A 144,179-nucleotide genomic window follows, 5' to 3' on the forward strand; every position below is an offset into this window, starting at 1 on the left:
CTGGGAAATACGACACTGCTGTGGCTGTGTTGTTCAAAAGTACTACGCAGTGTTCCTACGCACGTGCATGCATCTCTCCCTTTCTGAACAACAGGCACTGCAGTAAAATATTTATCTGCCGACAACGGGCAAACAACTTCCAATTAAAATATCTCTCCCATATGAGAATATAGATAAAGGGTGCAGGTTATAGACACATGACTGACACGTGGCTGATGACACTTGGAAGTATGGATCTGGCCGTGAAGCGTATTCGGACAGCCTTACGGTAAGGATACCCGCCGCCATATGCGGGAAGTCCGAGTTCCAGTCTCAGTCCAGCAGAAGTTTTCATTGTCATGATTCCAGTCTTCAGCCGATGGCTCTCCTTATTCGTAATTGCGAACACATTTCGTATATTCCGTTGGGGGAAGTGGAATCTTTTAGCAATACTTAAATTTTTCGGTTAAGATCAACCGAAGATATTAATATATTTATGAAACCTGGTAAAAGAGTACATTAAAAACAACAAATATTTCTTTTCAAAATTTTACAATATTTTCAATATTTGGGCATAAAGTACCCTACCTCCTTGGTATTGCGAGGGTCCATGTGTTCATTAGCAGAATGTCGGCCGCTCCAGCAATACGTTCCAGTGAACGACGTTTCGTCTTGATGTGGTCCTTGTACTTTTCGGGGACGATGCACGAACTGTTACAGTACTAACAGCACTCATATTCTAAATCTCTCTGCAGTAAATAAATACTTTATAACATTCTTCACGTCAGTTTCAGCCTCAGGCATGTGACTTATATTCGGTTTCTTTGTATATTGCACTTGAGATACGTGGCATTTTACTTTAGTGGCAGACAGTCAGTACTTTTCGGCGCTGTACGTTGTTTCCTTAATGACATTCATTGTTAATTTCTCATCGCTTGTGTTTCTCTCTATGCTTGGACCCGTCCGTGAGACACCTTTGGCACACACAGCATTTATCAGTCTCTTACACGAATCTTTGCATACTTATCGTTGTGGAGATGTGTTGACATCAGGAGAAGATTAGTGCTCCCGCAGAGTGTGGAAAATGTAACGTGAAATGGTATTCTTTTATGATCTAGCCAACAGTGACAGTAAAGAGATACATGTGCAGTAGACCGAACAACACCCTCAACAACAAAGGATCATTAGAGACCTCCCTGTGGTGAAACCAGCGGCGAGACGATTAGATGATGTTGCTGAAACGAGTGTAGAAAGCACTGGTGTTGATGAAGTTATAAGCCACGGTTACAAATGGTCAGTTCTGTTTCGACAAGAAAATTGTAGATATTCTGTGGGTAACAAGCTTATTAAAACCATAAACCATTGAAGTTTCCTTTCTCCTATTATGGTGCTTATTTACACAAAGGCAAGAAATTGAGAACAAGGTTCTAGGCGCTTCAGTATGGAACCATGAGACCGCTACGGTCACAGGTTCGAATCCTGCCTTGGGCATGGATGTGTGTGTTGTCCTTAGGTTAGTTAGGTTTAAGTAGTTCTAAGTTCTAGGGGACTGATGACCTCGGATATTAAGTCCCATAGTGCCATTTGAACCAATTGAGAACAGTCACATCTTTCTCTTGAGCCGGGTATAATATTGTCGGTAGCTCGATATGTTCGATGGACGCCAGACAGCGCCAAGTAAGCAGTCTTCACACACTCGCATTTAATCCTCTTTACTGATGCACCTTTCCACAGCGCAGTATAGGATGTCAGTGATTTGCCTAAGGAATTCAGCTGCCCGATATCCTTCTCGATGACAGGATTGCTAACGGAGCGCGGCATCGGCCGACCGCGACTTTCGAGACGAAAACTCTCTCTCTGCCAGCAACGTTTCTTCGTTCTCAGCAACCTCGTTCTGCGGCGCGCGTTCCTCGCTTCGTCTCCCCATGGTGTAGGAAGGTGGCCCACCGATAACGTGAGACCAGTGACCCACTGCCCTTTTGCTGATAACCGCAACTGCTACTCTGGCCGGCGATGGCCTTGTATGGCGGCGGCTCAATGATAGGAATGCGGGGTGCCTCGACGTATGTAAACTTCGATCGTTCATAAGCATCCTCCATGATGGCCAGGCGACAGCCATATGGTGGTAGAGCTGTGGTACTAGAAGAAGTGATTGTAGTACAGATGGCTTGGGTACATGTAGCCTTCTGCCCTACGCATATTCGGCCTACGCTAAGCCTCTTGGCATGTACATTGTACATTTAGGCAGCCGCTGGTATGGGGAGGATGTGACACAGTTCGCCTTCCAAGAATTCGTAAGGTACAACTACCGTGCTCGCCTGCGGCTGGTGCTGCTGCTATCTCCTTTCTAACTTTGGACATTCGTGACAAACTATGGTTTAGTGTCCGCCATGGAAGACTGATTCACAATTAACAGAATACAACTGAAGCTTAGGAAAACCATCTAGACCACAGAAATAAAGTTTATTGGCAATCGGTTAAAGTATAATGACACGTCAACTTCGAGCCGTAGTCCAAAGTTGATGTGTGGAGATGGATCCACAGATCAGGAACTGCAGAAGTCTGTAGATGCTGACAATTCAGCAGTTGACAGCATCTAGAAGCTTTTGCAGTTCCTGGTACGTGGATCTATCTCCATACATCAACTTAAGACTGCGGTCCGAAGATGGCCCATTTTGTACTGAAACCGGTCACCAATGAACGTGATTTGGGCGATCAAGACTGTTTTTCTAAATACAGTTGTGAAGTTGTTGGCCGTTTTCCCAAAATGTTTTCAAAAATATGTAACAGAGTTCAGTTAATGTCTGAGATGGTACACTGATTATCTCTGATCACCCAAACTCCATAATATCGACGGCCTGGAGGCTCACTGTGGAAGAAGCCAAGTCTCCGTGTACCAAAATGGAAACTGCTAGCAGCTCCGTGTGGTCGTTTGTGGTTCCAGGAGAGAGTCTGATAGATGGACTGTGCATGTGGTCGGAATAAAGCTCAGAGAATTTGAGCATGAAGAGCTCAATGTAAACTGTCGTTCTGCGGTTATGCACTGGTAAGAATTTGGTCGCGGCACACGGATATGGTGCTACCTACTTGGGGCCACATGATCTGCGGAAGTGAAATAATGACCGCAAAAGCAGCTCTGTAGTCGTGGACTCACGTTCTGTTATTGGATAGCTCCACATCTCTTGTGGCAGTTGCCAAAAACTCTGTGGACAACTAATAAAACTGTATGAAGATGGCATCTGTTCTTTCGAACATGTCCGAAAGAACAGATGCCATTGGTGACCGTGAAGCTCTCTAGAATGAAATTACAATTAAAATAATACCATTAGCTGACACAACTTCATCTGTCCATCGGCTTCACTTATTATAAGTGTCACCACTTGTGGACAAGAAGTAAAATAAATCAGAAAATATATGTATAGCCGACACGATGCATTCTGAAAACTCTTAGAGCTGTGGCCAGGTTCCCACTACGAAGCGCTAACACCTACAGGCGAAAACAGCAGCCAGCTACAAAGCTGTGACAACAATGATGCGTAGGAATAGAGATGTTTACAAAATCGCGTTACGTCATTGGTTGCGGTAAGCGTGTGATCCTGGGGCGCCCTGCTCATTGCGACTATCAGGGATCGCCGGCCGATGTGGCCGAGCGGTTCTAGGCGCTTCAATCTGGAACAGCGTGACCGCTGCGGTCGCAGGTTCGAATCCTGCCTCGGTCATGGATGTGTGTGATGTCCTTAGGTTAGTTAGGTTTAAGAAGTTCTAAGTTCTAGGGGACAGATGACCTCGGATGTTAACCCTAGGACGCCTAAAGGGGGGGGGGGGGTTAGTTGAACCCACAATTTTTTTATGTCCCCTGCTTTTGCCCAAGTAACTTTCATACTACATATTCGCTTTAAGTTATTGTTTGTTGGTTATTTTATGAAACGTTAGTGTCAATATATTTTATAGAAAATTCCTGCTTTGAAAGAAAAAATAAATAAACTTATTATGGGTCCCATAGTGCTCAGAGCCATTTGAACCATTTTTTTACTATCAGAGATGAACACAACGTCGACTCATCTAAAGTATACACAATCGGTTAAGAAATATAAATATTGTATGTATGAGGAAAGAATCACCTACAGTACTTACAAAGCTATACAGTGAAAAATTAAAACTATGTTAACATCAAATAGTGTGTGAACACATGCTTTAGATAAATAAATATCGTGATGAAGTACATACAAAGAATAAAAGTGACTTCATTGCGATTCATGCAGATAGTGTCACAAATAGAAGACAACAGACAGGTATATTCTGTCAATATAGCGTAAAAGATGGTATAATGAAAGAATATTAAATGCAAAGGAACGTCTATCATCACAGACCAACGACCACCAACTTTCGAACTGACAGTAGGGTCGTTGATCTGTAATGACAGACGTTCTTCTGCATTTGACATTCTTTCAGTTATACCATCTACATCTACATACATACTCCGCAAATCACCATACGGTGCGTGGCGGAGGGTACCTCGTACCACAACTAGCATCTACTCTCCCTGTTCCACTCCCAAACAGAACGAGGGAAAAATGACTGCCTATATGCCTCTGTACGAGCCCTAATCTCTCTTATCTTATCTTTGTGGTCTTTCCACGAAATATAAGTTGGTGGCAGTAAAATTGTACTGCAGTCAGCCTCAAATACTCGTTCTCTAAATTTCCTCAATAGCTATTCACGGAAAGAACGCCTCCTTTCCACCAGAGACTCCCACCCTAATCCCTGAAGCATTTCCGTAACACTCGCGTGATGATCAAACCTACCAGTAACAAATCTAGCAGCCCACCTCTGAATTGCTTCTATGTCCTCCCTGAATCCGCCCTGATAGGGATCCCAAACGCTACAGCAATACTGAAGAATAGGTCGTATTAGTGTTTTATAAGTGTTCTCCTTTACAGATGAACCACATCTTCCCAAAATTCTACCAATGAACCGAAGACGACTATCCGCCTTCCCCACAACTGCCATTACATGCATGTCCCACTTCATTCGCTCTGCAATGTTATGTCCAAATATTTAATTGACGTGACTGTGTCAAGCGCTTCACTACCATTGGAGTATTAAAAATGACGGGATTCTTTTTCCTATTCATCTGCATTAATTTAAATTTTCTATATTTAGAGTTAGCTGTCATTCATGTTGTTCCACTGAGAATACATATGTTTGTTATCTTCTATTCATGACATTACCTGCGTGAATCGCACCAAACTCACGGTTACTGTTTGTATGTACCTCATCATGAGATTTGTTTATATGTAATATGTGATCAAGCACCATTTGACGGTAACGACGTTTTAATTTTTCACTGTACAGCTTTTCAAAGGCCTGTTGATGGTTCTCTCTTCCTACATACCATATTTATGTTATTCATTTGGCAGCATTTTTTTTTATTTTTTTGTTTTGGTCGTCAGCCTACTGACTGGTTTGGTGCGGCCCGCCACGAATTCCTTTCCTGTGCTAACCTCTTCATCTTAGAGTAGCACTTGCAACCTACGTCCTCAATTATTTGCTTGACGTATTCCAATCTCTGTCTTCCTCTACAGTTTTTGCCCTCTACAGCTCCCTCTAGTACCATGGAAGTCATACCCTCATGTCTTAGCAGATGTCCTATCATCCTGTCCCTTCTCCTTATCTGTGTTTTCCACATATTACTTTCCTCTCCGATTCTGCGTACAACCTCCTCATTCCTCACCTTATCAGTCCACCTAATTTTCAACATTCGTCTATAGCACCACATCTCAAATACTTCGATTCTCTTCTCTTCGCCGGCCGCGGTGGTCAAGCGGTTCTGGCGCTGCAGTCCGGAACCGCGGGACTGCTACGGTCGCAGGTTCGAATCCTGCCTCGGGCATGGGTGTGTGTGATGTCCTTAGGTTAGTTAGGTTTAAGTAGTTCTAAGTTCTAGGGGACTTATGACCTAAGATGTTGAGTCCCATAGTGCTCAGAGCCATTTGAACCATTTTTTTTCTCTTCCGGTTTTCCCACAGTCCATGTTTCACTACCATACAATGCTGTACTCCAGACGTACATCCTCAGAAATTTCTTCCTCAAATTAAGGCCGCTATTTGATATTAGTAGACTTCTCTTGGCCAGAAATGCCTTTTTTGCCATAGCGAGTCTGCTTTTGATGTCCTCCTTGCTCCGTCCATCATTGGTTATTTTACTGCCTAGATAGCAGAATTCCTTAACTTCATTGACTTCGTGACCATCAATCCTGATGTTAAGTTTCTCGCTGTTCTCATTTCTACTACTTCTCATTACCTTCGTCTTTCTCCGATTTACTCTCAAACCACACTGTGTACTCATTAGACTGTTCATTCCGTTCAGCAGATCATTTACTTCTTCTTCACTTTCACTCAGGATAGCAATGTCATCAGCGAATCGTATCATTGATATCCTTTCACCTTGTATTTTAATTCCACTCCAGAACCTTTCTTTTATTTCCATCATTGCTTCCTCGATGTACAGATTGAAGAGTAGGGGCGAAAGGCTACAGCCTTGTCTTACACCCTTCTTAATACGAGCACTTCGTTCTTGATCGTCCAATCTTATTATTCCCTCTTGGTTGTTGTACATATTGTATATGACCCATCTCTCCCTATAGCTTACCCCTACTTTTTTCAGAATTTCGAACTGCTTGCACCATATTCTATTGCCGAACGCTTTTTCCAGGTCGACAAATCCTATGAAAGTGTATTGATTTTTCTTTAGCCTTGCTTCCATTATTAGCCGTTACGTCAGAATTGCCTCTCTCGTCTCTTTACTTTTCCTAAAGCCAAACTGATCGTCACCTAGCGCATTCTCAGTTTTCTTTTCCATTCTTCTGTATATTATTCTTGTAAGCAGCTTCGATGCATGAGCTGTTAAGCTGATTGTGCGATAATTCTCGCACCTGTCAGCTCTTGCCGTCTTCGGAATTGTGTGGATGATGCTTTTCCGAAAGACAGATGGTATGTCGCCAGACTCATATATTCTACACACCAACGAGAATAGTCGTTTTGTTGTCACTTCCCCCAATGATTTTAGAAATTCTGATAGAATGTTATCTATCCCTTCCGCCTTATTTGACCGTAAGTCCTCCTAAGCTGTTTTAAATTCCGATTCTAATACTGGATCCCCTAGCTCTTCTAAATCAACTCCTGTTTCTTCTTGTTTCACATCAGACAAATCTTCACCCTCATAGAGGCTTTCAATGTATTCTTTCCACCTATCTGCTCTCTCCTCTGCATTTAACAGTGGCATTCCCGTTGCACTCTTAATGTTACCACCGTTGCTTTTAATGTCACCCAATGTTGTTTTGACTTTCCTGTATGCTGAGTCTGTCCTTCCGACAATCATATCTTTTTCGATGTCTTCACGTTTTTCCTGCAGCCATTTCGTCTTAGCTTCCCTGCACTTCCTATTTATTTCATTCCTCAGCGACTTGTATTTCTGTATTCCTGATTTTCCCGGAACATGTTTGTACTTCGTCCTTTCATCAATCAACTGAAGTATTTCTTCTGTTACCCATGGTTTCTTCGCAGCTACCTTCTTTGTACCTATGTTTTCCTTCCCAACTTCTGTGATGGCCCTTTTTAGAGATGTCCATTCCTCTTCAATTGTACTGCCTACTGCGCTATTCCTTATTGCTGTATCTATAGCGTTAGAGAACTTCAAACGTATCTCGTCATTCCTTAGTACTTCCGTATCCCACTTCTTTGCGTATTGATTCTTCCTGACTAACGTCTTGAACTTCAGCCTACTCTTCATCACTACTATATTGTGATCTGAGTCTATATCTGCTCCTGGGTACGCCCTACAATCCAGTATCTGATTTAGGAATCTCTGTCTGACCATGATGTAATCTAATTGAAATCTTCTCGTATCTCCCGGCCATTTCCAAGTATACCTCCTCCTCTTGTGATTCTTGAACAGGGTATTCGCTATTACTAGCTGAAACTTGTTACAGAACTCAATTAGTCTTTCTCCTCTTTCATTCCGTGTCCCAAGCCCATATTATCCTGTAACCTTTTCTTCTACTCCTTCCCCTACAACTGCATTCCAGTCGCCCATGACTATTAGATTTTCGTCCCCCTTTACATACTGCATTACCCTTTCAATATCCTCATACACTTTCTCTATCTGTTCATCTTCAGCTTGCGACGTCGGCATGTATACCTGAACTATCGTTGTCGGTGTTGGTCTGCTGTCGATTCTGATTAGAACAACCCGGTCACTGAACCGTTCACAGTAACACACCCTCTGCCCTACCGTCCTATTCATAACGAATCCTACACCTGTTATACCATTTTCTGCTGCTGTTAATATTACCCGATACTCATCTGACCAGAAATCCTTGTCTTCCTTCCACATCACTTCACTGACCCCTACTATATCTAGATTGAGCCTTTGCATTGCCCTTTTCAGATTTTCTAGTTTCCCTACCACGTTCAAGCTTCTGACATTCCACGCCCCGACTCGTAGAACGTTATCCTTTCGGTGATTATTCAATCTTTTTCTCATGGTAACCTCCCCTTTGGCAGTCTCCTCCCGGAGATCCGAATGGGGGACTATTCCGGAATCTTTTGCCAATGGAGAGATCATCATGACACTTCTTCAATTACAGGCCACATGTCCTGTAGACACACGTTACATGTCTTTAATGGAATGGTTTCCATTGCCTTCTGCATCCTCATGTCGTTGATCATTGCTGATTCTTCCGCCTTTATGGGCAATTTCCCACCCCAAGGACAAGAGAGTGCCCTGAACCTCTATCCGCTCCTCCGCCCTCTTTGACAAGGCCGTTGGCAGAATGAGGTTGACTTCTTATGCCGGAAGTCTTCGGCCGCCAATGCTCATTATTTATCAAAATTTAGGCAGTGGCGGGGATCGAACCCGGGACCGAAGACGTTTTGATTATGAATCAAAGAAGCTACCCCTAGACCACGGGTGCACTACTTACATTTTTCGTTGTAATTTACTTCCAGTCCTTCATTGACGACGCTTGTTATATGCGAATTTCGTTGAGACATAAAGCTGCGCATGTACAGCCAAAGCCTCAAGATGCCTTACTTCAAGTATTCAAGAATGTCAGAATCCATGGCGTTTAATTTGTTTTTCTCCACGAAAGTCACTCTTACTGAAACATAGTCCAGCATTGCCAGCAGTTGCTCTTGCGCGGTAGTCTCAGTTACCTTGACAATCGGTTTTGGCAGATAACGTTTTTCATGTGACAATATTTCGGTGCAACATGTATCTACGGACATAAGGCAGTTATTATTCGTCATTTCTCGTACCACGAAATGTTACTTTAGCCATTTTAACCGAAATAACAACATTAAAAACTAAGTCCATCGATATTACTTTTAACTCTGGCGTTTGCGTATCTTTATCAGCCTTCTAGTATTTGTTATAACCTCTTTCGATAAACTGGAGGCTGCAGGGGCGATATCTACACAAACACTTATTTGCGTAACGTAAACCCGTTGTGCAGGGTTCCAGCGTCCCACGACCCTTTCTTGATTCGGTAGTGTCGCTGATAAGGATACATTCCGGCCAGACATCTTCCTTTCACTCTTTTATCTGGGCAGCTACTCTTTTTTCTAAGCCATTCTATAATAAAAAATTAATATTATCACACTAATACAAATCAGTAATTGTTGGTCGGCCGGAGTGGTCGAGCGGTTCTAGGCGCTTGAAAAATGGTTCAAATGGCTCTGAGCACTATGGGACTTTACATCTAAGGTCATCAGTCCCCTAGAACTTAGAACTACTTAAATCTAACTAACCTAAGGACATCACACACATCCATGCCCGAGGCAGGGTTCGAACCTGCGACCGTAGCGGTCGCTCGGTTCCACTAGGCGCTTGAGTCTGGAACCGCGCGACAGCTACGGTCGCAGCTTCGAATCCTGCTTCGCGCATAGATGCGTGGGTCGTCCTTAGGTTACTTAGGTTTAAGTAGTTCTAAGTTCTAGTGGACTGATGACCTCAGATGTTAAGTCCCATAGTGCTCAGAGCCATTTGAACCATTTGAATAAGTGTTGAAATAAACGGTAATACGCATGCGTATGGTACTCACCAAAAATGCAATATATCCGGCCACCCTCTGTTTACTGGTACTGTCAAATAGGTCGCTTTTGCATTGAGCCTAGTTCAATCTTCTGCAAAAATTTGACGACATTACTTACAATTGCTTTTCACTTGTAGCAGTCAACTAAAATGAACTGCCTACAACCTCATACAAATTTGACTGTACAGCTGCGACTTGACTGCTAGTGTCTGTTACCCATACGTCTCACTCAAAATGAAATATTTGCCTGCGTGTATTCGTTTGAGAATGGGAAGTAACTGTCGAAAAAGAAATCATTCAAACTGTTTATCACATAATTGTGCACAGTACATTATTTAGGGATTAATTTTCAATTCAGTAATCAAGCAATTGTTTGTTTGATTGCCAATTAATTTATTAATTAAGTGCATTATATATACATACAAAACAGAGTTCGCTTATCTGTGTATGTGTGTCTCGAAGCTCCTCCTAACCCTCTGGATCGTATGGATCGTGTTGAACCCAATTTGACACAGAAACAACAGGCCTCACATCAGTACTTTTGGATTTTATAGCTTCCTAGCTCGAATAGGATGGAGACACTGGAAAGAACGGGTTTTTTCTAGCTACAGGTAGGCGTATTGTGTGAGAAGAGTATTGACTGCCTAGTCGACCTGCTTTGTAGGACAGCCTACATGTTAAGGAGAAGAAACGGTTTTACAGAATCCTACATATGGGCTGCCCTGCACGAGAAGCAGACTGTTTCATTGTAGGATCAGCCTGTTTCATCACCTTGCTGTGTATAGCAGCCTGTACGTCAGGGGCAAATAAACTACATGGGTGTCCTAAATTAAAGTAAAGACGTGGTATTTCCCCATCCTGTGTAACTCACGATATAATCATACAACCTTACAACAGATGTCGTTAAGATCGTGTTCTGCATGGAAGATGGCATTCTAATCAACGGGCAACCATGACAATAAAGACGGCAGGACACTTATCAAGCAGTGCAGTGTTTGCAGGGTAGTCCCACATCCACAATCGCTAAGTACACAGTTACAGGCGGTGCAGTAAGCACAGAGAAGATACCTACAGACTCTACGCTGTGGAGGGCCATATGAAGATTCTAATCAGGATATAGGCGAATGGCTTTATATGAATCGTTGTGTTGTTTCTCGAATGAGGCAACGGTTTGTAGAGACCGAAACCGTATCCCAAAGACCAGGAGAGGGTGACAACGTGCCATCAGGAAGAGTGGACCGTTATTTGGCTGTACGTGCATGACAGTATCGCCTTAGTACTGCACTGCAACTGGCATCTGATGTCTAAGCATTAAATGGACGTGTTGTATTGAGACAAACGGTGTACAGAAAGCTTCAGCACAGTGGCCTTTAATTGCTGGAGACCTGCTGTCTGTTTACATCTGACGTATCTACACAGAAGGGAACGTCTAGATTGGAGGTGTCAACATGCCACTTGGTGGGCCAATATTCATTGCACACGTGGTTCCCGATTTGATCTGGAGAGTGATTCTTGATGGATTCGCATTTGGAGAGCACATGGAACACCATTTCGGGATCGTAACATTATGGAAAGAGATCGATATGGAGCCGGCCGAAGTGGCCGTGCGGTTAAAGGCGCTGCAGTCTGGAACCGCGAGACCGCTACGGTCGCAGGTTCGAATACTGCCTCGGGCATGGATGTTTGTGATGTCCTTAGGTTAGTTAGGTTTAACTAGTTCTAAGTTCTAGGGGACTAATGACCTCAGCAGTTGAGTCCCATAGTGCTCAGAGCCATTTGAACCCATCGATATGGAGGAGGTGTGGGCACTGGTTATGTTGACCACTCGAATACTTCTTCATGAAATTTTATGGGTGAATAAGCAAGTTTTAACTGCTGTCACGTACCGTGAGCAGATTTTGGAATCTCGTGCACGGTTGTTGCGTAATGTTGTAGACCAAACTTTGTATTGAAGGGCGATAATGTTCAAAATCATTGAGCACAGGTGTTTGATGCTCTTTTGGAAACGGAAGGTATTGCTCGCATGTTGTTGTCTGCTCGCTCTGCCGAGCAGGTTTGGGATGCATTATGGAGATGAGTTGCATCACGTCAGCATCCACCAACCACTCTCCAAGACTTGTGAGCCGCTCTGCAGGAAGACTGGCGTTATTACGACAACATAAGATTGATGACATCATTCACAGCGAGTCCCGTCGTTTTAAGGCCTGTACTGGTGCCAGATGTGGTCACACACAATTCTTTTAAATTTGGTCATCATTCTTCTACCTGATTTGATGCAGCCCGCAAAAATTCCTCTCCTGTGCCTGCCTCTTCATCTCAGAGCAGCACTTGCAACCTGCGTCCTGAATAGTTTGCTGGATGTATTCCAATCTCTGTTTTCTGCTACAGTTTTTCCCATCTACAGCTACATGGAAGTCATTCCCCCACATCTTAAAAAATGTCTATGATCCTGTCCCTTCTCCTGCGCAGTGTTTTCCATACGTTCTTTTTCTCTCCACGCCGGCGCAGACCCTCCTCAATCCTTACTTTATCAGTCTACCTAATTTTCAACATTCTTCTATAGCACAACATATCAAACGCTTAGATTTTCTTCTTTACCGGTTTTCCCATAGTTCATGTTCCACAACCACACAATGCTGTGCTCCAGACATACATTCTCAGAAATTTCTTTCTCAAATCAAAGCCTATGTTTGATACTAGTGAACTTCTCTTGGCCAGGAATGCCCTTTTTTCAGTGCTACCAGTGCTAGTCTGTGTGTGATATCCTCCTAGCTACGTCCGTCATTGGTTATTTTGCTGCCTAGTTGGTAGACATAGAGAAAGCCTTTGACAATGTTGACTGGAATACTCTTTCAAATTCTGGAGGTAGAACGGGTAAAATACAGATGGCGAAAGGCTCTTTACAATTTGTGTAGAAACCATATGGCGGTTATAAGTGTCGAGGGGCATGAAAGGGAAGCAGTGGTTGGGAAGGGAGTGAGACAGCGCTGTAGCCTATCCCCGATGTTATTCAATCTGTATATTGAGCAAGCAGTAAAGGAAACAAAAGAAAAATTCGGAGTAGGTATTAAAATCCATGGAGAAGAATTAAAAACTTTGAGGTTCGCCGATGACATTGTAATTCTGTCAGAGACAGCAAAGGACTTCGAAGAGCAGCTGAACGGAATGGACAGTGTCTTGAAAAGAGGATATAAGATGAACATCAACAAAAGCAAAACGAGGATAACGGAATGTAGTCGAATTAAGTCGAGTGATGCTGAGGGAATTAAATTAGGAAATGAGGCACTTAAAGCAGTAAATGAGTTTTACTATTTGGGGAGCAAAATAACTGATGATGGCCGAAGTAGAGAGGATATAAAACGTAACTGGCAATGGGATGGAAAGCGTTTCCGAAAAAGAGAAATTTTTTTAACATCGAGTATAGATTTAAGTGTCTGGAAGTCGTTTCTGAAAGTATTTTGTATGGAGTGTAGCCATGTATGGACGTGAAACATGGACGATAAGTAGTTTGGACAAGAAGATAATAGAAGCTTTTGAAATGTGGTGCTACAGAAGAATGCTGAAGATTAGATGGGTAGACCACATAACTAATGAGGAGGTGTAGAATAGAATTGGAGGAGAAGAGAAAGTTGTGGCTCAACTTGACTAGCAGAAGGGATCGGTTGGTAGGACATGATCTGAGGCATCATAGGATCACCAATTTAGTACTGGAGGGCAGCGTGGAGGGTAAAAATGGTAGAGGGAGACCAAGAGATGTATACATTAAGCAGATTCAGAAGGATGTAGGTTACAGTAGGTACTGGAAGATGAAGAAGCTTGCACAGGATAGAGTAGCATGGAGAGCTGCATCATACCAGTCTCTAGACTGAAGACCACAACAACAATATTTGGTAGAATACTTTAACTTCATCTACTCTGTGACCATCATTCCTGATGTTATGTTCCTCACTGTTCGGATTTCTGCTACTTACGATTACATTCATCTCTCTTCGATTTACCCTCGATCCATATTCTGTACTCCTTACATTGTTCATTCCATTCCGCATATCTTGTAATTCTTCTTCACTTTCGCTCAGTATAGCAATGTCGTCAGCGAATCGTATCATATCCTTTTCACCGTGAATTTTCATTCCACTCCATAACCTTTATTTCATTTCCATTATTATTTCTTCGATATATACCGGGTGATCAAGAAGTGAGTATAAATTTGAAAACTTAATAAACCACGGAACAATGTAGATTGAGCGGTAAAAATTTACACACATGCTTCGAATGACATGGGGTTTTATTAGAACCACCCGATATTGCTAGACGCGTGGAAGGTCTCTTGCGCGCATCGTTTGGTGATGATCGTGTGCTCAGCAGCCACTTTCGTCATGCTTGGCCTCCCAGGTCCCCGGACCTCAGTCCGTGCGATTATTGGCTTTGGGGTTACCTGAAGTTGCAAGTGTATCGTGATCGACCGACATCTCTAGGGATTCTGAAAGACAACATCCGACGCCGATGCCTCACCATAACTCCGGACTTGGTTTACAGTGCCGTTCGCAACATTATTCCTCGACTACAGCTATTTTTAGGAATGGTGGTGGACATATTGAGCATTTCCTGTAAAGAACATCATATTTGCTTTGTCTTACTTTGTTATGCTAATAATTGCTATTCTGATTAGATGAAGCGCCATCTGTCGGACATTTTTTGAACTTTTGTATTTTTTTGTTTCTAATAAAACCCTATGTCATTCCAAGCATGTGTGTCAATTTGTACCTCTCTATCTACATTATTCCGTGATTTATTCGGTTTTCAAATTTATACTGACTTTTTGATCACCCGGTAGATTGACCAGTAGGGGGGAAAGACTACATACCTGTCTTACACCCTTTTTAGTCCAAGCGCTTCGTTCTTGGTCGTCCACTCTTATTATTCCACCTACGCTCTTGTATATATTGTGTCTTACCTGTCTCTATTCACAGCTTACGCCTGTTTTCTCAGAATGTCGAACATCTTGTATCATTTTACATTGTCGAACGATTTTTCCAGGTACACAAATTATACGAATGTGTCTTGATTTTTCTTTAGTCTTGCTTCCAATATCAATCGCAACGTGAGAGTAGCATCTCGTGTGCCTTAACGTTTCCTGAAGCCAAACTGGTCGTCATTTAGCACATCCTCAATTTTCTTTTCTATTCTTCTGTATATTATCCTTGTTAGCAACTTGGATGCATGAGCTGTTAAGCTGATTGTGCGATAATTCTCGAACTTGGCATCTCCTGCAGTCTTCGAAATTGTGTGGATGATACTTTCCGAAAATCAGATGGTATGTCGCCACTCTCATACATACTATACACCAACGTGAAGGGACATTTCGTTGCCACTTCCCCCAGTGAATTTAGAAATTCTGATGGAATATTATCAACTCCTTCTGCCTTATTTGATCTTAAGCTCACCAAAGCTTTCTTAAATTTTGATTCTAAATCTACTCCTGTTTCTTCTTCTATCATAACAGACATATCTTCCCCCTCGTAAAGGCCTTCAATGCGTTCTTGCCACCTATCCGCCCTCTCCTCAGCTTTTAACAGTGGAATTCCCTCTTTATGCTACCACCCTTGGATTTAATGTCAACGTACGTTGTTTTGACTTTCCTATATACTGAGTCAGTCTTTCTGACAATCGTTTCATTTTAGATTTCTTCACATTTTTCATGCAGCCACTGTGTGTTAGCCTCACTGCCATTTCCTGCTTATTTCATTCCTCAGCGACTTTTATTTCTGTATTCCTCAATTTCCCTAACATTTTTGTACTTCATTGTTTCATCAGTCACCTGAAATGTTTCTTCTGTTACCCATGGTTACTTCGCAGTTCCTTTTTTTGTACATATGTTTTTCTTCCCAACCACTGTGATAGCTCAATTTAGAGATGTCCATTCCTCATCAACTGTACTGCCTAGTGAGGTGTTGTATCTATAGCCTTAGAGAACTTCAAGCGTCTCTTTTCCACCCCTTCTATTCATAACGAATGCTTGTCCAGTTATACCATTTTCTGCTGTAGTCGATATTACCCTATACTCATCTGAACAGAAGTCCTTGCCTTCTTTCAGATTCACTTCACTGACCCGTGCTATATCTAGATTGAGCCTTTGCATTTCCCTTTTCAGATTTCCATTTTGCCTATCACATTCAAGCCGCTTGCATTCCACGCGCCGACTCGTAGAAAGTTAACCTTTGGTTCATTATTCAATCTTTTTGTCATTGTCCGCCTTCGCAGTCCCCTCCCGGAGATCCGAATGGGGGATTATTGCGGAATCTTTAGCCAATGGAGAGATCATCATGACACTTCTTCAATTACAGGCCACATGTCCTGTGGATACACGTTACGTGTCTTTAATGCAGTGGTTTCCATTGCCTTCTGCATCCTCATGCCGTTGGTCATGGGTGACTTTTCAGCTCTGGGGACAGTTTCCCAACCCAAGGACAAGAGACTCTCCTGAACCTCTGTCCGCTCCTCTGCCCCCTTTGACAAGGCCGTTGGCAGAATGAGGTTGGCTTCTTATGCCTTAAGTCTTCGGCCGCCAAAGCTGTTTCTTAATCAAAATTTAAGTGGTGGCGGGCTATGAACCCGAGACCGAGGACGTTTTGATCACTAATCAAAGATCCTATATTGAGCACATTAACCAGATCTCAGAAAGTGTGTGCAAATGCGTTAAGTTGGAAAATAACGAAGAATGTTTTTGTCAATCGTTATGCATGTTTCACTTGATTACGTTCTCTATTCTTTACATTGTTTCTAATTTAGTATCACTTGTTTATACCGTGTTATGACAAAATATTCGCAACTTTGCAGAAATTCCAGTTATTGCTTTAATTTCGGACACCAGTGTATTTTCAAGCACCTCATGTGTAGCCTACCCTGAATTGCGGGTGTCTTGCTGCACTATCATTTTCATAACACTGTGAATTAGTGCACAATAGTTGTCTACCGTGTCGCAGTCTGCATGGTAGAGAACTGACCACTCACTAAAAACCCGCAGATAAGAGCATGTAAATTCATATAAGCTCGTTAATTAAGATTTTTTGGTAGTAGCAAAACCATTTACAAAAGAGGAACCACGCAGAAGAGCCGCGGTGACCAAGCGGTTCTAGGCGCTACAGTCTGGAACCGGGCGACTGCTACGGTCGCAGGTTCGAATCCTGCCTCGGGCATGGATATGTGTGATGTCCTTAGGTTAGTTAGGTTTAAGTAGTTCTACGTTCTAGGGGACTGATGACCTCCAAAGTTAAGTCCCATAGTGCTCAGAGCCATTTTAACCATTTGAACGACGCAGAAGAAATTTTGTAGCCAATGATGTCGGAAAATATCGGTAGTAGTCACACGTCATACGTCATACGTCAGTACACCGTTTAAAAACATCGTATCATACCTTCATACCATCATATTTTATCCTGTGAAGTAGGCATAAACCCTGACATATGTTAAACAGGCCACGCGAAAAATATCTGAAAGTTGTGTTGTTGTCTTATTCACTGTTTACCGTTAACTGTCACGGCTTCTGACTTCAGCTCTCCTGCAGTACTGGACAACTATGCACCAGTACCATCTACTCAAGATTTCTCAGGACTAAAGTCTGATTGCTCATCAACATCTGTTTCTATTCTATCCAGGTGTAACGGGAGTTGGCTCACTGTGAGAAGTCAGGAATGATTAGTTGGTAACAGATATTACCTGCACACAGCAGTAAGTATCACCACAGCCATCGCGTGTAGGTTTGCTACCGAGGAAGAAAAAGTTCGTCTCGAGAGGACGGTGGAAGGTGACCAGCCGGCCGGTCAACAGCCGGATCGGGCCGCTGTGTACCCGGCTAATGAGCGCCAGTAATTGGCCACAAGACGTGGCGCCGCCGTCTCAGTCACCATTACGGCGGGCTGTGTTTGCCCGCCCGCGCCTGAGCCGTACGGCCAATATTTACCTTGCGTCGTGGTCACGCTATTTTGCTGCCCACCGGTCAACGTCGTAGGCTCCCGACCCCAAGGAGGTCTTCACTGGAGGCCACGTAGCTTCGTCATTTCCTAGTGCAAATTATTCTTGTCCATTGCTAGCGTCTCTACCTATCATAACGTTATTGCTAACTTTGTGTCATTTATTTTGCTGCGTCAAAACTTCAAGTCTCTGATGGTACAAAGGTCTCAGAACCAGCAGTAACTATCTTCTCAAAGGCATAGAAGGACCACGAAATCATTACCAGCTTCAACATCGATCAATGGACTCCAGAATGGTTCCCTAGGGTGTGCTCTACGTCAGAAAGCAGAAAAAATATAGCATTTGCAATACGTTTCAAAATACATGAATACAAGACGAACATTAAATATGAATGGTTTATAAATCAACTTCGGTTAACAGAAAAGATGCTGCAGTGAGGAAAACAGATGACACGATCTTGGAGAAAGTAAAATGAATTAAACTAGCACTTTTACAGTCTTAAAATAGGAAGATTGTCTTAAGGAAGAAATGTTACGGGTAACTGTTGCTCAGTATCCACATTGGTTCAAATGAGCACTATGGGACTAAACATCCGAGGTCATCAGTCCCCTAGAACTTCGAACTACTTAAACCTAACTAACCTAATGACATCACACACACCCATGCCCGAGGTCGCGCGGTTCCAGACTGACGCGCCTAGAACCGCTCGGCCAACAGTATACACATTCTCCACGCATTCTTCGTGCATGCGTTCCGCCTTAGCTTCCATAGATTTCCTATTTATTTCAGCCCAAAGTGCGTTGTATTTCCGTATTGTTGAAATTCCCTGAATATTTTTGTACTTTTTTCTTTAGTCCATCAACTGAAATGTTTCTTCTGTTGCCCATGGTTTCCTCGCATATTCTTCTTTCCAACATCTCTAATTCCCCTTTTTTAGAGATTTCCATTCCTCTTCAACTGAAAACTACCGAGGTAAACATTATCGCAGTATCTATAACCTCAGAGAACTTCAAGTAAGTCTATTCGTTCCTTAGTACTTCTGTACTCCACTTCTTTGCACATTGATTCTTCGTGATTAACCTCTTAAACCAGCCCACTCTTTATCACTACTAAATTGTGATCTGAGTCTGTATGTGATCCTGGACACTCATTACAGTCCATTACCTGAGTTCGGAATATGTGCCTCACCATGATGTAATGCAACAGTAATCTTCTCGTATCCCTTGGCCTTTTCGGAGTACACCTCCTCCTCCTGTGATGACTTTCAGATTTTCATCTCTCTTTACGTACTGAATTACTCTTTCAGTAGTATCTCACACTGCCCCTATTTCTTCGCCATTTTCTTACGACGTCACCATGTATACCTGAACTACTGTTGTCGCTGTTGGTTTGCTGCCGTTTCAATCAGAACAGCCCTATAATTTAACTGTTCTAGCAACTCACTCTTCGCCCTACCTTCCTATTCATAACGGATCCTACTCCCGTTTTACCATGTTCTGCTGTTGTTGATATTAACCTGCGTTCGTCTGACGAGAAATCTTTGCCTGCTTTCCATTCCACTTCCCTGACCCCCATTTTATCTAGATTTAACTTTTGCCTTTCCCTTCTCAAATTTTCGAGCTTCCCCACCAGGTTGAAAATGTTTGAAAGTGTTAAGGATATTCGATCTTGAAACCTGTAAAGAAGGAATTGATGCATCAAACTATCGAACAATCTCCCAACCCAGTACATCAGTTACTGGAAAAGTAAATTCTCAGCCAATACAAGATATCGTAATAACCTTAGTCGCATGGCTTTGCATAACGCTCACCACAGTTAGAATCTGAATTTCAGAAAGGCCTCATCGGCCACAGCTTTCCTCGATCTAACAGTTGCTTACGATGCAATATACAGAGAGGATTCAGTGATTAAGTTTCAATCTTCTTGACGTAATTTCATATCATAGGCTAGTAAGTTAGTTACTCAACAATTTGCTCTCTAATCAAATACTTCTAGTGTTCTGAAGGGAAAAGCCGGCAGACGGACAACCCTTAAACGGCTTGCCTCATGGATCAGTACTCGCTTCAACACTGTTTATTTCTTATATCTACGAAATGCCAGATATTGGCTCCAAGGAAATCCAGTACGCAGATGACCTGGCTCTGATATGTCACAAAAACGCCGTCAAGCATAGGAGAATACACTCTCAAGTGATCTCACCATAATGAACTAGCAAATTTTCAAATGGAGACTCCAATCAAACCCAAGTAAAACGTTGGTCACAACATTCCATCTGTACTATAAAAAGCTACAGACACATGTGATCAAAAGTGCCCTGACACCTCAAAAAACATGCATTTTTCATATCAGGTGCACTGTGCTGCCACCTACTGCCAGGTACTGTATATCAGCGACATCAGTAGTCTTTAGACATCGTGAGAGAGCAGAACAGGGCGCTCCGCGGAACTCACGGACTTTGAACGTGGTCAGTTTGTTTGGGTGTCACTTATGTCATACATCTGTACACGAGATTTCCACACTCCGGAACATCCCTAGGTCCACTGATTACGATGCGAAAGTGAAGTGGAAACGTGAAGGGCCACGTTACACAATGTGGCGATTACCCGGTGAACACCATCTGCCAGCGTGTGTAATGCCAAGAGTAAAACTTGGAGGCGGTGATGTTATGGTGTGGTAGTGTTTTTCATGGAGGGGGCTTGCACCCCTTGTTTTCTTGTGTGACACTATCACATTACAGGCCTACATCGATGTTTTAAGTGCCTTCTTGCTTCCCACTGTCGAAAAGCAATTCGGGAATGGCGATTGTTTCTTTCAACACGGTCGAGCGCCTGTTCATAATGCATGGCCTTTGGCTGAGTGGTTGCACGTCAATAACATACCTGTAATGGACTGGCCTGCACCGTGTCCTTATCTGAATGCTATAGAAGACCATTGGGATGTTTTGGAACGCCGTCTTCGTGCCAGGCCTCACCGACCGACATCAATATCTCTTCTCAGTGCAGCACTTCGCTATGAATGGACTGTCATTCTCCAAGAAACCTTCTAGCACCTGATTGAAGGTATGCCTGTGAGTATGGAAGCTGGCATCAAGGCTTAGGGTTGTCCAACACCATAGTGAATTACAATATTACCGATGGAGGGCACCACAAACGTGTAAGTCATTTTTAGCCAGGTGTCCGGATACTTTTGATCACATAGAGTGGGAAGTATACAAGTTATTGGATAGGGTCTAATTTTACCATAACTGCATCCATAAATATTTATGTGCAACTCTACATCTATTTAAACCTACACCTCCACTTCTCGAGGCACCCTGTGGTGTGTGTTGGAGGGTACTTTACGCACCACTAACACTGCTTCCCTTTCCTATCCAAATCTCCAATATCTCGCGGGAAGAAGGTTTTAAGGTAAGCCTCCATGTGGGCTTAGTCTTCCATTTTATCTTTACGATCGTTTTACAAGATATATATATATATATATATATATATATATATATATATATATATATATATATATATATATATAAGATGAAGGGATATATTGGTTGACATTGTTAGGAACTTACGCTCTCGGAAGTTCAACAGCAAAGCACTCAGTGATGCACAACTCGTATCCGTGCAGCGATCGCCACTGGAGCTGGTTGATTGATCAACACAGTCATGTGTACTAAACGAACCTGTAACAAAACAATCTGCTCTTCTTTCGATATTTTCTATTATCTCTATTACTCCCATCTGGTACGGGTCCCATACTAACGACCAATTTTCAAGTATTGGTCAAACGAAGATTTTGTAAGCTACATCTTTTGATGACGGACTACATTTCATGAGGACTTTTCCAATGAATCTCAGACTGGCATCTGCCTTTCCTGTTGTTACTTTTATGTGGTCGTTCCACCTTAGGTCGCTCAGTATCCATATTGCTAGATTCAGGTATTTTATGGAACTAACTCCTTCCAGTGACTGCTCTGAATTCGTGTAATCATACAATAATGGGTCTGTCTATGTCCACGCAATACGTTGTACTCAGCAGTTAAGTCCCATAGTGCTCAGAGCCATTTTTGAACACGTTGTATTTGTTTAAGTTGTGGGGTAACTGCCAGTCGCTGCACCAAACGCCGATCCTCCGCTCGTCTTGCTACATTTCGTTCCTCGACAGGACACTGCCATTTAGCAGCAGTGCACGAACCTCTTAAAGAAGCTTGGTTCAAGAGAAAATTTACTCTACAAAAAAATCGCGGAAGCAGCTCGGAAGGAAAGGCAGGTATGGCAAGTAGCGCCGCCTGTTTACTTCCTGTATATATCCGAATAATATGCCTCTTCTTGGGAAAACGCCGTACTTACTACTCAGATGGGTCTATGTTTAAAAGAGGCCTAAGGACCATTAGTGGCACTTGACATCTACTGCAATTCAACAATTGTCTGTTCCGTCCAATATTGCCTGCCCCTGCCCCTGTACCTCAGAGTAAAAGCTGCAAAGGAAGAACACATTTTGAAGAAATGAGGTTATTATGAAAGTGTGACTTCTGATTGTGGTGCAGAATATCAAACAGAAGTGTACAGTGTGGGTAACTGCCTGCTCAACGCATTTAAAGGTAGAGTGAAAGACCTGAAAGAAATGACTGAGTGCTCCAGTCTAGTTGTCAATTTTAAACAATAAACTACAACTCAGTTGTGTGTGTCTACGTACGCTTATACGATCTGTAGCACCATACGATAATGATGCTGTGAAGATTACCCGTGTTCATGAATGGCTGATAAAAGTCGAGCATCACTCCTTACACGCAGACAAGAATACAATGAATGGTGACATATGATGTAGTTCTCATAAAGCTGAACAAATACACAAAGAATAATTTCACAACAGCAATCATTTTAGTTGGGGTAAATATAGAGTGTGGTGCTGAATGTATGATGTGGAAATTTATAAATGAGCGCTCATCAGCTTCCCATTGAACGGGACACATTCAAGATCATAACGTCTGGAGAATGGTGGCAGAGCAGCAGTTTCATTCCTATCACAGAAAGTATGTAGAAGGAACAGGATGCAAGGAATAGGACCAAACCGTCTTGAACCTTTAGTTTTCTTCTGTTCGTGGAGCATTGTTCACTAATGAAGCATGGTATTTTCAACTCTCGCAGTACAACAGTGTCCGGTGTCTCAAATTACCAGTATTATTTTCTGTTGACTCTGAACTGGAACTGTATAAGATCAATGAGCACCACATTTCTTGTTGCCCCTGTCTTTGAATAATCTTGTCTGTTGTTTTATTGAGCTCTGTTGCACAAATGTGGAAACTGTACCTCATGTGCTCCACATGACGATGTGATTTGAGCATGACGCTGCACCGTGTCGCCTCGATATTTTTATCGGTGATTACCTCAACAGCAGATATCCTCCTTGCTAGATTGCAAGGAGTCGTGTCCTCTTAAGTAGCTGGAACTATCGCCGTATAAAACATGCAAACAGGTTGTATAGTGGGTGTCTAATTCAGAAATGGCATATTCCGAGAATATCACGTGATGCCTCGTACAAGAGAGAGAAATGACTACCAGCACTTCCAGAATTCGACAGTGGCAGGACCATGATCTATCGGGTCTGTGGTTTAATGTGCCGCCACACTGTTACTCATATTGGCCGGCATCTCCTGACTGTCATGATATCTATGGGTGGGAGAGGAACGTGCATTCTAGGCAGCCCTAAGTGACTAGGCGCTGAAAGGACACAAGACGCGCCGACAATGGTGTGCCCAACATCTACAACGAAAACGGTAATGGCATCACGACGTCTTATCAGATGAGTTCAGGCTCTACATACAGAATATTAGTAGAAATAACGTAGCCAGATTTAATTATACAACATCATACCACCCAAAATCTGGTCTACTGGTAGGAGTTGCTATTGGCTACACATCGCGATCACCTGAGATCCACATAGCCGATAGTTTGGATAACAGTCGTTACACTTTAGACGACCTGAGATCGTTGCCTCTGCCCTGTATTCAAGGTTTTCGTAAAGTTAACTTGCAACAAGATAATGCAATGCCGCACTTTGTCGTGGCTTTCAAACCTACTTCGATACAGAGGGTAGTCGATTGTTGGCCTGGACTGCACTTTATCCTGGAACCTCGCCCGCTGAAACTTTCTGATGAAGAGCTGCTGAGAGTATCGGAGGCGACCAGCCGCCAACCACTATGACTGATGAATCCTATAATAGAGCTGTGCCATCACTGTGTATCAAATTTAGCACACTGTGCACCCTAAAATTACTAGTTTAAACATCTGTTCGTTATTTGTCAACATCCTTGGTTTGGAATTTTTAATTCCTGCTAGTGTACAGTCAATCTTCGATTCAGAGAACGAATGTGAGGTCTCTAAGAGGGGACTCAGTTATTAATGCGACGCTCCGAGCTGCTTTCTTGGACTGAGAACTGATCAGAACGCGTTGTAAGCCAGCAGAAGTCAAACCGACTTCATCAGCTGTAGTAGTTAATTACTTACGAAGGTAACTTGCCACGGGTGTTATTTATTTCACCAAATGCAATTTCATAACCGTCAACCGTAAACAACCGTCAACCGTACAAAGAAAGAAAAATGTAGGGTCTGTACTTTTGTACAGCAATATCATGGTCACTAGGTACAAAGCAGTACATCAGGTGCATGAGAAATGAATCACATACTTCAGCTAATGTCATAACTCACGTTTTTTTTTTCTTTTTCTCGTCAGTCTTCTGACTGGTTTGATGCGACCCTCCACGAATCCCTCTCCTTCGCCAACCTCTTCATCTCAGAGTAGCACTTACAACCTACGTACTCAATTAATTGCTGGATGTATTCCAATTTCTGTCTTCCTCTACAGTTTTTGCCCTCTACAGATCCCTCTATAACCATGGAAGTCATTTGCTGACTTCTTAACAGGTCTTATCATTTACATCCACATCTTCATGGATACTCTGCAAATCACATTTGAGCGCCTGGCAGAAGGTTCATCGAAACACCTTCACAATAATTCGCTGTTATTCCAATCTCGTATAGCGCGAGGAAAAAACGAACACTTATATCCTTCGGTACGAGCTCTGACTTCCCTTATTTATTTCTGGTGGTTGTTTCTCGCTATGTAGGTCGGCTCAGCAAAATATTTTCACGTTCGGAGGAGAAGGTTGGTGACTGGAATTTCGTGAGAAGATTCCACGGCAACGAAAAACAGCTTTGTTTGAATGATGTCCACACCAAGTCCTGTATCATTTCAGTAACACTCTCTCCCCATTTCGCCATAATACAAAACGTGCTGCGATTCTTTGAACGTTCTCGAAGTACTCTGTCAATCCTGTCTGGTAAGGATCCCACGTCGCGCAGCATTTTTCTAAGAGAGGGTGGGCAAGCTTAGTGTATCAGTCTCTTTAGTAGATCTGATACTTTTTCTGAGTGTTCTGCCAATTAAACACAGTCTTTGGTCAGCCTTCCCCACAAAATTTTTTAGAAGTTCCTTCCAATTTAAGTTGTATGTAATTGTAATCCCTAAATATGTAGTGGAACTTACGGCCCTTAGATTTGGCTGATTTATTTTGTAACCGAATTTTAACAGATTTCTTTTAGCACTCTTGTGGATGACATCACGTTTTTCGTTATTCGGGTCTACTGCCAATTTTTGCACCATATAGATGTCTTTTCAAAATCGTTTTGCATTTCGTTTTCATCTTCTGATGACTTTACTAGTCAATAAACGACAGCATCATCTGCAAACAACCTAAGACGGCTGCTCAGATTGTCTCCTAAACCTTTTATATAGATGAGGAACAGCAAAGAGCCTATAACACTACTACCATGGGGAACACCAGATATCACTTTTGTTTTACTCAGTGACCTTCCGTCAGTTACTACGAACTGTGACCTCTCTGACAGGAAATCACGATTCCACTCACATACCTCAGGTGATATTCCTTAAGCACGCAACTTCACTACAAGCCGCATGGGTGGTACAGTGTAGGAAACCTTTTGGAAATCTTGAAGTATGGAATAATTCTGTCTCTTCTTTCCAGTGTTTCGCTCATATTACTTTCCGCAGATTCTGCACAGAACCTCCTCATTCTTCACCTCATCAGTCCACCGAGTTTTCAACATTCGCCTGTAGCAGCACATTTCAAATGCTTCGATTGTCTTCTGTTCCGGTTTACCCTCAGTTCATGTTTCACTATCAGACAATGCTGTGCTCCAAACGAACATTCTCAGATATTTCTTCCTCAAATTAAAGCCAATGTTTGATACTAGTAGACTTATCTTAGCCAAGAATGCTAGATTGCTCTTGATATCCTTCTTGCTCCATTCGTTATTACTTATTTTGCTGCCCAGGTAGCAGAGTTCACTAACTTCATCTACTTCGTGAGCGTCAATCCTGATGTTAAGTTGCTCACTGTTTTCATTCCTGCTACTTCCCATTACTTTCGTCTTTCTTCGATTTACTCTCAATCCATATTCTATATTCATTGGATTGCACTTCGCTTTCACGCAAGTTTGAAATGTCATCAGCGAATCGTATTATCGATACCCTTTCACCTTGAATTTTAATTACACTCCCGAACATTTCTTTTATTTCAATTTTTGATTCTTCTATATACAGATTGAACATTGGGCGAAAGACTACATTCCTGTCTCAAACCCATTTTAATCAAAACTCTATGTTCTTGGTCGTCCACTCTTATTATTCCCTCTTTGCTCTTGTACATATTGTATATTGCCCGCCTCTCCCTATAGCTTACCCCTAGTTTCCTCAGAATGTCTAATACAGTATCTTGCACCATTTTCCATTAACGTACGGTTTTTTCGGGTCAACTAATGCTATGATTGTATCTTGATTTTTTTTGTCTTACTTCCAGTATCTAACGCAACCTCAAAATTGCCCCTCTGGTACCTTTACTTTCCCTAAAGCTAAACTGACCGACGTCTAACCCCTCCTCAATTTCCCTTACCATTCTTCTGTATATTATTGTCAGTAACTTGCGTACATGAGATGTTAACCTGACTTTGTGGTAATTTTCGCACTTGTCAGCTCTCGAAGTCTTCGGAATTTTTCGTAAAGTCAGTTGGTATGTCGCCAAACTCATACATTCTGCCAGCCGAAGTGGCCGTGCGGTTCTGGGCGCTACAGTCTGGAACCGAGCGACCGCTACGGTCGCAGGTTCGAATCCTGCCTCGGGCATGGATGTGTGTGATGTCCTTAGGTTAGTTAGGTTTAATTAGTTCTAAGTTCTTGGGGACTGATGACCTCAGCAGTTAAGTCGCATAGAGCTCAGAGCCATTTGAACCAATCATACATTCTACACACCAGCGTAAATAGTCGTTTTGTTGTCACTTCCTCCAATTATTTTAGAAATTCTGATGAAATGTTGACTATCCTCTCTGTCTTCTTTGATACTGAGTCCTGAAAATCTCTCTTAGATTCTGATTCTAATACTGGATCCCCTACCTCTTCTAAATCCACTTCCGTTTTTTCTTGTATGTCATCAGACAAATCTTCCCCCTCATAGAGGTCTTCGATGTACTCTTTCCACACATCTGCTCCCTCATCTGCAGTCTTAATGTTACCACCCTTGCTTTTAATGTCACCGAAGGTTGTTTTTTGTACTTTTCTGTATGCTGAGTCAAGCCTTGTGACAGTAATATTTTTTTTTCGATTTCTTCGCAGTTTTCATGCAACCATTATGTCTTAGCTTCCCTGCACTTTCTATTTATTTCATTCCTCTGCAACTTGTATTTCTGCATTTCTGAATTTCCCTCAACATCTTTGTACTTCCTTGTTTCATCGATCATCTGAAGCATTTCTTCTGTTACCCATGGTTTCTTAGCAGCTACCTTCTTTGTACTTATGTTTTTCTTTCCAGCTACTGTGATTGCCCTTTTCATAGATGTCCATTGCTCGTCAACTATACTGCCTACTGAGCTATTCCTTATTGCTATATGTATAGCTACGCAACGGCCTTGACGCAGTGGCTACACCGGTTCCCGTGAGATCACCGAAGTTAAGGGCTGTCGGGCGAGGTCGGCCCTTGGATGGGTGACCATCCAGGTCCCCATGCGCTGTTGCCATTTTTCGGGGTACACTCAGCCTCGTGATGACAATTGAGGAGCTACTCGGCCGAATAGTAGTGGCTTCGGTCAAGAATACCATCATAACGGCAGGGAAAGCAGTGTGCTGACCCCACGCCCCTCCTATCCGCATCCTCCCTCAGAGTGACACGACGGTCGGATGGTCCCGGTAGGCCACTCGTGGCCTGAAGACGGTGTGGTGTCACCGCCAGACACCACACTTGCTAGGTGGTAGCCTTTAAATCGGCCGCGGTCCGGTAGTATACGTCGGACCCGCGTGTCGCCACTGTCAGTGATTGCAGACCGAGCGCCGCCACACGCAGGTCTAGAGAGACGTCCTAGCACTCGCCCCAGTTGTACAGCCGACTTTGTTAGCGATGGTTCACTGACAAATTACGCTCTCATTTGCCGAGACGATATTTAGCATAGCCTTCAGCTACGTCATTTGCTACGACCTAGCAAGGCGCCCTTATCAATTGCTATTTATCTTGTGATGCATGTACCGTCAGACCGATGTTCACCAATTATGGATTAAAGTTAAGTATTCCAACAGATACGTACTTTTCTTGCTAGTATAACTCCTTTAACTGTTCCAGACCTCACGCCAGCCTGCATGAGCTTAAACGCGTGCCTTTCGGCTTCACCTCCTAGTGGCTTGGCTGTCTTGCCAAGTCACAACAGACGGAGTGCTTTATATCGATAGCTATAGAGAACTTCAAGCGTGTCACATCATCCTTTAGTACTTCCGTATCCCATTTCATTGTATATTGATTCTTCCTGACTAACCTCTTAAACTTCAACAGACATAAGTTGGTTAAAATCTCATATATAACACGTCGAGTAAAGTTTTCTGACAGTTAGCAGATTAATGTCATCAAAGACATGTGTAACCCTAGGTTACCAATGAGTTTAATAGTAAATGTGCTGGCCAGAAGCATCGTCTGCACACCGACCAGCGCTGCTCCGCGAAACGGTATCCAGAGCGCGCTGACTCGCGGGCTAATGGAAAGAGCGGGCAGCGCCGCACCTCCAAGCCGACAGAGCTGAGCGCCCCCTGTCAACGCTGATACAACCATCCGGCCGTCGCTGCTCGGCCCCGTCCGGTCTCAGTCCTCGAGAGCGTCAGTACTGAGCAGTAGGGAGACAATACTTAGCCTGCGTTCTGCGAGTGATAATAGAGAGTAAATACTTGGTTGCAGCAGGCGCAGGAAAGACAGAACAAATTATTTAATGGCTCTCTTGTTTTCAAAACTAAAGTATTGATTAATCTTTGAGTGTTTTGTAGAGATGACTTTCGATTTCTGCCACAGGCCATCACAACTTCTTTCCTCCCCTGTTTGTGTTGGAGCTGACGCCCAAGGTAGTAGACACAACATCAGAGATCAGAATATATAAACCTCTATAACACAGTTAATGAAAGAAGTCAGGGAGTACGATTAATATAATTCTTGCTCAATATCTGCAGCGTGTTGTGGTTACTTTCAACAAACAAACAACATTAAGTATAGCATGAGGTGAACTCGCCTAGTGGGCACTATGTCTTAAAACATGGCAATCCATTACATCGTGTAGAACAAAGTTTACTGAAACTGTGTGATTTTCTGTTTCTACTGTCCTGATTTTATATTTTTCTGTTCCCTTACAATCGTCTTGTAAGACTTGATGCACCAAAGAAAGTTATCCCTGGAAATACTCCGTCATGAAACGCGGTAATTATCCATTCAAACAGATGCAATGTGTTCATTAAGGAATTTAGTCAAATTAGTAAAAGTGGGAGAGGGTTACTAATTTTCTTTTTTTATGTATGATTGGTGTCTTTCTTCATACATTATTACTCGTTTCCCAGATTTTGAGACAAGCTATCCTGTTCTTGTGCAGGTTTGCTTACTGTGTTAGATACAGTGACTTAAAATGATAAATAAACAAATAAACAATAAAGAAATATTACTAAAGTGTAAAATTGGGTTGAAAATTACGAGCCAAGAAAAATAAATGGAAAAGTAGAAATCGGTCTAAAGGTTTAGAACAATAAGCTCTACCAGTCGCAATTAAGGACTATTATTAGCATGTAGCGACTATTACTCCACACCCCATAAAGTTACAGTCACGGAATTCAGCTGCATTCATTACGGAAAAAATTCACAGAAATTATTCTGTAATCGTAAATAAATTTCCAGCTATTCACAAGAAACACGCGACAGCAGAAGAAGATTCACTTTTAAATGTTGAATACACAAAGAAATTTATCAACTGGAGTACATACGGGCTGGGAGGAAACTAATACAAAAATTCGATTCAGGGAACTAAAACTTCGGTGAGTGTCATTAATGCCCCTTTATACGGACAGAAGATGTTGTTCTACACACTTTTCCCAATGACTACATGGCACCAAAGTTAGTGTCCAGTCCATAGCGATTGAGACATGAACTGATATTGAGGGTTGGAAAGCAAAAACTGAAATGTTTAACTCCGTTTTTAAAGTTTCTTTACATAGGAAACCCAGGAGAATTGCAGTTTACTCCTCTTACAACTGAAAAGATGAATGAAATAAGTATTAGTGCCAGTGGTGTTGAGAAACGGCTGAAATCGTTAAATTTGAACAAAGCTCCAGGCCGCGGTGGAATTTCTGTCAAAGTCATTACTGAATTTTTGGCTGAGTTAACCCCTATCGTTTCGTTCAGGACTGTTCTGGGCATTCTCAGAGGCGCTACTCCGCTGAGTCTAGCCGATTGACCGGTCGGACGTTCCAGAGCTACATACATACTGTAGGAAAGGGGGAGCGGTCGAAGAAACACGTCATGAACAGAGATAATCCTTGTCAAAGATAAAACATAACTATCGATTGTCTCCTTGTCAAAGATAAAATTTTCTAGCGATTCTGCAGAGCTACTGTCCATATGTCGCTAAGTTTCATTGCCTCCTCTTTCCTATTAAAATTATCCTTATGCTTATAAATTTAAATGGATACAAAGTCGTGGATAGTAATTTGACGTTGTAGATAAAATTTCTGTTTCAGAAAACTTTACTTCATAGTCTCCCGACTGAAGAGCATGCTCTACTACAGCAGATTTCTCTATTTTTCATAGTCGACAAAGACTTGTGTGCTCTTTTAGCCGAGTATTTACGCTCCTCTTGGTAGTTCCATTATAAACCTTACCACAAGTACACGGAATTTTGTGTACACCACATGTCAACAGAGGAGGGCGTTTATCCTTCACATTGATTTCAGAAAAGCATTTGTCTCAGTACCGCACCTAAGTTTATTGTCAAAAGTACGATCATGTGGCGTATCAAGTCAAATTTGTGATTGGATTCAGGACGTTTTGGTAGCGAGGATGCAGCTCGTTATCTTGGATGTAGAGTCATCGTGAGATGTAGAAGTTTTGGGGCCCTTGACTTTTCATATATTAATGACCTTGCAGACAATACTAATAGTAAAACCAGGCTTTTACAGATGATTCAGTTATATATAATGAAGTACTATCTGAGAGAAGCTCCATAAATATTGAGTCAGGCGTCGATAAGATTACAATTTGGTACAGAGATTAGCAACTTGCTCGAAATGTTCATAAACGTAAAATTTTGCAACTCACAAACGAAGAAACGTAGTATTTCAGGACAATAATCCAATTAGTCGCTGTTGGATCGGCCAACTCATAGAAATGCCTGTGTGTAACACTATGTAGAGATATGAAATGGAATTATCGCATAGGTTGAGTCGTGGGTAAAGCAGGTAGTTGACTTCAGGTTATTGGTAGAATACAGGGGAAGTACAATCATCCTACAAAAGAGATTTCTTACAAATCATTCGAGCGACCGGTTATAGAATATTGCTCAAGTGTGTGGGACCGGTACCAGATAGGACTAACAAGTTATACTGGTTGTATGTATAGAGAAGGGACGTACATATGGTCACATGTTTGTTTAATATAGAAAAGATCGAAAGTACATTAACAGTGACATACAATGTAGAATTCATTTCTGCAGTCTATTAATAAAAGGGTAGACTAAGGAAGGTTATAAACAAAAGCAAATTTTGCCAGTAAAAAAACTATTCTGTAAAACAGGAAAGTCATTAATTACCTGGCATGTATAAACGAGCGCTGTTCCAATTTTGCACTTTACATGTAGGTCTAGGAAGGTTCAAAGTAACGACAACGTGTAGGAAAAAAATGTTATCCTCAGCAAAGATACTATGAGTGCAGATAATTGGAAACGTTTTACAAAGCGCGCAGAGGCAGTAGATTTAAGTTCTCATTTGACTGGCGTTAAACACCCTAGGAAATTACAGATACGTTCATTTAGGACGAAATTAAATTCCACACGGTCGGCTTCTCTTTATTATATGTTTCACTGGGCCATTGTAGCGTTCTGTTCTGTGAGTGTGACGTCTGACTGTTTTAATTAAGTTCAAGTACGGGTAAATTAGAAAACGAATTCCGGAACATGCTGAGTAATTCGGTCTCACGGAATTAATAAATACATAGGAGACTGTCTAAAACATTTTCTGGAACTGACGGCCTTTTGTTACTCCTCAATTAATGTGCGCTTGATGCTATGTACTGGTGAAACAAAAAGTTTTTCTTACGTAAGAAAACCGAACGATGATAACTGAAATCTTACATAAGGAATGAATTTAAATATGGCTGTAGCATTTTTTTCTAAATGTGCATTTCAGTAGCTTTCAGGGGCTTTTTGTTATGTGTAATAAATAGTAAAACTAGAACTTCGAAAGAGTCTTGTCTGCTCCAACTGCTAAAACTGTAGCGCAACTGATAGCTTTTAAATCTGGATTACCTGTGAAAGTAAATCCGAACGTACCGTATTTGAAGATTTGTTTTGAGTCATCAGTCTTCTGACTGATGTGATGTGGCTCGCCACGAATTTCTCTCCTAAACCAATCTCTTCATCCCAGAGTAGCACTCGCAACCTACCTCCTCTGTTATTTGCGTCATGAATTCCAATCTCTGTTTTCCTCAACAGTTTTTACCTTCTACGGCTTCCCATAGTACCATCGAAGTTATTCCGTGATGCTTTAACAGATTCTCCATAATCCTGTCCCTTCTTATTGTCAATTTTTCTATATGTTCCTTTCCTCGCCGGATCTCTTCAGAACCTCCTCATTTCCGTAGATTATCGGATCACTTATTTTTCAACATTTTTCGGTGGCAGCGCATCCCAAATGGTTCGATTCTCTTCCTTTCCCACACACCATGTTTCAATCTCAGACATTTTTTCTCAAATTAAGGCCTATATTTGATGCCAGTAGACTTCTCTTAGCCAGGAATGAACTTTTCGCTGGTGCTAATCTGCTTTCATGTGCTCCTTATTCCGCCCGCCATTGGTTATTTTACTGCCTAGGCAGCAGAATTCCGTAACATCACCTACTTCGTGATCTCCAATATTTATGTTAAGTCTCTTGCTGTTTGGTTTTTTGTTTTTTTACTTTATTGTTATTTTAAAGCCTGTACAACAGGCAGGCTGTCAGCAGCACACTACGCTGCTCTTCAGCCATAGAATAAACAAGGAGAAAAAAACAGTGAGAAGACACATAAGGTACAGAACGGTGGGCAATAAAACAGTAGACACATAGAGACAAACACGGAGCCGTTCACACTCGACGATAATCCACACTGCAAACTATGGGCACGACGCACAAACACTGAAGATGACGATGGCACTGGTGAACGATGGAGTGCGACGGTGAACACTGAACACTAAACACGACGGCACACACGAGACACTGATGGCGGTGATCTCCGGCGCGCGAATGTCCACTTAGCGTGTGCGAGTCCGGGGACCTGCCAATAGGGGAACAAGGGTGAGGTGGGGGAGAGGGGAGAACAAGGACGCCAATGGCTGAGGATATGGGGGCAGGAGGAGAGGGACAGGGGAGGGGAAGCCCGGGGGAGGAGTGGGGAGAAATGGGGGAGGGAGGGAATAGGGAGAGAAGGGAGGGAGGGTGCCCAGATGAGCAAACACAGGGGGAGGGTGGGAGGATCAAAGTTGGTAGGAGGGGTAGATGGAAGGGAGGAGGGCATCATCAGGGAGAGGGAGCTGGCGGAAGCCACCTTGGGAGAGAGTATGGAGGGTGGAGAGATGGAGACCGGGTGGGATGTGGGAATACAGGCGCGGCAGCGGGCGGGGATGTCTCTTGCTGTTCTCATTTCTGATACCTCTCCTTATGTTCGCCTTTCTTCGATTTACTCTCGATCCATATATTTCTGTACCAAAGTAAGTCAAGGAAAGTTTCAATAACAGGTCCTAGTAGATAAGAGCCTCGTATCTTATAGCTCTTGTTTGGATTGCGCAGTAGAAACATTGTATTTTATTTGGGTCGAGGAGTGGCTTCTTTCGTTAATATCTATGGTGAAAATGAGGGTGCGGGGTCTGTCTCATGAAGACGGACAGATGGCGCACCCTTACTGTGGGACAGATGCCGCTGTGTTTCCTATTCTTAACAGGAGTGCATACGACTTTACTTTAAAGGAAAATGCCAAGAAGACGCATTAGGACAACAGACAGCACTGCAAAATGTCTAATAGAGGCCGTGAAAATAGTTGAAGAGGAAGGTAACGCTAAAAGGAAAGCAATTCGAATGAAAAATGTAGCAGAACGAATATTAAGGAGAAGACTTTCTACGCTCGATTTCAAGAATAACAAGATGTGGACCATCGTCATACTTGGGTGAAGCTTCAGGATGGAAATCAGTTACCCATGTAAAGAAACTGTAAGGATGTGACTTCGTTCCCAAACCATCGGACTTCATACAAATAGCTTTCAATTTAGGTTATCGGATGGGATTGAAAGACGAATTCAATCAAGAAAAGTTGTGCAGTGATGATTGGCTCATCTCATTTTTAGGCCGCAATGCAGAGTTACGCATCAGAAAAGCACAAGGGGTTACTTTTGCTAGAGCACTTGGAATGAGTAGGGACGAAGTCAATCCTTATTTTGATTTATTGACAAGAACATTGACGGAAAACGGGTTTTTAGATAAACCAAGTAGTATAAACGGCGTAGACGAAACTGGTGTACAGTTAAACAATGAGCATTTGAAGGCTGTGGCGGCAAAAGGAAGTAGAAATGACCTTGTTATAACATCTGCAACATAATGAGACACAATAGGACTTATAGCCTGCTGTATTGTGAGGGAAATTTCTTGCCACTTTACTGAATTTACAAATGGGTAAATGAAAACGAAGATACCGAAGACAGTATATCCCCAGGATCAGTTGTTATGACAAGAGAAAAGTCAGCACTGATATTGTAATGGGTTGGTTCAAAAACCATTTCCTTCCCAGAAAGCTACTGCTAAATATTCGTTTCTCTCGTAAGTCTTCTGTCACCCTTTTGGCCGGCCGGGGTGGCCGAGTGGTTCTAGGCGTTTCAATCTGGAACCACGCGACCGCTACGGTCGCAGGTTCGAATCCTGCCTCAGCCATGGATGTGTGTGATGTCCTTAGGTTAGTTAGGTTTAAGTAGCTATCAGTTCTAGGGGACTGATGACCTCAGCAGTTAAGTTCCATAGTCCTCAGAGCCACTTGAACCTTTTTTTTTGTCACCCTTTTGGATCTAGCTGTTGAAAACGGAGTGTCGATAGTCTGTCTGCTAGTCATTCGACCCTTTTTTACAGCCACTTGGCTGAAAGTTTTCAAGCCGCCAAAATCTTCCTTTAAAGAGATCTTTTAGTCATTGATTGTATCTAATGCAAGCAAAGACAGGAGAATTACGAGGCAGCAGTTTGAAGAGTTGCACGGACTCTTGCTGCAACGGTCCAGGATTTAAAGCTACTTAAATTATCCTGCTAGACAGAGCAGTAATTCCTAACTATGCCTTTGTCTCGGATGTTAATAATACTGAGATCAAACTCCAAGGTACTGAAGATGTCTCTAAGGATTCGACTCCATATCAGCCACCAACATCACCGTCTGAATCAAATTTGTTGATGTTACGTATTACTGCACTACCTCAGAGATGTAAATCCGAAAGAAAACAGGCAGCAGTGAGTCTAACATGCAACGACTTTATAGCAATTAAAAGAAAGTAAATCATCGAAGGAAAGAATAAAGGATAATAATGTGTACTAGAAAGTACCTGAAGAAATCTAATCCCCAAAACCAGAGGAAAAACCGCCAACGAAGCGTCCTTTTGAAGACACAGTTTCAGTAGAAAATGATGATATTTCCCTACACGGTAGTTCATCCGACGAATTAGATTTGGAAGAAATCGAATCTGTAGAGTGCCATGATCTTCATCAAGATACGTCGTCTACTTGTGATTGGTTTTAATGAGTAGGATGCCCTAGATGGCTTCATTAATCACACACGTTTGTGCGAACGATTTAATAGCAAACTTTAAAAACAACAATGTTTTCTTGAATTATAAAAGCCATTGTATATCATAACAATGTTCCTTTTTATAACGTTTTCTGTAAAACGACAGCTTCTTTAACAATATACAATGTTCAAACCGCTATTCTCGCCTAAATTTATAGTGATTTAAAAGTTCATATATTGATAAAAATTAATTTGAAAAAATGTGAGGCGTCTGTCCCGCCTTTACGTTATCGTTTAATCTTGAATTTTAATTCCACTCTAGAAGATTTCTCTTGTTTCCGCCATTGCTTCTTCGACGCTTACAGCAGGAGCAAAAGACTACATCCCTTTCTTACACCATTTTTAATCGGACCATTTCGTTCTTGGTCTTGCACTCTCATGCTCCCTCTTGGCCCTTGTACATATAATATGTTACCGTGTTTCCCTGTAGCTACCTCTATTTTTCTCAGAATTTCGAACTTCTTGCCCCATTTTAATTGTCGAATACCTTTTCCAAGTCGACAGATCCTAAGAGGGTGTCTTGATTGTTCTTCAGTCTTGTTTCCATTACCAACCTCAACGTCAGGTTTTCCTCTCTTGTGCCTTTACCTTTCCTACAGCCACACTTATTGTCAGCTAACACATCCTAAATTTTCTTTTCCATTCTTCTTAATATTATTCTTGTTAGCAGCTTGTATGCATGAGTTATTAAGCTGATTATGCTGTAATTCTATCACTTGGCTATTGTAGTCTTGGGAATTGCGTGGATGATGTTTTTCCAGTAGACAAATGGTATATCGCCAGACTCTTACACTCCATGCACCTTCATATACAGAATTCCGACAGACGAAAAAGTTTCAGAAGGTGGTCTGAGTGCAGATTGATACAGACGAAATTTTTCTGATATTGTTTTATGGGAATTTCGGCCATTGTCCAAAGCGCAGTTCTCTGCCTAACGTTTCGTCTTTCAATGCTGAAGACATAATTATTGGCTTTAAAGACCCTGAAACTAGTTACACTCTCGAGCAGTCTCAGCAAGCCTAATTGTTTACATGTATCCTTACAACGCTCGCTTCGTGACGTCATTAGACTGCTGCCTAAGATGGCAAGGTCGCGGTGGCGTTGAGCTTGCAGTGGAAAAGATACGGCGCCGTTTGTTTTATGTAACATTAGTTCCCCCAACTTGCCCAGTTTTAGTTCTTCCTCTATTCTGTTGAATATGAATTTGTGCTCTTGAACTTCTGTCGTCTCCATCTGTGCCTCATAGCGCAGTACTGATTACATCTTGCTACAACCCCCGTGTGAGCGAAATGAATTCTGTGATTCACTGAGTTCAGTGCGTGATCTGCTGATGTTGATTTATTCGACTTGGCTAAGTAATTATTTCAACGCTTCTTTTTGCAGTTTCTGTGTACATTTGCGGTCAAACTTACAGTAAATAGGTAAATCAGATAGCAAATGAGCAGAGATGATATTGAATTGCGGAACAAATTTGTGGCACAATTTGCCAAAAAAGATCTTCTAATAAGACAGATCGTGAGCTATCGATGAATCGTCAATTCCTGAATGCAATGTGGGGGGGGGGGGGGGTGAAAATCGTAGAGACCAGATTTGAATATCGTGAGCAAGTCCAACTGGATGAAGGTTGCGGCAGTTATACAGAGATGAAGAGGTTTGCACAGCGTAGACTAGCATGCTGCATCAAAACAGGCTTGGGGCTGAAGACCGCCACAACAACAACAACCCAGGCTGCGTTAACAATGGCACCGGCAAAAGCAGCCAGATGGCGTTGCCAAGAATCGTCCGATAATATCAGCCGACACATTTGTCACAGAGCGTTCGATCTTCTCCGTCATTTTTGGCGTCAATTTAGGAATTATAACTTACATCCGTCTGGTAACGAACACTGTTTCCTCAGTTACTGGAATAATCAGGCATGTTTTGTGGATATATAAGATGAAGAGAGAAATGTTCAATTACATAGTCAATGTGAGTCATATTGACACCAAACACTCTTATCAAATTCTAACAAATGCAGCGAAACAAATGTGCCAATTAATCTTTAATATCTGTCACTCATCGTATGTGTGAAAGGCAAATATAAACTTCACAATAAGCTGCTCGGGAGACCTAAAGCAGTGAAAAGTGGAAACACGTACGCCACAGTTGAAGAAACCTACTCATGTTAGTCAGTCACCGCACTAGTGCCTTGAAAACACTAGTAAGCAACAGTAATAACTCTTATACAGAAAAGGTCGACCGAACACAGCTCAAACAAGTCGACGCGTTGGGTAGCCGCGCTGTCTTGGGCACCTTGCCACGCTTCGCGCGGTTTCCCCGTCGGAAGTTGTGTCCTCCCTTGGGCATGGGTGTGTATGTCGTCATTAGCATAAGTTAGGTTAAGTTAGATTAAGTAGTATGTAAGCCTAGGGACCGACGACCTCAGCAGTCTTATCCCGTAGGAACTTACCACAAATTTCCAAATAATTCACAAGAGTAACATTAAGCAATAAAATTGACATACACCTCCTTACTGACTTGACACACAATGTTTTGCGGTTATAATCTAGGCCTATAATTTCGGATACACATTTTTCCTGTATGACATACTACATTTTAAGTACTGACATGAGGCAGAAATGTGTAGACAGTCGCAGAACATGCGAAATGTAATATAAGCTAACATTCATTTAATTATTAATAAATTTTTAAGTTTTTCTAAACTTGTGGTTTCGAATAAAGTAGCGATGTCGGACAATATGTTCCGATACAAATCCCTTTTATTATATTTCTCGTCCTCACGGTGGCACAATATACACACAAATTTCGTTCACACAGTAAATCACACGTATCTAAAAACTAAATTCTTATATATAAAGTTATGTATAACTGAACTTGGAATGATCACGTAGATAAGGTTGTGGGGAAAGCGAATCAAATATTAAACTTTATTGGCAGAAGACTTAACATTGCATGAGGTCTACTAAAGAGAGTGCTTACACTATACTTGTCCGCCATCTTCTGTAGTATTGCTGTGCGGTGTGCGATCCACACCAGGTACCAGGGTTCTGACGAAGGATATCGAAAAATGTTCAAAGAAGGGCAGCTAGTATTGTATCACCACGAAATAGGAGAGATATTGCTACGGATATGATACGCGAAATGGGATGGCAGTCAGTAAAGGCGGTTTTTTCTCTGGCAGTACATTCTCATGGAATTTCAAACACCAACTTCGTCCTCCGAGTATGGAAATATTTTCTTGGCTCCCACTTACAGCGAGGAAATGGCCAACATAATAAAATAAGAGAAATCAGAGTTCTCACGGAAGGACTGACGAGTTCGTTTTCCCCATTCGCCGTTAGAGAGTGAAACGGTAGAGAAATATCTTGAAGGTGGTTCGTTGAATCCTCTGCAGGTCACTCATTTGTGAATTGAGAACTAATCATGTAAATTTGGGAGTGGATGTAGACCAGAGTTTCTAGTACTAAATTTCAAAATTTCTCACAATCCATGTTTCTGTATGAGGGCGTTGGTCAAATAGACTGAAGAACAAACTAATTGCAATTTTACAGATTGTCGTCAAAAAGCTGTACGTTCGGGTAGTAAAACCCGTCGCACTGACACTGCGCACATGCTATCGTATTGATTTGTAGAGATATACCGTCTACGAGCCATATCGGATGTAGGTGGAATAATACGATGTCGGTACCACTGTCACCGCAGACTGAGGAGAATATGCAAGGCTTTACGTGGATACAGATATATGCCTCTTAATAGATGTATTTGTAGGTCAATACTTGGAAAATTTGTAGTTCTGTCCAGTTTTTGGAAACAACTTCCGCATGGTTACAGACAGAATACAGAATTGTAAGAATGCAGTGTATCGCGGTTGCAGTATTGAATTAGAAGTTGTCAGTTTTCCAGTACCTCTAAGTGATTAAAACTGCATGAGCTCTCGGGCAAGCACTGGCAGACATACCACCTGGTAATGGCAAAACTGTCAGGTGGGATGTCTGCCAGAGCGCTGTTGGAAGCCCTAATATACACTACCTGTCGGTTGTGACGTCACTGGTGCTCGGAAGATAGCCCTGTATGTGCATACGTTGACTCGGCGCTGTATGTGCCCGCTTTAACCGGGCGACCGCCGTATCCTACGCAGCGCTGAGCCTCAGGCCACCGTTTCTGCTTAAAGTGTTATCGGCAATTTTTATTTTAATGGCTTCTTTAATCATACACTCTCTGAAGCCGTTAGTGCGACCCACGCCAAAAGTTTCGTTAAATATTATCCGAGGCCGTTTTATAAAGCATGGTTACAAACAACAAACACGACCTCTGACGAGGAGCACGAAAAGAAACTTGCCTTTCTGTGGCTTCGTGCCGCACAAGGTAAGCCGGCTGCTGAAAAGGCACAAGATCAAAAGAATCTTCAGGCCTCCGACAAAAGTCTGTCAATTACTGAAACTCGTTAAATTTGCAGCCGGTCTCAGAATACCTGACGTCTACAGGATACCCTGAGAGTGTGGCGATTCTTATGTCGGACAAACAGTGCGCGCTGTGGAACAACGCAGGAAGCCTACACTACCTCCAGAAATACGCTTTGTCTGAGCATCCTTTAGAAAATGGCCATCGGATAAAATTGGGCGAAACTTCTGTCGTCGCTCGCGCTAACGGCCTCTGTCGCTGTATAATTAAAGAAGCCATCGAAATAAAATCACCGGTATCACACAAAATAGAGACGGTGGCCTGCAGCTCAGCAAGGCATATGATGAAGCTACCGCGCGGTTGAAGGGGGCACATCGAACGCCGCGTAAGCATATGCTCGTATATGGCGATGCGGCGAGCACCAGTGACGTTACAGCTGGCTGTTAGAGTATACAAGGGTGTACCAGCAGTCCGCGGGCAGCCTTATCGCTTCCTGACATTGGTGAAGAACTGCTAGGCCGACAGCTCCTGTAACTTTTCTATCACTTGACGCCGCTGGGAACCCGAGAACGTTTTATTCAGAATGCAGACTTTTCTCTTATTGCGATGAGTAGCTGCGGACGAGTTATGAGGCAGTTCGGAACCCGGTCTGAGGCACTGTCCCGACTTGTGTTGGGTGTATCGTAGTAAGCCTAGTCGTTGCTGCAGGCCGTAGTTAGAACTGGCCGCAAGCAAAACGGAAATGAAGCTGAAATACGTAGCGCCTGGGAACTGGGCAGGCTATGCAGTCCACGGTAAACTCAGGGTATTGCCAACCTCTCGCGGTCATTACCTGCCTGGAGGGTGGAAGTGTCTATACCCGGTGGACCGAAAAGATGACTCCCACAACCAGCTACAGAGAAGAGTGTTTCGACTCATTAGTCTTCTAAATGGTTTGATGCGGCCCGCCACGAATTTCTCTCCTGTTTCAACGTCTTCATCTCGTAGCAGGGCTTGCAACATACGTCCTCAGTTATTTCCTGGAAGTATTCCGATCTCTGTCAACGTCTACGGTTTTTTTCCTATACGTCTCCCTGAGCTATGGACCTTGCCGTTGGTGGGCAGGCTTCCACGCCTCAGCGACGCAGATAGCCGTACCGTAGGCTAACCACAACGGAGGGATATCTGTTGAGAGGCCAGACAAACATGTGGTTCCTGAAGAGGGGCAGCGGCCTTTTCAGTAGTTGCAGGGCAACAGTCTGCATGATTTAATGATCTGGCCTTGTAACACTAACTGAAACGGCATTGCTGTGAAGGTACTGAGAACGGATGAAAGCAAGAGGAAACTACAGCCGTAACTTTTCCCGAGGGCATGACGATTTACTGTATGCATGGAGAGCTGCATCAAACGAGTCACCACTTGGGTTTAGCCGAGCGGTCAGTGCGGCTCTCGCAGCCGAGCGAAGCAGACGTGCGGTGTGTGCTCTCCGCTGTCAGAGAGGGCCCGCGCGCCTTGTTTACTTTCTTCGGCCGACACTAACGTGACGCCGTAGCGCTACAAGACCATGGCAAACCAATACAGAAGATCAACCTTGAAATTCACATTTCGGAACGACTTTACCCGACCAAAGGCGCTCGAAGTCGAACGCTTTTTAAAAGAGGAAGCCAAGATCCCGGCTGCCGACATTGTCGGCATTCACTTTTCGATCGTCAGTAGCACGGTCTATGTAAAGCTCATAAACGAAACTACATGCGACAAGGTGCTTCGTGAGATGAAACAAGAACTACGCTTCTGCCACACAGATGGCAATGTTGGCAACGTCGAGGTCGGCCACGCCGCAATGGGACTGCGGATTATACGCATATTCGAACTTCCATTTGAACTCCCGGCGGCAGAAGTTGTAGCGGCGCTCCGCCCCTACGGCACGGTACACGAACACGTGGCTGAAAAATGGACCCAGTTTAAGACGTATCCAGTACTCAATGGAGTACGCCAAGTGCGCATAGATCTCCAACGACACGTGCCATCCTATCTACAGATAGGAGGATGCCGGGCCATAGTTATTTATGACGGCCAGCCGAAGACGTGTTCCGGATGCGGCAAGGAAGGTCACCTTCGTTCCGAGTGCCTCCAGCGTCGGATCACACAACTCCCACCGAAGGACGTTGCACCACCAGCGACGAAGACTATTCTACCCGTGACTTACGCGGCGGCGCTCACGACGTTCTCCGCACAACTGACACAGCCGACCGTTTCAGCGGTACAGGAATCACTTTCCACGGACAAAAACCTAGATGATCCGCCGACCTGGCCAGTGGTGGAAAATAGTACTACGACTCTGGAGCTACCGAACGCGACAGACATTGACGGCAGTAAGATGGCAAGTGATTCCCTTATTGTACCGACCGAAGCGTTTGTTCCGGCGGAGCGTGAGTCAGTGCCGTCTTCTGACAATGAAGGCCATGTACGGAAACAGCGATCACCGAAACGCCGAAAGCGCCGTCGTCGGACCGTGTCGGAACACAGTGGTTCGCATTCGGCCGGGGAAGAACAACTGACCACTCAAGAAGCCAGCCGCGAAGCTGAGGCTGTTTCCACTGACTCCAACCTTGCAGAACAGACAGAAAAACATGTAGCTTTCGACCATCAGCCCATTGACAGAAACAGTGAGCAGCGGGAAGGTACCAGTGCAGGCAGCGAAGTCGCCCGGTCCCTTACTATCAAACATTCCGAGGCTATGGAACATGAACAGACATCCGCGCCCGCTTCGTGGGCCGAGGACGTCGAGACACAAGATCCCGATCCGCGGCCAGCTGAAGCGTCGCCGGATCATGCCGCATAAGCAGCACAAGGAGGACCGCGTTTGGCGGGGGGTGACATCACTTCCGATGTTCGCTTCTCTCCAACTTCAACATGGATAACCTCGCCCAAACAACGCGTTGCCAGGCTTACCGCCTGGCGACTATGAATATCAATATGATCAGTTCTCCTGTCAAGATCCAACTTTTGAAAGAAACCATACGAGCCATGGGAGTAGACTTTGCTTTCCTACAAGAAGTGAAAACGACTGCACTCCCGCACTTTTACGGTTACGCCACACATGTGACGCCCGGTAGCCCTGCAGACACCGGAGTGGCAATATTAGTGCGTGAAGGTATTGAAGTTACCGACGTCACTTTTCTTCCCTCCGCGCGAGGAATAGCATTTACGGCACTCAACACCCGATTCATTAATGTTTACGCGCCGTCGGGTACCACAAGACGTCACGACCGCGCCAGATTCTACTCCACAGATGTCGCTCCCCTTTTCCTTGGACGATACGACCACAGCGTCTTCGCCGGCGATTTTAATTGCGTACTTCACCCCAAGGACCAAATCCCACATTACATGCCTTGTCCGGAACTGGGTGCGATGATCCAAGAACTTCACTTGAGCGACACGTGGGAAAAAGTCCACGGTAACCGCTCTGGCCACACTCACCTTAGCAGTCATTCGGCCAGCCGACTTGACCGCATATATGTGTCACAAGATCTCACACAAGGTGTGGTGGACGCCGAACTATGGCCTCAAGCCTATTCCGATCACAGTGCCTATATCTGCACTATACACCTACGCCCCCAACAAGTCTGGCGCAGCAATGGCTTTTGGAAGCTCAACATAACTCATATCCAGGACCTGGATTGCCGTCGGCAAGTTGCAGCAACGTGGACTGACTGTGAACGCCGCCACCCACGGTACACCTCGACCCTGGAGTGGTGGCTCCTCTGTGCCAAACCAGCAATCCGTAGGACACTTATGCAATATGGCAAGGACGTGACTGCGTGGCATCGACAGACCCTCGATTTTTACTACGCGGCACTCAGGGACCTCGACGCCTTACCCCCTTCCCCGGAGAGACAACATGACCAAAGCAGAATCAAGGCTCACATACTATCATTGACGAAGCGCCGACTAGAAGGTGCAGTAGTCCGCTCGCGACGGCACGACCGAACGGTTGCAGAGGAACCCACTATGCATGACGTTGTGGCGGATAAGCGCCGACAACGCCAACATTTAATCACACAACTCAGGACACACGACGGTCGCTTATGTACGACCCAGGCAACCATAGTAAAGGCGGTGGGGGAACATTTTCGTCATCTTTACAAGGAAAGAACCGTCGATGACGAGGCCACTACTGAAGTGTTACAGCAGGTAACACGTACTATCGAAGAGGCTACCGTGAATGCACTAACAGAGGAAATCTCACTCGAAGAAGTCGAAGACGCTGTGGACAAAGGTGCGGCCAATAAGTCTCCTGGCCCTGATGGATTGCCCAACGAATTCTACCGGACTTTCCGTGACATCATGATGCCTCGCTGGGTTATAATGTTCCGCGAACTTATGTCTCCAGACTGTGTTGTGCCGCCAGCGTTTGTAGAAGGTCTTCTCATACCGGTACACAAGCCAGGTGGAGGGCTATCGATTAACGACTATCGGCCGCTTACAATGCTGAACGCCGATTACAAGATTTTCACCAGGATTATGGCGAGACGTATTAAGACGACTTTGCCGATGATCCTCGCTCCAGAACAGACGTCGCAGGGGGGAGAAGCCAACATACACATGGCCACCGGTGACTGCAGGGACTTAATAGCGATCGCTTCTGCGTGCCGTCTGAGAGCGGCGATCGTCTCCGTCGATTTCAACCGTGCCTTTGATAGAGTGCACCACAACTTTCTCCTACGAGTGATGGGCAGTATGGGATTCCCCCCGGGCCTCATCGACACCCTACGGCGTCTTTGGACCACAGCCAGCTCACACGTCCAGGTCAATGGAAGGACGGTAGGTCCAGTACCCATTAAGAGGTCTCTAAGACAGGGTTGTCCCCTTTCTACCTACCTTTATGCAATCGCACTCGAGTCACTCCTAGGGGGCCTTAACCACCGCCTATCTGGCATCACGCTGCGGGACGTCACCTTTCGCTATAGGACATACGCTGACGACCTGCTACTGCTGGTTCGTTCCAATGACGAAGTTCGAAGCGTACTAACCTGGATTGAGCGATACGGACAGGCCGCAGGCAGTCTTCTGAACATCAACAAGTCGGCGGCGTTGGATATTGGGCGTGGTCTTGGACCGGAAGCCCTCGCTCCCCTCCCATCAGTTTCTGATCTGAGATATTTGGGAATCACGTTCAAGAAAGACGTACGTAAAACAGCTGCAGCAAACTACCGACGGTTATTACAGATCATACGCGCAATGGTGCGACAGAACCTGCTCCGGGACTTGAATCAGCTACAACGTGTTGAATACCTGAACCTCTACGTGGAATCAAAACTCAACCACGTGGCACAGGTCCTCCCACTACCGCTGCAGATAGGTCGTCGGCTTCAGGCGGCCTTCAGTTACTACGTTTCCGCAGGTCATATCTTTAAAGTACGATACGACACTCTTACCCTCCCAGTGCACAAAGGAGGACTGGGATTGGTCAACGTCAGGGCGAGAGCAGCTGCCCTTTACATGAGCAACATGAGGAAACGATGGAAAAGTCAATATACCTCTCTCACGGGTCGTTTACTACAGGTCCTGATGCCAGTCTCTAACGTCCCGCCGGTGTCGGTAGCGCACGTCGCACCACAGCTCTCCCATATGTCGACCTTCATTCTTCATTACAGCTATGTCAGCTCGAACTTCTCCGCCACACGTCCACTAAAGGCGAAAGATTTTTATACCAACCTTATGCGGGCTGTTCCCCATAACGTGGTGGAAAACAAGTACCCTACGGTTCACTGGCCAAGAGTGTGGAAAACGATACACCACAACTTTCTGTCATCCACGGTGCGTTCGAAGTGGTATCAGATCGCCAACAAAAAATATGCCACACGACAGCGACTTCACACAATTGGACTGGCAGACTCCCCTTATTGCCCAGATTGTCACCATTTGGATACCGATGAACACCGTTTTACTTGCGCATCATCGTCCGGAGTTTGGCGACTAACACAGAAGATATTGGCTTGTTACCTCCGGGTCACACCTGAAATGATTGACCCTCAGACTCTACTCTGTCCCGATGAAACTTACTTTCCGGCTGCAAAATATCATGCGCTTACATGGTTCAAAGGACTTACCGTCGCCTACATCTTTAGCGACGGAGAGAAAGAGCAGCTTGATTACTGGTGGTTCCTACAAAATGCTCACAATGCCCTCGAACGCACACCGAAATACCGTACGCTGTTCGCAAATTATTTACGCAGCGTTTTCGTTAACCCCCCACTCAGCTGGGGAGTGCCAAGCTGCGGTTAATGTTATGTGCCGCATCACACTAACGGCTGAACGTTCTGCCTTGTCAGCCATGAGCGAAGGAAGAGACAAGCTGCTGCAAGGATGCTGTTCTCTTTGAGACACTAGCGAAGCAGAATGCCCTTCAAAGCAGATGCCCTTCAAAGGCGCTATTGGAGATATCAGATAACGATGGCGAGGCTCCAAGTGGAACCAGTTACATTATTGAAGAACCTTTTAGTTGGAATTACATCAGTGATTTATATTTTTATTTTTTTTGATTACTCTTTTATACCACCTTTGTTGTTAACACTTACTGGTAACACTTAGTTACTAGAATTCTCATTTGTGCAAGTTACCTACATGTAATCATGTAAAAAAAAAAAAAAAGTGCCAAGGATAGCCCTAACCTTGATTTCCTATATTTCCCCTGGTATATAGGCAGCTCTCTGGGGTGGGTTTACTCAGGAGCCAACGCCTGAAGTGGATCAGATTTTTTTGTTATAAGCTGAAAAGTGGCGGTGGCACTAAAAAAAGGGGTAGATAAAAAAGAAAAAAACACAAAAAAAGAAAAAACGAAAAAAGATAAAAAAGGGGTAGCGTAAAAAAAGGGGTAGCGTCTTTGATGAATTTAAAGAAAAAAAACGAAAAAAAAGCGGTCTAAGGCGCTGCAGTCATGGACTGTGCGGCTGATCCCGGCGTAGGTTCGAATCCTCCCTCGGGCATGGGTATGTGTTTTTGTCCTTAGGATAATTTAGTTTAAGTAGTGTGTAAGCTTAGGGACTGATGACCTTAGCTGTTAAGACCCATAAGATTTCACTCACATTTGAACATTTTTGAATCAAACCAGTCTCTGGACTGAAGACCTCAGCAACAACAACATCGTCTCGCTTTAGATAGATTGAAATTATTTCGTTGTCTCTTAACATATATCCTACTACCTAGTCCCCATCTTCATGTGTGTTTTCCATATATTCCTTTCCTCGCCGATTCTACGGAGAAACTTCTTACTACGTATTGTTGTAATATTCAGAGCAGTACAAGTGTGCTTTATTGGGTTGGTGACAAGTTGTCAGATTGAGATCACTGTGTGGCGGTTATCATGCACAGTGAACAGATCCAGTCGCTGATGTGTGTGATTTGAATACAAAGTGTTCCTTACAACTTTCGATATTAGATGGCGTTGGCATGGAGGCGCAAGAGGGAGTTTTTTATTGTATCTTATCTCCACACTGAGTGTGAGTAACACGAATTTTGCCTCATGATTTTTATTATTCACGGCACATATTTGAACAATTCCTTAGTGTGTGCCTGGCAACTTCTTCTCCACCATGCCTGAGTTATAGCGTGTTTAAAACCACATGTGTTGAGCTCTAGCTTCTACACGTCGTGTTGTTCTTTGAATGAGGTGCTCGTACATAGCTGGTTATGTACTTCCAATGTATTAACCAAGTTTCAGGCCAATTCTGAAACGCCTTCACTCTTTGTAAGACTTATAAGGCTTGCTGTTAAATACAATTAAGTTGTTCATATTTCTTTCTAAAATACTATTATGCCTAGAGCTCCTTGTATCTGATATAAAATTTTGTTAGCGTTTTTTCATTGGTCCTTCAGCCGTTTGAGTAATTTCTAAGTGTAAATATTGGTTTCATCAGTTGATGCTATCGACCTTTTATGTGTGTTTGTACTTTCACTTCACCTGCTTTGTATCTATATATTATTTTTGGCCTCGCCGTGCTGGGCTTTCATTCTTGAACCTTAAGCCTTTTGCGCAGTTTCCAATTTTTTGATTAGTCTTGACCTGTAGCTTTGCTGACCGCTTGTTCTGTACCTACCTGTAATTTTAAATTATTGTGGCTTATCGATGCATATGGTAGAGGAAGGAGGAGAAAGGAAGATGCTGAAGTTGAGGGCAGAGGGGTCAATGGAGGAGGGAGAGAGAGTCGGTGGATGCTAGGGAGAAGGGGCACCTCGAGTGGCGGGGCTTGGTGCGAAACGTTTTATTTAGTATATGGCCCCCATTCACTACTTTCACGTGCAGTTGTGAGCATCTGTGAAAAGTGATGGAAGGACAAGCTGTTGGACGTCCTCGTCTAATCCCAGAACGTGAAAGTCAGAGGCTTACCCCCTCCGGAAAGCAAGATAGGTGGCGATATGTGGCATATGTGCAGAATCTTGACGTGTGCACGAACACCTCTCAGTGCACTTCGTAGAACTAAGGTTCTGTGACGGACGACCGCTAAATGTAATGACATACGGTTGTAACACTACGCTACTGCGCACGATACTTAATAAAGCCTGTACTATGGGAAGTTGACTGGCTTCACGTTATAAGAAAGGATTTTGGTATATATGTTGACCGCGTGTACCTGAATGGAGGCAAAATCAGACTTTTACCCACTCAGTAACAACAATGATTCGTCAAGCAAGTCTGAAGTGCAACTACACGTTAGGACGGACAAGAAACAACGCAGCAGATGCTACCAAATTGTTAATAATACGGTCGCCAGCCTAATTAGGCATTAACTGAGTTTCTTCCCAGTACAAGTTGATGTACGTTCATACAAAACAACACGTAATAGCACTGCATAATGTGGTAAATTTTGGAACCAGAAAAATCTATTGAACTAATAATTTCACTTTCTGTACTAATATGGACAAACCAAAAATACACAACAATACACTATAATGTTTACTACAAACTTCGTACTGTCTATTGATCTGATTAAAATCGGGCATAGGTTACCCTAGAAATAGCACTTTCGAAACACACATACAATGTCAATTTTGGAAAAGGTAAAACACTAATAAATTTTGGTCTTATATCGACTTTAACTTTGCTGGTCAAATCAGTTCAGTACACTTCAGAATTTAATGAATAGAAAAGAAAAGGGGGGGGGGGGGGGGACCCTGAAACTGTTATGATCACTGTACTGAAATTTTTGATTATCGAAATCGTTAAGCACTCAAGATTTCCAATATATGAGTTACTACTCTTTTTGTCTTATTTGTTGCTGATTTAACTACCATTATTTTTGTCTCAAATTAATTAAACTTCATTACTAAACCAATTTCAACATTATCTTCCAACTTTGTCAGACCTATATTATCTACCTATATATTCATTAACAACAAAGTTCTTTAAACATCATTTTAACATAGATAGGTCTGCTGGTAATTGTTATTAACATAAACTTTAAATCTTCATTTCGGGACACTCGGGTTGCACAACATGTGGAAAGGACCCTGTCTACGTTAGTGATGAGGATAAATAAATGATAGGACAGTTCTGGTAAAAGTTAAGTTGTTATTGAACAGTCAGAAACAAAAGCAACACTGGTCCACACGAATACTGGCGGGCGGCGAGATGGCGAGGCGCAGAGCACACATATAATCACCGCAATGGCTCTTGATGTATCGGCACTTTACTTCTTCATAGCGTCGCGATATTTTTCCATTTAGTGCCTATGTAATTTTGCCATGCTGTATAGTCGTCGGAAACGGCACATCCGAGGCTCAATGAAACTAAGTCTTCCAGGAGAGCCTCCTCGATCCAGAACGTGTTACCTAGACCGATGCCCAACTCCGACTACTACTGCTGAGCCCGTTATGCCGTGCCGCGCCCGTGTGCATTTTACCGCGCTCGCCTGCCACCCACCTTTTACCGCTCCCCTACAGACAGGGTATTCACCCGAGGTTTTGCATTCTACGTATCCTAATATATTGCCTACGTATGGACCAGGCGCACAATTACAACTTTAACATCTTACAACAGTTTCAACATTTCTTACATTTCCATTTTGATATAATATTGCTTGCAATTTGACATAAACATTAATATTCACATCGAAAATTGTTTACAGTTTCTTTAACATAATGACATGAAAAGAAAAGAAATTAATTCAGTACATCGATTACTCTAATTTATCGAAAATCAGAAGAAAAAATTATTATATGTACAATAGTACAGCGTTGTTGTTGTTACACGGTACCTACTACAGCAGTAGGCACAGGGTCATGGAAGTTGGACCGCGGATCAATGGGAACGTGATGGCTGGTCGGATAAATCATATTTATGATGACGTCAGTTGTACGGTCTTCTTCGGGTACGCCGTCATTGGGGTAAACGGCCGCTCTGACATATGTTGGCGATGTTGTGCTGTGGGAGGTATTTCAGTGGGCTTCCATGGGACGTGTAGCAGTGTAACCGAAGGCACGACGACACCCGTGGACTACGTCAACAGCCGGCCGAAGTGGCCGTGCGGTTAAAGGCGCTGCAGTCTGGAACCGCAAGACCGCTACGGTCGCAGGTTCGAATCCTGCCTCGGGCATGGATGTTTGTGATGTCCTTAGGTTAGTTAGGTTTAACTAGTTCTAAGTTCTAGGGGACTAATGACCTCAGCAGTTGAGTCCCATAGTGCTCAGAGCCATTTGAACCATTTTTTTGAACTACGTCAACAGTACCGCACCATACTTGCATTTCCAGCCTTATGCGTTCGCTGTGGCCGATGGCATGTTGTAGTAGGATCACAAATCCAGAATAGTGCTTAAATGGTTTGAGAAGTGTGGTTTCAAATTCACCTTGCTGTCTTGGCACCATATTTCTCTTATATGAACCCAATCAAAGGATCTGCGACTCTCCTGGTCACTACTGCACATCCATGTATCACCGACCGAAATTTATAGGAATGTCCCGTCGCCTTTAGCCATGTATCTCCAGAAGCCTACTGAGGCTTTTCTGAATACACGCCATGCATAAGCGCTACTATATTGCGTTTCTAATATTGGCAATGCGCTACCAAGCATGTGGTCATAATGTTTTCGTTCTTCAGCGTATGTCCTTGCTGTTATTGTTCTTATATTATTCCAGACAGACGAGAATTTGGATAACGATACTACATCTACATCATATTCCGCGGGCCACCTAATGGTGTGTGGTGGAATGTATTTTCGGTACGACTATGTTATCCCTACCCTTTCAGTAGCGAATAGTGTGTGGGAAGAATGATTGTCGTAAACCTCTGTATTGGCATTAATGTCTCGAATTTTCTCCTCGTGATCGATACGCGAGATGTATCTGGAGGAAAGCAATATGTCGTCTGACTCCTCCTGACAATTACTGTCCCGGTATTTATATAGGAAATCTCTCCGCGATGCACAACGTCTCTCTTGTAACGTCTGCCAGTACAGTTTGTTTACCATCTCCGTAACGCTGACTCGCCTATTAAACGATCCCATGACGAAATGCGCCGCTCTTCGTTTGATCTTCTCTATCTCCTCTACCAGTCCTACCTAGGTGAACAATACTCAAGAATCGTGCGAACAAACGCCCTACAAGCCACTTCTTTCGAGGATGAGTTACATTTTCTTAAGATTCTTCAGATGAATCTGAGTTTTGTGTCTGCTTTCCCCACTGTGTTTTATATGGTCTTTCCACGTAAGGTCGCTATCGATGATTACTCCTAGATATTTTACGGCAGACGCTGTCTCCAGCTGTTTGTCATCAATAGTGTAGCTGTAAAGTAGTGGATTTCTTTTTCTATGTACGCGCAATATGTTACATTTATTTAAATTCAGGGTCAACTGCCAGAGTCTGCAACATTCTCTTCAGGTCGTTCTGCAAATTCTTAATAACTTCTGGCGTTGTTGCTTTGGTATAAACAACTGCATCATCTGCGGATAGCCTTAAAGAGCGTCCGACGCTTTCTATTAGATAATTTATATATATTGTAAACAGCAACGGTCCTACCACACTTCCCTATGACACTTCGGACATTAATTTTACATCTGTCGATTTAGTTCCGTTAAGAGCGACGTGTTGTGTTCTATCTGCAAGGAAGTATTGAATGCAGTAGCAAGTCTGCTCCGACACTCCGTAAGCTCGCGAGTTTTTCATTAAACGGCAGTGTTGGACGCACACAGATGCCTCACTGAAGTCAAGGAACACGGCATCAGCCTGAGCGCCGTTGTCCACTGCGCTGCGGATCTCATGGAGAAACAGGGCGCGCGGAGTTTCGCAGCATCTCTGTTTGCTGAATCGATGTTGATTTTTATACAGGAGCTGTTCATTTTCCAAACAGTCATAATTCTTGAGCATAAAACATGTTCCATAATTCTACAACAGATTGAAGTCAAAGATATAGGTCTATAATTGTGTGGATCTGTCTTACGGCCTTTCTTAAAAACGGGAATGACCTGCGCTTCTTTCCAGCCGTTAGGTACCTTTCGTTGCTCAAGCTATCTACGATAAATTATTGTTAGAAAGGGTGCAAGTTCTTTCGCATAATTTTTATGGAATTTTATAGGTATCTCACCTGGTCCTCAAGCCTTTCCACTACTAAGCGATTGTAGCTGCTTTTCAATTCCGCGTTCGGTCATGCCAATATCTGCCATTTCGACGTTCGCACGACGACTGAAAGGAGGGACAGCGCTACGATCTTCAGCGGTGGAACAACTTTGGAAGACCGAATTCAGTAATTCGGCCTTCTCTCTGTAATCTCCCGTTTCGGTGCTGGTGTAGTCGCAGAGAGAATGAATAGATGCTTTTTACCCCCTTACTGATTTTACATACGACCATAATCTCTTAGGGTTTTTACTCAGGTTACTCTGGTCGGTTGGCAACGTCTTCCTTTCAAAATCATTGAAGGCTTGTCTCATTGCTCTCCTCACCCTCGTTTTCACTTTGTTCAGCTTTTATTTTTCAGGTAGGTTTTTATTTCTCTTGAATCTGAAATAAAGTACTCTTTGTTTACGTGACGCTTTTCTAACATGGCTATTAAAGCATGGTGGATATTTCCCATCTCTTAAAACCTTAATCGGATCGTACTTGTCTAGGACATATTGAACGATGCCTTTGAATTTTTTTTATTTGTTCTCCACATCTTCGTCCTCATCATCGAATATTTTGATGCTGTCTACTGAGATATTCTGAAATTTGTATCCTGTCAGCCTTGTTGAGCAATTATATCTTCCTACGTTTCTTAACATTCCTTGTAGGACCCGTCGTCATAGATGCTGTCACAGCCTTATGATCACTGATACCTTCCTCTACGATAAGTGATTCGATAAGCTCAGATCTGTTTGTTGCTAGGAGGTCTAAGACCTTATCCTCACGAGTTGGATCTCTATCTCCGCTACGGTCGCAGGTTCGAATCCTGCCTCGGGCATGAATGTGTGTGATGTCCTTAGGTTAGTTAGGTTTAATTAGTTCTAAGTTCTAGGGGACTTTGACCTAAGAAGTTAAGTCCCATAATGCTCAGAGCCATTTGAACCATCTAACTATCTGCTCCAGGTAGTTTTCGGGCAAGACATCCAGAACAATGCCTCATGATTCCCTGCCACTGGCACCAGGTTTGCTGGCATAACACTCCCAATCTATACCTGGCACGTTGAAGTCATCCTCTATTACAACGGTAAGATCAGGAAAATTACTAATGATATTCTGCAAGCTCTGTCTTAAGCACTCTGCAACTACAGATCCTGACCGAGGTGGGCTACAAAAGCATTCGATCACCATTATTGAGCGTTCTTTGATACTCTATTTCGCCCAGATTAATTCTTCTTCGGAATCCGTGAAAACCTCGCTACATTTTATCGAATTTTTTACTGCAATAAACGCGTTTTCACCACTGACGACTAATCTAGCCTTACGATAAACATACCTGTCTGAACTTAGGATTTCGTTGTCAATGACGTCTGGCATCAATCAGCTTTCTGTTCCCAATACTATCCTTGCATTATAGCCTTCAATAAGTGATACTAATTCTGGGACCTTTCCTTGGATGGTCCTGCAGTTTACTAACATCATATTAATTTTTATATCTCTGATCTGCGATGACCAGGATTCTCTGAGGTCGCTGTGGTTGATTTAACAGGAAAATCGAGTTTGCTCCCCAAGGGAGGGCTCCTCGCCTCTAACCTAAAAAAGCCCCATATACAAACCACACGTACTCCGCTACCCTAGTAGCCGCTTCCTGCGTATAGTGCACGCCTGACCTATTAAGGGGAACCTTACCATTCTGTACCCGATAGCGGAGGTCGAGAAATTCGCATCCGATACCGTCGCAGAGTCATCTGAGCCTGTGGTTTAGACCTTCCATTGTGTTCCAAACCAGAGGACCGCAATCAACCCTGGGTATGACGCTACAACTAGACAGCTTAGCCTGAACTACCCGTGCGTTGATAGTTGCCTTCAGCTATCCAGCCAGAGCCGAAAGGAGCCAAGGATGGCCTCAGAACCCAAGTGGCAAGAGTCATTCGTCCCGACATGTGCTACTACATGCACCGGTTGCACCCAGTGCGCTTGATAGCCGCAGGATGGGCCTCCTCCACATCACGGATGAGATCTCCCGGCAAACATACCGAACGCAGACTGGAATTCTTTCCCGCCTTGCCTGCTACCTCCCTGAGGGCCTCCATCACCCGCCTAACATTGGAGCTCTCAACGACTAGCATACTCACCCTCTGCACTTGTGCGGTCTGACAGGAAAATCGACCTCTGGCTCGAGAGGCATACCGTGATGGCTCAGTGCTAACTTCAACACGGGGAAGCACCTCGTACCTGTTACTAAGGCGTAGGGAGCCAGCCGCACGGCCCGCTCCCTTTTTCGTCGTCCGCACAGTGACACGCGAACCCAGCGCTGTCTGCCACCCACTTTGGAGTGAGGACGGACCGGTCAGATGTTGCCTATCGGAAGCCTCAATGACGCCCAGGTCACCAGGGGATTCAACACTTAAACAGTAGATAGCTGGAGCTTGTTTCAGCACCAATATACCTAAGATTGAAAATCTATCTTCTCAGTACCCTAGAAGTGATGAAGGGTACTTACCATAGGAGCAACTGCATGGAGCAGGGGAGCGGCTGGTACTGTGCTCAATGAGTTTGGAGTAACTGAGCAGTAGGTTACTGGGCTCAAGCTGAGCAATATTTTAATACAATATTTAATTTCATTCTCCAGTGATCTCCACAAATTGGCATAATAATTGAAGACATATACCAGTTACTTCAATTCAGTTTAAACAAAGCATCCTGCACCAATCATCACCTGATATTAAATAGTAGAACTCAAAATCATTAAGATGACTGCTTCAACGAAGCAAACACCTATATCGAAGCAATTTTCAATCCAAGAAAAGGGTAAAGTAACTCGCTTCAGTTACATCTCCGATTACTTTGTTACTTACAAGAATGATAACAGGTCTCAAAAGAAATAACAATTCGTAATTATTAATTCCTGCTTGTCCGGATAACATTGCTGTTGTTTCTTCCCTACAACGTAACTTTAGAGTACATTGATAACGGGCTAATATAAAGGTCAAAACTTGTCTTGTAAACTTAATAAACTTCTAAAAACGCAACTGGAGCTGCGATTTATTACTTCATAAGCAGCTACTCTATCTAGGACAGATCAATATATGGTTACTGGCAACATAGATGAACAGGTCTCAAAACAAATAACAATACATAATCAGCTATTCGTGGCAAGTTTTCCCAAGTAATACACCTAATATACTCCGTTACGTATAGGTGGTGAGTGTGCCGTAAAAGTGAGGAATGCCACTGGTGCCAGAAAAAGGGGAATCACCTGCAAAAGCCGAATTGGAGGGTCTTAAGAATCCATCCACCAGCAACTGGCTGATAATCTACTTCCACGCCTGCATCTTGGTCAGAGACACACAATAAGCAGACTCAATTAAACTCATGGTAAAAACCTTCACTGGTCTTTTATTTTGCACAGAGCTATTAGTTGCAGTCGTGGACCACTTTCAAGTGTAGCAGGCACAAACGACAAGAGTGTTAAACCATGACGTAAACGGTTATACAGGGAGACCATTAGTGAACTAGATGAAATAAAATAGTCGTAACTTCTAAACGGTTTGCGTTATGACCTTTAAACTGCAAGGTTGGGCGCAAGGCCTCATGGAATTGGTATCAGCATGCGCACGCGCTTTGTCCTTGTCGGTCATTAGCACGTGAAAATTGGTACAGCATACCTGAGCCTATAAAGCTTATGAGGGGCTACTATGTGAGCAATAACAACCCAATTGCGGCTCAAAGGAAATCTACGACCGGGTTCAAGTTGATGATAATCGGTCCAAGTGTACTAACAATCAAGAATTTGATTCACAAGTTTGAGAGCAAGGGTAGTGTGCGTGATGACAGTGTCGGTAATGTCGGTCGTCCGATAAGGGCGAAAACGCCTGAAAACATCGAGAAAACACGCTCTGTGTTTCAAATCAGATCCTCGGAAATCGACCAGATGAGCTGCAGAACGAGTGACAATCAACCAGAGAGCGCTGCGGCAAATTGTTGAAGATCTGCATCTCTTCCCATACGAAATTCAAACGAACAAGCCATTAAGTTCCAGGGCCATGGAAGAGCGGTTTTGTTTCGCCAACACCATTGCACAGAACTGACAAACAGGACAGTGGCAAAACCCACTTTCATTTGCATAGGTTCGCCAACAAACAAAACTGGCGCATTTGGGGGACTGAAAATCCGCATTTCTCGATCGAGGAATCTCTTCAGCTCGACGGGTGACTATTTTGCGTGTACTGTCCAGTCAAGGAATAATCGATGAGATATTTTTAAGTGGCACGGTGACTGCCGAACGATATGTGAAGGTTTTGGAAGATGATTTCTTCCCCATTATCCAAGTGGCTCTAGTTTCGACAAGATGTGGTTCCTGCAAGACGGAGCTCGACCCCCGTTGTCCCAGGACAGTGATGTCTTGGAGGACCACTTTGGGGACCACATTCTGGCTCTGGAACTGAAGGAGGCCACTGGATTGGTCCTCCATTGGCCTCCATATTCTCCGGTTCTGAACACCTGCGACTCCTTTTTGTGTGGTTATATTAAAGACAGGTTTAAAGCTATAGCCCCAAAGCCATTTCCGAGCTGAAAACAGCCATTGAGGAGGTCATCGACAGATCGATATTCCAACACTACAGCGGGTCTTGTAGAATTTCGATATTCGTCTGCGCCATATCATCGCCAAGGATGGGAGGCATATCGAACATGTCACAATCTAGGTCCGAATGTGTTTAGCTACATTCACATGTTTAATAAAGTGTGTGCACGCTATAATTTGTACCTAACTTAATTTTTTCACATAATTCAATAACTGTCACACTGTAAGTTGTTTTTGCTGCCCTACCATACTCAAAAAAACTGTCAGCAATATAGTAAATGCCCAGATCAATTGTCACCAGAAGGCTTATTCACATCTTAAGTCAATGACTAATTATATCGCTGACAATTTTACGGACTATGTTGGCCTGCAACCGCAAATTGCTTATACCTTGGTATAACATTCCTGCTAAGCTTTAAAATAATCTGCGACCTAAACTAGTAACACCGTGCAAAATAAATGTCAACGATTATTAAGCAGCTGATTTTTCTTAAAGTTAGTACAACCCTTCAGCAGCCGCGCGCTTGGCCGATAACGTCAGCTATTCTTCAGGTTACTTCACCAAAATGTACAGTCGCGAGCAGCAAGCCAGGCAGATTGCATAGAAAACAATAAACCCTTGTGGGGAGGACATTGCCTGTTTCGTCCAACAGACTAACTGGATTTGCCACTACGGATTCGTACACCGTTGTCATGCACTTTCCATCATTAAAGCAAAAGTCTTCCATGTTGGCTACTACCTGATCAAGCTACACACAACTGCTAGGCTACCCAGCAAGAAACACCCTTCAACAGTCCTCAGGCCGCATGCTTTCAAAAATGTTAGTAACTGTACCGCTTTCTGTAGTTCCTAAACATAATGGAGGCCTAGCTCCTCGGATATTCTACAGGTAATGTACAAAACTTTAATCCTCTCCTTGAACGTTAAATTGATACTGATTTGTTAACTCATCCTCACATTTGCTGGAGAGATTTTGAAGAACAAGTATCTTACGCCGTTTCTCTCTGGACTCTTGCTCGTAGATAAATTACTCATGATGTCCACTCAATCGACACCTGGCGAGTTGATAAACCACGCCAAAAAACAGACTGAGCGAAAATTGAAGAACTTTTTGGTGGAACACAGCTATTGACCACAGATAAGCATCATCTACATAAGCAACTCAACTGACAAAACTTCTATTCCCTGTGGTACCCCAGCAGTCGCTTTGGGAAACTGGTTAATTAATCGAACGCTATACTCTCCTACCAGCGCCTGCGGCCAGAAATTTGCGCTCTACATTTGCATTAGCCAGCCATCGGTCTGGGCCTGAAATTTCGTCACTTTACCCAACTTTTTTTTTTTTTTTTTTTTTAGAATTGGGATATGCTTCCTACCTGCACTAATAGGAGATACACTGAGGTGAAAAAGTTCATGGGTACCTCGCAATATCTTTTGGACCTGCTTTTACCCGGCGTAGTGGGCAACTTCTCGTCGTGGCATGGACAAAACAAACCGTTGGAAGTAGCCTCCCCCCGCCCCCCCCCCCCACTCCAACCTCCAGAAATACTGAGCCAAACTGCCTCTACAGCCGTCCGCAATTGCCAGTGGAGGATTTAATAAACGAACTAACCTCTCCATTACGTCCCCTAAATGTTCGATGGATGCCCACGTCATTCGCTCGAAGTGTCCGGGAACAATTTTAATGACTTGACACAGCGCATTGTCATCCGCAAAAAGTCAATCTTTGTTTGGGTACATGAAGTCCAAGAATGGGTGCAAATGGTCTCCAAGTGGCCGAACATAACCATGTACAGCCAACGATTTCTTCAGTAGAGTCAAAGGAACCAGTTAAGGCCATGTAAACACAACCCACACCTTTATAGAGCCACCAGCAGCTTGCAGAGTGCCTTCTTGACAACTTGAGTCCATGGTTTCGAGGCGTCTTCGCCATATCAGACACTACCGTCAGTTCGTACCGGCTGAAATCGTGACTCATCTGACCAGGACACAGTTTTACAGTCGTCTAGGGTCTAAATGATTTGATTACGAGCCCAGGAGACGCGGTGCAGGCGATGTCGTGCTGTTAGCAAAGACACTCGCGTCGGTCGTCTGCTGCCATAGCTCATTATCGCCAGATTTTGACGCACTGTCCTAAGGATACGACCATCGTACGTCCCACACTGATTTCTGCGATTTTTCGCGCAGTGACAATTTTACGCCAACACCGCTGCCCTCGGCCGTTTAGTGGAGGCTAGCAGCCACTACGTTGTCCCTATTGAGAGATAACGCGCAATATTTGGTAATCTCGGTACACCCTTGGCACTGTGGATCACGGAATATTGAATTCCGTACGGATTTCCGAAATGGATTGTCTCATGCTACCATTTCACCTTCAGAGTCTGTTGTTGATCCCCGTCGTCCGGCCGTAATCAAGGAGGAAACCTTTCCGCATGAATCAATTGAGTGTAGATAACAGCTCGGCCATTTTACTGCCATTTTGTATTTGTGTACGGAATACTACTGCTATCTGTAAATGCACGTATTGCTATCCCGTGACTTTCGTCACCTCAGTGTAAATTTTGCACGTGTTTAGGCAAGCGACTAAACTAAGCTTTAATACGCAGTATTCGCGAGGGCAATTGTTCTGTAAAAACTCAGTATTGGCTTGCACTACGTGGAGGTGTTTGACAGCCGCAGCTGCGATGCTTACATCCTGTTAACTTAGCCGTGCCAGGCACAGTTCCGTCACTTTCCTGACGCCTTGCACGTACAAAAAAGAAAAACATCTGTAAAAAAACTTCTGAAAACCACATTAGCAATTGTTAATCAGTTCAAGGTTATACACGATAGCGTTCTCGATACTGTAATCGCATCTCCAGCTAAAAAATCTACAAGAACATGCAATATGGATTATTGGCAAATTAATAATACCAAAAATGTGGGCTAATTAAACCAGAAACAATGGAGTGAAGTACTCACACCGCTAGTTTAATATTACTCCATTGAAATAATCCAGTCTCTCAGCTTTCTGACAGAGAGTAATTCAGAAAAAGAAAAGAAAGAATTAGTGATGGTAGGCCGTGTAACTGAAATCTGCGAATCTCCTTTCCAGACGTAAAAAGGAGCATTGCGTAAGAAACCTGAAAAATTGTGGGGAAATTTACTTACGCTAAAGTAGAGGAATGATGCTTTGCCTATGCTGCGAATCCGGTGAAAACAATGAAGGCACAGGCAGTAAACGTGGCTATGCCTGCTTCAAGAAGGCCGCGCCAACGTATGGAGAATGATCGATAACAGTAAACCCGAAACGTTGGATTGTCGCAGATGTCGCAGCACTCGTGTGTGGTCTGGCACTATTATGTAGATGGACAGGGCGTTCCATAAGGATCAACTCCATGAATTCCAAGCTCAAATAGAGCTTGCTGGTTTTCATGAAACGACATAGTTACGTTGTACACCTCCATCTTACATGCTACAATTCGGAGCGCTATAGTGGCAAAGGGATGAATAATAACGTTTGTTTTGTTTAAAAAGGTGGAAGGGTTTTAACACAAAAATTTCAGAGGCGTTACTTTTCAGGACGCTCTCGTATGTATGTATTAAAATGCACTCTTATACGAACGCATAGTGTCTGATGTATCAGCACAGCATGGAATTCAACTTTACACGACACAGTCTCAGCACAATAGGCTGTGGTATGGTAGGACTGGACCAAATTACACATCAGGCAATCACCATCGACAGTTGCATTGAACATTTATTTGACACATTTAATTAAGGCAAGTAAGAAATAAAACCATCAACACATTTTTAAATTTACCATTTAGCTGAGAGCAAGTTAATTCAAAATTTTAACATTAATAAACCACGGCACTTATGGCCTATTACACATTTAGTGAAATGAGTTAAACATTATTTACAAAAAAATTATGATCAACCTGAAGAACAATTTACTAAAATTTAACAAGGAAATATAGTCTTTTGTTACTGCAGTGATTCGTATTACCAAAGTAAACAGGCAACACAAATCAGATACCATGGCATACATCCACGTTACTTAAATGGCAGGCACTCTACAATGTAGGATATAAAATAAAAAATTTCATGTGACCAAGCAACCTCGTGGGATTCAACAAACCACGCCCAGAAGCGGACGTCCGCCCACTCAGCTGTTTCCGATACAGGCTCGGCATGGAACCCCAAACGGGAGCAGGAACGATCACGAATAGGCACGAAAAATCCCGGAAATAGTGGGTACCTACAACAGACTAACATCTGCCTTAAGTAACTAGAAACACAATAATTCATACAGCACATCATCCGTTGAAGTAATCAACCTATAAATGAACATCAGCTAAGCAGTACAAATGTGCTTAAGGCCAATTATACATTAAGCCACGAGCGAACTAGGTACACGGCTAGCCGGCACGCGCTGGCAAAGGGGGCGGAAAATTCACAACAGCACAAGCAGGACGCAACTCAGGACCCCGCACCCGCTACCAAGACAAACAGCATAAGTCCCGATAAAACGAATCAAATGCAAGTAACTAGCGTGCAAGCGAAAGGTATATCGAGACCGCCACCCCTCCCCCCCCCCTCCCTCCATCAACGCAAAACACAAGGTGACTTACTACGAATAGCCACACTTAAATTTGTGATTGAATCAGAATTAATTACTATATCCTCATACTGTCATTGAAAGAATTCTTGTACTTTCACTAATAGAATCAGTTTCAAACTGTTTAAACACGCAATAACAACTGGCCTCTCAGTAACTTGTAAGAATTTATGAAACTACTCATTTAGAATTAGACACGTGTCTCTAATGGCTCTGAGCACTATGGGACTTAACATCTTTGGTCATGAGTCCCCTAGAACTTAGAACTACTTAAACCTAACTAACCTAAGGACAGCACACAACACCCAGCCATCACGAGGCAGAGAAAATCCCTGACCCCGCCGGGAATCGAACCCGGGAACCCGGGCGTGGGAAGCGAGAACGCTACCGCACGACCACGAGATGCGGGCACGTGTCTCTCAGACACACTATGACTTCAGATAGAAGCGTAACAGTAATGTTACTGCAATTCGCAGCAAAATATATCCATTGAAAATTTTATCCAGTGTGTCTATAGCAATTGGCGACGTTCACTCCGTCGTGTGATATAAATGGTTCAAAAATGTTTCTGAGCACTATGGGACTTAACATCTGTGGTCATCAGTCCCCTAGAACTTAGAACTACTTAAACCTAACTAACCTAAGGACATCACACACATCCATGCCCAAGGCATGATTCGAACCTGCGACCGTAGCTGTCGCGCGGTTCCGGACTGCGCGCCTAGAACCGCTAGACCACCGCGTGTGATATAAATACAGTAACCAGGTGGCACTTACACAAGGACAGCCAAACTGTTTTTAACGGCAGTTAACACTGACAGTAGCAATCTACAAACAGAATATATCAGCACTCCAGGGCCTGGCAAAAGATAATCATCACATCACACACAGCTAACACTAGAACATTGCGTACTAAGCAAGTCGAAATTAACACATTCGAGGGCAGACAGACTCAACAACGGCCGGCCAAGAAAATGAAATCAACAACACTGAAGCCAGTAGTCGATTCCAGCCTCAGTTTACAGCTCTCTTGCTTGTTGGACGAAGCCAGCCGCCGCAAATCCCGGTGCCAGGAGACATGCAGGAAACGAAATACACCAACGGCTTCCCAGTAACGTGACTGCTTTCGAGTCGGCGATATTTGCTGCGGCGCCGTCACCCGGGTAAACAGCTCCTTTTGGATGTGCTCTTCCTGCTGCCGCGTAAGGGGCCTGTACTGTCCGCCAGACTTCCCAAACGACGTTACTGATAGGCGTCCCAAAGCAAAATCCTCGCTACTTGCTAGAGCTTACCGCCCTCTCCCCGATCGGCCCGATGGGTGGCGCCACCGCGCGCTCTGCCCACACCACCGGAAAGCTGACCCACACCGGCGGCGGGAATATCCATGAGCGAGCCACACTGCTCAGTGTCTTATTCCGGACATGTCCGGAAAGAATTCGCACCACGTGGAATCCGCAGCTGAGCTGTTATTCATATTATGTCAATTGCTGATAAGGGAGGGGGTAGGGGGTCAGAAAGGAAAGGAAAGGTAAAGGGTTGTTGATGTCAGCTGCATCAGGGCTTCATGCGGAATCAGGTGCGAAGAGTAAAACTGTGTCCCGACCGAGGATTCGAATTCGCGATCTCCTGCTAACTAGGCAGCTGAGATAACCACAGTGCGACCAGGACACAGTGTTTTGTAATTGCACGGACTCTCTCCACACGCATCTCTGTTGGCCCACGCTCCCACCAAGCGCAGCCTATTTGCAGTCGCTGTCCAAATCCTCCATGATCGTTACTTTGAGATACCTGCATGAGATCAGACGTAGCTGTGCACCTGGAGTCTGTTGTTGTTGTGGTCTTCAGTCCTGAGACTGGTTTGATGCAGCTCTCCATGCTACTCTATCGTGTGCAAGCTTCTACATCTTCTTCTGAATCTGCTTGGTGTATTCATCTTTTGGTCTCCCTCTATGATTTTTACCCTCCACACTACCCTCCAATACTAAATTGGTGATCCCTTGATGCCTCAGAACATGTCCTACCAACCGATCCCTTCTTCTAGTCAAGTTGTGCCACAAACTTCTCTTCTCCCCAATCCTATTCAATACCTCCTCATTAGTTATGTGATCTACCCATCCAATCTTCAGCATTCTTCTGTAGCACCACATTTCGAAAGCTTCTATTCTCTTCTTATCCAAACTATTTATCGTCCACGTTTCACTTTCATACATGGCTACACTCCATACAAATACTTTCAGAAACGACTTCCCGACACTTAGATCTATATTCGATGTTAACAAATTTCTCTTCTTCAGAAACGCTTTCCTTGGCATCGCCAGTCTACATTTTATATCCTCTCTACTTCGACCATCATCAGTTACTTTGCTCCCCAAATAGCAAAAATCCTTTACTACTTTAAGTGTCTCATTTCCTAATCTAATTCCCTCAGCATCACCCGACTTAATTCGACTACATTCCATTATCCTCGTTTAGCTTTTGTTGATGTTCATCTTACATCCTCCTTTCAAGACACTGTCCATTCCGTTCAACTGTTCTTCCAAGTCCTTTGCTGTCTCTGACAGAATTACAATGTCATCGGCGAACCTCAAAAGTTTTTATTTCTTCTCCATGGATTTTAATTCCTACTCCGAATTTTTCTATTGTTTCCTTCACTGTTTCCTCAATATACAGTCTGAATAACATCGGGCAGAGGCTACAAGCCTGTCTCACTCCCTTCCCAACCACTGCTTCCCTTTCATGTCCCTCGACTCTTATAACAGCCATCTGGTTTCTGTACAAATTGTAAATAGCCTTTCGCTCCCTGTATTTTACCCCAGCCACCTTCAGAATTTAAAAGAGAGTATTTCAGTCAACATTGTCAAAAGTTTTCTCTAAGTCTACAAATGCTAGAAACGTAGGTTTGCCTTTCCTTAATCTGGCTTCTAAGATAAGTCGAAGGGTCAGTATTGCCTCACGTGTTCCAATATTTTTACGGAATCCAAACTGATCTTCCCCGAGGTTGGCTTCTAATAGTTTTTCCATTCGTCAGTAAAGTATTCGCGTAAGTATTTTGCAACAGTGACTTATTAACCTGATAGATCGGTGATTTTCACATCTGTCAACACCTGCTTTCTTTGGGATTGTAATTATTACATTCTTCTTGAAGTCTGAGGCTATTTCGCCTGTGTCATACATTTTGCTCACCAGATGGTAGAGTTTTGTCATGACTGGCTCTCCCAAGGCTGTCAGTAGTTCTAATGGAATGATGTCTACTCCCGGGGCCTTGTTTCGACTTAGGTCTTTCAGTGCTCTGTCAAACTCTTCACGCAGTATCGTATCTCCCATTTCATCCTCATTTACCTCCTCTTCCATTTCCATGATATTGTCGTGAAGTACATCGCCCTTGTATAGACCCTTTATATACTCCTTCCACCTTTCTGCTTTCCCTTCTTTGCTTAGTACTGGGTTCCCATCTGAGCTCTTCATATTCATGCAAGTGGTTCTCTTTTATTCAAAGGTCTCTTTAATTTTCCTGTAGGCAGTATCTATCTTACCCCTCGTGAGATAAGCCTCTACATCCTTACATTTGTCCTCTATCCATCCCTGCTTAGCCTTTTTGCACTTCCGGTCGATCTAATTTTTGAGACTATAGTATTCCTTTTTGTATTTTCTCCTTTCATTAATTTCATAAATTTAGTATCTCTTCTGTTACCCAAGGCTTTCTACTAGCCCTCGTTTTTTTACCTACTTGATCCTCTGCTGCCATCACTATTTCATTCCTCAAAGCTACCCATTCATCTTCTACTGTATTTCTTTCCCCCATTCCTGTCAATTGTTCCCTTATGCTCTCCCTGAAACTCTGTACAACCTCTGGTTTAGTCAGTTTATCGAGGTCCCATCTCCTTAAATTCCCACCTTTTTGCAGTTTCTTCAGTTTCAATCTACAGTTCATAACCAATAGATTGTGGTCAGAGTCCACATCTGCCCCTGGAAATGTCTAACAATTTAAAATCTGGTTCCTAAATCTCTGTCTTACCATTATATAATCTATCTGAAACCTGTCAGTATCTCCAGGCTTCTTCCATGTATACAACCTTCTTTTATGATTCTTGAACCAAGTGTTAGCTATGATTAAGTTGTGCTCTGTGCAAAATTCTACTAGGTGGCTTCCTCTTTCATTTCTTACTCCCAATCCATAGTTACCTACTACGTTTCCTTCTCTTCCTTTTCCTACTACCGAATTCCAGTCACGCATCACTAGTAAATTTTCGTCTCCCTTCACTATCTGAATAATTTCTTTTATTTCATCACACATTTCTTCAATTTCTTCCGTCATCGGCAGAGCTAGTTGGCATATAAACTTGTACTACTCTAGTAGGTGTGGGCTTCGTGTCTACCTTGGCCACAATAATGCGTTCACTAGGTTGTTTGTAGTAGCTTGCCCGCACTCCTATTATTTTATTCATTATTAAACCTAGTCCTGCATTACCCCTATTTGATTTTGTATTTATAACCCTGTATTCACCTCACCAATAGTCTTGTTCCTCCCTCCACTGAACTTCACTAATTCCCACTATATCTAACTTTAACCTATCCATTTCCCTTTTTAAATTTTCTAACCTATCTGCCCGATTAAGGGATCTGACATTCCACGCTCCGATCCGTAGAACGCCAGTTTTCTTTCTCCTGATAACGACGTCCTCCTGAGTATTCCCCGCCCGGAGATCCGAATGGGGGACTATTTTACCTCCGGAATATTTTACCCAAGAGGACGCCATCATCATTTAACCATACAGTAAAGCTGCATGCCCTCGGGAAAAATTACGGCTGTTGTTTCCCCTTGCTTTCAACCGTTCGTAGTACCAGCACAGCAAGGCCGTTTTGGTTAGTGTTACAAGGCCAGATCAGTCAATCATCCATACTGTCGCCCCTGCAACTACTGAAAAGGGTGCTGCCCCTCTTCAGGAACCACACGCTTGTCTGGCCTCTCAACAGATACCCCTCCGTTGTGGTTGCACCTACGGTACGGCCATCTGTATCGCTGAGGCACGCAAGCCTCCCCACCAACGGCAAGGTCCATGGTCCATGGGGGGGAGTCTGTGTGGTGTATTTATGGAACATTGAGGAGAATCAATTCTATGAGTGCGAGGTGTCGTTTCTTTCCAATATATCCGAAAGAATAGACACGATGTATTCATATAATTCATATAACTGATTCGCATCTATGGGGATTGAAAGTCTCCGAAAGAGCCACGAATACTTGTCCGTTTGGCAGTGTTGTCAATACAAGTGGCTAGTAAGTAGGAGATCTCAGGTTCGAATCTCAGTCTGGCAAACATTTTCACTTGTTGCCGCTGATTCCCCATGAAACCCCGACATAATTGTCATCAATAGTTCCTTCCCGTTATTTTATTTTCTGCGCCCCTCCATCTCCAGTTTACATAAAGTGCACTCGATGTCTTGCTCGACCTGATACATTATGGGGGAGACTAGTACAGGTTATCGATGTTACTGGTTAATTATTTCTAATAAATTTACTTATGGAAATGCTTTCCTTTTGTTTGCAAATGTTAATGAACTGATCACATGTTGTGAAGTACCTGATTGTATAAATTTTTATTTATATTCGATGACAATTTATTCTGCAATGATTTGGTGCAGGGAGAAGGTATGGGGTGACAATTTGAAACGTCCCCTTTTGAAAAAATTATACAAGACTGTGCTTAAACTGACACACAATATTTTTTAGCGCAACGCGATCTGACTTTCAATAATCCCTACAAAAGAATGGCCCTGTCTAATATTAAACTATACCTTTCACAAATCACTTACCTCACAAAAATCTTCGCTACTCAAGCTACTGCAATACAGCGAGCGCCACTACTGCCAGCTAAATAAAAGATTCAAAGTACTGAAGGCACTAACTACTGATAGGCATAGTTAGCAAATGAAAGATTTTGATAGAGAACAACCAATGTATTTACCTCAATAGTCATAATATATATAGCAGTTCATGACAAATTTCAAAACTCCGCCATCTCTCTCCCCACATCCACCACTGCTGGCGGCTCACCTCCAACTGCGCAACGCTACGCGCTGTTCACAGCCAGCTGCCTAACACTACAATGGCAGACAACAATGCAAACTAAACACAGACTGCACACAGCACAGCCAGTGATTTTTATACAGAGGTGGCGTTACCAATTAAAAAACCTAAACAGCCTACTTACATAGCCCCCATGCTCCCCACAAAAAAATTTTACAAATTGTTTTGGGTCCCATATTGTCTGTTTCTCTGATTAACTCTGTGATAGTCATTACTACGGAAATGCGATCTATCTCTGTAACTATTATTACTCTGCCAGTGGTTGTCATATGGGTGGTGTCTGTTTTGGTCCAGATTTGCGTTGTAAGAATAGACTTGTCGTGTCCAGTTATTATTTCTTTCATCGCGGAATTGCGACAGATGTGACCTGTAATTGTTGTGTTCCTGTTTTCGCGTTCTGCGATTGTTAGTATCAATTTCTAATTCTTGTAAGAGTCCTTGAAAAGCTTCAATGTCGTCTTTGCAACGTCCTGCCAAAATAATGTGTCGTAAATGTTCAGGCAGTTTGATTAAGCAAATGCGGATGAGTTCTGAGGGGCTGTATGGGTTTGACAGGTACTGATTCTTGTGCAACATGTCTTCAAAATATTTCACAAGACTGGAGAATTCAGATTGTTCGAACTGTTTCATCATTATGATGCTATGTTTTACTCGGTCTTGTGTAGTTTGAGACCAATATGCTGAGAGGAAGGCACGGTAAAATTCTCCTTCACTGTGACAATCGTGAATGACTGATCGCATTCTTACAGCTGGTTCATTCTCTAAGTACCCACACATAAATTCTAACCTGTGCTCTAATGACCAGTTGGGAGGAAAACAATGAGAGAATAAATGGAGCCACGCTTGTGGATGAATGTCGTTGGCAGAATTCTTAAAGGTTTGAATTTACGTGTAGTAATGAACAGCTTATAGTCAAAATCATCATGTCGGCGAGTCGCATATCGGTCATTGTTAGGTCGTGTCGGCCGTTCCATCTCAAAATTCGGTGCACATTGCCAATTTCTTTCATAACTTCCGAAATGCCCTGTGTTATTATTTTGCGGCTTTTCAGTATTTCTAAGTCCCTCTTCCCGTGTTGGAGCGCGAGTGTCCTCTGAAATACGTAACTCTTGTATTACCTGTGTCAGCTGATCTTGTACTTCCCGGATTTCTCTTTGGTGTTGCGTATTTATTTGATTCTGATTTTGTTTGAATTTCCTAATTTGTTCGCACTCTTGTGTCATTAAAGACTACCGGTCTTGTGTCATTGAGATCATCATCTACCTTTGTAGATAAGTTAGTGAACTGCTATATATATTATGACTATTCAGGTAAATACATTGTTTGTTCTATATTAAAATCTTTCATTTGCTAACTATGCCTATCAGTAGTTAGTGCCTTCCGTAGTTTGAATCTTTTATTTAGCTGGCAGTAGTGGCGCTCGCTGTATTGCAGTAGTTCCAGTAACGAAGATTTTTCTGAGGTAAGTGATTTGTGAAAGGTATAGGTTAATGTTAGTCAGGGCCATTCTTTTGTAGGGATTTTTTTGAAAGTCAGATTGCGTTGCGCTAGCAAAATATTGTGTGTCAGTTTATGCACAGTCGTGTAAAATTTTTCAAAATTTAGGTTATGGCATGTTCCATATGCCTACCTGTGGTGTCACAGCCAGACACCACACGTGCTAGGTGGTAGCTTAAATCGGCCGCGGTCCTGTAGTACATGTCGGACCCGCGTGTCGCCACTGTGTGATCGCAAACCTAGCGCCACCACAAGGCAGGTCTCGAGAGTGACTCGAACTCAGCCCAGTTGTACGGACGACAGAGCTAGCGACTAGACGTACGAAGCCTTTCTCTCTCATTAGCCGAGAGACAGAATAGCCTTCAGCTAAGTTAATGGCTACGAACTAACAAGGCGCCATTAGCCTTACAGTGATCGTAATTAAAGTCTCCTTTGTGCGATGTACCACAATGATTGATTAAAGATAAGTATTATACCAGCTACGTACTTTTCTTCATAGCATTAATTACGTATCCTGTTCCAGTACTTCACGCCCGTCTGCGTTAGTCTAGCGTGCCTTTTAAGCCACCTCTATCTACAAGGTGTTGGCCCAGCTGCCGACACATCACTACCACCATCAGCGATGATGAGGCGCAGACTAACAGTGAAATTATGCATAACCTGCTGAAGTATCGGAACATCGATGCTGTCGATAACCACCTGAATGTTTTCAGCTTAGCAATGGTTTTGGGGATGTAGCTACATAGCTTGCCCTTAATATAATCCTACAGAAAGGAGTTGCATGTGTTTAGATCCGGAGAATATGGCGGGCAATCGAGGCCCATACCAGTGGCCTCCGGGAGCCCCAGAGCCAGAATGCGAAATGAGTGTCATTTTGAATAACGGCAATGAAATCATTTTCCAAAACCGTCACGTACCGTTTGGTAGTCACCGCCATCAAGGAATATCGCGCCGATTATTCAGTAACTGGACACTGCACACCACACAGTCACCCGTTGAGGATGAAGAGACTTCTCAGTCCCACAAATATGCCAATTTTGCTTATTGACGAACCATCCATATGAAAATGGGCTTCGTATCTAGACCGAACCACACAGCGCTTACTAATTTTCATCATACCCCGCGGCTAATCGTACAGTTTGAACGTCCTAACACAAACAGTTCAGACGTTATGACGATTTTATTTCATACAGTTCAATAACTGTCACCCTGTAAGTATACTGGTAAATAATACATTTCCATTCTTATGATGTATAGGGCAGTGTATTAATTGTTATTTATTTATTATTCAGTGGTATTTGAGGAATGGTTTATTGTACTGAAAATTAATGAACCTCTTCATCAGTGTTTTTCATTAACAAAAATGATGTATGTTTTTACTTTCTTCAAAATTTAAGCTGTCTTCAGCCCAGCATGTCTAGCAGTTGCAACATTTTATCTACTGTTCAGGAAGAGGGTGAACGTAGATTTCATCACACTCGTGACGCTGCTCTATACTTTCATTTAAATTTTTTTTCGTTCTTTTAAATGTTTCTGTTCCTATTTGTGTGCTTCTTTATCATCCAAAACTGACTTATACCATTGTTATTAAAGCATTTGCACAAAAATACTGAGAACTTTTCCTTTTTCCACACATGATCATTTTTTACACAATTATTTAAAATGAAAAGTACTGGCAACGTTGTGGCTTCGTGGGAGCAGCATTTTTTAAGCCCTGGCCCTTCATTATGCCTTGATTCAAGTTGATCAGAGGAATAAACAGTAATTTCAGATGCTACGGCACGAACAGGAGAATTCTCATTTTGTCCAAAAATAGCTCATTTGCCTTGATGGGCAGTGAATCCACAACCTTCAGTACAGTTTCAGATTTACGTTCGATCTCTAGCGTGAATCTACAATTAGCGAGACTGCAGCCATCATACTCCATTCGTCAACTTACCCCGCTATCCCGTACCCACTCATAACCGTATCTCTTTCGGGAAGTACGAGGAAAACAGAAAGATGATCTATTAGTGTACGTTCGCCTTTGGATCTGTTTACCCTCCTAGTACGGCAGCGATACATACTTAAATGTTCATTTCGTTCAAGACTCGAAGAAACGTATCTAGCACGAGCAATGCTACAGAGTATGTAAGAACTGGGGGTAACAGATGTGACCGAATTCTATACCTTTCTGCGTAAATGATTGCAGCCGCTTCTTCGTTGCCATTAAAGAACAGTGGGATCAGAGGATATCTTCTGAGAGGACCATTGTGCAAAGTGTGGATACAGAAATTCAATAAGAGTTCGTCTGCCACAACAGCTGCTGCTCCCTTTCAAAGTCTGTGAGAGATTAGTAACGCCTTCAAAGTATGCATACAATTAAGACCAGGAAAAAACATAAAAGAAGGCGGGAGCACAGTTGGCCAGCGGCGTCGCTAATTTAGTTCTTTTGTGTCCCACCCTGAATGCGAAGCCTTGTAAAAATAGAAGATTATTTCTATAAGGACGGGATGGTGCTTTGTGTAATTAGCGATTCCATTACAGTCGAATTTCTCGCTCCTTTTGTCTCGAGAACTCCTGCAAAATTTAAAGCTTCCCGTTGCGTCCGAGTTGATGATGTTCGCGAAGACCCGGAAGGAAATCGTGCTCCTCTGCCACGGGAAATTTCGTCCTCTGCGCTGACGGATAACTGCACGTGACTGATTAAACAGCGCGGGTGTCGGGTGTGATTTCCTGCGAGACGATAAATTGAGAAAGAACGTTCCTCCTGGCGAAAGAAATAGCTACCGTCACAATTTTCTCCAAGTAATTTCGTATTCCATATCCCATTTTTTTATATCGCCTGAGTATGGCATGATTCTAAAATGAGGGACGCAGGTAATTTTCCACCTATCAAATCTGATTATGCTTTGCTTCATCCTGGTGTGGCCTCCTGACTGATAATAACGTGTCTACAGACATTTCCTAATAATATCTGTGTAAATCTGTGAAAATGTAGGATATTTAATGTCCCTTGTTCTATCTGCTGTTGTTAATTTAGCTTGCACGTCTCCTAGGTAACTGATTTCGACCGTCTCTATATGTCACATCGATAAACTTCAGCTGCATGTTGTATGTGTAAATTTCATACGTCTCAAAAGTGTACATCAACATTCGAGTTGAGTATTACATGTGGCAACAAATTGAGTGAAACAGTAGACAGTGTTGGACTGGATATGAAACGTGCATGGACAAATAACAAATAAACTATATTAATAAGAACCATATCTAGAGTATTATATCTCTCTCGAAGGGCCACTTTACATTAACCAAGACATCACAAGTTACCCAACCAGAATAATTACGCACATAAATGATGTTGCAGCTAATCTTGCTCGAAAGACTAAAGATATTTACACCCACGTAAGGTGGTTTCATATGCAGAGGTTAAGACTCAGTAACATAACCTTCAATTGTACGTTAACGGTCTTCAGTATAGATATGTGACGGAAAGTGAAAATGAACCTCTTGCCGGAGAAGTGAAATTATCAGTGCAAACAAAACCTTCGACACAGTCTAGAATATCAGCTTTCGTTTCTTTTTTGTGTATTATAATACACTCCTGGAAATGGAAAAAAGAACACATTGACACCGGTGTGTCAGACCCACCATACTTGCTCCAGACACTGCGAGAGGGCTGTACAAGCAATGATCACACGCACGGCACAGCGGACACACCAGGAACCGCGGTGTTGGCCGTCGAATGGCGCTAGCTGCGCAGCATTTGTGCACCGCCGCCGTCAGTGTCAGCCAGTTTGTCGTGGCATACGGAGCTCCATCGCAGTCTTTAACACTGGTAGCATGCCGCGACAGCGTGGACGTGAACCGTATGTGCAGTTGACGGACTTTGAGCGAGGGCGTATAGTGGGCATGGGGGAGGCCGGGTGGACGTACCGCCGAATTGCTCAACACGTGGGGCGTGAGGTCTCCACAGTACATCGATGTTGTCGCCAGTGGTCGACGGAAGGTGCACGTGCCCGTCGACCTGGGACCGGACCGCAGCGACGCACGGATGCACGCCAAGACCGTAGGATCCTACGCAGTGCCGTAGGGGACCGCACCGCCACTTCCCAGCAAATTAGGGACACTGTTGCTCCTGGGGTATCGGCGAGGACCATTCGCAACCGTCTCCATGAAGCTGGGCTACGGTCCCGCACACCGTTAGGCCGTCTTCCGCTCACGCCCCAACATCGTGCAGCCCGCCTCCAGTGGTGTCGCGACAGGCGTGAATGGAGGGACGAATGGAGACGTGTCGTCTTCAGCGATGAGAGTCGCTTCTGCCTTGGTGCCAATGATGGTCGTATGCGTGTTTGGCACCGTGCAGGTGAGCGCCACAATCAGGACTGCATACGACCGAGGCACACAGGGCCAACACCCGGCATCATGGTGTGGGGAGCGTTCTCCTACACTGGCCGTACACCACTGGTGATCGTCGAGGGGACACTGAATAGTGCACGGTACATCCAAACCGTCATCGAACCCATCGTTCTACCATTCCTAACCCGGCAAGGGAACTTGCTGTTCCAACAGGACAATGCACGTCCGCATGTATCCCGTGCCACCCAACGTGCTCTAGAAGGTGTAAGTCAACTACCCTGGCCAGCAAGATCTCCGGATCTGTCCCCCATTGAGCATGTTTGGGACTGGATGAAGCGTCGTCTCACGCGGTCTGCACGTCCGGCACGAACGCTGGTCCAACTGAGGCGCCAGGTGGAAATGGCATGGCAAGCCGTTCCACAGGACTACATCCAGCATCTCTACGATCGTCTCCATGGGAGAATAGCAGCCTGCATTGCTGCGAAAGGTGGATATACACTGTACTAGTGCCGACATTGTGCATGCTCTGTTGCCTGTGTCTATGTGCCTGTGGTTCTGTCAGTGTGATCATGTGATGTATCTGACCCCAGGAATGTGTCAATAAAGTTTCCCCTTCCTGGGACAATGAATTCACGGTGTTCTTATTTCAATTTCCAGGAGTGTAATTTACTTCATTCAGTACATGACCATATCGATTTCAAAATTGTTTGAACCCAACAGGAATCCATCGTATTAAAAGCAATCGTGTCAATCTTCTGAAAACAGATCTCTTGTCATTATAGCTAAATAACATTGGCCTGACAGGAGGTCACTCCTCAGAATGTCGCTGCTGTTTAAGCAATGCACTACAAACCAGTATCCTGTAGAGGCATTTTAAGTAGCTCAGAGTAGTTTTGTATAAAATCTTGTTATTGCAACAAAGCTGCATGAGACCAGTGGTTTCTTTTTTCCCCCAGAGTTATAAACGCCTGCAGATGCCGTCAGTTTACAATTGACCAAAAAATAGAATAAAAGGACCATTACTTTGCCAAAGGAGAACAGTTCACCAATTTCTCTCCATTTGCGGCCAGTTACTTACAAGGGAACCTCCCCATCGCACCCCTCTCAGATTTAGTTATAAGTTGGCACAGGGATAGGCCATGAAAAACTGAACACAGATCAATCGAGAAAACAGGAAGAAGTTGTATGGAACTATGAAAAAATAAGCAAAATACACAAACTGAGTAGTCCGTGTGCAAGATATGTCACATTATGGTACCTGTTTACCGTGGTGCCGTGGTTACCGTGAGCAGCTACGGAACGGAAGGTCCCTGGTTCAACCCTCCCTCGAGTGAAAAGTTTTAATTTTTTATTTTCAGACAATTATCAAAGTTCATGCACTCAGACATGATCAACTTTGCTCTCCAAAATTCCAGGACATGTTCAGATTTGCTTGGACACATGCAGGATTTGACGGTCTGCACACGGAAAATCTTGAAAACGTTAAAAACGTTTGTTTTGACAGAGCACAGGGAAAACTGTGCGACTGTGAAACTGTTGCATTCATTTGTTGCCGTTTATGCGACAAACTCAATGTTTTCATCACTTTTTTGGGAGTGATTATCACATCCACAAGGAAACCTAAATCGGGCAAGGTAGAAGAATCTTTTTACCCATTTGCCAAGTGTGCAAGTTAGGTGGGTCGACAACATATTCCTGTAATGTGACGCACATGCCGTCACCAGTGTCGTATAGAATATTTCAGACGTGTTTTCCTGTGGAGGAATCGGTTGACCTATGAATTTGCGATCAAATGTTTTCGGTTCCCATTGGAGAGGCACGTCCTTTCGTCTACTAATCGCACGGTTTTGTGGTGCGGTCGCAAAATACAGACACTAAACTTATTACAGTGAACAGAGACGTCAATGAATGAACGGTCAGATCGTAACTTTGCGAAAATAAAGTAAGTAGAATTTTTGCTCGAGGGAGGGCTTGAACCAAGGACCTCTCGTTTCGCAGTTGCTCACTCTAACCACGGGACCACGGCGATCTTCGTGTTATATAGTCCTAGATGTTGGATATGTTACACTTGGACTACTCAGTTTGTATATTTTGTTTATTTTTTCATAGCTCCACACAACTTCTTCCTGTTTTCTCGATTGATCTGTGTTCAGTTTTTCAAGGCCTATCCACTGTGTCAATTTATAACTAAATCTGAGGGGGGTGCGATGGGGAGGTTCCCTTGTTAGTTTTACATTTACCTACATTGCAATGTGTAGGTCTGAAGGAGTTATCCATATAATGTTTGATGCTAATTTTAAACATTCTGTACTCTTTGGCAAATGACGCTTTAAGAGTAACATATATATACTACAAACATCCTGACGAAAAAGAAACTAGTTCTCTTAAACAACATTAAAAGGACAAAATTTCAACTATAATAATATGAGACATAAACTACGCCCAAAATGCTTTTACGATATAGTTTATGTTGTCTCCTTTAATAAAACGTTGTACTAGATTGAATATTACATTAATACATACAAGGTGTTTCAGTAAGAGCATGCAAAAATGTAACGGGACATAGAGAACGCTCCACTGAACAATTTGAGGTATGGAACCTGGTGTCGGAGAAGCCAGCTTCAGGAGATATAGAAGTAAACTTGTCTACCGCTTTGTTTAGCATTACTGTTTTCCGTCGTCTTTACAGCTAACATGCATACAAGTTTACTCATACTGTGCTGTTTATTTGCATGTTAATTCTTTATTTCCTGCAAGGTTTTGATTACTTTACTTGTCCATAAGGTGGGAAATTATAGTCGATTTTTCACGTCGCATGACAGAACGTGCTATGAATCGACGACAGACCATTCATTATTTAGTGCTATTCAGAGCTGTACAGTACAGTACGATGGAGAAGTACCGGTACAATTTCGCAGAACTCACTTCCATGCACGTTGTATGTGGGGACGTATGTTGCAATGCTCTCGCAGCTTAAAGGCTGCACAGGAAACGATTTCCTAACAGGCATCGTCCGTCACTAAGAGTGTTTATTTCTTTCGATCGACGAACGTGGGAGACTGGTTGATTGGAAAGAAGAAACGACGGACCTGACAACATAAGGATCACTCGCACGCCGATTTTTAAGAGGGGGTGCTGTAACGTGTTGCAGCGAACCCCACAATACGTACTTGTCATATTGCACGTGTAGTGGGCGCTGCACGTACTAGCGTGTGGCGAGTAATCCATGAACAACAATTACACCCGTTTTAGACCCAGCGAGTCCACGCAATTCTTCTGACTGACTTTGCACCAAGAACCACAATGAGTCAGTGGCTGCTCCAACAATGGACTGATGGACCAGATTTCCTTTAAGTCGAACTGTTTATTGACGATGCCTCGCTTGGATTGTGGTGGTATTTCGACCAACCGGATTAGCCATGTGTCTCTCGCTGTTGTAGAGTCACACCATCAAGTACGTTTTCCTGTGAATCTCTGGGCCAGCATTGTAGGCGGCAATATCATTGGGCCATATTTTCTACCAGGCTGTCGGAAAGGCCACCTGTATTTGAGGTTCCTGCAGAGTCCTAACTGAGTTGTTGGAGAAAGTGCACTTGGCTGTCTGTGAGAGGATGTAAACATAATAAGACGGTGTGCTGCCTCCTTTCAGTGTGGATATCCGCAGCCATCTCAACCTGGTTGCTTGGTCAGAATGGGAGGTCCTATTCCACCGCCTGCGAGTTCACCTGATTTGAATTCCCTTGGTTATTTCCTGTTAGAATATCTAAATTCACTTGTGTGTAAGTCCCCAGTACGTATGAAGATGAAATTAAATGCCAGAACTTTAGCTGCCTGTGATGAGATTTGAAGCACACCAGGGATATTTGTCAGGGTGCGTCAGAATCTTTTTCACCGATTTCGTGCTTGCATTGAAGCTGACGGCCGTTTCAGCACGTTTTGTAAAAAATGGTTCAAATGGCTCTGAGCTCTATGGGACTTAACATCTATGGTCATCAGTCCCCTAGAACTTAGAACTACTTAAACCTAACTAACCTAAGGACATCACACAACACCCAGTCATCACGAGGCAGAGAAAATCCCTGACCCCGCCGGGAATCGAACCCGGGAACCCGGGCGTGGGAAGCGAGAACGCTACCGACGTTTTGTAAGATACAGTACAAATGGTACGTTCATCGTATTAGTGACGGTATTTTCATTTAACTGTATATAATGTTAATAAAAAAGTGCACAGTAATGTGATTTTATTCCTATTATCTCCTTAATCTGGCTTCTCCGACCGAAGGTATCTCATCTCTAACTGTTCAGTGAAGCGTCCTCTACGTCCTGTAAATTTCCGCGCGCTCTTGCGGAAACAAACTATATAGAGTATAAACCTTCAGTATCACTTAAATAACCAACTGATTTGGTTGATTTGGTGGAGGAGACCAAACAGCGAGGACATTGGTCTCATCGGATTAGGGAAGGATGGGGAAGGAAGTCGGCCGTTCCCTTTCAAAGGAACCATCCGGGCATTTGCATGAACCGATTTAGGGAAATCACGGAAAAACCTAAATGAGGATGGCCTGACGCGGGATTGAACCGTCGTCCTCCAGAATGCGCGTCCAGTGTGCTAACCACTGCGCCACCTCGCTCGGTTAAATGACCAACTAAATAAAAGATTTTGTGCTGCATTGCCGACAGCCAGAACAGGGAAAAAACTGTTACTCCTAGACATCCAAATTATACTAGACACAAATGCAATGATCAGAACCGGTCGGAACACAATAGTCTACTACCATATGAATGAAAAAGGAACGCGAGTCGGAACAAACACTGTTTCATACACTCGTGTGCCTCATCTCGGTAGAAAGATACAATTATAAATGGCATTTCCCGAGGTTCCTGTCCCATTCACATAACTTCATCGTAGTGTGTCTTTTTTTCTCTTGAAGTATATTTGCCTTGTCCAGTTTTACAATCGGCTTTCTGTAGTTTTCCTTTGAAAAATATGTAGACTATTTCATCCGGGGTCATCGTGAGCTTGTTTCTCAGGCAACACTTGCCCGTCCATTGTGGAATGCAGCGGCCTTCGTTTCTAACTCTCCTCTTGAGTGTACTAACACTGCAAATAACATATCATCAGCTTTTACGACAATTCCCGCCCATCTCTGACGCAGTGGTTAAATGGTAATACCCCAAAAGATGGGCGTACAAATCGGGCCTTGCGGATCCCGCTTTTCTTATTCTCTTGATCATTTTCAATTTGCCCACCTACCATACGACTATTTTATTGTGGTAGTGTAGTAGTGTAATCTATGCAGTTGGTTGCATTTGTTAATCCCGATGTCTCGCGAACATTTCGGGACAATGAAGGTTATCAAAAGCCCAGACGATGTCTATGGGAATGGCAATTATGTGTTTGCGGTTGCTTTGATGTACTGATTGGAATGCCTGTTTGACTGACTCGTCCACGGAACCTATGCTCGTGAGGACTGAATCCCTGGAGCCGCCTCTGAGCCTGTAATCGGCTACACAAAGGCTGCTCCTGGACCTTTGATGATCAGGCAAATTGGTCTACGTGACTTCAGTTTGGAAGGATGTTTGTAATCCGATTTCTCGAAGATTATTGTGTTTCCCAAATTCCTCACTTTATGTATTATTTCTAGTATTAAGGCTTCGCTAGAACCTGCGTTATATGGTTGGTTGGTTTTGGGGAAGGAGACCAGACAGTGTGGTCATCGGTCTCATCGGATTAGGGAAGGATGGGGAAGGAAGTCGGCCGTGCCCTTTTAGAGGAACCATCCCGGCATTTGCCTGGAGTGATTTAGGGAAATCACGGAAAACCTAAATCAGGATGGCCGGACGCGGGATTGAACCGTCGTCCTCCCGAATGCGAGTCCAGTGTCTAACCACTGCGCCACCTCGCTCGGTTGCGTTATATGGTTCAAATGGTTCTGAGCACTATGGGACTTAACTTCTAAGGTCATCAGTCCCCTACAACTTAGAACGACGTAAACCTAACTAAACTAAGGACATCACTAACATCCATGCCCGAGGCAGGACCGTAGCGGTCGCGCGGTTCCGGACTGTAGCGCCTAGAACCGCTCGGCCACACCGCCCGGGCCTGCTTTATAAATGGTCTTATCTGTTGTTTCACCTGTTTGAGAGTCCAGAGTGATGCCGTTTGGACCCAGTGCTTTTTTAACTATCAATTTTTTTATGGCTAATAAGCATTTTTATACTTCTTTCTTTCATGTATCAACTGAAGTATTTATTCCATTACCCATGGTTTTTCACAGTTACCTTCCTTGTTCCTACGATTTTCTCTCCAACATCTGTGATTAGAGATGTCCATTCCTCTTCAGCTGACTTGCCCACTGAGCTGTCATTATCGCAGAAGCTACAGCATTAGAGAACTTCAAGTGTCCTTGGTGCATTCGTATCCTACATCTTTAGGCACTGATTCTTCCTGACTAATCTCTTGAACTTCAACTTACTCTTCATTATTAACAGACTGTGATATAAGTCTATATCTGCATCTGGGTACGCCTTACAATCTAATACCTCATTCCGAAATCTCTGCCTGACTATGATATAATCTAGCTCAAATGTTTCTGTACCTCCCGGCATTTTTCAAGTGTACAATCTCCTCTTGTGATTCTTGAACAGGAATTTCGCTATTAGCGTTTGAAATTTATTGCATAGCTAATTAGTCTTTCTCCGCTCTCATTTCTACTACGAAGCCCCTATTGTACGGAAACTTTTTCTTACTCTTCTTGTCCTACAACTGCATTCATTTCACCCATGACTGTTAGATTTTCATCTTCTTTACATAATGAATTATCGGTTCAGTATCCGTAAGCTGTACACCGCTCATAATATTGACATAGTCCGTCGCCAGCGGGGAAGGGCTGAGGAGGGCCTGACAGATCAGTAGCTGGGTGAGGGTCCGCGGCGTCCCCTTTAGCGCGCGGCCAGTCACAACCAGGCGTCACGCCGCTGTGTTTGTGTAGGCCGGTGGGCGTCGGTTTGCTCAGCTGGCGCCTCCGCCGCTTCGGCCCGCACCCTGAGCACGGACCGACACGTCGCACCTGTCCACTGATGGAGCACCGCGGGGCGTCCAACGTGCTCCACAACGTGAGCAGCAGGTCACCGTCGAGAAATCATCTACAAGAGTTTCTCTAAATATTGAAAAACTTCCTTCTTTATCATCCTCCGAATTAAAGAACCAGTTAAAAGGAATTGTTAATATACTCAGGAACATTGAATTAAAGGTACAAACGTGATATTTTGGAAGTGCAGTGAGATCCGATACGCAAATAATCAAATTTCGGTGCCAATGTTCTAGCGCACTGACCCTGCAGTGACCGGAGACCAATTTAAACGCACATAGCGGGCGAGTCATAAACGTGTCGATCACATCTCGACTCGAGGAGGACGTTAGTAGGCGCAGAATGCCAGGTAGACGTGTTACACGACTTTCCTCAACGGTAAGCCAGTTTGAGGGGTGCCTGTCCATCTACATGAAAATCGCAGGCTGGTCGACAAGCTGTGTGGCTCGCCCAGTCGACCGTTCGGAGCGTTCCGTATGATCCCGGTTAGTTTTGGTGACGGATGATAAGCACATACGGGTGTGGAGGGAGCGTAGTGAACTGCGCAGTTCCACCCACATGTCATGCCACACCTCTAGCACAACGGGTGTAATGGCTTGGGGAACCATAGCGAATGATAGCCGGTCCCCTCTAGTTGTGGTACATGAAATCTTGAGGGACGTTCTTCAACCCTAATGTGGGATCTTTCCTAAAAAGGGACACTTTTGAGCACGATAAAGCTCGTCCGGATACAGCTCGAGTTGCTCAAGACTTCCTACATCATGTCCTGCCTCTTCCATGGCCGGCTCCCCGAACTTGTCCCCTATAGAGCATGTATGCGACCTGTTGAAACGCCAGATGCCGCCCTATCGCTCTGTGCATGATTTTGTGGTGGCTGTTCGATATTTTTTGATCAGTCTGTCTCAGGACATCATCAAATGTCTGCTTTACAATTGGCAACCAATGCTGTATGATCGCAATAAAGTCATGAGATGTTCAATTGACTCTTTTATTAGATGTTACGCGTTTAGGGATTACATCCATCTTCAGACATCACAAACTTCAGCTCCTTCCTAACAAACGCATGTACGCCTGGTTGGATAGGAAGGAGCTGAAGTTTGTGATGTCTGAAGATGGGTGTAGTCCCGAAACGCGTAACATGTTCTAATAAAAGAGTCAATTGAACATTTCATGACTTCATTGCAATTGTACAGCATTGGTTGCCATTTATTAACATAAAAATGATCACCGGCCTCAGACGGGAATGTCTGACATGTATATCAGACGTCTGCATAACTCGGTGGCGAACTGTGTGTATGGCAGCAGAGTATGATACAACTAATTATTGATGTTGCACTTTATTTTTCTACTTGTACTCACTGTATTTGTGTACTTGTCTTAATTTTATTATGTCTAATAAATTTGGTTTCAGTCCGTAGATCCACTCCTGGTGCGCTATTTTCAATGTTTCTGAGTGTATATTTGGGAACATTAGATACACGAATATGTATAATAATTAACAGTGACTGAAAGTATACGATAATAGAAGAAAAATGTTCCAGTATGCATGGGTGTCCATTTCCGGAAAGGATATGAATGTGCTGTTACATGTTTCCACTGTTCTCAGTATGAAATAGTGTACAGATGTATTCGAAATGAAGACTTTTCCACTGAGCCACCATATAAATGAGGCCACGCTTTACCCATGGCCTTTTGTCGCGGAATGTGGTACGAGGGGCGTTCAGTAAGTGATACAACCCTTTTTCTTCTGAAAGCAGGTTGGCTTTATTCAGGATTCCTATACACCATATTATTCCTCAATCTTTTGGACAAAACCCTATTTTCAACATAATCTCCGTTCAGTGCGATGGCCTTCCACCTTAATAGGAGGGCCTGTATGCCCACATAATACCACCGTATTGGTCGACGTTGGAGTCAACATCTTCCTGCATCAGTACCCTCCCCATCATCCATGTACCGCTTCCGCGTAGTGCATCCTTCATTGGACCATAAGGATGGACAGTGCGAGATCATGACTGTAAGGTGGATGAGAAAGAACAGCGCAATGAAATTTTGTGAGCGCCTCTCGGGTGCAGAGCGTTGTACAAGGCCCTGTGTTGTCGTGCTGAAGGAGAAGTTCGGTTGCATTTTTGTGGCAACGAATACGTTGAATACGTTTCGTCAATTTCCTAAGGATGGCACAATACACCAGTATTTTCCCGGCTGAGTCTGCGGCTTTGAACTTGGAGAGGTGCTGGGACGCAATTCAATGGACTGCAGGTTTGTTTCCTGTTTGAAGTGTGGACCAAGGTTTCATCAGCTGTGACGATGTTTAACAAAAAAATTCTCACAGCCAGGCTCGTAAAGCGCAAGCAGTTGTCCACAGTAGGTCCTTCATCGCACCTTATGGTCTTTTGTTAGGCGCCGGAGAACCCAGAGGCCACGCACTTTTGACTACCGCAGCTGGCGGATGAGTGTGTCAGCACTACCAACAGAGACGTCCATTTCTGCAGCGAAATGTTTGATTGTAATCTGCCAATCACCTCGAAATCAGATTGTCCGCACGTTATAACACTGCAATAGTGACAGCTATGTGCGACCTTCGGCATGCAGGAGTTAGCGCGACTTCGTTTCAGTGATGACTGTCGACTCGTCCAACGACACAAAGGGCTTTTGTTCACTGCCAGATCGCCGAAGACATTCTGCAAACACGTGGGAATAACTTAAATGCTCTGGTTTTCCGCCAAAGGAATCTCAAAGAAATCTGTCTGCTTCGAAAGCACGTCCGTCACAGACAACATTTTGAAGGTTACATAAAGCGCCGGCACCAGTAGGAACTTCATGGAACTACAGGGGCACATGCGAGAATATTCGCCGCTGTCCCACAATAAATTCCACATGTTTTCTACAGGAACTCGGCGAGATGAAAATTGTGGTGCCTTACTTACCGAAAGCCGCTCGCACATGAATGTGGGTGCACCGACATATTTTGCGGCTTATGTTTAACATTCCAGTACGGACCAAAATGGATAGGTCGACCAGAGCCTGTACTTCGGCCTCCAAGATTGTGAGTCTTTAACTCTCTGCAGAAAATTAACAGTCTTTTCGAGGTTTACGTAACGACCTGGGGGTGTTTGAAATAATTCGTAACTCGCTGTAGATACGAGGGTATTATTGCATCCTAATACCAAGGCAAATGGGAAATACCTCCTTTAACAAGTATGAGCTTACACTGAATTATAATACGTCGAATAGCGACGCAACAAGTACTATGGGACGTTAAATCGTAGCATGTTGAAGTAGCATCGCGTTTCTTGTTAAATTGGTTCATGGGCGATATTCGAGCCCAATTTAACGGGTGCTTAATAGAAAAGTTTACCAGGCAAAAACTTGCAATAGCCGACAGTGCTGCTGTGTCAAGTCACGGGGAACACCATTATTTCATTCCTGAAGATTTTGTTCGACTAATGACTTCTACGAACCACTGATCCAAGAATACATAAGGAGCTACAGGTAGGAATCTGTTCTCATAGGATTTCGCTGGCTTATATATTTCAGTTATTATCGCAATTTCGACAGAAAGACATTCACCACCAACATCATTTATAAAGTAGCCAAAACATGACGATGTAACTATTCTGGCAGTTAAAAAAACGAATGCAACAAATGTAATAAAGCCTGCGTTGGACAGACGGACGTCGAAGGGGGCCTGGACGCGAAATGACTGAGATTTTCGAAAACAGATTTTCCTCGTCATCCAGAAGACAAATTTCTCCCGCTTCAGAAATGTATTTTTTATCTAATTTCGATTGTTGATTTCCTCTTAAACGCTCTTTGAACGAATGTCCACGTACCAGCCACGGTCATGCGACACGCAAGGGATATCACCATAAACATTTCTTGCTTGCCACAGTGATGGAAACCATAAAACAGTATACAGGGACCCTCGAGATACAAAATTACTTAGCAGATGTCTACATGGCCATACACCAAACGCTAATGAGAGTTTCAACAGCTGCGTGTGGCAAAGAGTACCAAAAACAGTGTGTGGATCTGTATCAGTGACGTCGTAATTAGTAAGATGAAACTATTGGACAAATTAGGCATCCAACCAGAAAGTAATACGATAGCTGTGTTGAATGCCAAAGATTGTCATCAAGTAGTTGAAGCTGAAAGGGAAGCTGAAAGGGTTGAGAGTAAGGAAAAGATTCGTGAAAAAGTCTACAGAGGATTAAGAAGCAACTGGCCAGCAAGAATAATGTTGCTGGAATGTTCTGAAAGAGGCATACTGTGAGTCAAAAACACTGAGAACAATCTTTTCTCATTTTCTCGAAACTATATTTTCAGGACATTATGTAGATATACCTTCACAATTGTTTAAGCTATGTTCACCAAATTCCTCGAAAGTTAACCGTCTATTATACAGAATGTCGTATTTCTTAAACTATAACAGATAATTATATAGCTTTCCTTGTACAATTTTAGTTAATGTCATTCAGTGTCGGTACAAAACCGCAACTTCCTTCGCATTGTAGATCAAGAGTCACACGCGATGAAAGCGAGACGTAGATATGCAGCCCGTTGAACTCCAGGTCACTTAAAACGGGATACACAGGATACATAAACAGAAGCGAAAATAACCTATAAGTTTTCTGCACGCACCACGGAGAATAATACACAACCCATTGAAAATATGGAGAGAAATTACACTACTTTACAGATATCTTCAAACGCCAATTGCTGGACATTCTCTAATATCTATATTCACACCACTAAGCTCCCAGAACAACTATTAAATCAACAAACAGAATCACGCAGTAGAAAAATCTGAGAAAATTTCCATAGCACCTTAATCAGCACATGAAAAGCACTCCAACATGCATTAATCACCAAATACGCGACTACAAACGATTCATAGAAACCTTAAAGAGTACCTTAATCTGCATATGAATTGCAATCTATTAGGTGCGAATTATAGCAGCAGAATACTATTGTATGTAGATTTCATAGAAATACAAATTAAACAATATGTTTGCTTTCAAGTAGTGCTGAAACGGAATGAAATATTTATTGCACAACTGTGATGAAACACTGTTTTACGCAGGATATAGTCATTGATCTTCATACCGTCGAGAAGTAAATTGAATACATCAAAGATTATAAAAGACATAATAAAATTCATTGCATCAACATCTGTCAAAATTGGTATAATATCCACCATAAGTGAGCCAGCGTGACGCACACTGTAGTTCATGTTTTGCCGTAGACGTGGCCGGGCAACAGTAGCCGGGAATTTTACCGTACATTGGGCTGTAGCTCGCGTGGCCGTGATGTTGCCAGACAACACTGACGGCCTATGTTTTCAGCAGTAGCCAATTTTTACAGTCCGTGTACTTTTACTTGGCGTACAGGTGAACGGGACTAATGGTAAGATTCGTAATGCCGAATTACTTATTATGAGAAGTGATCGTTGTTTCTATTACACGATTTTTAATTAGTACTATATCTTCAGAGACTACAATCTAAGACAGGAATATCAATTTATGATCAACAGCCATGGATCAGCATATGGTACATGTAATATATCTAAGATGCGTTGTCATACTAACTAAAAGTCCAGGGATCGTCGTGAATATAGGTGAAATTAGCTGTACACGACTTCTGACGTCACACATATGCGCAGCCCTTGTACAGGGCGCCTTCACCTCAGCACATTATGTGACAACGCATGTTATGTACTTTACATTGCATATACTGATATACCATCCGTAGTAATGAGACATACTTTATTTATGTTTATATTTAAGTATGTTTTTGACAAGTAGTAGAGATAAGATTTTAAAATTATGTGCTTGTAACTTTATAAAAATGTTTTACAATGTTTCTGCAGATGCACGACGTTGGCCGATACAGGCCACATGTGAAAATTTTTTTGATTGCGTCAGTGAGAATTTAAAAAAAGAAATGAAACAGTCAATCATGGTACTCCATACATGAAATGTCGTTTGTTACAGGAAGTGATGACGTTGTGTCTAAGGATTTTTCATAATAAACAGACTCCCATCACAGTTTATTCAGGCTTTGGACTGGCTAAATAGCAAGAGCAAAATTATTATGTAGGCGTGTTTAAAATCAAGTTTTGTATGGTTTTAAATTTTTTTATTTTTTGTAATTAATTTTTTTTTTTCAATTTAATATTTTATTTTTAAGTTTGTAAGTTGCTATGAGTATTCACATTTTGTACATTCTTTTCATATACAGGGTGGTCCATTGATAGTGACCGGGCCAAAAATCTCAAAAAATAAGCATCAAACGAAAAAACTACAAAGAACGAAACTCGTCTAGCTTGAAGGGGGAAACCAGATGGCGCTATGGTTGGCCCGCTAGATGGCGCTGCCATTGGTGAAACTGATATAAACTGCATTTTTTAAAATAGGAACCCCAATTTTTATTACATATTCGTGTAGTACGTAAATAAATATATGAATGTTTTAACTGGACCACTTTTTCGCTTTGTGATAGATGGCGCTGTAATACCCACAAACATATTGAGCCGTGGAAAAAAAAAAGAAGCTGTTTTAAAGACGCGCCGCAGCGCTTTGTGTGAAGCAGTCGCCCTCCGTTTCTGGCGGTGGCACCGTTGTGGTAAACGCACCTTTGGTGTTCTCCCTCTGGTGGGAAAGCGGAAAAGTTGCCTGTTCACGTGCATTTAAGGGGCAATATGAGCTCCGGAAGGGGGCAGTCAGTGAGTCTGAGCCGGCCGGTGTGGCCGTTCGGCTCTAGGCGCTTCAGTCTGGAACCGCGTGACATCTACGGTCGCAGGTTCGAATCCTGCCTCGGGCATGGATGTGTGTGATGTCCTTAGGTTAGTTAGGTTTAAGTAGTTCTAAGTTCTAGGGGACTGATGACCACAGATGTCAAGTTCCATAGTGCTCAGAGCCATTTGAACCGTTTGAGGGAGTCTGAGTCAGTCAGTCAGAGATGTGTCAGTCTGTCAGTCTCGGCGAGCCTGGTTAGTTGGTCTGCTGGATCAGTGTGGGAGGGTCAATGTCTGCCTGTTGTCCGGAGTGCTAGATGTGTTAGTCCGTCAGGCCGCTGCGTATAGCGAGGAGTTTTGGCGGTGCTGCGCCAGGTCCTCGCCAGAAATCGCAGTTATTAGAAGTGATTCGTGATGTGTTGTTTCAGTTGCTTGTTAAATTCTACTTGTTTTTTGTTCAGTCTCTCATCCCCAGAATGCTCGTTTTGTTAGGCAGTTAATGTCTGTCTGTCTGTCTGCCGTACGTTAATAGCTGCCTCTGTCATGTTGTCGGATTTATTACTGAAAGGCCGAATTCTTAAAATAAAGTTTCTATCTTGCTTACCACCTTGCGAGGTGGTATATGTGTAATGTAGACCATGTTGTTCATTTTATGTAAGTCTTCTTTTTACGAGTTTTATTTAAATAGTTATTTTAGGTTATAAGCTTGCCACCCTTCCACCGTAAGAGTCCTAAAAAAAAAGAAAAAAAATTTGAAAGTGAATTCACGGTTCATTACTGGTAGCAGACCGTGGTTTGCCTTCTGGCTACTACTCTTTGAGTAACTGATGGAATTATAGTTGTATTTATTTATAATTTAGTAATATTTCGCTTTGCCCAAGTGACTGATTAGCTACGTGTTTCAGGTCATGGCGGTCAGAGAATGCCCAGGATTCGGCCTGCTGCGCAAGCAGGGCTGTTGTAGATTACCGCAGTTTAAATGAAAAGGTAATTTTGGAATCAGTCCCATTGCCTGACCCACACAATTCCTTTACTTGGTTTTCAGGTACGTCTTGGTTCACGGTTCTTAAATCAGGCTTATTATCAGATCCCTTTGACAGAGGAGCGTAAACATATAACAGCGTTTTGCACCGATTGGAATCTATTTGATTTCAACCGGGTGCCCTTTGGTCCGGCCACCGGAGCTGCCGTTTTGACTCGTTTGTTGGATAATATACTGGGTGACTTTAAACTACGCTTTGTCTGTAATTACCTGGATGACCTTGTGGTATACAGTAAATCGTTTGAAGAGCATTTGAGTCATTTGTACCAAGTATTTACTAAACTTCATCAGGCTGGTCTAACCGTTAAACTCTCCAAAGTCGCACTTGCGAGGCCCCAGATTTCCTTCTTAGGCCATATTACTTCAGACGATGCGGTTCGGATCGATCAAGATCGTACTAAAGCCTTGCGCGCGCTCCCACCTCCGACTGGTAAGAGGGGAGTCGCTACGTTTATTGGTATGGCAAATTATTTCAGGAGGTTCGTTCCGAATTTTGCGGCCTTAGCTGCCCCTTTGAATCAGTTTTGTAAAAAAGGAGTTAAATTTACTTGGGGTCACACACAGCAGGCGGACTTAGAACAGATCAAAACTGCCATTGCTAATCCACCGGTGCTTGGGGTGCCTGATTTTGATAAACCTTTTATAGTTCAGACGGACACGTCGGGTGTGGGTGTGTCAGACGTCTTATTACAAGAATGGCAAGGTCAGCGGCAACCTTTGGCCTATGCCTCGCGCCGTTTGAATGATGCTGAGGCAAAATACTCAGTCTACGAATGTGGGGCCTTGGCGGTCCTGTTTGCATTAGAAAAGTTCCAGTTTTACCTTGAGCACAAACCTTTTTTGCTGGAGACCGATAATCAAGCCTCGAGTTGGGTCTTGGCTAGGCCACGTAAGACCGGTCGGATCGGACGTTGGGCTATGAGAATCTCAGCCTTTAAATTTGAGGTTAGGCATATCAAAGGTTCCGAGAATGTGGTCGTGGATGCCCTCAGCCGGTTGTTTGACCCACCGGTTGTTTGGAGGAGCACCATCAGTGTCCACTTCAGGGTCAGCTTTTGGTTTTGGGGGAAGTACCCCCGACTGTTTAGTAATCTCGAAGAAAACCAGGAACAGGATGTTGAATTGCGTTCCATCAAGCAGCGGATTAGGTCGGGTGAGGTAGTCGAAGGTTACCGCTTGAGGAAAGGTATTCTGTGTAGAGCAGAGAGTCGAGAGCGACACAACCGAATTTGTCTGCCACAAATATTAATCCAGCCAATATTCCAGTATTATCATTGCTCTTCGGTGGGAGGTCACTTAGGCACATATAAAACGATTCAGAAAATTAAGCAGTAAGTGACCTGGCCTTATCTTCACCGTGACGTTAAGAAATTAGTAGCCGGTTGTCATTTTTTCTGGGCCGCGAAACTTAGCAATGCCCTACAGCAAGGTGTACTATCTTCGGAACGTGAAAATTATCCGATGGATCGTCTTTATATGTATTACGTGGGTCCGTTGTCACGTTCCGGTAGAGGAAATATGTATATTTTGGTGGTAATTGAGGCCTTTTCTCGTTTTACTTGGCTTATTCCATTAGAAGTAGTACTACCAACGTAACTATTTCTCACCTTACTAACATCTTTCCGATCTTTGGGCCTCCTTGGTTGGTGATACTGCCCCTGCTTTTGTGTCAGATAAGTTTAAGGCCTTTTGTTTTTGGAATGGCATCAAGCACATAAACACAACACCGTTTTACCCTCAGGGGTCCTTTGCTGAACGTGTGAATCGGAAAATCAGCTTTAATAGTCTACCATCAAGTTAAACCGAGTAAGTGGGATACTAACTTGCCCTGGATTAATTTTGCGTTTAACACTGCGGTTCATGAGGTATTGAAGACTACTTTGGCCTCTCTCTTATTGGCCTATCCTATCAATTCGCCTTTGTCTAACTTATGGCGCATCCAAGACTTACTTCCTGAGTGGGTATTCCCAGGGTTAATTAGAAAGAACTGGAATCGGGCTCGTCGCAAAATAGCGGCTGCCCATGGTCGTAAAGTCGTGCGGTACAACTGCAATAGGCGTCCTTATCAGGGAAAACCGAGGGGTCAAATCTATATTAAGAATTTTCAGGGTCGAGGAAGGATGGGGAGCCGAGTAGTGAAGTTCACATCCCGCTTTATAGGTCCATGCACGCTGCTCTGTGTGTTGGGGCCGGTTAACCTGTTAGTCAGACATGATCAGACCGGTAGGAAATATAGAGTCCATTTGAGCCAGGTGAAGTACCTGAATTCGGGCGACTGTTCTGCTTTGAGGGGAGGAGATTGAGCCGTGGTAAAAAATTGCTGTTTTGAAGAGCGCGCCGCAGCGCGTTGTGTGAAGCAGTCACCCTCCGCTTCTTGTGGTGGCGCCGCTGTGGTAATCGCAGCTTTGGTGTCTCCCTCTGGTGGGAAAGCGGAAAAGTTGCCTCTTCACGTGCATTTAAGGGGCGCTATGAGCTCCGGAAGGGGGCAGTCAGTGAGTCTGAGTCAGTCAGACTGAGATGAGTCAGTCTGTCAGTCTCGGCGAGTGGTTAGCTGGCCAGCCGGATCAGTGTGGTATCCGGAGTGCTAGTTTGTGTTAGGCCGCCAGTCTGCTCGAGTTGTTCAGGGCAATGGTGATTGGCAGTCGGATCGATCGGTTGGTCGGTCGCGCACTGGGACACGGGATGACTTGTCCGTCTTGAGCGTCGGCGCATGTGAGGTCGCCACGTCAGTCCGGTGGGCCTTGCCGTATACCAAGGGGAGTGGCTTCGCGGCCGACACGAGAGCAACAGGAGTCAACCCACGACGTCGGTCTGGCCGGGGCGAGCTGCGACGCCGTGAGACGGGAGATCGGTGCGCCTTCCTGCGTCCGTTGAAGCGGCTGGCAGCGGACGGTTCGGGAGAGCGTTTTGGGGGTGCTGCGCGAGGTCTTCGCCAGAAATCGCAGTTATTAGAAGTTAAGTGATCCGTGATGTGTTGTTTCAGTTGCTTATTAAATTCTACTTGTTTCCTTGGTCAGTCTTTCGCCCCAGCTTGCTCGTTTTGTTAGGCAGTTAGCGTCTGTCTGTCGGTCCGTCGTACGTTAATAGCTGCCTGTCATATTGTCGGATTCGGTGTTGACGAATTTATTACTAAAGACCGAATTCTTAAAATATGTTTCTAACTTGCTTATCGCCTTGCGAGGTGGTATATGTGTTATCTATACCATGTTGTTCATTTTATGTAAGTCTGCTTTTAATGGGTTTTATTTAAATAGTTATTTTAGGTTATAAGCTTGCCACCCTTCCACCGTAAGAATTCGTAAAAAAAATAAAAAAAAGTTGCACTTTCGATGGCAAATAATTTGAGGGTTGTACCATTTCCATTCCTCTTACGGGGTGCATAGTTTACATGTTTGTGTGAGTTTTTAAAATTTGTACTCGTTCAGAGGTTGTTGTGAGCGGTCGTGACTACGGCCGTGTTGAAAGGGAGCAGGCAAGCTTCTCAGACCGAAGGCTCCAACTGTTAATATTGTTCCTTGCCTCTAAATAAAACTGTAACTTGATATTTCGAGTGTGCTTTTCTGCTTATAATTTTAAAAATCTTTTAGGAATAAATTCACATTTGCTAAGGGTAACTTTCCATCATTTACTTCCTGGCAACTACTTCCACTGTCGCCTAGTGTGAATAAAGTGTCAGTGTTCTTGATGAATCGCCAGTAAATGAAGTAAATTCCGAAAAAAAATTGAAAGTAAATTGACGATTAACACATGGCTCACACTTTTAGACGAGCAATTTGTAACAGGTAGGTTTTTTAAATTAAAATACGGAACGTACGTACATTTTATTTCGGTTGTTCCAGTGTGATACATGTAACTTTGTGAACTTGCCATTTCTGAGAACGCACGTTGTTACAGCGTGATTACCTGTAAATACTACATTCATGCAGTAAATGCTCAAAATGATGTCCGTTAACCTCACTGCCTTTGGCAATAAGTGAACGACATTCCTGACAACAGCGAGTAGCTCGCCTTCCGTAATGTTCGCACTTGAATTGACAATGCGCTGACGCATGTTGTCAGGCATTGTCGGTGGATCACGATAGCAAATATCCTTCAACTTTTCTAGGCGCGCAGTCCGGAACCGTGCGACCGCTACGGTCGCAGGTTCGAATCCTGCCTCGGGCATGGATGTGTGTGATGTCCTTAGGTTAGTTAGGTTTAAGTAGTTCTAAGTTCTAGGGGACTGATGACCACAGCAGTTGAGTCCCATAGTGCTCAGAGCCATTTTCCTTCAACTTTCCCCCCAGAAAGAAATCCGGGGACGTCAGATCCGGTGAAATCAAATAAATCCTAGTGGAATCCCAATTCGTTGGTACAAAGATACTGTGCGTCCTCCGCCCTTTACCTAGCGTGAACCTCCCGCCCAACGTGAAGTCCCAAGCGAGTGGAGAAAACGGCAGGTGACTCCAGTATAAAAGAACGGTAAACAACGGACCCTAACTTTGGACTATTGGAGAATCCTTGAACATATTCTCAGTTGAAATATAATAAAGTCCTATGAGACTGAGAACCTTATGTCCACGAATCACCATGATTTTAGAAAGCATCGGTCATGCGAAACTCAGCTTTCCCTTTTCTCACATATCTTGCGAACCATGCACGAAGGGCAACAGGAAGATTCCATTTTTGTAAATCGTGATGAACTGAAGCTGTTGTCATTGAAGGCCTGCCTGTTTTCTAATCGGTAATTTTATTTAACTGAAGCTGTTATTAAAGAAGGTCTATCTGTTTTTTGTTTGGTTACTTTACCTAACTGAAGCTGTTCTTAAGATTTTCTCTTTGATAATTTCACTTAACTAAAGCTGTTTTCATTGTAGGCCAGCCACTTTTCTATTTGGCAATTTTGCTTAACTGAAGCTGTTATTATTAAAGGCTTCCTTTTTTCTTTTTGGTAATTTTACAAAACTGAAGCTGTTTTTAAAGAATGCCAACCTGTTCACTTTAAATTAAATTAAGTGGTATTTCGTAATTTGAGTTAGCTGGAACTCGTATTATTCAAGGCCTACCTGTTTAATTGAGCTCTGATACCTCACTAAATCTGTGTTGTAACCCACCGAAACTGTGATCGCCAAAGGTCTACCAGTTTCAGAGGCATTTATGTCAATAAGGTAGTCGCATGACTGTACATGGGCCCTAATCTTTTGCGTTATATACTTTTATCCATAACTGTAGGTTTCAATTTGGATGAGTAGGAAGAAGAAACCTCTAATGTTCGATTATAGTACTACTAGGGTCCTGCTTGACACAGTCAAATTGTTTAAATAACTGCGAGTTACTTTTCAAAGCGATGTGATAGGGAACGAGCATGTGAGAACTGTGGAAGGGAAGACGATTGGCAGACTTCGGTTTATTGGAAGAATTTCAGGAGAAAGTGGTTCGCCTGTGAAGGAGACCGCATATACGACGCTGGTGCGACCTATTCTTGAGAGCAGTTAGAGTGTTTGGGGTCCGTAACAGATGGGACTGAAGGAAGACGTCGAAGCAATTCAGAGGTCGGTTGCTAGATCTGTTACCAGTAGATCAGAAGAACACACAAGTGTTTCGGAAATGCTTCGGGAACTCAAATGGGAATCCCGGGAGGGGACGCGGTATTCGTTTCGAGAAAGCCTATTGATAAATTTAGAGAACCGCCATCTGAAGCTGACTGCCAACGGTTCTACTGCCGCCAACATACATTGCACGCAAGTACCACGAAGATAAGATTCAAGAAATTAAGGCTCATACAGAGCCGTATAGATAGCTGTTTTTCTATCGCTCTATTTGCGAGCGGAACAGGAAACAGAATGACTGGTAGTGGTACAGGGTAAACTGCCCCACGCATAGTGCCTTGCGGAGGATCTATGTAGATGTAGATTGTTGGAAGGACTTATCCACCATACAGGAAATTCGAAAAAACCTTCGATGTAATTAAAAGCAAAGGTAGTAATATTAAGAGTGGAACGAGATTTCTACTGCTAAATGCTAGCACATAGGAGGAAAGAGCACACTGAACACCTCTAATAGGAGGAGGACTTATCCGATGACTAATAGAAGAAGAAATAGCAGCCGACGGGGTGGAAATAGGGGATGATCTATTAGATTCAGAATTTAGAAGAGCTTTGGACCACTTAAAATCAAATAAGGCAGAAGCGATAGATCAAATGCCATCGAAATTACTGAAATCATTCGGGGACCTTAAAACAAAGCGATGATTCACGGTGGTGTGTAGAATGCCCGACACTGGCGACATATCATCAGACTTCCCGAAAAATGTCATCCTCCACACAATTCCCAAGATTGCAAGAGCCAATTAGAAAGAGAATTAACACACAACCAGCTTAGCAGCTGAAACATCCAACTTGTTGACAAAAATAATACACAGAAGAATGGAGAAGAAAATTGGGGTTGTGCTAGATGACGATCAGTCTGACTTTAGTAAATATAGAGATACCAGAGAGGCAGTTCTGACGCTGCGGTTGACAATGGAAGCGAGCTGCAGAAAAATCAAGATACGGTCACAGGTTTTGTCGATCTGGAAAAAGCGTTCGACAATGTACAATGCTGCAAGATATTCGAAATCCTGAGAAAAATTTGGGTAAGCTATACACAAAGGCAGGTAATTTACAATACATACCAAACTCAAGATGGACCAGTAAGACTCAAATACCAACAACTAAGTGCACGGGTGAATAAGGGTGTAAGACAGGGATAAAGTCTTTCGCCCCTACAGTTCAATCTATACGTCAAAGAAGCAGTGATGGGAATACTAGAATGTTCCGAGAGTGGAATTAAGAAATAATATTAATGTTAAGATTCGTTAATGACAGTACTACCCTCAGGAGAAGGATAAAAGGACTTGCTGAATGGAACGAATGCTCTACAGAACAGGAACTGAGAGTAAATCGAAGAAGGACGAAAGTAATGAAAAGTTGCAGAAATCACAACAGGGTGAAACTTATCATCATAGTAGATGAAGATAAGGAGTTCTGCTTCCTAGGTAGTGAAATAACCCTTGACAGACGGAGCAAGGGGGACATAAAATGGAATCATTAGGAATGTGTTGCTACAGAAGGATGTTGAAAATTTGATGGAGGTAAGGAATGACTAGGTTCTTCGCAGAATCGGCGAGGAAAGCAATATTTGGGAAGACAGGGTGGTAGGGATTCAGGGAATAACTTTCGTGGTACTAGAGGAAGCTGGAGAAGGAAAAAATTGTAGAGTAAGACAGATACTGGAATACATCAAGCAAATTATTAGGGACGTAGGTTGCAAATGCTACTGTGACATGCTGCATCATATCAGTCAGAAGACTGACGACTCAAAAAAAAAAAAAATAAATAAAATCTGAAAACTCCATCAGCGTTGACGTTCAACCACCCTATTTGCTATGTGTCTGCCCAGTTCATTCAGGACAAGGAATTCTGGGTTCCTCAAAGTTGGCCAGTAATTGGGTCTCATCTATGCTGTTGAAAATACACTGGTCTGTGATAGGCAATCTTACTATTATTGTTGCAGAGTATCAGTGTTTTGCTACAGTTTGTGATAGCAATTCTAGGAGTGGTATAGTACACCAATTCCTACAGACTGTGCTAGGAGCGGCAGAGGAATTATAGAGGGGGATTATAATTTTGATATTTTTGTTTCCAATGCAAGAGGCCTACCCCAATGAACCATGGACCTTGCCGTTGGTGGGGTGGCTTGCGTGCCTCAGCGATACAGATGGCCGTACCGTCGTTGCAACCACAACGGAGGGGTACCTGTTGAGAGGCCAGACAAACGTGTGGTTCCTGAAGAGGGGCAGCAGCCTTTTCAGTAGTTGCAGGGGCAACAGTCTGGATGATTGACTGATCTGGCCTTGCAACACTGACCAAAACGGCCTTGCTGTGCTGGTACTGCGAACGGCTGAAAGCAAGGGGGAAACTACAGCCGTAACTTTTCCCGAGGGCATGCAGCTTTACTGTATGGTTAAATGATGATGGCGTCATCTTCGGTAAAATATTCCGGTGGGCCGGCCGCGGTGGTCTCGCGGTTCTAGGCGCGCAGTCCGGAACCGTGCGACTGCTACGGTCGCAGGTTCGAATCCTGCCTCGGGCATGGATGTGTGTGATGTTCTTAGATTAGTTAGGTTTAAGTAGTTCTAAGTTCTAGGGGACTGATAACCACAGCAGTTGAGTCCCATAGTGCTCAGAGCCATTATTCCGGTGGTAAAATAGTCCCCCATTCGGATCTCCGGGCGGGGACTACTCAGGAGGACGTCGTTATTAGGAGAAAGAAAACTGGCGTTCTACGGATCGGAGCGTGGAATGTCAGATCCCTTAATCGGGCCGGTAGGTTAGAAAATTTAAAAAGGTGAATGGATAGGTTAAAGTTAGATATAGTGGGAATTAGTGAAGTTCGGTGGCAGGAGGAACAAGACTTTTGCTCAGGTAAAAACAGGGTTATAAATACAAAATCAAATAGGGGTAATGCAGGAGCAGGTTTAATAATGAATAGGAAAATAGGAATGCGGGTAAACTACTATGAACAGCATAGTGAACGCATTATTGTGGCCAAGACAGACACGAAGCCCATGCCTACTACAGTAGTACAAGTTTACATGCCAACTAGCTCTGCAGATGATGAAGAAATTGATGATATGTATGATGAGATAATAGAAATTATTCAGATAGTGAAGGGAGACGAATATTTACTAGTGATGCGTGACTGGAATTCGGTAGTAGGAAAAGGGAGAGAAGGAAACGTAGTAGGTGACTATGGATTGGGGGTAAGAAATGAAAGAGGAAGCCGTCTGGTAGAATTTTGAACAGAGCATAAATTAATCATAGCTAACACTTGAATCAAGAATCATGAACGAAGGTTGTATACATGGAAGAAGCCTGGAGATACTAAAAGGTATCAGATAGATTATATAATGGTAAGACGGAGATTTAGGTTCAAATGGCTCTGAGCACTATGGGACTCAACTGCTGTGGTCATAAGTCCCCTAGAACCTACAACTACTTAAACCTAACTAACCTAAGGACAGCACACAACACCCAGCCATCACGAGGCAGAGAAAATCCCTGATCCCGCCGGGAATCGAACCCGGGAACCCGGGCGTGGGAAGCGAGAGCGCTACCGCACGACCACGATAAGCGGGCGGAGATTTAGGAACCAGGTTTTAAATTGTAAGACATTTCCAGGGGCAGATGTGGGCTCTGACAACAATCTATTGGTTATGAACTGTAGATTAAAACTGAACAAACTGCAAATAGGTGGGAATTTAAGGAGATGGGACCTGGATAAACTGACTAAACCGGAGGCTGTACAGAGTTTCAGGGAGAGCATAAGGGAACAATTGACAGGAATGCGGGAAAGAAATACAGTAGAAGAAGAATGGGTAGCTCTGAGGGATGAAGTAGTGAAGGCAGCAGAGGATCATGTAGGTACAAAGACGAGGGCTAGTAGAAATCCTTGGGTAACAGAAGAAATATTGAATTTAATTGATGAAAGGAGAAAATATAAAAACGCAGTAAATGAAGCAGGCAAAAAGGAGTACAAACGACTCAAAAATGAGATCGACAGGAAGTGCGAAATGGCTAAGCAGGGATGGCTAGAGGACAAATGTAGGGATGTAGAGGCTTATCTCACGAGGGGTAAGATAGATACTGCCTACAGGAAAATTAAAGAGACCTTTGGATAAAAGAGAACCACTTGCATGAATATCAAGAGCTCAGATACAAACCCAGTTCTAACCAAAGAAGGGAAAGCAGAAAGGTGGAAGGACTATATAGAGGGTCTATACAAGGGCGATGTACTACTCGACAATATTATGGAAATGGAAGAGAATGTAGATGAAGATGAAATGGGAGATATGATACTGCGTGAAGAGTTTGACAGAGCGCTGAAAGACCTGAGTCGAAACAAGGCCCCGGGAGTAGACAATATTCCATTAGAACTACTGACAGCCTTGGGAGAGCCAGTCCTGACAAAACTCTACCATCCGGTGAGCAAAATGTATGACACAGGCGAAATACCCTCAGACTTCAAGCAGAATATAATAATTCCAATCCCAAAGAAAGCAGGTGTTGACAGTTGTGAAAGTTACCGAACTATCAGTTTAATAAATCACAGCTTCAAAATACTAACGCGAATTCTTTACAGACGAATGGAAAAACCGGTAGAAGCCGACCTCGGCGAAGATCAGTTTGGATTCCGCAGAAATGTTGGAACACGTGAGGCAATACTGACCCTACGATTTATCTTAGAAAATAGATTAAGGAAAGGCAAACCTACAATGTTGACTAGAATACTCTCTTTCAAATTGCAAAGGTGGTGGGGGTAAAATACAGGGAGCGAAAGGCTATTTACAATTTGTATAGAAACGAGATGGCAGTTATAAGAGTCGAGGGACATGAAAGGAAAGCAGTGGTTGGGAATGGAGTGAAACAGGGTTGTAGCCTGTCCCTGATGTTATTCAATCTGTATATTGAACAAGCAGTAAAGGAAACAAAAGAAAAATTAGGAGTAGGTATTAAAATCCATGGAGAAGAAATAAAAACGTTGAGGATCGCCGATGACATTGTAATTCTGTCAGAGACAGCAAAGGACTTGGAAGAGCTGTTGAACGGAATGGACAGTGTCTTGAAGGGAGGATATAAGATGAACATCAACAAAAGCAAAACGAGGATAATGGAATGTAGTCGAAATACGTCGGGTGATGCTTAGGGAATTAGATTAGGAAATGAGACACTTAAAGTAGTAAAAGAGTTTTGCTATTTGGGGAGAAAAATAACAGTTGATGGTCAAAGTAGAGAGGATACCAGATGTAGACTGTCAATGGCAAGGAAAGCGTTTCTGAAGAAGACAAATTTGTTAACATAGAGTACAGATTTAAGTGTCAGGAAGTCGTTTCTGAAAGTATTTGTATGGAGTGTAGCCATGTATGGAAGTGAAACGTAAACGATAAATAGTTTGGATAGTAAGAGAATAGAAGCTTTTGATATGTGGCGCTACAGAACAATGCTGAAGATTACATGGCTAGATCACATAACTAATGAGGAGGTTTTGAATAGAATTGGGGAGAGGAGGAGTTTGTGGCACAACTTGACAAGAAGAAGGGAGCGGTTGGTAGGACATGTTCTGAGGCATCAAGGGACCACTAGCATTGAAGGACAGCATGGAGGTTAAAATTCGTAGAGGGAGACCAAGAGATGAATACACTAAGCAGATTCAGAAGGATGTACTGGGAGATGAAGAAGGTTGCACAGGATAGAGTAGCATGGATAGCTGCATCACATCAGTCTAAGGACTGAAGACAACAACAGTAACATGCAAGACGTGTTCATTCAGGACAGGCTTGTAGCCACTGGTTCATGCCATTAAGTTTATTGGGTGTAACTCTGTTTTGAAATCCTCTTTGAACAAGAGAAAAATATCAGAGTGGGACCAAACAGCGAGTTCATCGGTCCCATCGGATTAGGGAAGGATGGGGAAGGTATTCGGCTGCGCCCTTTGAAAAGAACCATATAGAATTTGCCTGAAGTGGTTTAGGGAAATCACGGTAAACTTAAATCAAAAGGCGTGATACCTATTTGAGCCGTCGTCTTCTCGAGTGCGAGTCCACTGTGCTAACCACTGCGCCATCTCGCTCGGTAAAGTCTGAGACGTTGCACCGTCGTGTAGAAAACTACACGATTCTGTTTAACTGAGTATTGATAGCTCGTATGTACTACTGTGTCTGTACTTGTTGTTTTCCTATAAGCTTTGAAACACTGTGTTTGTTTACTAATTTCAGTTTTTAGATCTAGGAATGTCCTGGATCTTTTGTCCACCTCCATCGGGAACTAAACATTTTTACGTTCACTGATTAAGCTATGACAATTTGTGCAGAGCTGTCTTGTAGTGCCTGTCCACACACACACGCTACATCATTTATGTATCTGATCCAGTATTTATTATTAGCACTGAAAGGTTTTTTGTTCAGAAAATGTGGTCCTAAATGACGCATGAAGATTTCACCAAAAGTGGACTGTGAGGAGACTCTATAGCTACCCCGTTTGTTTATACAGAGTCCCTTTGAAATGGGAACAGTTATATGCTAATTAATGCCGAGTGGCCAGTCTAATGTTATTCAATTCCACATGACTGGAATTTGACCTGTAGTCCTACTCTATCAGAATATCAGTACATTCCCTAGTGGTATGTTGTAAAACAAACTGCACACTTGAAAAGGTGCTGATACAGCTCATTGTGAGACTGATCCTTTATCTTATTTATGAATTGCATACAGTTTGAATTAGCACACTTTTGTTTGAATTTTGTCTTGCTTTTAATTGAACTTTTCATTTACTTGTCAATTTGTATGATGGAGCAGTGATGATGCGACTGGAAGGATGTTTACACCCCTCTAATGTAATTTTGGAAGATCATACAATCTAGGACACAGTGGATTCGTATTAGTTAATAGCTTTGGTTCAAAATAAGATAATATGACTCTGCATGAATTGATTACATATTTAATACCATCTTTGAATTATTTGTTTAGGAAGGACTTGGAAGCATGTGAGACGCAGGAATTCACTGACTTGTTTTGAAGACTCACACTTTCTCTAAAGTACAAAAATGTTACCTTTATCTGATTTTGTTGCTATTAATTACAATTCATTCTGCATAAAAGCTGTAGCTGATTAGTTATTAACTCGTTTGACAAGAAACCAGACTCTCCAATATAGCTTCGGATAGATGTATGTAGTGGAAGATGGGCTATGATTGAGTGTGTTGTGTGTGGAGCAGGGGAATTCGGTCTGACGGGAAACTGCTAGGAAATGAGTGAAATTTTGCAGCGGACTGTGAGCTGATATTAAAACCTGGCGGAGTACACTGTGTGCCCGATTTATACACGTACTCGGGACCTTTGCCTTTCGCGTGCAAGCATTCCATCGACTGAGTTACCCCAGCACGTCTCACGACCAATTCTCACAGCTTTGTTTTCCCCCAGTACCTCGTATCCTACCTTCCTAACTCCATAGAAGTTCTTCTGCAAACTTTCAAAACTAGCACCCCTGGAAGAAAGGATACTGTGGAGACATTGCTTAGCCACAGCCCGGGGGATGCTTCGAGAATGGTATTTTCACGCTGCAGCGGAGTGTGCGCTGATATGAAACTTCGTGGCAGATGAACACTGTGTACCGAGCCGAGATTCGAACTCTGGACCTTTCCCTTCCACGGTTAGCAGCTCTACCAACATTTTTTTAGTTCTACCGATTATAGAGCTTTTTTCAATCATTTATTTATTTCTCGCTTCCCACGCCCGGGTTCCCGGGTTCGATTCCCGGCGGGGTCAGGGATTTTCTCTGCCTCGTGATGGCTGGGTGTTGTGTGCTGTTAGTTAGGTTTAAGTAGTTCTAAGTTCTAGGGGACTTATGACCACAGAAGTTGAGTCCCATAGTGCTCAGAGCCATTTGAACCATTTATTTATTTTTGAAGTACCGAAGTGCTCGTAAACTCACCACAAAATGAAATATTAGCTAAAATAAACAGAAATAAGAAAGCTCAGGCTGCCATGTTCTTCCTTTTCCAGCTTTGTTCTCATTTTTAGAAACAAACAAAAAAAGAACACCAGAAGACGTTTAACGTAGCATATGATATTTGTTCCTGATTGGTTTTACGTGAGTGCGAAATACCTGCAGTAGCAGAGCACATGAAAAAGAAAAACAAATAACGCCGCAGACTAAGATCTCTCCGTGAACAAACATTAGAAACATTTAGAAGATGAAGAGGATAACGAAGATGAGGAAACTAGGAAGACATACTGTGCCGTTCGCCACATTCTCTCTCCGTCAGAACAACGTCGTTCTATCGTTGGAAGAGAGGCTGTTTCGAAAAAAGTGCAAACTCGATGGTCAACATTCCGGAGTGCCATAGTCCTAGGTCTCATGTTAACCAGAGCGATACCCATCCGTTTCGGTAAAGTGAGGACATCATACTGGACTTTGAAGATATGTTCAGAACATATAAAATCCCGAAAAGACGCTATCGCTATCCAGTCCATATGTGTGGTGAGAAATGCATGGCTAGCATGGTCAACGCTAGGATAAATTCGATGGAGATTATAATGCAGGGCAGTCTGTAGTGTGAAACTTCCTGGCTGATTAAAACTTTGTGCCGGACCGAGACTCGAACTCGGGACCTTTACCTTTCGCGGGCAAGTTCTCTACCATCCAAGCTACCCAAGCACGACATACGCTCCGTCCTCACAGCTTTACCTCCGCCAGTACCTCGTCTCCTACCTTCCAAACTTTACAGAAGCTCTCCTGTGAACCTTGCAGAACTAGCACTCCTGAAAGATAGGAGAGCTTCTGTAAGGTTTGGAAGGTTGGAGACGACGTACTGGCAGAAATAAAAGTGCGAGGACGGGGCGTGAGTCGTGCTTGGGTAGCTCAGATGGTAGAGAACTTGCCCGAGAAATGCAAAGATCCCGAGTTCGAGTCTCGGTCCGTCACACAGTTTTAATGTGCCACGAAGTTTCACATCAGCGCACACTCCACTGCAGAGTGGAAATCTCATTTTGAGTCTGTAGTGTGTTGCCATATCAATCACATCTCGATGTTCACTGGGGGTAATCTGGATTTTTTTATCGCCATCTGAGGATGTCTTCTCATGGAACACAAATTGTCGAAATACATGTTTGAGTCGCATAGCTAGAAGACGCTTGAAAATCTTGATATCGAAATTTAGTTACGTAAATTGCAGATAAGTATAAAGCTGCACTCCTCCTGTGAGTTTCAGGGTTGATATAAGTAAGCCTTTTATGAAAGTTGGTGGTGGTGGGAGTGTTACGCCGGACAATAATTCCCAGTACACCTCTCTCCATCAGGCCACCACAGATTGTTTAAGGTACTGTGAAACTCGAGCGGTAAACCATCCGGTCCGGGAGACCGATTCAATGATCCTTTGGCCAAAGCAGCGAGAGAAGAAAGGAGTGTTACTACCACGGCTCTAATGTACTATAGATCTTCCATCGAGCCTCGGTCACAGTCCCTGTAGAAGCTGGTACTGCTCGTTAGACTCAGTGGTGCGTCGTGATGGCATCGGCTCTAGGAGCTTGCGATGTCAGCTGTCGTCCATCAAGTACGTCTAAAGTCGATATGAAAGCCAGTCGACGTCGATTAGTTCGAACGCTATGATGAGTAGAATGTCTACCACTATCTTGATTGCTTGCTTGTATAGTGTCTCCTTCCATATAGCGCATGGTTTGGTTAAAATATTTGCCCTAGTGTGCTGAGCTTCTTTTCTAAGGTCCGCGGTGGGGGAGCATTGTAGTAGAAATCTGTGGTGGTTCCACTTTGCTTTGGCGCTACCATGTGTGTCAAGGCGCGGCCTGTTTCGAGCACCCCCATTTCAGATCCGTTGCCATGAGTCTGTGACCTGTGGTCGAGGGTCCCTCAATAGCGAGGATCTTTGTTTCCAAGGTCCTGCACTGTGCCATATAGATTGCCTTTGTAGCATGATCATATAGACGGTATTTAACCGAAAAGGCGGAAAACCAACATTCCACGTCGAGGGGGTCGGGTGTCGAAACATCAGCGACGTATATTCTATCGAATCGGCTGGGGGAGTCTTGACGAGACGAAAGTGGCGGAAGAGGAAGGAGAGGTCTGGGCATATTATGAAATATGGGTATTGGACTGTCGCTAACGAACACAGCTGGAATCTCCACCCACGATGAGGTGATTGTATCCACAGAGAAATAAAGGTGAGATATCTTCTGCGTAGAACTGGGAGCGATTCCTCCGTTTATCTGCGTGCCATGGGGGAGGGAAAGGGAGAGGGTACAGATTGGTAATTCTGGTTTCCCTATCTGTTAGGGCCCCGCGCTGTTGGTAGATATGCTACACTGGAACTGCAATCCCTTGTCGGAGGAGGATGTGGGTTTCATATCAGTCGGGGCTACAGACCCAGAAGAAAATATTGTCCTTTGTTCTTGTAGCAGAGCGATACCGATGTCGGCTGCTCTCAGCGTGTCGCGGTGTTGGTCTAACGAAGGAACAGGTCTCATTTCCGCGTCCGTTGGAGACGACAATTCACTGCCGTGCGTCCATAAACATTTCAGTATTGGCGAGACGTGGCGGCGCTGGCTGATTCGGCTCGATAGCTTCGGCGGCATAGGGGGTGCTGTTTCATGGCTTCTTGTCGTGGTTCTTGCTCACAATCTATGTTAGAGAGCTCACAGTCTTGTGGAGAACACGTCTCCGTGGCAGCGAGAAAAGATTTATCCTTTGTGCCACCAGGTTTATGCGCCTCCTCTTCGATCTGCGAAGATGGCTCAGTGGCTGAAACTCATGTCTTGCGGCGTTTCTTGTGACGTTCAGGCGAATTTTGCTTCCAGCAGTGTGTATCGCTGTCTGGGGAAGGAAGAGATTCGAGTCATTCTAGTACAGTAGCCGCGGCTAGTATAATGCGGTCTTCAGTCTCCATGACACTCTCGTTAGTATCATTGTGATCTTCGAGCGTGGAAATCATGTTTGCTGGCAGCACTGAAGATGTCAAAGTGGCGTGACGCCTCCGTATATTTGCCGTTGACGAGGATATACCATGTCGCAGTGGTGTCAGTGGTGTAGTATGGTTGATGGGTCGTCTTACAACCTGTATGCCATGAAACACTTGTTGGATGCAGCCCGCTACGAATTACTCTCCTGTGCCAGTCTCTTCATCTCAGAGTAACATCTGCTACCTAGTCCGCAATTATACGCTGGATGTACTCCAATCTCTGCCCTGCTCTACAGCTTTGCCCTCTACACCTCCCTCTATTACCATGGAAATCATTATCTCATGTCTTTCCAGATGTTCCATCATCCGGTCTCTTTCCTTGTCAGTGTTTCCCACGTGTTCCTTTCCTCAACGATTCTGCGCGGAACCTCTTCTTCCTTACCTTATCAGTCCACCTAATTTTCAGCATTAAGCTGTGGCACCACATCTCAAATACTTCAGTTCTGTTCTCATCTGGTTTTACCACAATTCATGTTTCACTACCACACAATGTTGTGCCCCAGATGTGCATTTTCAGAACTTTCTTCCTCAAAATAAGGCCTATGTTTGACTTGATGCCGTTTTTGTCATTTCTAGTCTCCTTTTGATGTCCTCCTTGCTCCGTCCCTCATTGGTTATTTTGCTGCCAAGGGAGCAGAATTTCTTATCTATATCTATATCGTGACCGCGAACCCTCACGTCAAGTATCTTGCTGCTCTCTTTTCTGCTACTTCTCAATACTTATGTCTTTCTTTAATTTACTGTCAGTCCATTCAGCTTTTCATGCAATACTTCTTCACATTCACTCAGCAAAGTTATCAGCGAATCGGATCATAGATATCCTTTCTCCTTGAATTCTAATTCCACTCCTGAACCTTTCTATTATTTCCATCATTGCTTCTTCAATATACTGCTTGAGAAGTAGGGGGAACAAACTACATAGCTGTCTTACACCCTTTTTAATCTGAGCGCTTCGTTGTTACACGCTGTAGTGCTACATCGATGAAAATTAATATTACGACGATGTCAAACCTTATTTTCATGATTTGAAGAAGTATTCCTGATATTAAAAATGTAATTATAATTTTATTATTTTCATTTTTGTGCTCAGTGTATCAGACTTTCTAGTGCACGGAATAATTAGCGTTGTTTGTACTACGAAACTATATATGATTGTTAAGGGTTAAGCATGTAATAATTCGATGTAGGACATATTGTTGAGTCTGAATTTTGTTCTCGAACTGGGCGGTAGAGAAGGAAAAGTTCCTTAATCGATGTGAAGGTATAAAGGCTGTAAAAAGGAGAGAGAGAAAAGGTAAATACAATTTATTCAAAACAAATATCTCCCAAGTGTAACGTCTTGTCATTTCCTATAACTAAAAATTTCAAGGTCTAATCTGAGCCTGTCCTGAATAACAGCGAAGAACATTTATGTTATAATATATTTTCTTCGTTTGATTAGCATGTTTCATTTTGTTACGCGACGTGTTACGAATATTTTCATTATACGCGCAAAAGTGCACACAGCTTTAATCGAACCTGCGTCTTTCGGAAACGATAACTTTCAATCAGTACAATTACGCGAATACCGTCTAAATCGCAACCGTGATCGCAAAAGTGTTTCCTGGACCAAATAATTCTTATAAAATGTGTATTCTCCAAAGCGAGCAGCATTGCGCTATCGCTGACTCGCAACAATCGAAAGAGTAAAAGCGGTACTTAAATAAAATTGCCACCTTTTAATAATTATTATTATCCCATTAAATAAATAAATAGCAATTCAGTGGCTATCCAATCAATAAACAGAAGGGGGAATTCAGTGACACTCTACTGACAGGACTAGCTAATATGTGTGCGCTAATGTGTGTTTTTTCTATTAGTTTCATGCTGTAATGAGCGGAAATCTACGACAACCCTAAGCACGATATTTTTGCTGTACCATTCCATCCCAGCGGCAGCAGAATGAAGGATTGTATAAGGTAGTCGAACCATCTTCCTCCAACCTGGTGCTGTATTTTACTATCTTACTAAACAAACGGAACAAAAAAATTTTACATATTGGAAGTGTGTCCTCTTAGGAAGCTATAAGAGTCAATTATATTTAAATAACTGCGAGAAGGATCAGAAAATACAGCATCAAGTGTTTTCAGTAGAGGTTAACTGAACGACATTGGAACTGAATTTTAATCAAACGAAAGCGAACATTTATAGTACTGATTCCAATCTGGTGCAGCGTAGTAATTATTTTATGTTTTGTGTGACGGAATAATTGCTGTGTTGCGTGTGACGTATTCCACATTAGACTTGCACCCAAACATTGGCAAACATGGTGAAAACAGTACGACGTGTAAGAAAAGCTACACAGCAGGAAGTAACTATAGAACATTCAGAGGAGGAAGGAATAACTAGTGATGTAGAAATTGATAATATTTTTTCAGATTAGACAGAGCATATAGAATAGGACACTAATATTAAAGTCAGTGATCCATCTGCTGTAGAACACTCAGGCAGAATACAAACGGTAGTTCAAGTGCATACTGAAGCAGAACCACAAGAAACACCAGTTACAGTCGATTTACCACCGGTAGAGCCAACACAAACAGTAATGGATCTATTTTCTCTCTTAATGATGAAAATGGAACAAATGTTTAAAATACAGGAACAATCACAGATAACAGCGTGCAACTGAGATTAATAACAATTTAGATAAACGTATTAGCAGAGTAGGTTTAGGACCTTGGATGATCGCATCAGTCAATTACACGAGCGTACGCAGTTAAGCTTTTCACAGTTCTCAAAAGAGATGGATCAAAAGCTTGAAAACCGGTTAAAAGAACACGATCGCCAGCTGCGACAGCAAATAGATGCCCAGTAGTCTGCTATACAGAACAACATTTCAAGTATGGAACTAACATACCATGACTTACCGCAGAATGTAAAGCAAGTAACCCAGGATGTGGACAAATTACAACAAACACACACTTCTTTGGAATCAGAAATACGCAACATAAGTACACGTATAGAAAACCTTACTGTTGATATTCTAAACGTAATAGAAAAAAAATGCAAAGAACAAGAAGAACGCGTTGTGGCCACATTCAACACATGGCTAAATGACATAGACAAACAAATTAGTACTGTTATACAAAAGGAACTACCTGTGATGTTACAACGAGCAGGAACACAACTGATACATGAAAACAACACAAAGATTCATGAACTCCAGACTGAATTACAAAACGTGAAGAAAGTGCTTAATGAAACACATATGCAAACATCTCATAACAGTTTACCTGAGTGTGTTAGTATCACAGAAACACACCCTGATCATTATGAAACGCCTTTAACTGAAAGTAGGGGGCATACGGGCAATAATTTCAATCCAACATGTGGAGTAACATCCATTTATCAGGACCATACACAATCATTGGTGACTCAGGATGCTTTAGTGAAGAATTCCCAGTTTCAGAAGTTTACCAATGATAAGAACGGACCCCATCCAATTGTGTTTATCAAAGGGATCCGCGGAATAATGCCAAAAAGATGGAACGAAAGGGAGAAAATTGTCTTAACCATTACCCATATTCAAGGTGAGCCAGCGTTGTTCGCGACACAGAAAGCTGAACAATGCAGCTCCTTCGATGAATTTGAACAAGCTTTTCTAAACAAGTATTGGTCGCGTGGGGTACAAGAACGATTAAGAAAAGAAGTTTATAGTCCTGAGCCATTTAATAGAAAAGGCGGTACTTTGCGGATATATTTCGAAAAGTATCTGGACAAAGTGAAATTTTTATCCACACAAATTCCTGAGTGTGATGTTTTAAAGATATTAAAGGAGAATTTACCGAGTGATCTATAGGAGAAATTGTTTCACATTCCTGAAGACAACGTGAAATATTTTCTATCGGTACTGGACTCTTAGATTTGGTTATCGAAGAGGACAGACACCATTATGGGAATAATTCGTCGAATAATGGTAATGGTAATGGCAATGGGCGAAACCACAAGAACGATAGTAATAGAAACACCTACTATGGGAATCAAAATCATTGGAATAGTCCGAATTATTCAGGATGGCAGAACCACAATATGAACACAAATGGACAGTACGGTAATGCACTGAATCACAATTATCATCCACAGAACAATAGCGGACAAAACAATAACGGAAACTTTTCAAAGAAACGGAAACGAGATTTTAAAGCTAACGCCAATTACAATAACGGTAATTTTTCAAATAATCAGCAAAACATGCAACCACCACATAACTGGTCAACACAGAATTATGCACAACAGCAATGGCAGCAGCCTAGGCCACCGCAATATCACAGCAACAATCATGTACAACCCCCTTACAATACAAATATGTCAAATAACATGCAGCAGCATATGAATGCGCAGCCATGGCAACCACCGAATCAAGATATCAAGATCATTGAGGTAAGTGAACCGCAACCATCAACCAGTATCAGTCAGTCAAACCAGATGCGACGACATTCTGCTCCCGTGTGTCAGTCGCAGGGTGTCTAGGGGGCACTTGCATGAATGATTTTAGTAATAACGAGCAACCAAGCGTGCAGACAACCAGCTGTAGTAACAATGAGAATGTGTGTCGCATACAATCAGCAGCGATCGGGTCGAACGACGCGAAAAATGCAGTGTGTAGGAATAATTCTGTTGATGTTGCTCAGCAACGTAGTTCAACTATGCAGATGTTAAAATATAATGACGGAGTCGATATACGACAGGAATTATGTCAAGATTTTCGGAAGAAATGTAATTAATTTGAACGGGCAGTTGTACAAGCAGCTATAGTTTGTGATATTTATGGCATTCAAACTACGGTGATTTTAGATACTGGAGCATCTGTTTCTGTGCTGAATGAATCGTTCTTTCTTCACTTAAAGAAGATTAGAAAGATTCCGGTTTTTCCAGTCATTAATTGTCGAGTTACAGGAGCCATTAGTCAGAAATCCCAACTAGTTCGGGAACAGACACGGATTTGTATTAATTTTGGAATGGGAACCAAAGAGTGCACCTTCCTTATCGTAAAGGATTTAGCCGTGAACTGTCTCCTCGGATTAGATATTTTGCGAGAGACGGAAACTATAATCGATCTCGCGAAGGGTGAATGCAGCATGTGTTTCGGTGACACGAGAGTCAGGTTGGACTTGGTATAGACCAAAGAATTGCATGGCAAATATTGTCAAATTTTAAAGATAGAACCGATTCGCGCACATTTATGGCGGCTTCAAGATAGTTTCAATTGCAGTACATTCCCGGTCATGGAAGATGTGAGGGACGAGGAGAATGTCCACCTCTCTGAAATAGTAGAAAAAGTACAACAATCCTCTGGTCTTGACAGTCTGCAACAAAAGCAATTATTAGACACACTTACTAATTATCGTAAAGTATTTTTGAAGAAACCTGGACTAATTAAAGGTTATGTGTACGACATGCAAGTGTTTCCCCATGAAATTTACTGCCATCAAACGTACTCAATACCCAGCGCGGAAAGGGAAGCAGTAACAAAAGAAATTAGACGAATGCTGCAATGCGGAATTATTGAGACCTCGTTATCACCATATAGTAACCCACTTTTACCGGTAATGAAATCCGATGGAAGCGTAAGGTTGGTTCTCGAGACCATTTGTGATCTTAGGTACACCACATAAAAATAGTTATTTCTTGGTCTATCCCAACTTAAATAGACAGAAAGGACTATACAATCACAAAGACTTGAAAAGATATGTATCTTAAGTACAGTAGATGACCTTTTACGTGTGTCATAATGAGGTGAAGTTAAACATCAAAGACTCAAGTACTGTTCGAGTAAGCTAAGTGACAATTATTAATTAATGGACTATTGTATAAGTATTTCATGGACACACTGCGATGTAGCGTGTGGGAGAATAGGAACATACAACATTGGAAGCATCAGTACTGCTTGGAGGGAGAGACTCTCAGAATACCAATTAGTTGTAAGAAAATTTCAGCTCCAGTTCGACGGAGAAGAGGACGCCGAGCTGCAGCAAGGAGAAGAAGAATTGCTTCAAGATGAGTCCACCCTAAGACACTTAATCAAAAATAATACAAACTTGTTGAGATTTAGTAAACTTTCAGGAACTTATGCGTGTGAAACTACGAACAGTGAACAGAACTGCATATTTCACACAACAGTAGGATATAGTGACTTTAGAAAATAAACGTTTCATTTTGTTGATTGTTAACTATTTTGAACTCACTAGGGTGAGCATGTTATGTCCTTTTTTCTCCAGACTGTGTACAGGATACACTTACAACATGTAAAGTTTACGCGAGTTACGTATAGGTTTAACAAATTTTCCACCGTTAAGTTAGTGCTCGGACTTGCATGACCTATAAACCAGGTCGAACAAGATGTTGTCCATGACTGAACAGATCATTACACAGACAAACATATACAGACCTGTGTTTATCACTGCACAATTCTTTGTAAGTCCAGGAGCACCTTTTCGAGAAAATATATGACTTAGGATTTGCTTTTATATTGTAAATGACTACAGTTATGTACTTCATTTGATAGGTACAATCATTCAGTTATTCATCATTATGTAACTAGACTGTGTAAAGACATTCCTAAGGGTAGCACAAGGACTTTACCTTGTCAGACTTGATAACTGTGATCAAGTGACTACGTGGTGGAGTGAACATGTCACAGATGACCTATGAAGAAAGACTTCCTGTGAACATTATCCTCTACGCGTATGAACTTTATTTCACTGGCGAAAGAGTGGAATTTAACACAAAAGTGGACGCTCAATGAGTGCGTTGTGTTACCATGATTTCGTTTTCAAATTTTGTGCTACGAGTGTTTAGTAATGCCAAATATTCAGTGTTATTGGGACCACATGCGTGGATGTAACATTCCAGGCAAACTAAAACTCAAGAGCAAGTGTTTTTATCGATTAGTCAGCAACAGTGGTGAGTAGTAACAGTGTTGGGAACTGCTACTGACTATATCGGTTGGTTGGTTTGTTGGGGGAAGGAGACCAGACAGCGAGGTCATCGGTCTCATCAGATTAGGGAAGGATGGGGAAGGAAGTCGGCCGTGCCCTTTGAAAGGAACCATCCCGGCATTTGCCTGGAGCGATTTAGGGAAATCACGGAAAACCTAAATCAGGATGGCTGGACGCGGGATTGAACCGTCGTCCTCCCGAATGCGAGTCCAGTGTCTAACCACTGCGCCACCTCGCTCGGTCTGACTATATCATTAAACCCGTTGCAGAACTGCATCAATGTTGGAACGTAATTACATGAACCTTGAATTGCATATAGTCAGTTACGTCGGAAGGACGAATGGACTTGCATCATGATAAAGAAACTCACAAACAGCCGAACACCTCAAAAAAAAAAAAAAAAAACAAAAAAAAAAAACACCATTCTTCTTGTTGAGTGAAAGAGTGCGTGAAATATGATGTAATTTAAAATTTAAATGTTAATTTAAGGAACTGATACTGCTGTTTGAATTTCATGTAACTGTATGCTGGGATGCTGAGCACACGTGTCGGTGAGGGAAGCATACTGCAGCGACATCATCCGTCATCCCCTGCCGCACCCTGCCACGTCACCGCAGTCCATCGCAGACTTACCTGATGGGGCGAGACATCGGTGTTGCAGTACACAAAGTCGCCAGCCGTAGTCACCAGCAGCACTATTACGAAATTGTACCATTATTAAATGTCATGTTGTTGGTGTGGTCTTCAGTCCTGAGACTGGTTTGATGCAGCTCTCCATGCTACTCTATCCTGTGAAGGCTTCTTCATCTCCCAGTACCTACTGCAACCTACATCCTTCTGAATCTGCTTAGTGTATTCATCTCTTGGTCTCCCTCTACGATTTTTACCCTCCACGCTGCCCTCCAATACTAAATTTGTGATCCCTTGATGCCTCAAAACATGTCCTACCAACCGATCCCTTCTTCTAGTCAAGTTGTGCCACAAACTTCTCTTCTCCCCAATCCTATTCAATACCTCCTCATTAGTTACGTGATCTACCCACCTTATCTTCAGCATTCTTCTGTAGCACCACATTTCGAAAGCTTCTATTCTCTTCTTGTCCAAACTAGTTATCGTCCATGTTTCACTTCCATACATGGCTACACTCCATACAAATACTTTCAGAAACGACTTCCTGACTACATTTTATATCCTCTCTACTTCGACCATCATCAGTTTTTTACTCCCTAAATAGCAAAACTCCTTTACTACTTTAAGTGTCTCATTTCCTAATCTAATTCCATCAGCATCACCCGATTTAATTTGACTACATTCCATTATCCTCGTTTTGCTTTTGTTGATGTTCATCTTATGTCCTCCTTTCAAGACACTGTCCATTCCGTTCAACTGCTCTTCCAAGTCCTTTGCTGTCTTTGACAGAATTACAATGTCATCGGCGAACCTCAAAGTTTTTACTTCTTCTCCATGAATTTTAATACCTACTCCGAATTTTTCTTTTGTTTCCTTTACTGCTTGCTCAATATACAGATTGAATAACATTGGGGAGAGACTACATCCCTGTCTCACTCCTTTCCCAACCACTGCTTGCCTTTCATGCCCCTCGACTCTTATAACTGCCATCTGGTTTCTGTACAAATTGTAAATAGAATTCGCACCCTGTATTTTACCCCTGTCAACTTCAGAATTTGAAAGAGAGTATTGCAGTTAACGTTGTCAAAAGCTTTCTCTAAGTCAACAAATGCTAGAAACGTAGGTTTGCCTTTTGTTAATCTTTATTCTAAGATAAGTTGAAGGTTAGTATTGCCTCACGTATTCCAACATTTCTACGGAATCCAAACTGATCTTCCCCGAGGTCCGCTTCTACCAGTTTTTCCATTCGTCTGTAAAGAATTCGTGTTAGTATTTTGCAGCTGTGACTTATTAAACTGATAGTTCGGTAATTTTCACATCTGTCAACAACTGCTTTCTTTGGGATTGGAATTATTATATTCTTCTTGAAGTCTGTGGGTATTTCGCCTGTCTCATACATCTTGCTGACCAGATGGTAGAGTTTTGTCATGACTGGCTCTCCCAAGGCTGTCAGTTGTTCTAATGGAATGTTGTCTACTCCCGGGGCCTTGTTCCGACTCAGGTCTTTCAGTGCTCTGTCAAACTCTTCACGCAGTATCTTATCCCCCATTTCATCTTCATCTACATCCTCTTCCATTTCCATAATATTGTCTTCAAGTACATCGCCCTTGTATAAACCCTCTATATACTCCTTCCACCTTTCTGCCTTCCCTTCTTTGCTTAGAACTGGGTTGCCATCTGAGCTCTTGATATTCATACAAGTGGTTCTCTTCTCTCCAAAGGTCTCTTTAATTTTCCTGTAGGCAATATCTATCTTACCCCTAGTGAGACAAGCCTCTACATCCTTACATTTGTCCTCTAGCCATCCCTGCTTAGCCATTTTGCACTTCCTGTCGAACTCATTTTTGAGACGTATGTATTCCTTTTTGCCTGTTTCATTTACTGCATTTTTATATTTTCTCCTTTCATCAATGAAATTCAATATTTCTTCTGTTACCCAAGGATTTCTATTAGCCCTCGTCTTTTCACCTACGTGATCCTCTGCTGCCTTCATTACTTCATCCCTCAGAGCTACCCATTCCTCTTCTACTGTATTTCTGTCCCCCATTCCTGTCAATTGTTCCCTTATGCTCTCCCTGAAACTCTCTACAACCTCTGGTTCTTTCAGTTTATCCAGGTCCCATCTCCTTAAATTCCCACCTTTTTGCAGTTTCTTCAGTTTCAATCTGCAGTTCAAAACCAATAGATTGTGGTCAGAATCCACATCTGCCCCTGGAAATGTCTTACAATTTAAAACCTGGTTCCTAAATCTCTGTCTTACCATTATATAATCTATCTGATACCTTTTAGTATCTCCAGGATTCTTCCAGGTATACAACCCTTTTTATGATTCTTGAACCAAGTGATAGCTATGATTAAGTTATGCTCTGTGCAAAATTCTACAAGGCGGCTTCCTCTTTCATTTCTTCCCCCCAATCCATATTCACCTACTATGTTTCCTTCTCTCCCTTTTCCTACTGACGAATTCCAGTCACGCATCACTAGTAAATTTTCGTATCCCTTCACTATCTGAATAATTTCTTTTATTTCATCACACATTTCTTCAATTTCTTCCGTCATCTGCAGAGCTAGTTGGCATATAAACTTGTACTACTGTAGTAGGCATGGGCTTTGTGTCTATCTTGGCCACAATAATGCGTTCACTATGCTGTTTGTAGTAGCTAACCCGCACTCCTATTATTTTATTCATTATTAAACCTACTCCTGCATTACCCCTATTTGATTTTGTATTTATAACCCTGTAATCACCTGACCAAAAGTCTTGTTCCTCCTGCCACCAAACTTCACTAATTCCCACTATATCTAACTTTAACCTATCCATTTCCCTTTTTAAATTTTCTAACCTACCTGCCCGATTAAGGGATCTGACATTCCACGCTCCGATCCGTAGAACGCCAGTTTTCTTTCTTCTGATAACGACGTCCTCTTGAGTAGTCCCCGCCCGGAGATCCGAATGGGGGACTATTTTACCTCCGGAATATTTTACCCAAGAGGACGCCATCATCATTTAATCATACAGTAAAGCTGCATGTCCTCGGGAAAAATTACGGCTGTAGTTTCCCCTTGCTTTCAGCCGTTCGCAGTGCTAGCACAGCAAGGCCGTTTTGGTTAATGTTACAAGGCCAGATCAGTCAATCATCCAGACTGTTGCCCCTGCAACTACTGAAAAGGCTGCTGCCCCTCTTCAGGAACCACATGTTTGTCTGGCCTCTCAACAGATACCCCTCCGTTGTGGTTGCACCTACGGTACGGCCATCTGTATCGCTGAGGCACGCAAGCCTCCCCACCAACGGCAAGGTCCATGGTTCAAGGGGGAGATTAAATGTCATACGAAGTGAATATTCAAATGTTGAAAATTAAAAAAGGGGGTATGGAAGATGTGCTCGCTCTGCCGTGGTTTTTTTCCGGGGTTTTTCCCATTGGCCTTTGCCCGAATGGGGGATCGTAACTCAAAATCCCTGAGACTTAAAAGTAAACAAAGCACATGCTTCCAAGTGAAAGCACACAGTGAACTTTAAACAGAACAGACAAGGAAAATATACCTGCTTGGATGTCCAGTCAAACAAGTGTGACTGTACATCCAAAGGGGGCAATGTAGTGCCACAACGATGAAAATTAATATTACGACGATGTCAAACCTTATTTTCATGATTTAAAGAAGTATTCATGATATTAAAAATGTAATTATAATATTATTATTTTCATTTTTGTGCTCAGTGTATCAGACTTTCTAGTGCACGAAATAATTAGCATTGTTTGTACTACGAAACTATATATGATTGTTAAGGGTTAAGCATGTAATAATTCGATGTAAGACATATTGTTGAGTCTGAATTTTGTTCTCGTACTGGGCGGTAGAGAAGGAAAAGTTCCTTAATCGATGTGAAGGTATAAAGGCTGTAAAAAGGAGAGAGAGAGAAGGTAAATACAATTTATTCAAAACAAATATCTCCCAAGTGTAACGTCTTGTCATTTCCTATAACTAAAAATTTCAAGGTCTAATCTGAGCCTGTCCTGAATAACAGCGAAGAACATTTATGTTATAATATATTTTCTTCGTTTGATTAGCATGTTTCATTTTGTTACGCGACGTGTTACGAATATTTTCATTATACGCGCAAAAGTGCACACAGCTTTAATCGAACCTGCGTCTTTCGGAAACGATAACTTTCAATCAGTACAATTACGCGAATACCGTCTAAATCGCAACCGTGATCGCAAAAGTGTTTCCTGGACCAAATAATTCTTATAAAATGTGTATTCTCCAAAGCGAGCAGCATTGCACTATCGCTGACTCGCAACAATCGAAAGAGTAAAAGCGGTACTTAAATAAAATTGCCACCTTTTAATAATTATTATTATCCCATTAAATAAATAAATAGCAATTCAGTGGCTATCCAATCAATAAACAGAAGGGGCAATTCAACGCCCACTCTTATTATTCCCTCTGGGCTCTTGTACATATTGTGTACTACTCGTCTCTCGCTATAGCTTACCCCTGTTCTTCTCAGATTTTTAAACTTTCGAATGCCTTATCCAGGTCAGCAAACCATTTAAACGTGTCTTGATTTGTCTTTAGTCTTGCTACCATTATCAACCGCAACGTCAGAATTGCCTCTCTGGTTTCTTTACCTCTCCTGAAGCCAATGTGATCGTCTCCTAATAATCCTGAATTTCCGTTTCCATGTTTGTATATTTTATTGTCAGCATCTTGGATTCATGAACCGTTAAGCTGATTGTGCGATAATTCTCGCGCTTGTCAGCTCTTGCACTCCTCGAAATTTTGTGGATGATATTTTACAGAAAGACTGATTTCATGTCGCCATACTCATACATTCTACACACCAACGTGAATGTCGTTTTGTTGACACTTACCCAATGATTTTAGAAATTGTGATGGTATGTTATTTATCCCTTATTTTGATATTAAGCCCTTTTAAATGATGATTCTAATACTGTATCCCCTGTCTCTTGTAAATCGATTCCTCCTTCTTCTTACACTGATACTTACACTGATACAGGCCTTCAACGTACTCTTTTCACCTATCCGACCTCTCCTCTGTATTTAACAGTGGAATTCTCGTTGCTCTCTTAATGTTACCACCCCTTACTTATAAATTCACCGAAGATCGTATTGACTTTCCTGTATGTTGAGTCAGTCTTTCAGACAATCATTTCTTTTTCGAATTCATCAGACTTTTCATGCAGCCAATTCGAAATAACTTCTCTGAACTTCTTATTTATTTCATTATTCAGCGACTTTTATTCTTCTATTCCTAAATTTCTCTGAACATTTTTGTACTTCCTTCTTTCATCGATGAACTGAAATATATCTTCTGTTACCCATGGTTTCCCTGCAATCACCTTCTTTGTACCTATGGTTTTCTTTCCAACTTCTGTAATTGCCCTTTGTAGAGATGTCATGTTCAACATACTGCCGACTGAGCTATTCCTTATTGCTCTATCTATAGCCGTAGAGAACTTCAAGCGTGCCTCGTCACCCCTTAGTACTCCTATAAGCGACTCCTCTGCGTATTGATTCTTCCTGAGTAATAGCTTAAACTTCAGCCTACCCCTCATCACTACGAAGTTTGGTACATATTACAATCCATTATCTGATTGCGGAACCTCTGTCTGACCACTACGTAACCTAACTGAAATATTTCCGTATCACGCGTTCTTTTCCAAGTGAACCTTTTCCTCTTGTGATTCTCGAACAGAAGTATTCCAAAAAGGACCGTCCGATGTGTGTGAACTCGACGGTAACATTCCAGTAGAACTAATATCCTGATTTTTTCAAACAAGAGCATTGCACTAGTGTAAAGTGCCATGGTCCTAGTTCTCATGTCAACCGTAAGGAGGCCCATCCGCTTCGATAAGATAAGAGCATCATACTTTACTCTGAAGATGTGTCCATAACATATAAAATATCCAAAAGAAGCCTGCAGTCTAGCCAGCATTGTCACAGTGACGGGCAGAATCTGTGTGACGTCGGGTATCCGAACTGCCATTGCTGACAATGATTATCCTCTGGCCCATATGCAACGGATGTAGTTCATGATGCTGTATGCTAGCCCGCATGCACTGCTATAGCGGAAGAAAATTGATCGCCGAGGTACGGCGAATGTCTCGCTTCTACACCTCTCCCAGACAGGGGAGGGTGTCCGCCAATTAACAGGGTGTTGCTCTGTCTGTGAGAAGACCACGGCCGATCTTTATGGCGCACAATTTGGCGACGATCATAGCGCTGCCCTTGCAATGGGAGATGTAATTCACTGCATCGAGCTTGTGTTTTGGCCACTGAACCTGCGACGAGCGCCAAGGCACGGAGTGCATCACACACTCCTGGATGGAATACACATTAAGCTTTGCCGCAAACCGCATGTGAATGGTTCCATCGCAGTGGTATACAGCACGATCGACAGTGGGCAATCCTGTCGTACTGAGCTTTCGATCTGCATAGCTTTGGTAAGTCGTCCGTTCACGAGAAGCCTGGATGTCGGCTCTCAAGGGAGTCGCATGATCACCTGCCTAAACTTCGGGGGTATATCCACCCAGTCCATTTCTGTGGTGAGGAAAGCGTAACTGGCATGGTCAAATGCTTAGGTGAGGCTGATGGAAATTAAGGCGCCAGGCAGTTGGTAGTTTGTTGCGATCACATCCCGAAGTTCACTGAGGTCGGTGTGGATTTTGTAATCGTCATCGGAGGATGTATACTCAAGGAACACAAATTGTCGAAACACAAGTTTGACACGCATAGCTAGAAGATGTGTGAAAATCTTAAAATCAGAATTTTATTACGTGAAGTGCCGTTAACTACATTGATGCGCCAAAGAAACTTATACTGTATAGGTATGTGCACTCAAACACAGAGATTTGTAAACAGGCAGAATACGGCGCTGCGATCGGCAACGCCTGTATAAGACAACAAGAGTCTGGCACAATTGTTAGATCTGCTACTGCTGCTACAATGGCAGGTTATCAAGATTTAAGTGAGTTTCAACGTGGTGTTATAGTAGGCACACGAGCGATGGGCTACAACATGGAGATTTCCCCGTACGATGATTTCACGAGTATACCGTGATCAGGAATCCGGTAAAACATCAAATCTCTGACATTGCTGCGGACCGAAAAAGCTGCTGCAAGAACAGGACCAACGACTACAGAATAAAATTGTTCAAGGTGACATAAGTGCAAACCCTCCTCCAATGGCTACAGATTTCAATGTTGGACCATTAATAAGTGTATTCGTGTGAACCGTTCAATGAAACATCACCGATATGGGCTTTCAGAGCCGAAGGCCCACATGTGTAGCCTTGAAGACTGGATGACACAAAGGCTTACGCCTCGCCTGGGCCCGTCAACACCGACATTGGACTGTTCATGACTGGAAAAATGTTTCCTAGCCGAACGAGTATCGTTTCAAATTGTATCGAGCTGCTGGACGTGTACAGGTACGGAGATAACCTGATGAAGCCGTGGATCCTGCATGTCAGCAGGGGAGTATGCAAGCTGATGGAGGCTCTATAATGGTGTTGGTAGTGTGCAGTTAGTGATATGAGATTCCTGATACGTCTAGAAACGACTCTGACAGGTGACACGTACGTAACCATCCTGTCTGATCACCTGCATCCATTCATGCCCATTGTCCATTGTGCATTACGACGGACTTGCACTATTCCATTACGACAATGTGACATCCCACACGTTCAGAATTGTTACAGAGTGGCTCCAGCAACACTCTTCTGAGTTTAAACACTTCCGCTGACCATCAAACTCCCCAGCAATGAACATTATTGAGCAACTCTGGGATGCCTAGCAACGTGCGGTTCAGAAGAGATCTCCACCGCCTCGTACTCTTACGGATTTATGGATAGCCCTGCCCAATTCATGGTGTCCTCCACCACTACTTAGTTGAGTCCATGCCGCGTCATGCTGCGACACTTTTGCGTGCTCACGGGGGCCCTACCCGATATCAAACAATGCACCAACTTCTTGGGCTCTTCAGTGTATAGGGCCGTCCTCCTTCGGCGGGTTTCTGGACTGGTGTAAGAAAACCATCCTTGAATGTTGCGGGTGTGGGAATGCTGCCCCTGGCAAAAGATCCCAGTACGCGTCTCTCCTTCATTGCACCATATATTTTGGAAGGTTCTGTAAAACGCGAGGGTTAAAGCAGCCGGACCGGGAGACCGATTGAGTTATCTTTTGGCCACAGCTGCGAGAGCGTCGTCGATGGTCACTTCCGCAGTAAGGCATCTGATGTACGGTAGATCTGCTGGGGAGCCTCGACAATAGTCGAGCTGGTACTTCTCGATAGACGTCAGTAGAGGTTGGTGATGGCATTGGCGATGGGAGCTTGCGTTGTCGGCTGCTGTCCATCAGGTACGTCTGAAGTGTAGATTAAGGCCTGTCGACGTCATTGAACACTATGAACGATGTGACGCTTGGAAGGTTCTTCACCGCTAATCATGTCTTCTTGGCATGCTTTTATAATGGCTCTTTCCTGACGACAGATGGCCAAGAAAAAAATTTGAGCCTTGATGTGTTCAAATGATCTTTGATGCTCTGGGGACAGTGGATGGTCCATGAGGTCATGTAGAGCGCTCTGGTAATAACCTGTTTTTGTCGTTTCCACCTGGCTTTGGTTCTACCATATTGTGCCAACATTCGGCTAATGGCCAGTTCAGTAAACAGTATCCACTACTGCAGTGTCGTTTCGTTACGCATGATGCGTTTAACACAAGTGTGCCATGAGTCTCTGAACTGTTTATAAAATTGGGAATCTCGATTTGAGTTCTCAAGATCTTGCACTGCGCCATATACATTTTCTAGTAGAGATGAAGATGTCATTATCCGAAAAGGCAGACATTTAAAATACCACGTCGAGAAAATCACGTATTAGAGTTTCAGAGATATACAGTTTAGAGGCGAAGTTCCGATCATGTGGTTTTATGTGGGTATTGGTCTGTACGTTCGAGAACACAGATGCCACGATGAGGTGACTGTATCTACTCAGAAATAAAGGCGTGATTACTTCTGCGTAGAATTGGGAGCGATAGCTCTATTTATCTGTGCCCGATGGGGCCTACAGATTTACGATTCTGGTTTCATCAACGGTTAGTAGATATGCGACATCGGAAATTCCAACTTACGTTGAATAGAACAAGGAACCCGACAAGTGTAGTCATCTTTCTTCATCGAATGATTTTAGTCTTTTCTCTTTCTTGGTTCAGTGATCGGCACCAGAGTGAGAGCACAATATGAGTGTGCCTACTGGTCATAGAAAACGTAATGAAATTCATGTGGTTAACACAATAGCTCTACTGAACTGTTTGGATCTCGCTGACTGTCTGCTGACTTCCATAATTGTTCAAACCCGAAACACCTGACCTGAAATGGCCATGGCTATCTCACAAAGAAAAGAACAGCTTCCCACCACTATACGTACACAACTCGTTACGGTACCAGCATGCAGTTCTGTGTCCAATAACATCCCACATGCTCCTAATCCTAAAGGAAACAGGCATGAGGTCTTTTTCTACGATTTCCAGCAGCCCTGAGATTAATGTCAGAACTGATGTACACGCAGCAGTCAAAGTAAATGACACGCTGCAACTTCACTGCAGTTCGGTTCGATAGCTGGCCTAAATAGTTCTACGAAGTGAGTGGTACGTAAACTTCAGAACCTAAGTATCAGTTTTCCATAGGAGTTCCATGCAAGTCTAAAGAGTTCTCGAGAAAATCGGCTTTGAAGATTTTCGAAGAACTTTCGTTCATTAAAATTGAGACGATTTATGACACTGTGCAGCGTGGCTCACACAGTAACGTAGGGGAAGATTATTTGGGTACTCTGTGGATTGCTGGTTTAAATCTCGCGATACTCTGTTTTCTTGTTTTAATCTTTTTCCGTTCAGCTCGGATCCTTAGGTCATTTAAATGTAAAATTCATGAAAAATATGCTAAATAACACATACCTAATGAGAATTATTTTTATAAAAATGCACGTGTTGTTGCTTCTGATTTCATACTGTACGTGTTGCAAATATAATTTTTATTGAACAAAATTTTACAAAATATTGTCCATAAATATAGTTTAAACTAGAAAGCATTACAAATTTATCAAAAATCTTTCAAAAATTACAGTTAGTTAATAATTTACGTTTTCGATGAAGTTTAGGGTTGTGTGTACAATACATAATCAGAAAAATGTAGATGTGCATTTTCCATGAAAAATTACGATTAATTATATGGTAATTGGGATGAATTTTATGTTTGAACAAAGTAGGTATTCGAATTGAACAATAAATATGAAAGAAAGGAAAAGAGACCGTAGCAGGATTTGAACCAGTGATCCGATGGTTACCACATTACCGTTCCCCAACATTACCGGGTGAGCCATGCGGAAACGGCAGTGGATTCAGGTTTTTCCTAAAAGTCGATTTTCTAGAGAGATTTTGGGAGTCGAATCAAAGTGCTTTAAGAGAGTGATATTCCAGTTCTCAACGCCATGTGCCATAAACATCAAAATTTAGATATGTCCCATTGCTCTCTGGTTCCGCTCTAAGTGTGACCACGTTACACAAGTTTCCATCATACGTGTTTCATTTTGGTCACAACCTTATGACAATTTCGTACCTTCTCTCGGTAAATGTATTCACTCACCAATTAAACAGATTACAAACAGCTGATATAAATTCATTTTTATTTGCTTTTATCGCGAATTCTTTCCTTTTTGTTTAATGTAGTAGCAATTTTACTTGTATAACGAATAAGGAAAGTTTATCTTGTATGAATCGGCTTTCATGTTTTACTGAAGTAATAGCAACTTTAGATGCTTTCCTAGCACCGATCTAAATTGATATGGCTCAGTACTAAATGTGATGTAGAAAGGACGTACACAGTAAAGATAGCACATCATTGCCTAAGACTTGCAACAGTAATGCTACAGTGAGTTTCAACAGGGGATCACCTCGGAGTCCGGTAGTACGTGACAATCCGGTAGTACGTGAAAATGCTGTCAAAGGTAGTGTTAAATCATTGTGTAAACCGTGTTGCCGGAAATATGCAAGTAGATACTCTATCGTGCAAAAAAATAATTTACAAGAAAGCTTTAAACACAATGCTGCCTTTTCCTGAACAAAGATAGCTATTATCAATGACCATATTAGTTCAGTCCGAGCGGAGAGACAATAGGGGCAAAACGCACATAACTGAGCGAGCGAAAGACTTCAAGAAGCGTAACAGCGTCAGCGATATTCAGCGGAGATCACCATGCAACGAATTTTTCCCTCTCTTCTGACAGCGAGCTTTACCACTCCTGACAACAGGAATGCAGCGAAAGGCTCAGTAAGAGTTATGTTAAACATTTTTTTTTAAGCAGCGGTAAACACAAGAGTCGAGCGCGCCCGAGCTACGGAGCGCTGTAGGGTGTACTCAGCTGCAGAAGTCGTCACAATGCGAAGCCGTTTGTTAGCAACAGCTCTCCAAACTTCTTGGCAACGGCGGCGGCCGAGGCAAGGTCGGCGCTACGTGAAATGTACATAACTGAAAGTTGCAGTCAGGTACACAGGCAACTTTCGCCGTATCTGCACAAGGAGTAACAGCGAGCCACGATGGTAGAACCTACGTCTATTATGGCTCCGTTCTGTCATAGCAAAGCACGCATACTAAATTGGCATTTCTCATTGCGGGTGATTGTGTAATGCGGCGACTTTTTTTTCTGGAATCTGCTCACTTTCCTAAGTGTACCACTAGATCTGTTGGTCTAGTGGTACAACGCGATCCTGGAAACTTAGAGACCGCGTTATCGAATCCCAAACGGACCACGGAAATTTTCAGTCTGCCTTTAATCTAGCTTTCAGTTCTTAACTATGTTAGAAATCACCAGTAACGACACATAGTCCGGATTCCGCTTTGAATTCCAGGTCCCCATTCCCAGGTTGAATGACTCGGGTAGATTAAGAACTCGCAAATTTCCGAAATACATCCGATTGAAAGACTTGCATCCGGCCACTGAGCCCGGAAAAAAAAAAATATTTAACAAAACAAATGCTGCTGCTACTAAGACCATGCTGATACATACTACCTAAAGTAAAAGTGTACACTAGCGCATAGTTTGTACTGTTACGATCACTCACATAGCACGTCCAGATGCTGGTAGCCACCCTAAGTATAGAACGTACGCTGTGGTGGCCAAAGAACGCAGCTTTAACCAGTAACCAAACAGATGGAAACAGCATACCATATCTATTAGTTTAGCGTTCTCGGACAATACCACACTGTTAACCAGTATTCAGTGATCTGAAGTTTCTGAAATACGGATGAATAGTATACAACGAACGTGCACCCGTGGTCTAGGGGATAGCACAGTCACCTTGGTGTAGTGGTTATTTGCAGGCACGGTAACTCAGCGTGTTCGGTCAAAGGGTAGGCTACCCTCTGTAACATAAAACTGAGATAATGGTCAACGAAGAACCTAAATGGGTGTCATCGGACGTCCACCAAGAACAAATACAACGAACAATATAGAACAAAATTAAATCAACAACAAAAAAGGTGGTGACAGCTGTAACTAAATCATTCCGAAGTTCAACTGTCACCACTTTTTAAACTTTGAATAAAAATCATCAGCAAGAGCGACCGAAGACTTTCTACATAAGAAGTCACAATCATTCTGAAAATGGCCTTGCCAAAGAAGGCGTAAGTGGAGATAGAAGTTCAGGGCACATTCCTGCACTTTGCATGGGAAACTGCCCATTAAGCCGGAATAATCTGCAATAATCAAAGGCTTGAGGACACAGAAGGCAATGGAATCAACTGTAATAAAGAATCATGATGTGTATCCACAGGAAATGTGGCCTGTAGCTGAAAAAGTGTCATTTTGATCTCTCCGTTGACAAAGGATCTCGGAATAGTCCCCCGTTGGGATCTCAAGGAAAGCAGTACCATGGGGGAAGTGAACAGGAGAAAAAGACTGAATAATCAATGAAAGGAGTTTGAACCTGCCAGGGCAGCTACAAAATCTGGGAAAGAAAATGCTAAGCCTCAGTCTAGATACAGAGGCAGTCAGTGAAATGAAATGGAAAGAAGACAAGTATTCCTGGTCAGCCGAGTATTGAGTAATATCATAAGCAGTAGAAAATGTTATAACGGTAGTAGCAATCGTTATGTATAGAAAAGAATGGCAGCTGCTGTGAACAATGGTAGGGCTGTCCTCATCAGAATCCACAGCAAACCAACATTGACAACAATAGTTCAGGTATACATGCCGGCGTCGCAAACAGAAGGTGAAAAGATAGAGAAAGTATGTGAACATATAGAACAGGTAATTCAGTGCGTAAACGGAGACGAAAATGTAGTAGTCATGGAGGAGTGGAATGCGGTTGAAGGGGAAGGAGACGAAGCAAGGGTTAGGGGAGAGTGTGGGACTGGTTGAGAGAATAGAAAGAATAAGAGTTCTGCAATAAATTCAGCTAATTTAGTGAATATTCTGTATAAATAGCATAAGAGGGGGAGGTATACTGGGAAAGGGCCGGAGGAGACGGGATGGTTCAAGTCAGATTACAGTATGGTCAAGCAGAGATTCCAAAATCAGATATTGGATTTCAAGGCGTCCCCTGTAGCAGACACAGACTCAGATCATACTTTAGTAATGATGAAGAGGGGCCTCAGGAACAATCAATGAATAAAGAGGTGCGATACGGAAGTACTAAGGAATGAAGATATTTGTTTGAAGATGTCTGATGCTGCAGTAATATGATAATTAATAGTTCAGTAGGCAGTCCTGTTGAAGAGGAATGGACACATCTGAAAAGAGCAATCACAGAAAATGCAAAGAAAAACATAGGTACAAAGATGATAACGGCGAAGAACCTACAAAGAAGATAACGGCGAAGAACCAATGGTATCAGAAGAAATCGATGAAAGAAGAAAGTACAAAAATGTTCAGAGAAACTGAGGAATATAGGAATACGTCTCACTTAGAAATGAAATGTAAGGAAGCCAAGGCGAAGTGCCTGCTTGAAAAATGTGAAGAGATCGAAAAATACTATCGGAAGAACGCACTCAGCATTCAGAAAATACAAATTTAAAGCAAGGGCGGTAACGTTAAAAATGCAGTAGGAATTCCACAGTTAGATGCAGAGTGCAGAGGAGAGAGCGGAAACAATAAATTTGATGTCTCCTTGAATGTGAGGGTTTGTGCGATGAAGTGACAGAAGAAGAAACAAGAGCCGACAGGCAAGAGACAGTGGATCACTTATTAGAAACAGAATTTAAAAGAGCTTTGTACGATTTACAGATGTGGCAGAACGAGTAGATAATATTGCACTGGAATTTCTTAAATCATTCAGAGAAGTGGTAAAAAAAAAAAAAAAAAAAAAAAACGACTGTCCACGTTGGCGTGTAGAATTTATGAGTGGTATTATACCATGAGGCTTCCGAAAAAACATCATGCACACAATTCGGACGACTGCAAGATCTGACAAGTGCGAGGATTATCACAGAGTCAGCTTAAAAGCTCATGCATCCAAATTGCTCAAAAGAATAACGCAAAGAAGAATGGAAAATAAAATGGATAATCTGTTAGATGACGATCAGTTTGGCTTTAGAAAAGTTAAAGGCCCCAGAGAGGCAGTTCTGACACTGCAGCTGACAATGGAAGCAAGAATGAAAGAACATCTAGACACGTTCATATAATTTGTCTACATGGAAAAAGCGTTCGAAAATGTAAAATAGTGTAAGACGTCTGAAATTCTGAGAAAAATACGGGTTATCTATGGGGAAGGCAAGAACCAAGGGGGAACAATAAGACAAGAAGACCGCGAACGAAGTGCTCATATTACAAAGGATGTAAGGCAGGTATGTACTCCTTCGCACTACTGTTCGAATTGTACATCAGATATAAAAGAAAGTTTCGAGAGTGGGATTCAAATACGAAATGAAAGGATATAAATAATATGGATAGCTAATGCCATTGCTATTCTCAGTGAAAGTGAAGAATACAGGACCTGATGAATGGAATGAACAGTCTAATTAGTACAAAATGATGATTGAGAGTAAATACACTACTGGTCATTAAAATTGCTACACCAAGAAGAAATGCAGATGGTAAACGGGTTTTCATTGGACAAATCCATTATACTAGAACTGACATGTGATTACATTTTCACGAAATTTGGGTGCATAGATCCTGAGAAATCAGTACCCAGAACAACCACCTCTGGCCATAATAACGGCCTTGATACGCCTGGGCATTGAGTCAAACAGAGCTTGGATGGCGTGAACAGGTACAGCTGCCCATGCAGCTTCAACACGATACCACAGTTCATCAAGAGTTGTGACTGGCGTATTGTGACGAGCCAGTTGCTCGGCAACCATTGACCAGACATTTTCAATTGGTGAGACATCTAGAGAATGTGCTGGCTAGGGCAGCAGTCGGACATTTTCTGTATCCAGAAAGGTCCGTACAGCCCGCATCTCGTGGTCGTGCGGTAGCGTTCTCGCTTCCCCTCGCCCGGGTTCCCGGGTTCGATTCCCGGCGGGGTCAGGGACTTTCTCTGCCTCGTGATGGCTGGGTGTTGTGTGCTGTCCTTAGGTTAGTTAGGTTTAAGTACTTCTAAGTTCTACGGGACTTATGACCACAGCAGTTGAGTCCCATAGTGCTCAGAGCCATTTGAACCATTTGAAGCCAAAGGTCCGTACAGGACCTGCAACTTGCGGATGTGCGTTATCCTGCTGAAATTTAGGGTTTCGCAAGGAACGAATGAAGGGTAGAGCCACGGGTCGTCAAACATCTGAAATGTTACGTCTACTTTTCAATGTTCCGTCAATGCGAAAAGGAGGTGGCCGAGACGTGTAACCAATGCCACCCCATACCATCACGCCGGGTGATGCGCCAGTATGGCGATGACGAATACAGGCTTCCAATGTGCGTTCACCGCGATGTCGCCAAACACGGATGCGACCATCATGATGCTGTAAACAGAACCTGGATTCATTCGAAAAAATGACGTTTTGCCATTCGTGCACCCAGGTTCGTCGTTGAGTACATCATTGCACGCGCTCCTGTCTGTGATGCAGCGTCAAGGGTAACCGCAGACGTGGTCTCCGAGCTGATAGTCCATGCTGCTGCAAACGTCGTCGAACTGTTCGTGCAGATGCTTGTTGTCTTGCAGACGTCCCCATCTGTTGACTCAAGGTCGAGAAGTGGCTGCACGATCCGTTACAGCCATGCGGATAAGATGCCTGTCATCTCGACTGCTAGTGATACGAGGCCGTTGGGATCCAGCACAGCGTTCCGTATCACCCTCATGAACCCACCGATTTCATATTCTGCTAACAGTCACTGGATCTCGACCAACGCGAGCAGCAATGTCACGATACGATAAACCGCAATCGCGATAGGCTACAATCCGTCCCTTATCAAAGTCGGAAACGTGATGGTACGCATTTCTCCTCCTTCCACGGGGCATCACAACAACGTTTCACCAGGCAACGCCGGTCAACTGCTGTTTGTGTATGAGAAATCGGTTGGAAACTTATCTCATGTCAGCACGTTGTAGGTGTCGCCACCGGCGCCAACCTTGTGTGAATGCTCTGAAAAACTAATCATTTGCATATAACAGCATCTTCTTCCTGTCGGTTAAATTTCGCGTCTGTAGGACGTCATCTTCGTGGTGTAGCAATTTTAATGGCCAGTTGTGTAGAAGAAATACCAAAATAATGGTCAGTAGCAGAAATGAGAACAGATAGAAACTTATCAGCATTATTGGTGATTACGAATTGGATGAAGGTAGGGATTTCTGCTATCTAGACATCGGGGATTAAGAAGCAGAGAAAGTTAAGAAATTGTATTATGTACGCAGCAAAATAACCAATGATGGACGTAACGGAGAAGAAGTAAAAACTGAAGTACCATTAGCAAAAAGGGAATTCATGACCAAGATAAGTCTACAAGTATCAAATTTAGGCTATTATTTGAGGAAGAAAATTTTGAATACGTACATTTATGTCCAAAAATAAAGCAACAAATCTAAATTTGGCAAGGCTGCTTTCATTTTGCTACAGAAATCAAGAAACGGGTGATAGCAAAGTAGGGATAATGTAAAGAATACAGAATGTAAACAACTGCAATATATATAACAGTAGACAGGTGGTCTTCATTTTTTCCAACGTTAACAGATTGGCACAGAGATTCCGACAACTGGTTAATGTGCTCACTATGAGGTGTGAAGACCTCTGGCAGCAATACAGTCCGGAGAACGATAGAGTATGCTATAAAAAACGTCATCAGTGCCATGTTGAGGCAATAACGCCCATTCTTCCCGCGGAGCTGCCTGCAAATCTTCGAGAATGGTTGGTGGATGCTGACACGATACAACCCATCGAGTGCAGTAAGGTGTAGGTTACCTGATGTTTAAGGGTGTCATTATGTGGAGCCGACGTACGTCGCTGGTGGTCATGCTGATAGTGCAACCATATCGGCAGCATATTGGCGAGGCATTAGTGTTCAGGGACGACAATTTGCGCCATCATCGTGCACATCTTGTGAATGACTTCCTTCACGTTGACGAAATCACTCGGCTGGAGTGACCAGCATGTTCCCCAGACATGAACCCTATCGAACACGCCTGGGATAGCTTGAAAAGGGTTGTTTATGGACGAAGTGGCCCATTAACGACTCTGGGGAGGTCTACGCGAATCGCCGTTGAAGAGTGGGACGACCTGGACTAACAGTCCCTTGAAGAACTTGTGGATAGTATGCCATGACGAATACAGGCATGCATCAATGAAAGAGGAGGTGCTACTGGGTATTAGTGCTACCGATGTGTACAGCAATCTGGACCACCACCTCTGAAGCGCTCGCTGTATTGTGGTACAACACGCAATTTGAGGTTTTCATGAGCAATAAAAAGGGCAGAAATGGTATGTTGATCTCTATTCCAATTTTATGTACGGGTTACGGAACTCTGCGGAAGCACACTTAGCAACAAATAATCCTAAGGCAATAACGAGCCTTAAAACGCATACAGGGATTAGTGAACAAGGGTTGTCGTAGCGAGACTGAATACTCTAACTGTAAAATCTTCCAAAACTAAACGAAAAATATACCTATTCAAAAAAGGAGATAAAAATTCAGTTGATACCTTCCTCAGAGACTCCCTCCATCCCTTCCAAATTAACAATGTAAGTGTAGACTAGATGTGGTTTGAATTCAAAGAAGTAGTATTGACAGCTGGTGGTGGTGGTGGTGGTTAGTGTTTAACGTCCCGTCGACAACGAGGTCATTAGAGACGGAGCGCAAGCTCGGGTTAGGGAAGGATTGGGAAGGAAATCGGCCGTGCCCTTTCAAAGGAACCATCCCGGCATTTGCCTGAAACGATTTAGGGAAATCACGGAAAACCTAAATCAGGATGGCTGGAGACGGGATTGAACCGTCGCCCTCCCGAATGCGAGTCCAGTGTGCTAACCACTGCGCCACCTCGCTCGGTGTATTGACAGCTATTTAGAGATTTATACCAAATAACTAACAACGGAGCTGAAGCCCCTTGGTCCACAAAACAATTATGAAATCTGTTGCGGAAACAATGAAAAAAGCATGCCAAATTCAAACGAAAGCGAGATCTCCAAGATTGGCGATCTATTACAGAATCTCGAAATTCAGCGCGGACTTCAATGCGAGATGATTATAAAAATTCCAATAACGACTCTTCGTCTCGCAGTCTGGCAGAAAATGCAATAAGATTCTGGTCGTGTGTAAAAAATATGGTAGCAGCAACACACAACCAATGCCTTTTATGCGTGAAAGCGATGGATGTACTATATCGATGACAGTGTTGGCAAAGTAGAGTTACTAAACATAGTCTTCCGAAACTCCTTCAGCGAAGAAGACGAAATAAATATTCCAGAATTCGACTCACGAACGGCTGTCAATATGAGTAACTTTGAAGTAGATATCCTCAGCTTAGTGAAGCAACTTAAAATACTTAATAAAAGCGATTCTTCCGGTCCAGACTGTATACCAAGAAGCTTTATTTCAGAGTATGCTGATGCAATAGCTCCATACTTCACAAACGTATAGAACCGCTCGCTCTACGAAAGATTCGCACCCAAAGACTGGAAAGTTGCATAGGACACACCAATGTTCAAGAAAGACAGTGCGAGTAATCCACTAAATTACAGGCTCATATCATTAACGTCGAAATACAGTAGGGTTTTGGGACATATATAGTGTTCGAACATTATGAATTACCTCGAAGGGAACGGTCTATTGACACGAAGTCAACACGGATTTAGAAAACATCTTTCTTGTAAAACGCAAGTAGCCCTTTACCCACACGAAATGGTGAATGTTATTGACAAATGATTTCTAATTTATTCCGTATTTCTAGATTTCCAGGAGGCTTTTGACACTACACCTCACAAGCAGCTTGTAGTCAAAGTGCGTTCTTATAGTATCGTCTCAGATATGTGAATGGATTGGTGATTTACTGTCAGAGAGGTAACAGTTCGTAGTATCTGATGGAAAGTCATCACGAAATTTCAATCACCAACTTTCTCCCCCATATGCGAAAATATTTTACAAACGAAGACCTACATAGGGAGAAACGATCATCATAATAAAATTAGGTAAATCACAGCTCGCAGGGAAAGACACGTGTGTTTGTTTTTTCCGTGTGTTTTTCGGTATTAGGATAATAGACAATTGTTGTGAAGGTGGTTCGATGAACCCTCTGCCAGGCAATTAAGTGTCATTTGCAGGATAAGCATGCAGATGTAGATGTAGATCATTTTTCAGTATGGTCCATTTGCTTTTCATCGCACTTGTTCCACCGTCGGACAAGCTTCCTGATGCCCTCAGAAAGGGAGGTTTCCGGCTGAGCAGCGAGCCACGCATGCACCGCGTCCTTCACCTCTTGTCCGAGGTGAATGGACGGCCCGTAATTCCTCTTCGAGTGGACCAGTTAAGTTGTAGTGCAGGCCTTAGCCTCTCAGCAAACATGTCAGTGTGACGCGCTCTGTTTATTGTTGTGCTTCTCTCCTGATAAGGTTCCAGTACTGGCCTTCTGCGTCCGAAGAAAACGTTAATGTTCAGTTTTCCTGCTGGGAGAATGTGGATGCTTCCGTTACATACTCTGCCATTTACTCCCCGGCACAGAATGGTGGATCCATGTTTCGTCACCAGTGATGAATCTCTCTAAGAAACTATCATTATCATAGCGATCCAAATGTCTTCTGCAGATGTCCAAGTGCGTCTGTTTATGTGCCAGTGGTTGTTTTTTGGAGACCCATCTTGTACATGCTTCATGACACCCAAGTCTGCTGTCGATAATTTGGTACGCAGTGTAAATGCTTACTCTGAAAATTGCAGTTAAGTGCCTGGCTTTCTCGGTGAGGCGTTGTATTCTTGGGAGCACCTGATGAAGATTTTAAGAAACGCAATTGAAATATCGTGCAAGTACGACGCGGATTACCGCCTGAAAACCTGATTTTTCAAGATGACAGAACCATGAGTAATCTGCAGGTGATGCGGTAATTCATCAATAGTCGCTCGTCTGCCTACCAGAAGCATGTCATGTGCACGAGCAATCTTGTCATCATTTGTGGGCGTGGATGGTGGCCTCGCTCCTTCCTTACGCATAACACTTGTGCAATCTTTTTATTTTTCTTTTTTTTTAACTTTTTCAGTCAACTTGTGAATAGTCCGTTGGGCCAAGATTCTGTTCTCAAATTGTGCCGAAACTGATGGTTCGCGATCCCCGATACACCTTCTGACCACAAAAACCGGATCACCACTTGTTGTTCCTCTTCGGTGCAAACCTTTAACGGAACGGCCATGGTCTATCTACCAATACATCTACACGGATACTCTGCAAATCACATTCAAGTGCCTGGCAAAGGGTTCATCGAACCACCTTCACAATTCTCCATTATTCCAATCTCGTATAGCGCACCGAAAGAAGGAACACCTATACCTTTACGTACGAGCTCTCTTTTCCGTTATTTTATCGTGGTGATCGTTCCGCCCTATGTAGGTCGGTGTCAAAAAAATACTTTCGCATTCGGAGAAGAAAGTTGGTGATTGAAATTTCGTGAGAAGATTCCATCGCAACGGAAAACACCTTTCTTTAAAGATTTCCGGCCCAAAACCTGTATCATTTCTGTGACAGTCTCTCCAATATTTCGCGATAATACAAAACGTGCTGCCTTTCTTTGGACTTTTCCGATGGACTCCGTCAGTCCTACCTGGTAAGGATCCCACAACGCGCAGCAGTATTCTAAAAGAGGACGGACAAGCGTAGTGTATGCAGTCTCCTTACTAGGTGTGTTACATTTTCTAAGTGTCCTGCCAAAAAAACGCAGCCTTTGGTTGGCCTTCCCCACAACATTTTCTATGTACTCTTTCCAATTTAAGTAGTTCGTAATACCTAGGTATTTAGTTGAATTTACGGCTTTTTGATTAGACTGACTTATCGTGTAACCGAAGTTTAACGAGTTCCCTTTAGCACGCATGTGGATGACCTCACACTTTTCGTTATTTAGGACCAACTGCCACTTTTCGTAGCATTCAGATATTTTTCTATCTACAAGAAAAGTAAGACAAATGGAGGACTTAACATGAAACTTTCATAGAAGGACCAGAACAGCACAAAATGAAATAAACGAGGTCCGTACGAACAGTGTAAGAAGAGTTAAGTCAACGTTGCTGGTAATTTTTGGCTTATGCTCGTAGTTAACATGCTGTTCTATAACCCTTGACCAGATTTAACGATGCGGTGGGAGACAGCCCCGCGTGAACTCTTGAGTGCTGGGAGCTGGGACGTGAGTAGTTGCGCTCAATTCTCCAGGCTCCTCTCCCAGCCCACCACCTCCACGGCAGTCTCTGCCGAGACGCGGCCGGCAGTCTGTAAGAAGCTACTGCGCCCCGGCTCTCAGCAGGCGTAACTGGGTTTATGTACAGCGCGCCGCTATGCCGGCACGGCAGCCGGGCACTTTGTTTGGGCGGCGCAGCGCAGATTGCGTTAGGCGAGGCGGGCTGGGGACAGCGCCGAGCCCGGAGACTGCGGGGCTGGTCTGGGCGAGCTGCAGAGTGATGGCTCCCAGCTCGGCCGTGCCGCCTAACGCCGTCTGCTGCCGCCGTGACGCTGCGGCGCTGCTGCGCCACCGGGGAGCGTCTCTGCTGCCGCTGGCGCAGTGCACCACTCACCCGGCTATGTCAGCGCCTCAGGCGCGTCGGCGCTTCTGTTCCCGCATTATTTATTAAATGTCGGCTGAACGGTGCTCCTGTTTGTAATGCTGTTATGTCCACGCTTCCACATACAAGGTGTCCTGGTTAAACATCCAATAATATAAAGTGTAAGACTCCCACAGACCAGACTCACCAACAGAATCCTGAGGTACATCCAGAGACTCAAGACCTCTACACCCTGGATGACACAAGTCAAAATTGGTCTGGAAAGAGCTCTGATAGATACAGTGGACGTCATGGTCAAAGGCGTCTATAGACACGAGGTGTACAAGTGGGAAGTGATGTCAGAGAAAACAGCACCCAAAGCCCAAAGGCCAAAGTGGACGGAAGAAAGGAAGAGAGCGTTTAGTGAACGAATAAAGGAGTACTGGAAGAACAGGAAGAACAACTAGTCATGAACGTTTCGCGTGGTCTGATGAAAGGCATGTAACGTGTGTAATAATAATAATAATAATAATAATAAAATGTAACAATTTGAGACGTAACTTGTTGTTGACTGTTTGCTTCTACAAGTATGGTGTCTCAAAATGTTGTCTGTGCTTCTGCTTGCTAGCGGTGCTTCGTCCTCATGTACATAACTGCTTTTTTCACGTAAATGCCCGTCAGCAGCCACGTGGACTCCATAGCAGAAGATATTCTGTTTCTCGCTGAGCTAAATTCTGTTAAACTGACAAAAAGTCGTTTTCGGCGAGAGCATGGACTGCAAGCAACCGACGATATTGCTGTTTACCTGACAATGAAGAAATGGGACAAGTGGATTAGAAGAAACTGAGAATTTGCTTTCGATATTGGACTATCCGAGCAGGCACGCAATTCAAGAGGCTACTGTTAAGTTAATCGGTAGTTCCATAAAGCAGGGCTCTCGTAAGTCAGTTCGACAAGCAAGTAGGCAGTAGCAGTTAACTCGTTCGATAGCACTCGATGTCAGCCATAAAAAGTTGCGGCTTCGAGTGTCAAAACTGCAGCTTCGTAACAATATCAAGCCTGAGGACAGGTCGCGACGGAACGCATTCGTGTTGACAATTCTGGCAAAAATGGATGAATACGAGACATCTCTTGATTTCGTCTGTTTCTCGGACGAGGCTCCATTCCATGGGGTAACTGCCGCATGTGGGGAACTGAACTCTCCCACGCATTGAGAGACTTCGAACGTGACTCTCAGAAAGTGAATGTGTGGTGTGAATTGTTGGACAGGATTACAAGCTCATTCCTCTTCCCGGAGCCCTAAGTTAATGCAACAATGTACGTAGATACGTTGCTGCTGTACGGTGTACCACAACTTCCACGTGACGTGATCTTTCAACAAGATGGCGTACTATGCTGCTGTAAGGAATATCTTTCAACAAGATGGCGCAGCATGCCATTCTGCGATCACTGTGAGGGATTTCTTGGATCCTGAGTTTCCACGTTGTTGGAGTAGGAAAGGTAGTCCATCGATTGCTTGGCCCCCTAGGGTTCCAGATATTACTTGTTTTTTTCTTTTTGTTGTGGGGGTTCATCCAGAATCAAGTGTGCCAGTATCGCGTTCGTACAGCTATCGCAAATGATACGTCTTCACTGCCAAACACTTGGAGGGACGTGGAATGCGGACTAGATGTCTGCCGCATCACTAATGGTGTGCATATCGAGGTGTATCAGGTATGTAAACAAACATTTTGAGTTGCCATACATGAGGAACATACCATCAATAAATATCTCGATTACTTATTAAATCATTACATTTAAATTTTATACTTTTAGGCCGAACACCCTGTATTAAACACAATTAGGAATGTAATGTTAATAAAAGGCTCCGCAACTGTATTCTAGGTACGTTTACTACGCCACATCTCGTTCCATTCAGAATGAGCATCTCCATCTGACACCAAAAATCTACTTGCAGTATTCGAAATTAATTCTCACAGAGTGGCATAAATATGCTAATGGCATCACTCAAAACTGTTAGTCGTTATACATAACACTAAAAGGCATGTTCAGGAACATGGAGAGCACACTGAAACACCTCGCAGAGCGCCTCTTACAAGCACAGGATGTAAACGTATAGTAGACGTAAACTCCGTCCACTGGCAAACCGCTTTCCCGGCCACTGTTAGTGTGTGTGACCTGGAACCGCTACGACTCGGTCAAGTAGCTCCTCAATTGACCTCACGAAACTGAGTCCGCAAAGTATCAGTTCTTCCATCAAATGAACATCCCTGGCTGTAGCGGGAATCAAACTCAGGTCATGTGAATGATACTGAGCTGTGCAGTCCACTCAGCTACGGAGGCAGACTGTTACAATCACAGCCATAAGTATTACTCAGCAGTTGTGAACTGGTCACCTGGCCAGAATAGCAGCGCCCTCGTGTTTAGCCCTTGAGTGGCGCGGAGGCGCGGTACTAACAACGGACACTCCAGTAATCCAACAAGCGGCGCCTTAAAAGTCTGTACGTGACAGTAGACTATTTGCCTATTAACGACAAAAAAAGGGGGCGCAGCATGTCTCACCCTGGCAAGGCAGGCAGTATCCGTAATACTACCTGTCCCTGTGATATAGCTATTTTTCACAGATGTGACTGTTGATTTGTCAACTGGTGCTTCAGTTACCGAGGATAAGGCTGACTCTCTGCTCCAGTCTATGCTGACTGATTTTATTACATTGTCGATTTCCTACTTCCCTCCAGTGGCCATAAACAGTGCTAGAGTTCTTACAGTAGGTCACATTTCGGTAAAACTGACATGTTCCTTAAATACATATAAATGTTCGTTATGAAGAAAACTAAATGAATCACTGTAATTTAAATCATATCTGCGCATATAAAGCCATATTTTAGTATTTAAACATTCGTATTCCTTGTATTCAAGAACAAAAGAACTTTCTCATGCAGTTTGTTTCTTCCGTGTTGCATTTCTCAGAATTTCGAATCTTGTTTTCCTTCCTCGGAAATAGCAAATGTATAAGTCCACCCACCCCACCCCCTCCCCCATTTTTCGTTTGAATTCGTAATATGGACTTCACCCTTACGCAACTGTGGTTCTGGGTAGCCTACTCTTACTCTATAAGCAGGTAGTTGCTTAAGCCATTATGATCCATGTACTGCAGACAAGTATCTCATTATGTTATTCAACCTTATTGAAGTTGGATGTCTGTGCTATATAGTTCAGAAGAAATGCTGAAGTGAAGTATTCAAGTAACATTACAGCAATTCGCTTCCCAGTACGAGAGAAAGTAGTTTAGGCAGATGCTAAAGTACTGTGTCGTAAACTGTGGACTTATGAGTTGCTACAGAGAAGTCATTTAACCTTCAGCAGAATCTGGAAAAAACAAAACACAAACACGTGGCACAATAGGCTGAAAATGGAAAGCACTACAACCAAAGCTCATAGGAGAACCCCGACAATCTCATTCACATTTCAGTGAAGAGCTTTGTAAAGCTTTCTTTTGTGGTGACATTCCCGTAAGCAACTAAACGACTAGGGATTTCGTGCACTGTTGAAAAAATACAGAGTAGAATCTCTTCCTGATTCTTCTCGTTAGTAAAGGGCTGGATCAACCCATGCTACGTACAAACAATGCTGCAAATTGGATAACGCCTTGCAAATTATACAAAACCACGGTCTCTATTGGAAAATGTATTGCAGATGTTGTGGGAACTCCGGAAAAAATGATCTTGACAAAAAGTTTCTAATAAACGGTGAACGATTATAAAAAGTAAATTTTTGCACCATTAATAAAATCTTCGACACGTCTGTGAAAATCATATGGACCGAAGGCATTACGCATGGCAATGTACTACTCATTGTAACGGATGCTTCTTCTCATAAACTAAAGCTGATAAATCGCTAAAAGCATTATACAGTAAAATGATGCAACCGGCATGTTTATCTAACTTCTTACACATAGTTGCAGAAGAGAGTTGTAGTAAATTCAGTGATTTTTGACAAATTTATTGCGTGTGTCAAAAAGGTATTTTTGGAATCATCTTCAGGCGTTGCAGCATTTAAGCTGCTAGCTCCAGACATTTCATTACCAAAAATCTCCCATTTTGACAAGACTGATGCTACAACACTTACTGCCAGAAGGTTGTGGAAGGCGCCATTGATTCACTCGATAGCAGTGAATCCACTTCACGTGGACTAGCCAAAGAACTAATATTTAAAGCTATAATTTAAGGCAAACTCTGTACATAGAGTCAAATTTTGAATTTATTCCTGCTACCTTAACTGCTTTGGAGCAATCATTAGCGTCATTAGTAAAGCACACAGAGCAAGTGAAAAAAAATTGTAGGTAAATCCGAAACTGTTTGCGCTGGAGTAGAAAATGAAGTGCCCAAAAAAATGGAAATGGTGTTAGAAAAAAAAGAACCAGCGTATCACACTGAGTTCCATTTCAATGATTTTTGTGTAAAATGTTCTCTCAGAATCATTTAAATTTAGACTGGAAGCAAGATATCTTTCTTACTTTGAAATTTGCAGAAGATGCTCAGAAATTGAAGTAGAAATAAGAGTCACAAATAAAACATATCGTACGTTAATTATATGCTAATAACGTTAATAAAACGCATACTGCAACATCAAATTCCAAATTTTGTGTATATTACTCTTTATATTTTCTATATTGTAGTTCATGATCACAGACTGACTAATTTATTTTTCAACAGAAATTCTACCTCAAACTAATATTGCTATGTCATAATTTTGTGTTATTAAGCATATTTTCATAAATTTTGATCGTAAGAGCTTATTTTTTGCGTATTACGAATAGGTTTTTGAGATATAAATATCTAAGCCCTAGTCATTACACATTTTATTCCGTAATGCACAGACTGCCTTGTCTTCTAATGACACAGTAATTGCTAATGACACGGAAGTAAAATAGTATAATCAAGTTCATCTCGTGGGCTGGTAGTTACTGATTTTGAACAGTAACGTCGAGGACTCAGGTTCGGCTCTTGCTGCCGACCTCAGATTTTTCTCTCGTGGAAACGTTTGGAAGGAGTTTCGAGATTTGCTCACCAACTGAAAAGCTGAATGAATATAAAAGCAGGGATGTTGATGCATAACTTACCAAAGTATTATCCGTCCACAATATTATATTGGGAGTGAGGGACTTTCGGTCGCTCGTCCTGAGTTTTTATGTTGATATTTTATGAGGACACGCTGAAAAACTTCATGTACATGCGTAATTGTCGAGAAAATATTTACAGTGCAATGCGTTTTCATTAATCACCAATGCACGTCTTTACTGCAACATCACTGCATTTTTCTGATAAAGGTCATGGGAGACCGGGTGCAGTGATATCGTGGTCATATAGTAGAATTACTACGAAAGGCTTTCTACTACGAAGGCCTTTTTCTGTTAATGGAAAAAACGTCAGCCATTAAGTTTTTGAATCAAACAAGCGGCGGATCTTATTCTTTGCAAGTTTCCAGACGACTTCCGTAATATTTAGGCGTAAGTGGTTTGGCGATATTAGGAAGGGAATAATTTTCTTGCAAAACTTTGTCAATGAAATTATGACAAGTTTGTTGCTCCTTAATTAAAGGCAGAATGTTTGCTTTCTTTTTCGTACTTCTAGTTTTGTTTTATTACTTTGTACCTGATAGACAGAGAATTCCTGTTATATTCACAGAAGGGAAGTACATACGAAAAGAAATGAAATGTTGTCAGGCACTGTTGTCACTTTTGTTATATTTAGTCACATATAGTGTGCATAAAACTGGAGGTAGTAAAAAAACAAATCATTAACCGCTTTAGTTCTGATGGCCAACGGCCTTGCCGCAGTGGTAACACCGGTTCCCGTCAGATCACAGAAGTTAAGAGCAGCCGGGCTGGGCTAGCACTTGGATGGGTGACCGTCCGGTCTGTTGAGCGCAGTTGGCAACAGGGGTGCACTCTTCCCTTGTGAGGCAAACTGAGGAGCTGCTTCACTGAGAAGTAGCGACTACGGTCACGAAAACTGACAGCGGTCGGGAGAGCGGTGTGCGGACCACATGCCCCTCCATATCTCCATCCAGTGACACCCCTGGGCTGAGAGGATGACACGACGGCCGGTCGGCACCGTTGGGCCTTCCAAGGCCTGTTCGGACGGGGAGTTTTTTTAATTCCGGTACTTCATCTCTTCGTAAAAACTCTTTTTGTATGTTACGTCGTTCACGCCTAATGGCTTGTACTTTCTGGAAACCTTTAAAATCAAATAGATGGAACATTTACTTGAACCTTCCGTCGTCTTGTTGGCCCTAGTACACCCTTGTCATTCGGTTCTAGCACGCAACTGTCGTTGTCGTTGTCAGGAAACTTATTGCTCTTCGATGAGGTTTGGGATTGCAGCGGGATCATATTGACTTCTTGCCACAATATTTCGGCTAGCTATCGTCCATCTATCTTCAGGTGAGTGTCCGCCACTGGAGGCTGCAGTTGTTTTCTTTTGTGGAGGTTATAATACAGCGTCACCGGTGGACCACAGTCTTACTCTCTTGATGGATGTTAAAACTGTTCCATTCGACAATGTCATTCCAAATACATCACTGGAGTGCACGTTGGAAGTGTGGCCGTGGGGCTTGAAGTCCCATACCACTCCCTGACGGTGGAAGTTCAGGTTGCAGGCAAGACGTAACTATTTTATGCATCAACATTGTTGGTTTACAATGGTCGACACCCATCGAGTGGTCAAGTCAACATTAACTCTTTATGAGTGGCTCCAACACGGTTATCGTTTTCCAAGGTCAGAATCGGAGTTCTCAAGCGTGGTGAGAGGAACAGGGTGCCTGTGACTGTGATTCAAGGGGAGAGAGTTTCTGATATGTTAGACATGATGCGACCTAGGATCGCTCTCGCTTGAACTTTTCCCACTGGTCTAGTACTTCTGATCAGTTTCGAGAGCTGGTAACTGTATACAGGCACTTTCGTTTTTAGACGAACACCGCGAGAGGTAGGGTGGAACGCGGATGTTGCCCTTGAGTAACAAACGCCCCAGTGGCGCAAGTGGTAAATCGGGTTTCTAATTGCAGACGGTGTTATCGTTGCGGAGAGCTAGATCATTTAGTGTGCGAGTGTCCTGTTAAGAGAAATCCTAGGTCTACCAGCTAACGCCATAAGAGGCAGGGTAACAAACTCCCGGGTATCTGGCTTTGGGATTGTAAGGCTGTTGGTGTTCCTAAGTATCCGACTCTTCCGTATGCTTGGGCCCGGCTCGGACAAGAACCTGTTGGTGCACTCCTTAAACATGGCAGTTTGGTGTCATTGTTAGAGTATTTGGAATTCCGCTATTTGTGTAAATTCTCTCACGCGCGTCCTGTCGCTCAGAAATATCGTGTAACTCATAGACAAGAGTTACCTCTAGTGGGCAAGGTGCGGGGCAGCTTGTATGTCGGGAAATTTTCTTCGCCGGTTGATCTGGTTTTCGTTAAGAATCTTAAATTACCTTTACTATTGGGTTGTGATTTCATACAGCGCTCTGGTCCTTTAGTCACGCTTCGTCGGTTAATTTGGTTAGTAGCGACGGCACTGAGTCTGAGTTGAGTCATCAACTTTCTTGATCATGCAAGGCAGGTCTTTGAGCTGTTAGGACAATATTCTGACGTGTTCTATTATAAATTAGGTGTTATCAGTCTGGTTGAATACAACTTTCGATTAGTCGACGATGTATTGGTCCGCCAGTCTCCTTACAGACTATCGCCTCCTAAGATGAGGATCCTGAGAGAAGGTTGAAGGCATGTTACAGAATGGGCTGATCAGGCCGTCTACTTCTCACTTCGATTCTCCCATATTTATCGTTCCCAAGGATCAGGGGCAGGATTTTCGAACCGTTTTTCACTATCGCCTTCTCAATAAGAAGGCTATTGATCTCCGTAACTGTTTCACTTGGTTTTCGGGTGCAACTACTTTATGGTTCTGAATCGCAGTCAGGCCAACTACCAGATTCCCCTGGCGAAACAATCCAAGCCCGTGACAGCCTTTTGCACCGATTGGAACCTCTTTGAGTAAACTTCGTTCCCTTCGGTCTGGCTACTGGCACTACTGCTTCATCCAGTTTACAAGATGTGGTTTTGGGAGATATTGAAATTTATATATGTGTATAATTATCTGAGTGACGTTGTAGTTTACATTCAATCGTTTACTGCGCCCCTCTACCACCTTGGACCAGTGTTATCAAAGTAACATTGTGCAGGCCGCAAATATACTTCTTGGAATACTTGGCCTCTCTCGATGGAATAAGGATCGACCAAGAAAGAACTACGGGTTTAAGGGCTTTCCATCGACCCAAGAATAGGGAAATCGCTAGGTTCCAGGTTCGTCGGAACGGCGAATTATTTCCGGAAGTTCGTCTCCAACTTCGCACAGCTGGCCGCAACCCTTAAAGCCTTGCGTAAGAAGCGGGTTGAAT

The sequence above is a fragment of the Schistocerca nitens genome, chromosome 1 (genome assembly GCF_023898315.1).
Source record: "Schistocerca nitens isolate TAMUIC-IGC-003100 chromosome 1, iqSchNite1.1, whole genome shotgun sequence".
NCBI classification, from domain to species: domain Eukaryota; kingdom Metazoa; phylum Arthropoda; class Insecta; order Orthoptera; family Acrididae; genus Schistocerca; species Schistocerca nitens.